We start from the raw sequence: 144,179 nt of genomic DNA, 5'->3' as shown, positions 1-144,179 counted from the left end.
CTGTCTTAAAAAAAGATTTGTCTAAGAGTACCCAGTATGAAGCTGGTGCCCCGCTTCATCGGTCCTTATCATATTCTTAAGATTGTCAATCCTGTGGTATACAAGCTTGAACTTCCTCCTTAACACAGGATTTCTAACACCTTTCATTTATCACTTCTACACCCTTTGGTACTCAACCAGTTCCAGCAGTCTCCTCCCAAGACCCCTCCGGTTCAGATTCACTGGGGAGTTGAGTTCGAGGTAGAAAAAATTTTAGATTCTCGTCATCGGAACAATACTCTTCAGTATCTTATTGACTGGAGAGGGTAACGCCCAGAAGAGTGAGCCTGGATCAACATGCATGTACATGCTCCTCAGTTGGTATGAGCCTTTCATAGAAAATTCCCTGAGAAACCCTGTGGGCATCAAGAGTCTGCCCTGAAAGGGGGGGTACTATCAGGCTGCGGCCTAGGAGCGGCCATTGCTCACCTCTGTGTCAGCTTCCCCTGGTATTCCGTGTGGCCAGATGTCAGGTGCAGCATGGGGTACGTGCCATGTGAACTGTCTGGGTTGCGTCGTGCTGGATTTCTGCGGTATCAGTCATGGATGAGGCCATGACAGGTAGCATCATCTGATGGCCTGTACCCAATGGTAGCAAGATGGTAGTCAGCTGATGCTGTCCACCAGTGATCTGCTACTGCTGGGGATAAGACTCCGGACCACAGGAACTTGCCTGTGCAACGTTGTCGCTACTGTGCGTTATTGCTGCTGCCTCGTTCCAGGTTCCCTTGTATTATTGGTGATTCAGTGCCAACTTTAGTGTAACAGAGCTCCTGCCATCTAGCCTGTGTACCAGATGAATTTCCACCTCTCAGTGCAACAGAGCAACTACCATCTAGCCTGTGTGCCAGATACTGTATACTACTCTACCTGCAACAGTGTTTTCAACATCTAACCTGTGTACCAGATAAGATACCAACTCATAGTGCAACAGAGCATCTAACCCCTAGCCTCTGTGCATCCACTGCAAGCTGCAGTGCAACTTTGAGTCCAGTCTCTACCGGTGTACATCACTCGTTTTTTGATGAAGTATAGCGTCGCGTCATGGTGTATTCTACAGTGCATAGTCCGACGCTAGGACATCTCCTTAGAGACCCCATTTCCAGTGTACCAACTTGACGCAAGTTAGCGTCCAGGACCTTCTTGGAAGTTTCCTAGCAAGGATTTCCCTCTGACTTGCCAGCCTCCTGGTGCCCTACCCTGTCTCCTGTGCTGTGCTTCTTTTTGAAGTATATCCCTCAGGCAATTGCTTATTCTACTCCATTCCCACTGCATTGGACACCAGTGCAAAGGACCGCGACCTGCCAGCTGGGTGCAGCAAAACCCAAATCCCGATAGGTAGGGGTCACTGGTGAACACCTCCCGGTTGGTTAGACTCGGCACCCTTGTACGGGTCTTGCCAACGTCTGACGTCTGTGGATAAGGAAGTCTTATATTCAGGCCCCACGCCTCCGATTCCTCCCTCAACCCGGGACCTCAACTTTCACCCCAGCAGCTGGGGAATCTTCCTCAGAGACCATGACATAGGGGTTACATATATGTTTTTTACTGAATGTTCCTTAAGTTTTAATGATTTTATCAGTTTTGCTATTCTGTACACCTAATATTTTTATTTTTAGAATGGCCCTTCCCCTGCCAATAAGGTCAGTGATTCATCCAATTAGTGGCGCATCACATTCTGCTGCATGTGTTGTGCTTGTACTTTTTGCTCCTAGCATAAGCTCCCTTCGCTCCTCATAACATGGCACCGCATTGCATTAGTGACAGCTGTGCATGGCAGACACACCTCCCAATACTCCTGGCAGTCGGGTCAAAGAGAAGACTAGGGGGCTTATGTAATAGGGTGTGAGCTTGTGCTGCTGTGGGAGCACACAAGAGTGTTCCAGCTTAGTTTTTCCTTTGAAATGATTGCTGCTTTAAAAATACAGGAACACTTCATACTTGCCTACCTCTCTGGAAATGGCTGGCTCTTGAAATTTGGCTGGCACCCCTAACCACCTGGTAAAGTAGTCAAGTCTCCAGCACCACCCTGACCCTCCTCCACCCATGTGCTCTCCCCCATGGCTGCCCACTTACAGAGCACATGTGGGCAGTCTGGGGGGGGGCAATGACATGACTTGTGGTAAACTACATCATAATAGCCCCGTCTCTGCTATACAATGCCTTTTTTAGCTGCCCTGTATATTGGATGGTGGGTTCACGGTGACAGGATCATGCCACCATGCTCTAGCACCACCTACTTTCTCGACTGGCATACCCCCAGTTTGCCGACCTGGCTGTCTCCAAAGTCGGTTAGTTTGGAACACTCTCATGTATTCTCGCAGCAACACAATCTCGCACCCTTTTACATAAGCCCCTAGAACTTGGACTGTTTCACATAAAATAGTGCAGTTGGAAGGTGTGCTAATTAATAAATTACACTGCAAAACCAAAACTAGTTTGTTCCAGCTCACTTTCAATTTGCCTTTTGCTCCATTACACCTGAATTAAGTGGCATTTGCTAAATTGAACTGATCCACATAAGCCACCATCCCAGATTGATCATATGATGAAGTCGCTATCTTGCCACTGAGACTCCAAGTTTGTATATAATAAATCCTGGTCTCTGATTGTTATTCTGCTGCTGTTAGGAGAAGATATAAGCAGTTATAGCATCACATATGTGATGTCCACATGTTAGCGCCCACTGGAGGATTTATATGATACTGACATTTAAGGTGCCTACACACTTGGCGATGTGCTCATGATCCGACATCATGTATGATTTCCCTTGAACTCTCCCCGGCAGTCGTGGGCACGATTTGGTCTAAAAAGCTGCCAATTTGATACACCATCCCACGATCTATCGTGCATCATGACGGAAGTCCAAACCATGAGATCATGCATGATAGATCGTAAGTTTACCAAACAACACATGAGGATATTCACGATTGGCTGGAAATGTAATTAATGAGCAGGGCTAGCTAGCAGGTGCCATTTTAACTCTGTGCACATTCTTCTATGCTACTAGTGAGGCTAGGTGTATAACTGCTGAACCCTGTTCATTGCTACTGTGCTCTGCTTTGTATTTGGCGAGTGTGTCTTACCTGCATTCTATCCTGTTCCTGAATTCTGTGCTGATGGATCCCTATTGGTATAGAGTGTTGGTCGTCTATGCTGGGGTATAGGTGATGAAGGAGAGGGCCCAGCAAACAAGGAGAGCATGCTGGACCAAGGAGTGGCTGCTGCAAAGGGATACTCACTCTCACATGTCCCTGCTGATGGAGATCAAGGAGAACAACACGGATGACTACCACAACTACCTGCGCATGGATGATGCCAACTTCCAGGAGTTGCTGAGCATGGTGAACCCCCACATCTGAAGGCAGGTCACAAGGCTGCGGAGGGCAATCCCTGCTGAAGAGAGACTGGTGGCTATCCTGAGGTACCTGGTTACAGGAAAGTCACTGGGTGTGGGTCCCCCTGGATGGCCTTTGTTGATCTGTTTCAGGGCACCGCATTATAACACATTTTTCTTTTATAACACATTTTAACCCTTCACTGTTTGTTTATTATATATGTACCTCACTTTTTATTTTCATTCTTTATATGCAGCAGTAGCTGCTCCTAACTATCTCTTTCACACTGCACTTTTCTTACTATGGCAGTGCCCTGGGGCGGCTTAGCTGGGCAAGTTTGGGGGTGTCCTGCGCTCTGGATTTGAATCATAGTATGTTAGGGACCTACCCTACAGAGGATACCTGGATATGGTGGGTAGGCCCATAACCTTGGCCAAGATTATGCTAAAAACCTCTATTGATTGCAAAATTTTATTGCATTTATATATTATTAACAATTTGAAGTTGTGCACCTGAGATTTGTTTGTTTTTGTGCCTGCAATTAGTCTCATCAGGTAGCACCTCCCATTATATATATATATATATATATATATATATATATATATATTATCAGGGTGTGCAGTCCAGAAATCTTTCCCATATGGCTATCCTGAGGTAACTGGTTACAGGAAAGTCACTGGAAGACCTGAAGTTTGGGGCCCTCATCTCCCCTCAGTCCTTGGGCGTCATCATCCTGGAGACCTGCAAGGCTATTGTTAAAGTGCTGCAGTACCAGTATTGCAAGGTAAGAAAAAAATGCACTACACTATTTATATTGTTTATATTTTTAACGCTTTCAATAACAGTATTGTCAGCCAATATGGCTGCATTAACAACACTGTGCCAATAACACTGCACAGTAATAACTAAAAAAAATATTTTTTATTTTCTATTTACATTTTTAAGTATGCTTATAAAATGTAGAAAACAGCATTATCAAATTTTATCAGTCCCAATAGCTAGGCTGCTGTATTGTATACGGTCAGGGCCAGATTAACAATGGGGCGGATGGAGCTACAGCTCCAGGCCTTCACATAAAAATAGGCCCATCTACATGAAAGCATGATTAGCAGCTGCCTAAGTGGTCATACATTTTAAGTATTTAAATATTTTTTTATAGTTTTCCCCCTCAAAAAAAAGAAATTTTCTATTTCTGTGTAGTTAGGGAGACATTGTGTCCCATAGTGTAGGGTGTGTAAACAACAAGGTGACTTTGACCACACCCACACAGCACCGATCACAGCTCTTCCCCTTCTCAGTATAGGCCCTTGAACATTTTCAGCTCCAGGCCCATGTGGGCCTTAATCCGGCCCTGTATACGGTGGGTCAGATGCCCGATTGAACATGCCCAAACACACATGGCACAAGTACTGATTGTGACCCCGGCTCCATCAATCTGTACTTGCACCATGTGTGTAGTTACCTTGTCCAATCAGTGTCATCACCACTGTATACCATACAGTACCTATTGGGAGTGATACAATTTGGTGATAGTACAGACAACAATAATAAAACAAAAAAACATTAAATTTTCAAAAAATGTGGCAAATCATCTTATGCCTCCAGCAGGACAGTGTAAATTGCCTGGCTTGTTGGTGGGGTACTGGGTGAGGGTGTAGCCTCCAACTGGGCTGGGGAGCCTCACAGAGGTGGTTGGGGCAGGTGAGTACATAAGAGGGTCTGCTATATATGTGGAAACATGCAGATTTGAATTAAGAGACAAAGGGCCTCATTCAGACCCACTCGCAAGCGGCTGTCCACTCGCAAGTGGGTCGATGGTGTGCACTGCGCATGCGCACGACGGAGGGAGCTCCGTCGTGCGCATGCGCCAGATGCGACGAGCGAAGGACTTTCCTTCGCTCGTTGTGTCTGATCAAAGGGGGCGTGCTGTCGATGTTAATTGACAGCACGCCCCCTTTGGTGGGCGTGCCGGAGGCGTGCCTGCCAGACGGCGGCGTTCCCAAGGGAACGCCTACCGTCAGAAGCCGGCCCCACTGACATCACTAGTGATGTCAGTGGGAGTGATTTTGGCTCTGATAGAGCCAAAATCGCTCCAGGGCTTGTGGTCGAAAACCCCGACCACAGGCTTCTGGTCGCACTGGCGATGGTTGCGATGGTCAAGACCATCGCGACCATCATCCTGCACGCTCGTATGAGCTGTGGGTGGTGACCCACAGCTATACGAGCGTCCAGCAGGACGCTCCATTTTTATGGAGGCCGGCCCTCATTCAGAGCGAGTGCTCTGCTCAGAGCGTCCGGCTCTGAATGAGGGCCCTAATCAGCAGCTCATAGACAAGCCACTGGAACTCCTGTGCTTGGCCATTAATTTCTATTTATATGTGATGTAAAGTCATCAATATGGTCTGGTTGTCTATGAAGGATTTGTTAGCCTGCTGCAGGAATATGTCCTCCAGGCTCGGTGTGTTACTGTAGCTGCTGCTTTCTCCCCTGCTGTTTTTTTCCTTTGGGGAGGTGCAGAAGATGTTGGGGGGGTTGAATGGTTGGTGGGCATGGGGAAGAGGCATCTACCTCACTGTCCCCAATCAGACTGATGTTCGGAGTTGTGGACAAATCAGGGTCTTGGGTGGGAGTCTGCATAGGAAAAAAATGGAGAAAAAAATATTATGGTCCTGTTTTAACCCATTTTTTAATATTGTTCTAGTTTCCAAACACTGTGAGTGAGTGCAAGACCATAGCTGAAGAGTTTGAACAACATTGGAATTTCCCTAACTGCGGAGGAGCCATCGATGGAAACATATACGCATCAACCCACCTGCCAACACCGGATCATATTACTACAACTATAAGGGCTTCTTCAGCATCGTTCTCATGGCAGTGGTGAATGCCAACTATGAATTCTTGTTTGTGGATGTTGGCAAGAATGGCCATGCTTCAGATGATTGGTCCTTCAAACAGACAGCATTCTACCAGAGACTAATCAACAAAACCCTCAACTTGCCATCACTGGACGAGACAAATCACAGCCTAAATTACATTTTCGTCGCACACCAGGCTTTTGCTTTACATGAACATGTGATGAAGCCATTTGCACAGAGGGGCCTGACCAGAGAAAAGAGGATCTACAGCTATCACCTATCCCGGGCATGGCGCATTGTGGAAAATGCAATTGGAATACTGAGTAACCAGTTCCGCATTTTCCACACCACCAAAAACCTACGTGTGGAAAAGATAAACTGGGTCATGATGGCGTGTTGTGTGCTGCATAACTTTTTGCGAAGAAAAACTACACAATGGGAACCAGTCACAGTTAGACCAGAAGAAGCAGGATATCCAGAGAAGATTGCTCAGTTTACATCAATGTCTGCACCTCCAATTCAAACAACATCGACAGCACGTGCCAAAGAAGTGAGGGAGCAGCATATGGCCTATTTCAATGGACCAGGGGCCTCATTCAGACCCGCTCGCAAGCGCTGAGCACTCGCAAGTGGTTCAATGTTAATGGCCCTGCGCACGCGCAAGCCCCAGAGCGAGAGAGAAATTCTCTTGCTCCGGGGCTCACTACTAAAGGGGCAGCTGTCGATGGTGATTGACAGCGCGCACCATTTTGTAGGCGGGGTGCGGGGCTGGCTGGCCAAATGGAGGTGTTTTCGAAGGAATGCCTGCCATTTTGGGATGGCCCCACTGACATCACTCGTGATGTCAGTGGTGAGCTTCTGGCTCTATTAGAGCCAAAAGCTCACTGGGGCTTGCGGCAGATGAGACCCTACCACAGGGGTCTCATCGCAAGCCCAGATGGTTGCGTTGGTCTTGACCATCGCGACCATCATCCTGGCCGCTCACTAAAGCTGTGGGTGGTCACCCACAGCTTAGTGAGTGGCCAGGAGGCCGGCGCTTTACAAAGAAGCAGCCGCCCTCATTCAGAGCGAGTGCTCGCATTTTGCGAGTGGCTCTGAATGAGGTCTCAGGTGCAGTGCCATGGCAGGAGGACTGTCTGAGATGACTGACTAAAGTGGACATTTCAGATTATTTTAAAATGTTATGTTTAAAACAAAAAAGGTTTTGGTGTACGAACTGTGTATCTACTTACCAAAAAATTCTCAGATGGTCCACTCACTTCTGCCACATGCTCTTGTCCCTCTCACTCGGCCATCAAGACTAGAACCTGCTGTTGTGGCTCCTGATTGCTGATGAAGGTTATTAGGTTGTAGTACCACAGCGTGCGCTGATAGAGGTCATCGATGCCTTCTCTGGACCATTGGATTCCTCCACTTTCTTCCATTCCTTCACATACTGTACACCGTCCTCAAATTTTGGATTTTGGAGCAGACAGTTTTGAGGGTAGCATCCGAACAAAACTTTTTGGTGTACTCCAGAAACTCCTGCAACGCTGCTAATTTTCTGGACTTATTGGCGTATTGTCTACAGCTTCCACCTTAGACATTCTTTGGACTGCTGGAGATCCAGGAATCCTGTGATAAATTTGCGCTCCTTATCAATAGACATTTCTAGGGAGAAAAAAAATATGGACATATACAGTTTTAGCAATAATTGTAAATAGTTTTGTGATTTTGAATGTTGATATATTAATTTTTAGATACATTTTTAAGTGTTTGTTCATGTTATGGTGTTTTAATATGTTTTTTTTACAGGGTTGTAATATGTTTGTTATGGTGTTTTAATGTTTTTACAGGGTTTTAATATGTTTGTTATGGCGTTTTAATATATTTGTTATGGTGTTGTAATATTTTTGTTATGATGTTGTAATATTTTTGTTATGGTGTTGTAATATATTTGTTATGGTGTTTTAATATATTTGTTATGGTCTTTTAATATTTTCTAGGTATGTAATAGGTGGCCCATGGCATTGGTGGGCAGTGTTTAGGTAGGTGGCTCCCATTGTTGGACAGGGTATATAATGCATGACCCAGCCACCGCTGCCTCATATAGGCAGGCGGTGGCTGGGTCATGCTTTATAGGGGAACAATGGGTGGCTCACATTGGTGGGCAATGGGTAGGTGCTTGGCTCACATTTGTGGACACAATGTAAAATGCATGACCCAGCCACCGCCCACCTCATATAAGCGGGCAGTGGCTGGGTCATGCATTTATAGGTGGACAGTGGGTGGCTCACATTGGTGAACATTGGGGGTGCATCAATGCAGTAGGAATACTCACCAAACCACAGAAGTCCAGACTTGGGTGTGCAGGCTGAATCACATCTTTCCTTCTCCTTGAAATCATGATGCTGCACAAGATGGTGATTGGGTGTGTACAGGGATATGTCAGTCAAGTTACATGATGTACGATGGATCGTGCGATAGATCATGAGTAAAACGTACTCCTGATCGGCACCACATCGTGTCCCAGATTGGCAAATCTGCCCTACAGCATGGGCAGATCTGAAGATGCGATGTACGACCAGCAGGTATGCGCATCGTGATCGTGACTGGACACTCATGATATGGGCTTATTCTACTTGATTTGTCATCACGATTAATTGGATTCGGGCAAATCATGTAAAAAATTCCCAAGTGTGTAGGCACCTTTAGTGTACTGGAGAGGGAAAGTGCTTCTCACTGACTCATATCAAACATCCTAGTATGTGGTTACATGAGGTTGTTATTAGGAGATAGATTAACCTCCATGCCTGACACATTTCTTACAGAAAGAGGAAGGAGGTTTTTGTACAGCTCTGTATCACTGTGTGAGAGGGTACTGAGAATACTGCTGACAGTGATACTCTGCCTCATCTTCTGCACTCACTCCACTAATTGTTAGTGTGTAGCCACTTCCAGATCCAGATCCACTGAACCTGTCTGGGACTCCTGTAGGTCGGCTGGTTGCATAATATATAAGCTTTGGAGATTGTCCTGATTTCTGTTGGTACCAAACTAAGTAGCCACCTATACCAGCACTGGCTGTACATGAGATGGTGACTGTACCGCCTGGTGACACAGAGATATAACCTGGGGTCTGAGTCATCACAATCTCCCCACAGGACCCTGAGGATTAAAGGAGACACAGTCATTACTGATACATGTCTGTATATAGTCATATAAATCCTGTTCTGATTATTTATGTTACATGTATAGATTCCCGTACACAGCCCCATGTAATGACCCCAATTTCTCACCCTGAATATAAATGACTATAACAGCCAGCAGGTAACTGTGAGACATCATCTTACTGTATCTGGGCTGTCAGATAGACACTATAAGATGTCTCCTGTACAATGAGATATATATAGAGAGTGACAGGTGAGATGTGACAGGAAATACCCCAGAGACTGTGTATGGAAATAAGATGGAAATTCTGTGGTGTCAGTGTGACAGTTACTGGTGTGTACTTGAGATAGTATCTCAGTGTAATGTCCTCTGTGGTGTCAGTGTGACAGTTACTGGTGTGTACTAGAGACAGGATTTCAGTGTAATGTCCTCTGTGGTGTCAGTGTGACAGTTACTGGTGTGGGCTAGATATAGGATCTCAGTGTAATGTCCTCTGTGGTGTCAGTGTGACAGTTACTGGTGTGGACTAGAGATAGGATCTCAGTGTAATGTCCTCTGTGGTGTCAGTGTGACAGTTACTGGTGTGTACTAGAGACAGGATCTCAGTGTAATGTCCTCTGTGGTGTCAGTGTGACAGTTACTGGTGTGGACTAGAGATAGGATCTCAGTGTAATGTCCTCAGTGGTGTCAGTGTGACTGTTACTGGTGTGTACTAGAGACAGGATCTCAGTGTAATATCCTCTGTGGTGTTAGTGTAACAGTTACTGGTGTGTACTGGAGATAGGAAGCTAGGTTTTGGTGTTGTGGTATACTGGACTTTGCATGTTAGCATATAGCTTTTTTTTTTAAAGCTAATGATTTTTGAGTAATCTGCCTCTAATGGCACCTTATGTGGCTCCCATATACATCTTGGTGCCACTCCATCAGAAGCATCAAGCTAAAACACTTGGTGGCTGCCTCCTTGGTCTCCTGGAATGATCTGGATAAGTAACTGAGAGTTATTGAGGCAGAAGTGACAAATGTGAGGCAAAGATTTAAATAGATCATTAAGATCTATTTAAATCTTAAGCATAAGATTTGGATACTGTAAACGGAAGCTGATTGTAAATAAACAGGCATTGTACTTCTGTTATACAATTGGCAGTAGTGAAAACATTAGTAAGAATTGCTGACCTTGTAGCTGTCTGTGGGAACCACTGTGGTGAGTCTCACACAATGTCTTTCCAGTCTCTACTACAGGGCCCCAGGAGCACAGGGCCTGATTCAGACCCGCTCATGAGCGATATGCGCTCGCAAGCGGGTCGATGGTGTCCCAGTGCTCAAGCGCACGATGGAGCCGGCCCCATCGTGCGCATGCGCGAGACCCGGATAGCAACAGCCAATCCATCGCTCCGGGTCTCGTACCAAAGGGGGCGTGCTGTCGATGATGAGTGACAGCACACCCCCTTTGGTGGGCGGGCTGGGGGCATGGCTGCCCAGACGGAGGCATTCCCATGGGAATGCCTACCATCTGGGGCCGGCCCCACTGACATCACAGGTAATGTCAGTGGGAGTGCTTTCAGCTCTGTTAGAGCCAAAAGCATTCTAGGGCTTGCGGCAACGAGACCCTACCACAAGGGTCTCATCGCAAGCCCGATGGTCGCGATGGTCTTGACCATCGCTACCATATTCCTGGCCACTCGCTATAGCTGTGGGTGGTCACCCACAGCTATGCGAGCGGCCAGGAGGTCGCTCTAAAAAAACAGTAGCCGGCCCTGATTCAGAGCGAGCGCTCTGTCAGAGCGTCCGGCTCTGAATCAGGCCCACAGTTTGTTTCCTAATGGAATTCACATCATTAACATTAATGGAGAGAGTGTACATAGCCATGGGTGCACTGGGGGTAGGCAATCCCAGTGACATGCAGAACATTATAGAGATGTACAGAGGCAGACAGATATAAGTGTCACATCATAATTGCGACTTACTGTAGATGCATGTTTGTCAAAAAAAGATTCCTGGTGCTAGCAGAGTTGCACAGGACCCAGGACCTCAGTCATTCCAGACATATCATGCTGCGTGGTGCATTAAGGATAGATGAGCAAGGACACATTTGTATATCTGCTGCGGTTCAGTGTCAGTACTTTATTTTGTTCTACCCTGTGACCTCTATCCATCTGTAGCTCATCAGAGGAGAGGTCCAGGAGAGAATGATGGAACAGAGTGATGAGGAATTGATATAGTGATGGGGGAAAAGTTCAGGGACATTGCAAATCCTTAGGTTGTTTCTGCATGATCTATTATTCAGCATCTTCTTATTTTTCTTTCATAGAATCCATCTTAGAATGAAATGTTCACCTCCTTCCAAAGCTTGCTTGGAAATTATAGATGTTATCGGTATTAGATTCTAGCACATAAGTTCTAGTTCCATGATCGCCAACCTCCTAGAGCTCTTATTGAAAGGCAGCTTTGATATCCTTCATTATACTGGTGATAGCCATCTCTACTCAGAGATGCTGGGCTAGAAATATTTTTTATTATTTTGAAAATTGGAGCTGTGATGGTGAAGGCTGATTTTTTAGATTCCCTTGTAAATGGGATTCTGATTGTTACAGTAGGAGGACCACAGGAAGATTGAGAAAAGTTAAAGGGTCATCTACCAGGCTATGGAAAAATTACGCCAACTCCAAGGGCTTAGGATCACAAAGCAGGCTCACATGAGTACAATTCAGGAAGCCTATACAATATAGAAATATTAAAAGTAGAGATGAGGACTTCCGGTGGGCGGGGCATCTCAAATGGCCGCATCTTAATGGGACTCTGGTGTGTGGACTCTAAAATCCAGATTAACCTGTGTCTAAATCCCTCTCTTCAAAACAAGAAGCTGAACACCAGCTATTGCAGGAGGTAGTGAGTGGAAGGAGACCTTCATCGAGTCCCCCGCATCATATTTCACTGGAGTCTGGCCATTGACACTGATGGCCTCATGGGTGCGTACAATTCCCCCTCTCTAGCTGCACTTCTAGTAGGGCTGATGCACGCTCGACCCTTCTGCGGGACATTCCCTCTCTCACACCCCATAACTCCTTACCTTTCCACTGCTGAAACACACTGTTGGAGGATCGACGCAGAGACAACTGATGGCGGCTGCCGCCCCTCTCTGCCCTTGGGTAGTGGAGCTGAGTCTGTTTGCGGCTGCACAGACTCAGAGCCAGCCCTAGGTATAGGCATATTAAGCTAATGCCTAGTGGCGACTTGAATGCTTATGGGCATTCAAGGCTCTCCCGCTGCCTCCCACACGCCGCTGCCGCGATCGGAGCTCCGCTCCGACCTGGCAGCGCACCTGTCAGCCGGTCAGGTGACTTTGACCAGTCAGAATGAGCTTCTGCACAGAAGCTCATTCCGACCCGGTCCCCATTATTTAAATGGTTGGAGTCGGAGCAGGCCCGCTTCAGCCGCTCTGGATCCACCAACATAAAAGCCAGCCACCCGCCGCGGCCCGGCCCCTTGTTATGACACAGCACGCGTGACGTCATGTGCGCCATGTCATAACACGGGGCCGGACTGCTGGAAGGAGAGGATCGAGAGGAGCCACGGAGAAGAAGCAGCCAAGGTAAGTGGCGGCTCTGGGGTGGGGAGGCTGAAACACGCACTAGGGCTGGGGGGAGGGCTGAGACACGCACTGGGGCTGGGGGTGGGGAAGGCTGAGACACGCACTGGGGCTGGGGGGGAAGGCTGAGACATGCACTGGGGCTGGGGGGAGGCTGAGACATGCACTGGGGCTGGGGGGGAAGGCTGAGACACACACTGGGGCTGGGGGGAGAAGGCTGAGACACACTGGGGCTGGGAGGGGAAGGTTGAGACATGCACTGGGGCTGGGGGGGAGGCTGAGATACACTGGGGCTGGGAGGGGAAGGTTGAGACATGCACTGGGGCTGGGGGGGGAAGGCTGAGATACACTGGGGCTGTAGGGGGAAGGCAAGGCTGAGATACACTCTGGGGCGTGGGGGGAGAAAGAGGCTGATATGCTGGGGGTGGGGGGGAAAGAAGCTGACACACTGGGGCTGGGAAACATGCTGGAGGGGAGAATGATGCTAACACACCCTGGGGCTGGGGGGAGAATGAGGCTGACACAGTGGGGGAATGGTGCTGAGAGACACACTGGGTCTAAGGGAATGGGGCTGAGACACACACTAGGTCTCGGGGAATGGGGCTGAGACACTCACTAGGTCTGGGGGAATGGGGCTGGTGGAACTGCAAGGTTGGGTGCCGGCCTTTTATTATTATATATATAAATTAATACATGCTAGGGGGCATCAGCCAAAATTTTGCTCTAGGGCACTGAATTGGCTAGGGCCGGCTCTGCACAGACTTGAAGTGCTGGCTCCGGGCAGTGAAAATCAGTGAGCTGCACATTCACTGCATCAAGCGGGCTGGCTTGGACAAGGATGCATGGATAATTTGTGCTCAGTCACAGGCTGACAATAACTGGTGCTGGGTCCCTGTGGAAAGAAGTGTGTCACAGAACTGCCGGATGCCATTTTCTTTTCAGGAGCCATCTCACACTGTCTGCAAGCTGTGAACTTGCTGCATCGGTGGCAGCATAATATCAGATATTTAGACGAATGGGGTCACCTCTTCTACATGCACAACCCTTGTAATATGCTGTAGTGGAGAACAGAAAAGTCCTGGTGTGGAAGTCATATGTTTGCTGTTGTGGGAGCCCAGGAGATCCAGTTGACCTACCCTGATTGTACTACTCCCTCTATTCCCACCATCCCTATTGTCTCCTCTACTCCCCCAATCTTTGTCATACTTTCTCCACACTAGTGCCCCTTTTATTCTTATATTCTTTTTCTTACCTTTCTGAAACAACCAGTGAATTCTATTGGACACTCTGGAACAACATGTCAAGCACAGTTTGGTCTGCAGATTCTGATTTCATATTCTTTGAGGAAGCCTATATATATATAAATCTTCTATTAGCAAATGTTCTGTATTGTCTGGACAGAATATCTATAAATATTTTTGTGCATTCAGATATTTTGTAAATGTATATTTTTGCACTTCTATGAATCTTGATATCACTCGCTGGATATATATGATGGTATTTGTTTGGATATATTTTCAGTATAAAAATAATGACCAGAGGGTAATAGTACCATCTATTGGTTACTTCTTGTAACTGAAGGACCATTTCTCTTTCTATTACTACCTATTTTACTGTAAAGCTACTATTAGATCATTTCTATTGTACTGTATAATATTACTGTTCAATGGTTCACGATCACCAATTAGTGGCCATTTTTTTTTGCAACCACAAGTTTCTTCTACTGTATTGTGTAACGTTTTTGAAACTTTAACTGATTGAAGCTATTTTGTACTACTGTTTATTTTATTTACTGGTAGGTTTGTCTGTCTAGAAAATAGTATGTAGTCCCTATTATTATTGGGAGAATGCCCATAGAGAACATTTATCGGTATATGTGAAACAAATCCACATTCCTGCTCAGGCGCTTTGTTTTGATTTCTGTAATTCTGCTAAGTGACCTCTTGTAGACCCATTAATTTTTGCTCGGTCAGTATCATACATGTATTCAGGCATTTCTGTAATTTTTTTGGGGGTATATTGACAAAACCATGCCTCCTAAACAACTTGTATCTACTAAACAAGGTAAAAATAAGGCGTCCTCTTAGAAATCTGCCCCACCTTCTCCAACTACCTCAGATCATGGTCCTTCAGATTCATCAAAAGGGGATGTACCCCTCTAACTGCTAAAGAAATATCCAACTTTATGATGCCATTGCTGGATGTAAGGTTTAATGATCTCCAAACCCGTCTAGAGGTGGGATTGACACAAATAGATTCACATGCCTCTCGCATAACAGCATTAGAATCGAGGGTTAGTGATACTGAGGATCATTTGAATTCCTGTCAGGCAGAAATGTCAGGCCATATAGTTTACTGCAACAGATGCAGGAGAAAATAGATGACCTAGAAAATAGGTCTAGGCATAACAACCTTAGATTTATAGGGGTGCCTGAACTATATCTGGATCAGGATTGACATCCTTCCTTACCACAGATGTTCCCACAGCGTTGGGGATACTGGATTCTATAGATATTGTTCATATTGAGAGAGCTCATAGATTTGGGATGGAAAGAGAAGGAGGTCGTCAGAGGTCACGCCCTGTGATAGCACGATACCTTGATTACAGAACAAAGGAGCAGATATTGATTGCATTTCGCAGATCAAGAGATTTATTCGTCAATGGTCACAAAATTTTGATATTCCAATATTTTTCTGCCTTAATAAGCCAAAAGAGAAAGGAATTTTTGGAAGTTTGCTCTTTTCTACAGAGCAAGAATATTAGATTTGCCTTATTGTACCCTGTGAAGCTTCGAGTCCTGGAGAATGGATCTAATCTGTTTTTTACGGACCCTGCTTTGGCTAAATCGCACTTTATGTCTAACATGTCTCCATGTCAATCTCCCAACAGATTATTATTCTCTGAGATTACTTTCACAATGTTATTTGTTTAGAAATGCTCTGCCTCAGCGGGAACACAGTACACTAATTATTTCTGTTCTATTATGATAATCTCAATATACAGTTTTGTTATGATGGAAAATTTAGAAAAAGGTGGTAGGAGATACAGTGAGATATGTTGTCTTTTTATTAAAAGTGGTCATGATTCTGTTTGTAATTTCAATGTTTTTTTAACATACAGAGGTCTATTTACTAAGCAGTGTTAGTAGACAGAGTGAAAAGTGATTAGGTGCCAGCCAATCAGCTCCCAACTGCCATCTCATAGGCTGTGTTTCAAAAATGACAGTTAAGGCTGGCACCTTATCACTTTTCACTCTGTCTCCTAACACTGCTTAGTAAACAGACCCCAAAGTATTCAACTCAATTCTGTGTAGGGTAATGTTCAAAATTCAACTTGGGCCTGGATGGGACACCATGAAAAATATTCCATACAAAGTATCTATGGGTGATGGGGTGAGTAGCCATGCCATCTTGTAGAACTGATTTTTTTTCCACACCCCCTCTGCCCCAAACCTTAGCTGTTATTTCCTGGAATGTTGGTGGATTACATACTCCTATAAAACGAAGAAGGGTAATGACTCATTTAAAACATCTCAAACCAGATATAATTTTTCTTCAGGAGACCCATTGGGACTCATCGGAGGATAATATATTAAAAGCTCCGTGGCTTGGTCACTGTGTCTCAGCTTCTTTCCATAGGAAGGTTCGGGGAGTGGCTAAATTGTTTCAGAAAGATTTGCCGATTTCCATACTATCACAAACCGTTGATCCGGAGGGACGTTATTTTATTATGGATGTGGAAATATTCCAAACAAAATATACATTAGTAAATTTATATGCCCCTAATGTTAATACTCACTAACAAATCCAGACTTTTGGCCAAATTTTGCAAGGACGTACCAACTATGCCCTTATACTAGGTGGTGATTTTAATATGGTGGAGGACAGTCTCCTAGAATAGTTGCCTCCTGTGCCAAGTCTTCCATTGTCACAATGCTGCATGCTTCAAGCCTTTACAGTTAACCTTGGTGGGCGGACCCTTGGAGGATTTTAAATCCTACAGACAGAACTTTCAATGGTGGATGGTTCTCTTTCCAGGATTGATACATTTCTGGTGTCAGATGAACTGATGACGCATATATCCCGAGTAGACATACATGACATAATTATATCTGACCATGCTCCGGTATCTATAGCCTTGACTAATTCCCATATGAGACAGGGAGATGGGATATGGCAGTTCCCTCATTGTTTAGCTAATTCCGATGATTTCACATCTTATTTGACTCATCATTGGACGAATTATATTGACGATAATTTGGAATGTTGGGATCGTCCAGTCCTTTTTTGGGCTGCATCTAAGGCCACTATGAGGGGGCACATTATTGGTTATGTTTCACACAAATAAAGGAAGCTAGGGAAGAATATAACTCCTTTAGGTCGATCATGTCTGACTCTTTTTAGGCTTATACAGCTAACCCCTCTGAGGAGACAATGCAAACATATAAATAAACATTTAAGTTGCTGGAGACTTATTTGGCAACACAGGCTAAGCACTCATTTGATTACACTAGGAATAAATGCTATAGATGGGGTAATAAGGCAGGAAAATTATTGCCAGTTATGTCCAAACCATTTAGAAAACGACACACTATTGTTTCTTTGAAACAGTCCTCCATAGGAGCAATTTTAACTAAGTCTTCAGATATAGCGGCCGAATTCCAGACATATTTTGAGAACATATTTTGTTTTTCTCCAATGGATCAAGAAATCAGACTGATCTCTTGACAGACTTGGTGCTACTGCGCTTGACTCCGGAGCAGAGAGAGGTTTTAGTTGGTGACTTAACTATGGACGAAGTGAATATAGCCATCTCTCGTCTTCCTAATGATAAATCACCTGGTCCAGATGGTCTATCAGGGGATTACTATCGCATTCTACAACCTCATATAGCCCCTGTGTTGTTGGAGTTATATAGGGAGATACATACCAAAGGTTCTCAATACACTACTTTCAATGAGGCATTCATGACATTAATACCTAAACCTGAAAGGGACCCAGGCCAAGTAACTTCATATAAGTAGGCCAATCAGTTTATTAAATATAGATCACAAACTTTTGGCCAAAATTATGGCCACTCGTTTTCAAAATACATTGCCTCTCATTTTATCTGAACATCAGTCAGGTTTTGTCCAGGGCCACCATGCCAATAAAACTATTCGTACTGCATTAGCTGCAATAATATCTTCTAATGCTTCTCAAGTGAAACAAAATATGCTTTTAAGCCTAGATGCAAATAAGGCATTTGTTATGGTGCTCTGGCCACATCTTTTCAAAGTCTTGGAAATATGGGGATTTGACCCGACCTTTTTTAATTTAATTAAATATTTTTATACTTAGCCTTCAACATCCCTATTGATTAATGGCACAATAGGTCCTCTGTTTACTGTGGGGAGAGGAACCCATCAGGGGTGCACATTATCCCCTCTTCTGTTTAATCTGGCTCTGGACCCTTTGCTGAGAACTCTCCAAACTTGGGATACCTTTAAAGGTATTAAAATTGGACACCAGGAAATTAAAATATCGGCTTTTGCTGACGACATCCTTTTATATATTCATGACCCTGTACACTCTCTTTCTCAAATTCTTGACAAAATTGATTTATTTGGCTCCATATCGGGCTTTAGTATAAATATGGACAAGCCGAGAGCAATGCTATTACATAACAGACTAATACGTCCACCTTGGGCGAATAGGTTTTCTTTTCACTTCTAATATTCTATGTTTGGGAATAGTTTTACCTCGACACCATGCTAACCTATATAGTTATAATGTCCACCGAGCTACACAAATATTGAATAGAAATATCAAAGACTGGGAACAGTTACCGGTTCTTTTTTGGGAGGGCTAATTTATTAAAAATGGTTGCCATACCACATTTGCTGTACCACTCCAATCTCTTCCATTGATTTTAACCAAAAAAGATGTACAACAAATCAATGCCCTATTTAGAAAGTTTATTTGGAAAGGGGGCTGATCCCAAATTGCTTTGAAAAAATTAAACCAACCCAAGAGTAATGGAGGTATTAATTTCCCAAATGTTGAAACGTATAATCATGCAGCTCTTTTGAGACACCTGAGGGATTGGCTTCATAAAGCCTCCATTTATACCAATACAATATTAGACCAAGAATTCTTAGGTAACACTGATCTCATTTGTTTTCTCCAGCAACATGACCGTGAAATTCCTGATTTACAAAGCTCAAAGCCACTTCTCTGGACGACCATTCTCTATTTTTACCCTTCTTTGAAAATCCTAATTTTTTGGATGGCATGGTGGCTCTCCCCTTTATTTTGTGGAGGGTGGGGGAATTGGGTAATGTTGAATCTTTGGTTTCCAGGGACAAAAAATGTATCCTCTCATATTTTGAAATCTCAGCATCACATTCAGTGGTCAGTCCATATCCTTTGGCTTTTCTACAAGTACGGTTCAATGTATCACATTTGTTGAGTCATTTCTCAGATAAGGATTGGGAGAATAATTTAGATCAGCTTCTGAGCTGGCCAGTACCTACTCATCAAGCGATATCAATTCATTACACTTTTTTAAGAAAGATTATGGCTCATGCCACGACTTCTGGGGGTATGGCGGGATGGTTAATACATTTCCCTACTTTGAGTATGGAACAACTTGACAAGGCTCTCTGGTTCTCTAGAACTACCTTGAAAGCAAGCATGTATACAGAGCTTTTTCTAAATATTTACCATAATACTTATTTATCTCCGATTCGGCGTTTCTGTATGGGGACTTCGGCCACTACTACCTGCCCGAAATGCCATAGTGAGGGAGCTGACAATTATCATTGTTTATGGACATGCCCAATTGCTCAATATTTCTGGCACCTTATCCGTAGATATGCTGAGGCGAAATTGATTAACTACGTACCATTTACTCCATAACGGGCAATATTACGGATTATTAATCCAGAAAGATTATGGCTCATGCCACGATTATGGCTCATGCCACGACTTCTGGGGGTATGGCTGGATGGTTAATACATTTCCCTACTTTGAGTATGGAACAACTTGACAAGGCTCTCTGGTTCTCTAGAACTACCTTGAAAGCAAGCATGTATACAGAGCTTTTTCTAAATATTTACCATAATACTTATTTATCTCCGATTCGGCGTTTCTGTATGGGGACTTCGGCCACTACTACCTGCCCGAAATGCCATAGTGAGGGAGCTGACAATTATCATTGTTTATGGACATGCCCAATTGCTCAATATTTCTGGCACCTTATCCGTAGATATGCTGAGGCGAAATTGATTAACTACGTACCATTTACTCCATAACGGGCAATATTACGGATTATTAATCCAGATCTTAGAATTACAAAAGCAGGGAAAAAACTCTTGCTACCACTTAGTGTTGCAGGGAGGAAGACTATTTTACAGGGGTGGATAGCTGCAGAACCCCCCCCCCCCCCTCCAAATACCTTTGTTTCTCAATACACTTAATTGCCTATTTAGGATGGATTGGATAGTAATGCTTTTGCTTAGGGATATGAGAGCAGAAAGATTATTTATGACCTGGGAGTCTTATGTAAACACCCTGCCATTACCAGTAAGAATACAAGTCCACCACAGTCTTGAAAATTCAATGTGGTATTTAACCAGACTGGCAGCGCAGGACGAACCAATTTTATTAGATTAATTAGTGGGGTGTTGATGGGTTTTTCATCTGGGGTTCCATGTCACTTATATTTTATTGTTATTAATATTTAGGTTGCATATATTTAGTTCATAATTCACTGATATTCTGTTTGTTTGCTGAAAACAATGTGAAGCATTGTATTCAAAATGTATTGTTATTTTTGACAGTGTTATTTTTTAATTATACTGAAGATATTTCAGTGGTTGTGAACTTTTTTTTAAAAATGTTTCACTGTATTTCAATAAAAATTGTTTAAAAAAAAAAAAGTAGAGATGAGTGGGTCCAGTTGTCCAAGAACTGGACCCACCCAAACTTCATGTTCCGAGGCAAGATCCAAGTCCAGAACGAGGTTTCCCGCCTGACTCAGATCCAAAAACATGGCAAAACTCTTCATCCTCCTGCTGTCGGATTCCTGCAGGTTTTGGATTATATAAAGGTCCCTGCGATCGGTGCCATTTTCACTCCGGCTATGGAGAGAGAAGTTACCAGACATAGTCAGTCACTGTCAATCACTCAGTGGTGTGTCTAGTTGGGGTCTTGGCCTGAAGGCTGCTGCTGTGTTGTTCATAAAGGTTCTTAGGCTGCAGTATATAAAGGGGGGTTCTTTCAGTGGGTGCTGCAGCTGCTGTGTCACTTGTCCTGTTAATTAACTTTGGCTGCTGCTGTGTTGTTGTCTTTTCCATCAGGCTAGGGCTGCAGTCCATGAAGGGGTCCTGTGTTGTCCAGGGGGGGTGCTCTGTCAATTAGGGGTGCTGTTCCCCAGTGTAAAACGTATTTGTGACTCCAAAGGTGGTCTGTCCGCACTCGGCAGGGGTGCTTTGTTGTCCATAAAAAAGGGGTGCTGTCTGTGTTGTTCATCAAGGGGCTGCTGCCTCATTCAGGGGTACACTTCCACAGTGTCCAAATAAATAAAAGTGCTTTTTTTGTGTTTGTGTGCAATAGCAACTTAGCTGCGCTATTATTCTTTGGTGACACTCCCAGACAGACTATATTGTGACACTATAAGTCATAGCGCAGTGTGTTATTCTTATTCATAAAAAATATTGTGACACTGTAAGTGGTAGAGCAGTGTTTTACTCATAAACAATCATGTGACACTGTAAGTAGTAGTGCAGTCTAATATTCAACTTTTCACTTCTTTCCTCAATCATGAATAAATGATTAGTCTACATGCCAACTACAAGACCACAACAAAGTGTTAAACAAAATGCGTTATATATAAAACATAATGACATTACTGTTACTGGCAGTGCAGGGTGTTATTCTTTTCTTATTCTTAAAAAATCTTGTGACACTAAGTGGTATTGCAGTGTGTTATTCCCATTCATAAATGATCTTGTGACAGTAAGTGACAGCACAGTGTGTTATTCTTTTCTTATTCATAAAAAACCTTGTGACAATGTAGGTCATTGATATTGCAGTGTAATATTTAAAATTGGTACAAATTGACATGTGTGTTTTAAACCACTTTATTCGTGTTTATTGATATGGAGAACGATCAGTTGAGAGCAGGGTAGGAACCACATACCAGTGCTGGAGCTGCTGGCAGTGCCACCAGTCATGACAATGCTAATCCATCTACATCATCTACTACAGCCAGGGCTTAAGTAAGAGCATCTACAGTGGTAAAGAAAATAATATCAAAGAAAAAGTTAGCTGCAGAAAGACATAAAATTGTCAATATGACTTTCACCACATGAAGTGGCAAGGAAAGGCTAAGGCATTGGCATTTATTTATGACTGGTGTTTCTGCCTCTGATGATGATGTAAGCACAAGTGAACATACTAACATAGAAATTGAGGATGCTTCTGTGGAAGTGCACCTAGATGAGCAGGATATTTGTGTAGCTGATGCTAATAAGGATGTTGTTGATGAGGATGTTGCTAGTGTAAATCAGTCACCAGTTGTAGAAACAGTTATTGGCCATGATAAGAAAAAGCCCATTGTCGTGCCTGGGCCCAAGACAAAATCCACTTCTTATGTGTGGAATTATTTCTACCTAAATTCGGACAACAATTCTCAAGTCATCTTTACCCTTTGTAAAACAAGAGCAAGTAGAGGTACTGTAGGAACCTTTTCCATCTAAGAATTTCCTCCCTGTTATGTCATCTGCAGTGCATCCATCCAAAAGTTTTTGTGTTTTGTGCTGACTCATCTGCATCAACAGTGGGGCTTTTGGGCAAAGTTTAATTTTTTCTCTGTAGATGCACTTGCTGGAGAAACTGAAGGAGAAGCCATTGCTTCATCACATGCCACTTGAGCTGACAATTTCCTTACCAACAGCTCTTTGCATCTCTTCAGATCTGTGCCTGTTGGGAAGAAGAAGATATGACTTAATCCTTATATCTTAAATCTTGCATTTGCTCTGTTGAGCTTGTCCATATATCTGTGGTTAAGTGGACAATGAGTACAATGGCATTTTGGAGGCCACTAATTACATTTTTTTAATGTCCCTGTATAGGTTGGGAATTGCTTTTCTAGTGAAGTGGAATCTTGGTGGGATTTGGTAGCGGGCACACATACCTCAATTAACTGTCTAAAACCCACTGAATTATGGGTGAATATTGGAAGCACAACTAACACCAGCATAGATGTTATGGCATCATTAATCCGCTATGCAACTGGTTGACTGCTGTCATACTTGCTCCCCCTGCAATGGATTGTTTAACAGTCAATTGTTTTTTTTAAGTACTACTAGTAGTTACATTGGTCCCCTTCTGGATGAAAATCCACTCCCAGCAGCAGCAGCAGGCATAGCATGCAAGGACTGTTCTGGGGCAAGGACTGATGTGAAAGTAAAATATTTTTTGTAAATGCCTCCCCTCCTCCCTCATAAATTTGCTTCGGAATAAAAAAATTCAATTACATTTACAGTACTACTAATCAAATCTTCCTTTCAATGTCTTCAACTACATATATACTCCAACTCACTCAGGCCTCTTGAATAATAAAAATAAAAACATTTGTTTCCTGATGTGCCATGTTGAAAGTTGAACTGCCACTGCTGCTGCAATCTTTGACATGTGGTTGCTGAATGCCAAAAATGTCCAGACATGTTTATGGCCACAAACAACCTCTCCTGCATGCCCCTTTAATTAAAAAAAAATTGTGAACCACCAAGTTGATTTTGTAGGCAAAACATGGAACATATTGTTTACCCATGCTTTACCCTCCTCCTTCGTAAGTTTGCTTTGGAAATCAAAAATTTTATTAAATTTACTACCAATCAACCCTTCCTGTCCATGCCTTCAACTACATACCTACTGCAACTCCCTCAGGCCTCTTGATTAATGAAAACATATATTTCCTTATGTGCCATGTTGGAAGTTAAACTGCCATGTGTTTTTGTTGCACACTGCTGCCGCTTAGCTTAGTCAGCCAGCAAGCTTGGTGCAAATTTTGGGCTTAAACCAGATGAAAACAATATTGTGAGCTGTGAGGTAGTCAAAATTGACCGGAAACGAGTGGAAATTAATGTTATTGAGGTTAATAATACTGTAGGGACAAAAAAAAAACAAATTACAGTATGTGATTTTAGCAGTTTTTATAAATTTTTGAAAAAAAATACAGAACCAAATCACACAAGGGGTGGTTTTGGAAAAACCAAAACCAGATCCAAAACACAAGGAGGTACAGATCCAAAACAAAAACAAAAATGCGGGGGTTGGTGCACAGCCCTAATTAAAAATGGCTATATGGGTGTAGTATTGCATATTGTCTATACGGGGGTAGCAACCTCCTTACAAAATAGAATGGGGCATGTATAACCCATTGCTTTTGAATGTGTTTATGGATGGAAATCAAAAGGGCAGTGATTTCACTAGATGTGTTTTGCTAGTAAAATCATTGCCCCTTTAATTTGTGTTATAAACATGATCAGAATCACCATGTATTACAACCTGATGCTTCGTTAATAGACCCCTATGAGAGTGAAGGGGAGAAGTAAGGTTATGATACTGCTAAAATGAATGAAACATAGATGTTGGGAGATGAGGTGAGAGCAGTGACAGGAGAGTGCAGTCAATGTACAATAATACAGTAATAATTGAATTTCCCTGCCAGATGTATGATAACAAATTACATTGTTTTATTGTATAGGCAAAGAGTATGATTCAGCCTGTTGGTGACGCAGTACAACTAATACTCAGTCACAACCATCAGCAATGACCATGCTATAACAGGGAAGGTCTGTTCTTACATATGCTATTACCTCAAGCATAAAAGTGTCTTTACCAGATACAGATCTGCCCAGCTATTTTGTTGCTCATGGCATGGCGTGAGTCGCGCCACGGACTTGTGGCGTGGCATGCAGGCCTCTGAGTCGCACCATGGACTTGTGGAATACCGTGGTATTCTTCAACGAAGGATATGGTGCGGCATGTAATACAGTGCTTAACCGCTGGGTGGCGAGTGCTCCACTTTTGTAATTGCATGTAATATAGTGCTTAACCGCTGGGTGGCGAGTGCTCCACTGTACTGAATGTCTATCATATTCACAGCATTTGCATGAACGCACAACCCATACTGTATTTTTAATGTCGCATAATATACTGTACAAATCACTGCACATACTGTATTGTACATACGGTACGGTGCAGTAACCGAATAGTAGAGAAGTTGCCGGAGTTGTTGCCACGGTATAACCGATACTGTAGAATACAGTATGACAATTTTTTTATTTATTTTTTTAAATTAAAAAACAGCAGCAGGAGGAGTGCACAAGGATGAGGCCACTCTCTGTGGTTCACTGTAGCTGTCGTGTGGGCTAGTGGTTAGGTGATCACTTTGGTAGAATTATGGTCCGGGGTTCGATCCCTGGAAAAGAATATACTGTACCGTACTGTATATTTTTTTTTGTCACTGTCTGCTCTGGACACTGTAGTGCCCAGAGAGGGCTCTGTACTGTACTGTATTTCTCTGAATAGTGATTTCATACTGTGGCTATGGTGCGCCCAGAAACTGCAAAACACAAACATGCGACAACGCATATGCGGGTACAATGGGATCTGTGGCGCCAAGCCATACGCCATGTAGCGCTATGCTATCACTGAGCATGCGCAGTTGGCTGTATTACTTCAGTCGGTACAGTATTGTATTCTGTTGCATTTCCATCTCTGGCGGGCGCATGCCCAGTAGGAGGGTTGCGATGGGATTTCTGGCGCATGCCCAGTGGGCCGAGAGTCATACACAGTGCATCAGGTCCCTTCCCCCAAAGCAAGCCAAGAGCCTCACATTACCATAAGGAAGCTTTGTTAATCCATTTACTGTAAGCAGTCAGCTCTGCCCTAGTGTCCTGAAAAATGCTACGAATTGTCACCATTGCCAAAGACACCATCCCCCGTCTGCTAGGACAACTAGTGAGTCGCTATGAATGTGCCTGTACTGAATATTCAAAAGTGACAGTGCCCTACAATTTAGCACCACAGAATAGTGATTTCATAACTGCAGGAATTGTTAGTGAAACTACTGTTTAGAATGTGAGACAGGCCTCTGCATCACAAACTGTGCACCCAGAAACCGCAAAACACAAACATGAATGTGCCTGTACTGAATATTCAAAAGTGACGGTGCCCTACAATTTAGCACCACAGAATAGTGATTTCATATCTGCAGGAACTGTTAGTGAAACTACTGTCTAGAATGTGAGACAGGCCTCTGCATCACAAACTGTGCGCCCAGAAACCGTAAAACGCAAACATGCGACAACACATATGCGGTCTCAGCCTCGCGCACTATGGCTACATCCCTTGGACTGTGTCTGCGAGTGCTTTCCGTCTGTGAGAGAGTGCTCTGTGTTCAAAGCTGACTGTGCGTTTGATGCGCAAAATAGCGTTGCATCCCAAACTGATGACATTGGTGATGCTGCTCCAACCTTGCACACTAAGTACGGTAGTAGTGGGATCTGTAGGAGAGAGAGCTCTCTGTATTACACGGTTGGTGCTACGGTGGCTGTCAGCCATCTGCGATGGATTAGAAATGGAGGGGGGAAAAATGGGATCTGTGTCGCCAAGCCATACGCCATGTAGCGCTATGCTATCACTGAGCATGCGCAGTTGGCTGTATAACTGCAGTCGGTACAGTATTGTATTCTGTTGCATTTCCATCTCTGGCAGGCTCATGCCCAGTAGGAGGGTTGCGATGGGATTTCTGGCGCATGCCCAGTGGGCCGAGAGTCATACACAGTGCATCAGGTCCCTTCCCCCAAAGCAAGCCAAGAGCCTCCCATTACCATAATAAAGGAAGCTTTGTTAATCCATTTACTGTAAGCAGTCAGCTCTGCCCTAGTGTCCTGAAAAATGCTACGAATTGTCACCATTGCCATAGACACCATCCCCCGTCTGCTAGGACAACTAGTGTGCCGCTATGAATGTGCCTGTACTGAATATTCAAAAGTGACGGTGCCCTACAATTTAGCACCACAGAATAGTGATTTCATAACTGCAGGAACTGTTAGTGAAACTACTGTCTAGAATGTGAGACAGGCTTCTGCATCACAAACTGTGCACCCAGAAACCGCAAAACGCAAACATGAATGTGCCTGTACTGAATATTCAAAAGTGACGGTGCCCTACAATTTAGCACCACAGAATAGTGATTTCATAACTGCAGGAACTGTTAGTGAAACTACTGTCTAGAATGTGAGACAGGCCTCTGCATCACAAACTGTGCACCCAGAAACCGCAAAACGTAAACATGCGACAACGCATATGCGGTCTCAGCCTCGCGCACTATGGCTACGTCCCTTGGACTGTGTCTGAGGGTGCTTTCCGTCTGTGAGAGAGCGCTCTGTGTTCAAAGCTGACTGTGCGTTTGATGCGCAAAATAGCGTTGCATCCCAAACTGATGACATTGGTGATGCTGCTCCAACCTTGCACACTAAGTACGGTAGTAGTGGGATCTGTAGGAGAGAGAGCTCTCTGTATTACACGGTTGGCGCTACGGTGGCTGTCAGCCATCTGCGATGGATTAGTAATGGAGGGGGGTACAATGGGATCTGTGGCACCAAGCCATACGCCATGTAGCGCTATGCTATCACTGAGCATGCGCAGTTGGCTGTATTACTGCAGTTGGTACAGTATTGTATTCTGTTGCATTTCCATCTCTGGCGGGCGCATGCCCAGTAGGAGGGTTGCGATGGGATTTCTGGCGCATGCCCAGTGGGCCGAGAGTCATACACAGTGCATCAGGTCCCTTCCCCCAAAGCAAGCCAAGAGCCTCACATTACCATAATAAAGGAAGCTTTGTTAATCCATTTACTGTAAGCAGTCAGCTCTGCCCTAGTGTCCTGAAAAATGCTACAAATTGTCACCATTACAAAAGACACCATCCCCCGTCTGCTAGGACAACTAGTGTGCCGCTATGAATGTGCCTGTACTGAATATTCAAAAGTGACGGTGCCCTTCAATTTAGCACCACAGAATAGTGATTTCATAACTGCAGGAACTGTTAGTGAAACTACTGTTTAGAATGTGAGACAGGCCTCTGCATCACAAACTGTGCGCCCAGAAACCGCAAAACGCAAACATGAATGTGCCTGTACTGAATATTCAAAAGTGACGGTGCCCTACAATTTAGCACCACAGAATAGTGATTTCATAACTGCAGGAACTGTTAGTGAAACTACTGTCTAGAATGTGAGACAGGCCTCTGCATCACAAACTGTGCGCCCTGAAACCGCAAAACGCAAACATGTGACAATGCATATGCGGTCTCAGCCTCACGCACTATGGCTACGTCCCTTGGACTGTGTCTGAGAGTGCTTTCCGTCTGTGAGAGAGCGCTCTGTGTTCAAAGCTGACTGTGCGTTTGATGCGCAAAATAGCGTTGCATCCCAAACTGATGACATTGGTGATGCAGTGCCACCCACATAGCCTATGTGTAACGTTGCACCACTTGGTCATACAGTACTTTACTGGACTGTATATTTTTTTATATACAGTACAGTACAGTACAGTACCATACTGTTTTATTTTGGCCCCAATGCCAGCTTCACAGACTACAGTAGTTTATGTACTACAGTATACTGTATTGGTTTGTATTTTAATCAATAGCTAATTCCCTAAGGCCATCTACCTTAATGACGACATGTATTTTTCCCCACAGGGCGAGCAGCCCCCCCTGCCCTGGCAGCGCCACCACCGCCAGCACCACCGCCAGGACCACCGCCGCCACCACCACCATCACTGCCACCACCCCCATCACTGCCAGCAGCCGGGCCCAGTTGGCTGAATTTTCAGAGTAAGTACAGTACACACTACTGAGGCCATCTACAGTACTGTACCGTAATCCCTCTCCAATTTGGAATAGAGGTCTGAACTCTTGTTTTCAAATGCTCCTTAATGACGACATGTATTTTTCCCCACAGGGCCAGCAGCCCCCCCTGCCCCGGCAGCGCCACCACCGCCGCCAAAACCGCCGCCACCACCGCCGCCACCACCATCACTTCCACCACCCCCATCACTGCCAGCATCTTCTGCAGCCTCCTCAAATGACAGTGGTAATGATTACAACAGTTACAGTATGGACACAATAGTGTCATGCTACTACCTTTTTGATTTTTTGTACTGTATAATATATTTTTTTCTTATACTGTACACACAGACAGACTCGTCATTGATGAGGAGGCTGCAGGAAGCCCCCTGCCCTGTAAGCAAAGTACACCTCCCTCTCCCTCTTTCTTTCTCTTTATCTTTCTCTCTCTTTCATTTTCCTCTCTCTCTCTCTTTTTCGCTCTCTTTCCCTGTTTTTCTCTCTTTCTTTTTCTCTATCTCTCTCTCCCTGTCTCCCTCTGTTTCTCTCTCTGTTAAAACATCTCCAACGTCTTCTCCTTACACAATAATTGTTTCTGTCCTTGTGTATTTTAGTTGAAGACATTGAAGGGCCTCAGCCCTCCCCAGGGCAAGAGGAGGACCCAGACTCCCCTCCCCAGCCAAGTAAGTACTGTATACAGTTTTATACTGTAGGACATTTTGTATTAATACTGTACTGTAATACAGTACAGTATACTGTATACTGTAGTAATGTTACAGTTGAGTGTGTTTACCCTCTACTTTCCCACTGAGTACTGTACAATACTGTATTATTATTTTCTTTATGCAGAACACCTCCATATAGTGATAGTGGAGCTGGAGAACAGCGGATCCAGTAAACCTTTCTTTGTTTTTCTCTCTCTCTCTCTCTCTCTCTCCCTCTTTCTTTCTCTCCTTCCCTCTCCCCCCTCTCTCTCTCTCTCCCTCTGTCTTTCTCTCTCGCCCTCTCCCCCTCTCCCTCTTTCTCTCTCTCCTTCCCTTTCCCCCCTCTCTCTCTCTCGCTCTCTCTCTCTCTGTCTTTCTATCTCTCTCTTTCTCTCTCCCTGTCTTTCTCTCTCGCCCTCTCCCCCATCTCTCTCTCTTTCTCTCTCTCCCTGTCTCCCTGTGTTTCTCTCTCTCTCTCTCTTGAAACATCTCCAACGTCTTCTCTCTTTTCTGTAACATACTGTACTGTCATTTTTTTCAACAGCATCACCAGAGACCATACCCCCACCCAGCCCCAGCGATAGTTTGCATTGTTCTCTCTCTCTCTTTTCATTCTGTCTCTCTGTCTCTCTCTCTCTGTCTTTCTCTCTTCCTCTCCCCCTCCCTCTCTCTTTTTCTCCCTCTGTCTGTGTTTGTTTTTTGTTGTTATAGAGGCTCTGTTCAAGATTTATGGTGCATACACACTAGGCGATAAAGTGGACGACTCAGGGAGCATATCATGTAGTGGGTGAAGGACGGGGCATACCAAGGCAGCGGGACGATAAACACAGCAATATTACGACTGAAAAAAAAAATGGCCGCCGAGCAAAACAAGATGGCGGCAGTCAGTCACGGGAAACGCAAATCAGCGTCTAACACAGCAAACTGCAAAAACATAGCAAGCTACCGTACTTACAGTACCAGTGAGTTGATACTGTAGGAAACAGCTGTAGAAGCTCACGGTACAGCAACAAAGGTGACTCGGAAGTCAGGCAGAGTTGCAGAGGTAGATCACGGTAATGAGCAGCAACAACAGCCACTTAGAAGTCAGGCAGCGTTGCAGGTAGTAGTACAGTATCTCAAGGGTTCGTACTGTTGATACGTGCCGATGAGACAATCCGAGCAGCAAGTCCGTACAGTTAAGTAGCAGATTCACAGTGTGGATAGCTAGTGCGGTCTGAGACGCTCTTTTATGCTACCAGAGACAAAGAAAACCTTGCTGCCAAAACTCTGCCATGCCATTGGACCACAAGGAAGTGCATTTTTCAAATACACCAATCAGCGGCCGATTTTCTGCGGGAAGGAATTCTTTTGTATCTGGTAGCATAAAAGAGTGTCTCAGACCGCACTAGCTATCCACACTGTGAATCTGCTACTTAACTGTACGGACTTGCTGCTCGGATTGTCTCATCGGCACATACTGTATCAACAGTACGAACTCTTGAGCTACTACTACTACTACTACTACTACTACTACTACTACTACTACTACTACCTGTAACGCTGCCTGACTTCTAAGTCACTGTTGTTGCTGTTCATTGCTGTACCCTGAGCTTCTACAGGTGTTTCCTACAGTATCAACCCGCTGGTACTGTAAGTATGGGAGCTTGCTAGGTTCACGGTCATTTTGCAGTTTGCTGTGTTAGACACTGATTTGCGCAGCGACTTTTCAATGCATATACGGTAACGTTTTGTTTTGCTCGGCGACCATTTTAGTTTCAGTCGCAATATTGCTGTGTTTATTGTCCTGTTTGTCTCCTTCATACGGTAGATGCATATTTGCGTATTTAGGGGCATACTGTATGAAAGCTTGATGTGAGATTAAATTGGGAAATATATATCACAAATTAGCTCAAAACTATCATTTATTAAACACAGCCTGCAAAATGAAATTTACTAGCTGGTTATACTGTACATGTTATGGCTGATGTACAGTAAGAATGTAATAACCCCCTGTGTTTAAGATACTGAACATTACATTACTGTATGTACTGTATACTGTACTCAGTCTGTATACTCAGCAACAGTACTGTAACGTATTTCTCTTGTTCTTTACACAGATTTTGTCGTCAAACATGGCAAAAATCAGCAAAGCCATCAGCAAGATAATTGCAAGCATGAAAAAAGAACACAAAACAACATGACAGATCCAGGCCTGGCTGAAAGAGTGTGGTGTTCTTGTTAGTTTACAGACTGTGCGCTATCATGCATTTGAGAGAACGCGGACCAGATATAGATTTCCTTCTAAATGCACATGGTAGGTACTTTACATCAACCTTTTTTTATTACAGTATACTGTATGTTGCTAGATTGGTACTGTATTGTGTTCCAATTTCAACACTAACTGTCCAATAATTGCTATATGCTCTGTATGTGTTCTACCGTAGGAGCGTCAAAAAGATTGTGCACAAATTGACTTGTGAGGATGATGAGCGTACAGCTTTACAAATCAAACGTATTCTAAAAGCAGAATGTGACCTGGACATCTCCTGTTCCAGCATCAAACGGATGCGTAAGGAACTGGGATGGACTTTTGGCCCTACAAGGTACTGTACATACTGTAAAATATATATACTGTATACTGTATATTAATAATGCACTGATTTTACATGACAGTAAACTAAAACTTGTTTTTATTTCACAGGATAAATCCCATGATAAGGGATGTTAATAAAGTAAAGAGAGTTGAACAAGCACGATGGTGGATAGATAGTGGAGAGAATTTTAATGACGTCATTTTCACAGATGAAACTTTGGTTTCTCTAGAGAGGTTCTCAAGACTGTCCTTCCGACACCGTGCACATCTCTCACTTAAACCACATCCGAAGCATCCGTTAAAGGTCCATGTATGGGGAGGTATATCTCGTTGGGGTGCAGGACTGATCTATATTTTTGAAGGTGCAGTACAGTAATGCTTGTTTTAAAAATTATTTACAGTCCTGTACAGTGTATGCTTCTTACTGACAATTTCTCATCTCTTTAGGCATCATGGATAAGACCTTCTTCCAAGAAAAAATAGTAGATTGCTGTATGGTGCCATTTATGAGAAAAAGCTTCCCATCAGGACATCGATTATTCCAGGATAATGATCCCAAACATTCGGCTTCAGCAAAATTCATGGAAGAGAGAGGGATAAATTGGGAACGCACACCACCAGAGTGAGTATTGTCCTATAGTACTGTATTAACTGTTTATTGTACCAAAAAATATGTACAGTACCAAGCAGTAATTATTCTAGTACACTTTTTACTAAAGTACAGTATTGTGACTGAATATTTTTTTTATTTTTACTTACCTGTAGGTCACCGGACATGAATCCCATTGAAATGGTCTGGGCCCAGTTGAAGAGGTTCATCAGGTCTGATGTGAAACCAACAACTAAACAGGAACTTTTGGATGGGATAATGAAGTTTTGGAGAACAGTATTGACACGTGCCCAGTGTAACAATTATATTGATCATCTCCATAGAGTATTACCAGTTGTCATCGAAATAAACGGTCAAGCAACTGCTATGTAGCTTATACTGTACTGTATATAATTTGTAATGTGGAGGAGGGGTTTAACTTCCTCTTTTCAGTTTGTGATCCGGACTGCTAAGTACTGTACACTGTGTCCATACTGTACTGTATGTACAGTATTGTGGTTGTGCTTTCTGTCCCTACATTATACAGTATTCTCCTAATTTATTTTATAAGCTCTTTGTCAACAATAACTTTCCCTTACTGTACCTTATGTACTGTACTGTACTTCATACTCTTGCTCTTTTCCTTACACCTACTGTACATTGACCCCTGTTCCAAGGCACACATTGGCATCGTCACAGATTGTGCTGCAGCTGCCACTTTCTGCTACTGCGCTTGATGTTGCCATTTGTAATGCAGATGTTTCAAGTTTTCAGGTTCCTTTAGTTCATATACACTACAATAGTAGTGGCTGCTTCAACATCCACATCCATAGTTGCAGACATACAGTAGTGGGTGCACCGTGAATTGAGAGACAGGCTTCTACTGTATGGTTAGAGCGGCGGTCCCTTCGACATCAGGATAAGGTGAGATTTTTGGTAATGTTAGTGCACTGTTATCGTATTCACACAGCTGGTGTTCACCTCCATCTGGGGCACCCAAATACTGTCTTGTTTCATGTATTTTTTTTTTAATGTTATATTATGGTGCACTCTGATGCACGGTAGAGTCTGCACCTGGTATAGGTGAAACTCTGAATCTGAGGCCAAAAGTGCCAGTGATGATTTTAAATTAAAAGCCAACTCTTTTTGTGTAGTCCTCGGTCCCCCAGTAGGGCTAAAGAAGTCCCCCCCCCTCTGTAAAGCATGTTACTGTAGGTTAAATAAAAATTGTCATTAATTTATACAATTGGTGTTTGTACTGTATGATTACGTCATTTTGCCAGGCGTGAAATTATCGCTGTATTCAATTTGAAAGCTTTTCTGCCTACTGTAGGCGGGAAGTCAATGCAATGTACAGTAAGACAGTATGTAAAAAAGTTTCGCCTACTGTATGAATAGCAGGTGGAAAAATTTCGTGAATTGGGGTGCAATGTTGCGGGAAGCCTTCAACGTCCCCTAAAGGTACTGTAAACTGAGTAAGTTTTTTTAAAAATTCACTTTCATTTTGGGGGGTGGAAGAAAAAAATTGGGGGGAAAAAGTGAAACTTGTAGGGGTAAATTTACTAAGATGGGAGTTCTATTTAAGAAGTTACTGTACTGTATGTTGCCCATAGCATCCAATCAGATTCTACTGTACTTAGCATTTATCTACAGAGCACCTTCTAGAAGATACTGTACAGTAATACCTGGAATCAGATTGGTTGCTATGGGCAAAATCACTTAATAGCAATACCATCTTAGTACATTTACCCCCTAATATATAAAATGTACTGAGTTTAGTAAAAAAAAAAAAAAAAAACGCCAAATGGGTATACAGTAGATCTGGGCATGCGCCTGAGATACGATGACGTACAGTATTGTAGGAAACACTCAAGCCAGGTGCAAACTTGGTATTGCAGGCGGCTGTAGTGTAGTGGTAAATAATCAAACCAATACATTACGCTGCCTGTACAACTCTTTTGCGGGTTCGAAGCTTGAAAGGTTACACTTTTTATTTTTTATTAACAAGGTTTTTGGTCAAAGTACTGTGGCATAGAAATACCAGAATTTCTGGATAATGTATTAGTGAAGATTTAAAACAAAATAAAATTACCGTATAAAGTATGTACTTTAAAGGTCTCGAACCAGCGGGACAAGAAAATGGTAGATGCAGTAGGGCTAGGCATTAGCCCCCGAGATTACTGCATCTACTGTACTGTAGTTCCTAGAGTCAGGGAATCACTACAGTGTCTACCGTATTGTACTTACAACTACAGTTATAAGTACCGTATAATAGAGACAACTGGGCATGCGCAGTGCTATGAGACTCAATACGCCACAGTGTAGCGCGCAACAATGCGGTATACTGTATGGCGTACCATATGGAGCAACAAACTACAGTACTGTAGCTGGGCACATATACAGTACAATAGATTGATTTTTGTAAGGGTTGGATAACAAGACTGAACTACAGTACTATAGTGAACAAGGTTATGGCTATGGCGCAGCACCACTGGCAATGCATTGCAACCCCGCCACTGGGCACAAGCCAGAGATCCTATTTGTACCGTAACCCATCAGAACTGGCTATAAGTTACCACAACGCAAACTGTGCTGACAGTTGACGCAATTTTGCGGTTTAAACGCCGAGTCAGTTTCTACTATAGAGACCCCTCTCTTATACACAGTCAAGTAGCAGTTACTAAACATATTAAATTAATAATGTTACCAAGTCTAAGACAGCATTTTCATTGACGCAAGTTTGCGCTCTGCATCTGTCCTACAAACTGCTGTTAGTCCACTACTGTAGCACCTTATGTACTGTAGTAATGAATTTACTATTGTGTATACTGTGCGGTACTGTAAGTCTCGGACAGTGCAGAATGGCACTAGTGTCAAAATTCAACAGTACTGTTGGCAATACAGACAACTGGGCATGCGCCATAAAATAGCGCTACTTAATGTATGGCTTGGCTCCACTGGACATGGGGCACACATTCCATTGTGATTAAAATCCGACCACTGGGCACGCGCAGACATTGACGCAATTTTGCGGTTTAAACGCCGAGTCAGTTTGTACTATAGAGACCCCTCTCTTATACAAAGTCAAGTATCAGTTACTAAACATATTAAATTAATAATGTTACCAAGTCTAAGACAGCATTTTCATTGACGCAAGTTTGCGCTCTGCATCTGTCCTACAAACTGCTGTTAGTCCTTATGTACTGTAGTAATGAATTTACTTTTGTGTATACTGTGCGGTACTGTAAGTCTCGGACAGTGCAGAATGGCACTAGTGTCAAAATTCAACAGTACTGTTGGCAATACAGACAACTGGGCATGCGCCATAAAATAGCGCTACTTAATGTATGGCTTGGCTCCACTGGACATGGGGCACACATTCCATTGTGATTAAAATCCGACCACTGGGCACGAGCAGACATTGACGCAATTTTGCGGTTTAAACGCCGAGTCAGTTTGATATACAGAAACCAGTCTCTTTAACAGGGCCCATTGCCACTTGATGGTCATAATAAATAACTATAATGTTCGCGTTCATGTCAGCGCCGGCATTGACGCAAGTTTGCGTTCTAAGGTACAGTACTGTATGTACAATAATAAAAATCCTAGTTTCGCTGTTTGACTCCCGAAGCACTGGGCAGACATGCGCTCCACATGTACTGTATTGAATACTGAATATTTTAAGTGAAGATTTTAAAAATAAATTAAAGAAACATACTGTATTTTCAAGGTCTCTAACCCACGGAACAAGAAGAGAGGAGAAGCAGTGAGACTAGGCATTAGACCGCTAGACCACACGCTTCACCCATTAATAGAGTTCTGTAGTTTGTAAAGTCTAATGTCTAAGCTTCTGTCAAACAATCATCGGCCGGTGATACAGAACATACCGTACGGTACATTGGAAAGTGACACCTGGTGGGCAAAATGTTGTATTACACATCATGAAATCACATGCATGCGCTATGTAGTTTAGGAAAAGTGACACCTGGTGGGCAAAAAGTTGTATTACACTTAATGAAATCTGACGCATGCGCTATGTAGTTTAGGAAAAGTGACATCTGGTGGGCAAAATGTTGTATTACACGTAATGACTTTTTTCACTAATAAACTTTCTTTGTGGCGCGACTCATGGCGTGGTGTGTGGCGCGCCATACGTGGCGTGAGAGATAGCGCTGTGATGCCACGTTATAGCTGGGCACATCAGTAAGTCTTCACAGATTACCAAATGCATCTTTATCAGGTAGAAATGTTCTTTCTTCCATTGTGTGACAAGCAGGGGAGTATAACACAAGTGCCAAATGCCATCTGATTACCTGTGTTGCTCATACAACAAAGCACCACAGTCTTGTGACAGCTTAATGAGATTTGGTTTCCTTAAATAAACACATAATTTCGATCCTCTCTAAGGGACAGATACAATTAGCCCTGGGACTTACTATGTGGCTGCAGCTCCAGTTTCCAATTACTTTTTATTTCCTCGGGTGGTAAGCCAAATCATGAATTTCGCAGCATGACCCAACAGGACAGACCACTTTACTCTGGAAGTAGACAGTGCCAGGTGGTTGCGGTGCAGTTTTAGATGACTTTATCGCTCTGCCAGCCAGCCTGGGATTACCCACTGAGATTCAGGAGCCTCCCAGCTCTTCCGGGGGAGTAGGGAAGTATGATTTGTATATAACTTAAGCCACTGAGGATGTGGGGTTTCCTGTCTCTGTGTTGAAGTAATATGTAATCCGGTGCTCTTAGCTGGTCTACCCTGTATAACTCTTTCTAGCAATGAAAGAGTGACAGAATGAGGTTACAGGGGCCTATTCATCATCACTTTATTTTCACAAAAGTAGGTGAAAATGCACATTTTCACTTGCAATTGTAAAAATTAAGTTATCAGGCCATTCATCAAGAAAGTAAAGCAGGAGATATCACATATATCTCCTACTTACCTTCCTCTTGTGGAATCGCCCACTGTCCCCATACACTAGTATCACAGATATCTCCTACTTACCTTCCTCTTGTGGAATGGCCCGCTGTCCCCATACACTAGTAACACTATATCTCCTACTTACCTTCCTCTGGCGGAATGGCCCACTGTCACCATACACTAGTATCACTATATCTCCTACTTACCTTCCTCTGGCAGAATAACCCGCTGTCCCCATACACTAGTATCACAGATATCTCCTACTTACCTTCCTTTGGCAGAATGGCCCGCTGTCCCCATACACTAGTATCACAGATATCTCCTACTTACCTTCCTCTGGCAGAATGGCCCGCTGTCCCCATACACTAGTATCACAGATATATCCTACTTACCTTCCTCTGGCAGAATGGCCTGCTGTCCCCATACACTAGTATCACAGATATATCCTACTTACCTTCCTCTGGCGGAATGGCCCTCTGTCCCCATACACTAGTATCGCAGATATCTCCTACTTACCTTCCTCTGGCGGAATGGCCCGCTGTCCCCATACACTAGTATCGCAGATATCTCCTACTTACCTTCCTCTGGCGGAATGGCCCGCTGTCCCCATGCACTAGTATCGCAGATATCTCCTACTTACCTTCCTCTGGTGGAATGGCCCGCTGTCCCCATACACTAGTATCGCAGATATCTCCTACTTACCTTCCTCTGGCAGAATGGCCCGCTGTCCCCATACACTAGTATCACAGATATCTCCTACTTACCTTCCTCTGGCAGAATGGCCTGTTGTCCCCATACACTAGTATCACAGATATCTCCTGCTTATCTTCCTCTTGTGGAATAACCTGCTTTCCCCACATCCTAGAATGAGGACAGAATTCATCAAGCTCCAAAAATAGAATATTTTTGGAGCTTGACTCCGGGAGTATTCGGTATCTTCAGATGGCGAATGCTCCTGCTCTGGGATCACAATCCTCTCTTTCCCTATGGGAACAAGATCCGGGTTGTGATGAGGGTACTTTAGGATCCCTAGGCCCCTGTCCGGCTCCTACTGCCGGATTTCAGGCGCTTCTGCATATGCATGACCTGTAGGGCGCGCATGCACAGTTCCATCACTCCTCCGAAAGGAGCAGTGAAAAATTCACTTCTCCGAAAAGGAGTAGTGAAGCGGCTCATGTGGACAGCTGATATCGCCAGAGCAAAGATGGATTGCTCCAGTAGCTGTGGCGAGTGAGAGTGTTAATTATTCGGACCCCAATAATTAACATCATGAATTGGCCCCACAGTTTGCTGGTGATATGGGGCTGATAACAGTAGGAATATAAATGGGTTTCCTCCTGTCTCAGTGCTCTCTGATGAGGAACTGCATGATATTTATATATTTAGTTAATAGCATTAATGAGCCGCCATGATTGTCATAAGGAAACTGTGTGATAAGAATCACATAAACTGGGTAAAATCCATCAGTAGCTTTATTTCTCACCACAGGTATAGAGGATATGGCAGTTTTCACAGACAAGATGTTACACAAAGTCTTACAAATAGCAGTATATTTTTACAGTAGACACGCAGGTCCAGGACCCTTAATACTAGTCATCCCCGGGCCTATAAAATTGGCACCACCAGGATCAATTTCCCAGTGTCTCTGCAGCTTTTAAACCAGCCTCACACAGGGGTCTGTAATCAGCTGCCTTTCCAGACTGTGATTGAGGCAACACCTGAAATGGACATTTCACATTCCTAATGCCTTTGCTCTGCCAAACCTGGGAGACCTGGACATTCCACATTCACTTCATGTAGAACTATGCTGACCCTGTCACAAAACCATATCCGATGTTATTAGTGAGATGGTTTGGAGATGCTGAAAAGGATCTTTCCCTGGCAGGTAGCAATTTGTATAATTTCTATTTCAACTAGGGGTGAGCGGGTTCGGATTTCTGAAATCCGAACCCGCCCGAGCCCCCCCGATCCGAGGCCGATCCGAGTCAGGCTCGACTTTTCCCGCCTGACTCGGATCTGAAATCGAGGCAAAACGTCATCATCCCGCCTTCCGAGTCTCGCAGGTTTTGGATCCTATATAAGGTACCTGCGTCAGCGCAATTTTCTCACTCGGCTGTGGACAGTGAAGAGGGAGGGTGGGAGTTAGGGCTGGCTGGGCTGTGTAGTGTAGTGTAGTGTAGTGCAGAGTAGTGTTGTGCTGTGCTGTGCTGCGCTGTGCTGCTGTTGTCCACTACTTCAAAGTCCATAGGGGCTGGCTGTGTTGTGCTGTGCTGCTGTTGTTAATAGGGGCTGTGTCCACTACTTCAAAGTCCATAGGGGCTGGCTGGACTGTGTTGTGCAGTCAGTTCTCCATAGGGGCTGTGTCCACTCCAAAGTCCTGTGCAGTGTCCCAGTCCTAAAGGGGTGCTGTAGTGTTGTCCAGGGGGTGCTCTGTCCATCAGGGGTGATCCCCCCAAGTGCTAAAAAAATAATATTTTTTGTGTGTTTGTGAATTCTGTGCGCAGTAGCCGCACGTGCATAAACAAAGTAGTGCCAAGCGTGCACCTGTGTCATAAGTAAAGGGCCAGCTGGCTTGACCGTTAAAGGGTGCTGTAACCCCCAAAGTACACTCCAGTCCAAACCAAAAAAAAAATTATTTTCTGTGTTTGTGAATTGTGTGCGCAGTAGCCGCTCGTGCATCAACAAAGTAGTGCCAAGCGTGCGCCTGTGTCATAAGTAAAGGGCCGGCTGGCTTGACCGTTAAAGGGTGCTGTAACCCCCAAAGTACACTCCAGTCCAAACCAAAAAAAAAATAATTTTCTGTGTTTGTGAATTGTGTGCACTGTGGCTGCACGTGCATCAACAAAGGAGCAGTGCCAAGCGTGCGCCTGTGTCCCATAAGTAAAGAGCCGGCTTGGCTCATTTCTTAAAGGGTGGTGTAACCCACAAAGTGCACTACTCTCCAGCAAAAATAAAAAAATATTTTCTGTGTTTGTGTGCGCTTTAGCCGCACGTATATATCAATATAACATAAATGGAGGACCAAACTTTCTCCGATAAAAATAAAATAGGGAAAGATCAAGAACCACTTCCTCCTTGTGCTGTTGCTGCTGCTGGGAGTTGTTCATCATCCCATAGAGGAAGTAGGAACATCACTACTTTTACTAAACAATTGACCCTCCAACAGTCCATAGCGATGAGGATGAAGTACGACAGCAGTCATCCTGAAGCAAAATGTATAACTGAGGCCTTGACTGCTATGTTGGTGTTAGACGTGCGTCCGGTATCCGCCATTAGTGCAGTGGGATTTAGACAATTGATGGAGGTAGTGTGTCCCTGGTTCCAAATCCCGTCTAGATTCCACCTGCATCCTCAAAGCAGCAGCGACAAGCATCCGTCTGTCTGTTAAAGGGTGGTGACACCCTCAAAGTGTGCTACACAAATAATAAAAATATTCTTCTTTTTTTTTCTGTCTTTGTGAATTGTGTGGGCTGTAGCCGTACTTGCATCCTCAAAGCAGCAGCGACAAGCGTGCATCTGTCTGTTAAAGGGTGGTGACACCCTCAAAGTGTGCTACACAAACAATAAAAATATTGTTCTTTTTTTTTCTGTCTTTGTGAAATGTGTGGGCTGTAGCCGCACCTGCATCCTTAAAGCAGCAGCGACAAGTGTGCGTCTGTCTGTTAAAGGGTGGTGACACCCTCAAAGTGTGCTACACAAACTATAAAAATAATCTTCTTTTTTTTTCTGTCTTTGTGAATTGTGTGGGCTGTAGCCACACTTGCATCCTCAAAGCAGCAGCGACAAGCGTGCGTCTGTCTGTTAAAGGGTGGTGACACCCTCAAAGTGTGCTGCACAAACAATAAAAATAATCTTCTTTTTTTTCTGTCTTTGTGAATTGTGTGGGCTGTAGCCGCACTTGCATCCTCAAAGCAGCAGCGACAAGCGTGCGTCTGTCTGTTAAAGGGTGGTGACACCCTCAAAGTGTGCTACACAAACAATAAAAATATTCTTCTTTTTTTTTCTGTCTTTGTGAATTGTGTGGGCTGTAGCTGCACTTGCATCCTCAAAGCAGCAGCGACAAGCGTGCGTCTGTCTGTTAAAGGGTGGTGACACCCTCAAAGTGTGCTACACAAACAATAAAAATATTCTTCTTCTTTTTTCTGTCTTTGTGAATTGTGTGGGCTGTAGCCGCACTTGCATCCTCAAAGCAGCAGCGACAAGCGTCCGTCTGTCTGTTAAAGGGTGGTGTAACTCTCAAAGTGCTCCAAAAAATAAAAAACTATTTTTTTAATGTGTTTGTGACTTGTGTGCGATGTAGCCGCACTTGCATCCTCAAAGCAGCAGCGACAGGCATGCGTCTGTCTGTTAAAGGGTGGTGACACCCTCAAAGTGTGCTACACAAACAATAAAAATATTCTTCTTTTTTTTTCTGTCTTTGTGAATTGTGTGGGCTGTAGCTGCACTTGCATCCTCAAAGCAGCAGCGACAAGCGTGCATCTGTCTGTTAAAGGGTGGTGACACCCTCAAAGTGTGCTACACAAACAATAAAAATATTGTTCTTCTTTTTTCTGTCTTTGTGAATTGTGTGGGCTGTAGCCGCACTTGCATCCTCAAAGCAGCAGCGACAAGCGTGCGTCTGTCTGTTAAAGGATTACATCGGTGACAGCATCCAAGTAGGCATGTCAGACAGTCCGTACCTGTACTGGCAGGAAAAAGAAGCAATTTGGAGGTCCCTGTACAAACTGGCTCTATTTTACCTGAGTTGCCCCCCCCTCCAGTGTGTACTCCGAAAGAGTGTTTAGTGCAGCCGGGAACCTTGTCAGCGAAAGGCGTAGGAGGTTGCTTCCACAAAATGTGGAGAAGATGATGTTCATAAAATGAATTATCAACTCTTCCAGGGAGACCAGCCTCCAGAACTTACAGAGGGACCTGTGGTTGTGGATTCCAGCGGGGACGAATTAATACTCTGTGAGGATGAGGATGTACACAACACTGAAGAGGGTGAGGAATCGGTGGATGAGGAGGATGAGGACGACATCTTGCCTCCGTAGAGCCAGTTTGTGCAGGGACAGATTAATTGCCAGCTTGTTTTGTGGGGGCCCAAAAGAACCAATCATTTCAGCCACAGTCGTGTGGCAGACCCTGGCACTGAAATGTTTGGTTTGTTAAAGTGTGCATGTCCTGTTTATACAACATAAGGGTGGGTGGGAGGGCCCAAGGACAATTCCATCTTGCACCTCTTTTTTTTCTTTGCATTATGTATAGTTTGGGGCCTAGTTTTTCAAACTGCCATCCTGTCTGCCACTGCAGTGTCACTCCTAGATGGGCCACGTGTTTGTGCCGCCCACTCGTATCTCTTAGCATAGTCATCCAGCTACCTCGATGCAACCTTTTGGACATAAAAACACTATTGTGAGGTGTGAGGTGTTCAGTATAGACTGGAAATGAGTGGAAATTTAGGTTATTGAGGTTAATAATAGCATAGGAGCAGAAAAAAACACAAATTCTGTGATTTTAGCTGTTTTTATGCTTTTTTTCAAAAAAATACAGATCCAAAACACAAAACCCAGAACCCAAAACACGGAAGGGTGGTTTTGGCAAAACCAATCCAGATCCAAAACACGAAGAAAGATCCAGATCCAAAACCAAAACACAAAACACGAAAAGTGGCCGGTGCACATCCCTAATTTCAACCCCATCTGTACAAACTTGTCTCAGTCACGGTGAATTTTGAAACTCAGCTGTACCTGGTATCCTTCATTATGCTCTATAGTTCTATGAAATATACTGAATCCAGAGCAGCAAGCATATAAATTGTGTATGACTGTCTATAAGTAAGTAATAGCTTTATTGTATCTCAGGTAGAGACGATGTAGCGTCCTTTCACTGGGAACAGCTCTCTCTGTAATTAACAGTCTCCATGGAGAAGCTACAGTATGAGCTATTTATGCATCACATATGAGATGTCCCCATGTTTCTATAGCGCCCTCTGGAGGATTTATATGATACCAACACAGTATACTGGGGAGGGAAAGTACTTCTCACTGACTCATATCAAACACCTGTTATGTGGTTACATGAGATTGTTATTAGGAGACAGATTATTCTCCATGTCTGACACATTTCTTACAGAAAGAGGAAGGAGGTTTTTGTACAGCTCTGTATCACTGTGTGAGAGGGTACTGAGAATACTGCTGACAGTGATACTCTGCCTCATCTTCTGCACTCACTCCACTAATTGTTAGTGTGTAGCCACTTCCAGATCCAGATCCACTGAAACGGGCTGGGACTCCTGTAGGTCCACTGGTTGCATAATATATAAGCTTTGGAGGTTGTCCTGATTTCTGTTGGTACCAGACTAAAGCGCTGCCTATACCAGTACTGGCTGTACATGAGATGGTGACTGTACCTCCTGGTGACACAGAGATATAACCTGGGGTCTGAGTCATCACAATCTGCCCACAGGACCCTGAGGATTAGAGGAGACACAGTCATTACTGATACATGTCTGTATATAGTCATATAAATCCTGCTCTGATTATTTATGTTACATGTATAGATTCCCCTACACAGCACCATGTAATATCCCCAATCTCTTACCCTGAATATAAATGACTATCACAGCCAGCAGGTAACTGTGAGACACCATCTTGCTGTATCTGGGCTGACAGATAGACACTATAAGACGTCTCCTGTACAATGAGATATATATAGAGAGTGACAGGTGAGATGTGACAGGAAATACCCCAGAGACTGTGTATGGAAATAAGATGGAAATTCTGTGGTGTCAGTGTGACAGTTACTGGTGTGTACTAGAGACAGGATCTCAGTGTAATGTCCTCTGTGGTGTCAGTGTGACAGTGACTGGTGTGTACTAGAGACAGGATCTCCGTGTAATGTCCTCTGTGGTGTCAGTGTGACAGTTACTGTTGTGTACTAGAGATAGGCTCTCAGTGTAATGTCCTCTGTGGTGTCAGAATGACAGTTTTCTGGTGTGTACTGGAGTCAGGAATGCTAAGTTTTGGTGTTGTGGTATACTGCACTTAGGGCCTGATTTAGACCCGCTCGCAAGTGCATTGTGCTCACAAGTGGGTCGATGGTGCCCCAGTGGGCACGCACGAGCCCCATAGCGAGTGAGACCTTCACTCCCTCCGGGGCGCGCAGCAAAATGGGCGGCTGTCGATGTTGATGAAAGGGGCCCGCGGATGGTCAAATCGGGAGGTTGGGGACCCCCACCGCCGCAGCTGTGCGGCAGTGCCAGACACTCGGAGTGAGAATGGATGCAGCGCGCAACCATTCACTGATGGCAGAGGGCTGGGGGAAACCCAGCCAGTGACTGAGTGCTGGGCTTTAACCCCAACCTGATGTTATTTGGAGGCATGCCATGCGGGCATGCCTCCAAATAATGTCACACAGTCGGCCATGCACGATGTTAGGGAGCCTTCTCAAGGGCCAGAACAGGGTGATGTCTGCCCAGTCTCTTCTGAAGCCCCTAGGACCACAGTCTGTTTCTTAATGGAATTCACACTATTAACATTAATGGAGAGAATGGGCCTGATTCAGAGCCGGATGCAATATGCGAATGGTCGTTCTGAAAAGGGGCTGGCTATTTAAATAGAGCGCTCGCTCTTTGCGGTCTGTTGATGCCTCTATGTCTGAATGAGCAAACGAAACATGTGCAATTTTGAAAAATAAGCCCTCTGGCCGCTCGCAATCTACGTCATCTCCGCTATTTATTAGATTAATCGAGTACATCGAAAGGCGTCTGAACTGCTCGCAGTGCTTGTGGTCTGGATTTTCCTACCATAATATTGCGTTCAGTTCAGGCTAAGAAACAACCAAGTGACGTGGTCGATGACGCTGCTGTGTTAATTATGCACACCCTTAAAACGCCCGTTTTGACCTTTAAGCACGCCTGCGTTCTGATCTCCACTCCCCGTTTTCAAGCACCTTCCCCTGTTACCACCCACAAACGCCTCATTCTGTCACTCAAATTAGCAGGCACTCGCTATTTTGGGAGCGCTTGATTTCAGACCGCAATGAATGGTTCGCGCATGCGTATTACGAACCGTACGTATGCGCAGTTGGGCAAACATCGCTTGGAACGAACGAGCGGCCGCTTACGAGCGGCTCTGAATCAGGCCCAATGTTCATAGCCATGGGTGCACTGGGGGTAGGCAACACCCAATGACATGCTGCAGAACATTATAGGCATGTACAGAGGCAGACAGATATACAAGTGTCACATCAAAATTGCGACTTAGATGCATGTTTGTCCAAAAAAGATGCCTGGTGCTAGCAGAGTGGCACAGGACCCAGCACCTCAGTCATGCCAGGCAAATCGTGTTGCGTGGTGCATTAAGGATAGATGAGCAAGGACACATCTGTATATCTGCTGCGGTTCAGTGTACTTTATTTAGTTCTACCCTGTGACATCTGTGCATCACTAGGTCATCAGAGGAGAGGTCCGGGAGAGAATGATGGAACAGAGCGATGATGAATTCATGTAGTGATGGGGGAGAAATTCAGGGACATTGCAAATCCTCAGGATGTGTTATGGACTGTGGGGGCGAATCAGACCCGGATGCTAAGCTGCGCTCTCTCACATCCAAAAGGGGCCTGGTATGCAAATTCCTCCATCGCACTGTCTGGTGTGAGGACGCCATCTATGTCTTTCAGAGGGCGATGAAGACGCCCACTTTTCTTTCTTAGCACACGTCATATCCAGGAAGTGTATTATTAATCAAAACCATCGAGAACCATCGGAGCTGCACAATGCGCTTGAGGTAGACCCTACCCCACCGCAAACACTGCGATCACTGCAGGCTGAAATACAACCAAGTGACATGTACAATGACGCCTCCATGCTAATTATGCACACCCATAACACTCCGCTTTGACGCCCAGACATGCCTGCACTAGCAGCACCACTCCCCCGTTCACTAGCATCTTCCCATGTTACCACCCACAAATGGCGCTATCTGTCACTCAAAGTAGCTGTCACTCTGTCTTTGTGTTACGAGCGCACGATTCCCAAATGCAGTGACTGGTTCGCGCATGCACACTGCGATGCATACACATGCGCATATGGGCGACAATCACCCATAGCGAGCGATCGTGGCTTAGCGTCCAGGTCTGAATCAGGCCCAGTCTCCTTAAGCTCTAATTGAAATGCAGCTTTGATATACTGTGTTATACTGGTGATAGCCATCTCCACTGCAGGAACAATTTCTATAGCACACAGAGAAGCTGGGCTAGAATTTTTTTTTATTATTTCGAAAATTGGAGCTGTGATGGTGAAGGCAGATTTTTTTGATTCATGGTGTGTACTCACTAGACGATATTTTAAACAATACTGCCGATAACGACACAATGTTACGCCAATTTTGTTTGATCATCTAGTGTGTACGCACTAGATCGTTAACAATGCACGCTCCCGCGGGTCATTATCGTGGTCTTCCATCGTATGTATTTGCAGTACAATTTCATAAATCTAATTTACGACTAGGTGCATATTGTGCAGTGTGTACGCACTACTAAATGATCAGGCGATATGGTTACATTATATAATAATCGATCTTAACCACCAAACGACGAACGATATATATCGTTTGATCATTTGTAAAATGTGTACGCACTATGGGTCTCATTCAGACCCGCTCGCGAGCGCTGTACGCTCACAAGCGGGTCGATGGTGCCCAAGTGCTCATGCGCACGACGGAGGCTGCTCCGTCGTGCGCATGCGCAAGACCTGGCGAGCGATGGGGAAGCCGTCGCTCGGGGTCTCGCACCAAAGGGGGCGCGCTGTCGATGGTGAGTAACAGCACGCCCCCTTTGGTGGGCGTGCCGTGATTGCCCAGATGGAGGCGTTCCCATGGGAACGCCTACCGTCTGGGGCCGGCCCCACTGACATCACTAGTGATGTCAGTGGGAGTGCTTTTGGCTCTGATAGAGCCAAAAGCACTCCGGGCTTGCGGCAGACACTATCACAAGGGTCTCATCGCAAGCCCAATGGCCACACATCTAAAGATTATCTGTCCAACCAGCCAACTAGTTGATTGGTTGGAATGAAAATCTGGTAAGGTATGAAAGCAAATGACAATCAGCAATTTGCTCCCAAACGTCATAAAATGGACAAAAACTGTTGTTTAAATAAATTATTTAGATCAAACATTTAACAAACTTATTTGACGACCATTTTCATCTGATCATCAGTTACTCCCATACGTGACCAGATTTTCATTCCAACCAATCAACTAGTTGGCTGGTTGAATGAAAGATGGTCTAGTGTGTGGCCAGCTTTAGGGTTAGGCTGCGGGGAAGGGGTGGTTAGGGTAAGGCACCTAGGGGGAGAGGTTAGGGTTAGGCACCCCTAAAGGAGGGTTGGGGATAGGGGGTAGAACTAGGTTAGTTATACTTACCTTAAGGACGATCAGAATTTCCTCCTCTATCAGGCTGCCGGTGCTGGCGGTAAATCATACTGATTCCCTTGCTCATTTACCTGGTAACCCTGCAATATGCTACGGTGGCTCTCTCTGATCATCCTTCATTAGGCTACTTGTTCTTCACAATTTAACTATCAAATATGTCTAGATATCTCCAAATCTTTCACAAACAACTGTATGAACATTTGTAATTACTGAACCATTTTACAAAATGCACATACAGTACAAATGATCCTGTAGCTTTCCATATACTGCTGATCTAGCCAGGGGGGGTGGAAAGGGGATGGAAGGAAAGTACTAATTACCTTGACCTAGGCCTCTTGGGGGAGGGGGGAGGCAGCAGCAGCCCAGGTAAGCTTCTGTGTGAGACAAATGTACCCCTTTGTATGCCAATTCCTGGTGCTTCACAATGCATTTTTGAAATTTTGTTTCTGGAGAGGGCATCAGTACGTCTCCCCTATTTGACCACACCTTCTCCAGTACTCAGGCTCCATGACTGTGTCAATCAGTGGTGGGCTGGGCCGGGTGGCAGGGTGCCATGTGCCCCCCGGGCCGCAGCGCCATGCGGGCCGTGGGCAGTTTGTGTCTGTGTGACACAGCTGCACTACGCATGTAGTGCTGACCGGACCGAGTTCGGTCAGCGCTACACAGTTACAAACACACAGCCGCCGGCTCCGGCAGCTGTGTATTTGTTTTGAGTAGAAGCCAATGAGAGTCTGACAGACTCTCACTGACTGCTGCTGCACCCACTGCAGGAGCCGCTCCATCTTCCGGCTCCTGCAGTGGGTAATGGGATTGATGTCATGATGTCATATGACGTCTCTCCCATAATGCAGAGCGGCCCGGCCTGGGAGGACAGACGGAGGAGCGGATGGCGGCGGCGGGAGCGGGGATTCAGGTAAGTGTTTTTTTTTATTATTTATTACGTGTGTGTGTACTGTGGGGGTGGGGGGACCACTACTGGGGGCACTACAAGGGGGAGAACACACTGGGGGCAGTACAAGGGGGGGTTGCTACTGGGGGAACTACAAGGGGGGGAGTGAGCGGGGCGCCAATGCTCTTTCTGGCACAGGGCACCAAAAAGTCTAGTTACGGCTCTGGGGGGCACTACAAGGGGGAGAGCACTACTGGGGGCACTACAAGGGGGAGAGCACTACAGCACTACTGGGGGCTCTACAAGGGGGATTTCTACGGGAGGCACAATCCTAACCCCTAATCATAACCCAAACCCACATTTCCTGCAGCCTAACCCTCCCAACTGCAGCCTAGTCCTAACCCTCCCCTCCTGCAGCCTAACCCAAACCCCCCTACTACTGCCTAAACCTAACCCTACCCCTAACCCTTATGGCTGGTACACACTAGACGAATTGTCGTCTGAACGGGCCGGATCAGACGACATGTCGGCAACATCATCTAGTGTGTACACTCAATGTGACTGACAATGCTCATGCATGCAGGTCCGACGGGCGACATCTTCAGTGAGGCCCCCGCTGTTGCAATGTCGCTCCCGACATCGGCAAGTGTATATGCACTTGCTAATGCCAGGACCACTCTGGTCTCATCGCTTTCGAGTCGGGCTTACCAACCAAGATTCAGGAGCCTCCCCGCAGTTCGAGGACAGTGGGCACATATATGATCTGTATATATGTATATATGTTACATAACTTAAGCCACTGATGAAGTGTGTTGTTTACTGCCTCTGTGATGAAGTAATATATAAAATATGCAATCCGGTACTCTTAGCTATATTAGCCTGCATAACTCCTACAATTCACTGTCTCTAGCAATTGAAGAGTGGCAAACTGATGTTATAGCATACATACCGACATTCCTGGGCACCTTTCCGGGAGCAGCTGGAGGGGACCTGCTGCTCTCTTCGGGGGGCCGGGTCAGATGATAGACGTTATTGGTCCTCGTCCCCTTTACAGAAACCCCCATGATTCGTGGGTCCGTGGGGAGGGGGTAGGGCTAAATTACACAATTTGCACAATTTAGTTCCTTCCCTTCCCTATGGAGAGTAGGCATGTATGTGTTACAGTTTGCTGGTGATATAGAGCTAATAACAGTAGGAATATAAATGGGTTTCCTCCTGTCTCAGTGCTCTCTGATGGGGAACTGTCTGAGATATATATATATATATTTATTTAGTTAATAGCATTAATGAGCAGCCGGGTTTGTCATATGGAAACCATGGGCCTGATTCAGCAAGGATCACTAATGCAAAAGCGAATGTAGATAGCCGATTGTTGATTACAGCGCATGCACTGCAGTGCGCGTGCACGAACAGACAACTGCGATCGCACTGCTATAAAGCAGAGCATGGAGAGCCATTGCAGAGTGAGTGACAGGAAGCGAGCATTTGGGGGTGGCCAGTGTGTTTGAACGCCATCACAGGGGCATGCAATAATTAGCCACAGTGTTGGAACATGCAGCTTTAGTCAGGGGCAGAACTATGGGAGACAATGGAGGCACCTGCCGCCGGGCTCCAGCACTGAGGGGGCACCTCCTCCATTGCCCACAATATATTCACCCCACTTAGGGCTGTAACTATGTACCTGGAGCGCACTGTTGCGGCCGACCTAATACATGGCACCTCTTCCTGGCACCTGAGAAGCCAGCATACTGTACACTATTGGAGAGCTCCGTTTCAGACCATCAGCTGATGCCTCCGTTTAGCTATAGCCTGTCCCTACTCATTGGTGTTACTGCTCCTTAACAGCTTCTTTTGTCAGTGTGACACGTCTGGTGCCCCCCTCACCCACAACTCTCTGTCTCATGCCTCCATGGCATGCCTATATTCTGTGTGCATATGCGGGTGTATCTGCTTATGAAATGCTACATTACAGTGTCAGCAGCTGTGATGGGTGGGGGCAAACAGCACTGGGTGATAAGGTGATGTAACCTCTGGAGTAGTGCGGCTGGAGCCTCCAAAAGTCACTGGGGTGTTACATCACCTTATCACCCAGTGCCGTTCACCATTTGTGGATTCCCGCCGGATGCACAGACAACAGGCACCAGTTTTGATTGCGGTAGCTCCTTCCCGCAGAGTGAGCGTACTCAGGGCCTGATTCAGACCTGCAAGCAAGCGCTATTCTCACGCAAGCGGGTGGATGGTGGCCCAGTGCACATGCGCACGATGGAGCCGTCTCCATCGTGCGCATGCACAAGACCCGGATAGCGATGGGGAAGCCATCGCTCCGGGTCTCGCTACAAAGGGGGCGTGCTGTCGATGTTGAGTGATAGCATGCCCCCTTTGGTGGGCGGGCCGGGGGCATGTCGTTCCCATGGGAACACCTACTGTCTGGGGCCAGCCCCACTGACATCACAAGTGATGTCAGTGGGAGTGCTTTTGGCTCTGACAGAGCCAAAAGCACTCTTGGGCTTGCGGCAACGAGACCCTACCGCAAGGGTCTCGTCGCAAGCCCGATGGTTGCGATGGTCTTAACCATTGCGACCATCATCATGGACGCTCGCATAAGCTGTGGGTGGTAACCCACAGCTATGCGAGCGGCCAAAAGGCCGCACCATTAAAAAAAAAACACCCTGATTCAGAGTGGGCGCTCGTTCAGAGTGTCCGGTTCTGAATCAGGCCCTCAGCCCGCTCATCAAGTTACACGTTCCTCTAGGTGCACTTGCCAAACGCTGATCATCAGCTGCTTGCATCCACAACGGCTGCCCACGATCCACGTGTCAGACCCAGAGGTCTGGGTGACACGCCGTCTCCTCTCAGGTACCTGATACAATTTTTTTTAAGAAGCACATACCGATTAACTCCGGGACTCCTTCAAACTATTTTGGACGGTTCCACTGTTACCGAGTGTGAGTACCATATACAATATTTTTTATCTCGCTTCTTGGGACTTCCAAATTGATCGTCAACTATGAGACTGATTCTTACTCAGGTGACCATTTGCAGTGTTACAAGGCACGTAGGGTGTTCCAAATGACAAGGATTTTTTTAGATTATTTCCAGTATCCCACTACTGGCTGCTAATTATAGGGAATTCAACTAAGGATCCTTACTCAGAGACAATTCAGAGTTACTATTACATTTTTTGCTACTATCCAATTGTCATAACATAAGTTACATTTGCCTCATAGCTTTGCTATTTCTCAACCAGGCTCTCAAAGAGAGACACTCAGAATTGTCTCAAACTGTCATTCCTTACTGTATTGTAAAGTCTTACACGTGGTCCTTTTGGCTTTAAGGTCATTTATATGCCGTGGCCATTTTACTTCATTATTTTAAGTGGGCGGCAAGTTCTATTGACACTTATGATTGTTATACTATATGCTTTTAATTTGTGTATTTATCATGTATGAAAACATTTTATTTATTGATCATTTTTCTTATCTCTGATTTCATGTCTATTCAATTGCAATAATAAATAACCATTTCTTGTTATATAATTTATCTATGTATGAATTCATTTGTTATCCAGTATATGCCCATTGATTCTGTGCTTCCATTTTGTTCTTTTGCTTAAATATTTATATGAGAATCAGCTCCTCATCGCAAGCAGCTGGAATTTAGACATATATACAGATACCTTTGTCAAATTTTTAGACTCTCATTTCACATTTATTCTGATTAGTGCCTCATTGTTTTTGATTTCTCTTTGCTTTTACATGTAGCCCACAAATGCTGGACAGCTTTATTATTACTCTACAATTTAGATGTCAGTTTGGACACCTCCCTCCCAAATCTAAATCTCTCTGCACATTGTAAATCTGCCCCCCTGCAGTGCAGCATGGTTTCACCAAGATGTTCAGTTGAGAGAGATCTCTCCCTATTCCCAACTCTGAATCAGGCCCTGAGTCCTCACAAGTAAAAGTTGTAAAAGTTGAGATGTCAGGTGCTGATTTACACACAGTCAGTACAGAAATAAGTGAGTGTGAGATACATAGAGAAGTGTGTGAAGTTACACAGATAGAATTTCAGACAGAGATTGAGCAATGTAATCACACTACAGAAAATGTGTTTGACCAGAGTGATTGTGTGATGAAAATGTCTGATGATTTGAAAAAATGTGAACAAAATGTTGAAACCCATGAATGCAAATAATTTGTCCAGAAATTACAGTCAAAATTTTATGCAAATGAGGTTTCTGATAACATGCCCTTGGTTTGTGGTACTCCTGAGGTGAATGATGGTATGCCTGAATTACCAGTCACTGTCCCATTTGCAATGCACTGTGTAATGAATGAAAAGTAGGAAGTGCCTGAGTGCCAATTAGAAGGGGTGTCAAGTGAAGGAGTGGTGATGATGCCTTTTGCTTTGCCCAATGAGACATGGGAGTTACCAAAAGCCAAGGGGTGGGAGATAGGCAGGATTTCAGTAAAAGTCCAGTCCCCTGACACTGAAGATTCCCTCATGACAATATGACTTTTACATGGCATGAAACTCAGCATATCATTGGGGATCTGGTTGTTTGATCGACTTAACTGAGATCGACAATACATACATTGACCACAGTACATCGACTCCATCTAGTTCGACAGGAACAATTGCTCAACAAACCACAGATCGACCAGTCCTCTATATCGACCACCAGAAGATCGACACGGACATGAGATCAACACAACATAAGATCAAAACAAAGCAGATCAACACAACATAAGATTGAAACAAAGCATATCGATGATATGCAGATTGACAACAAACAAGACAGACAGAATAACATATCAAAGCCAAATAGGTAGACCGTTAGTAGATCGACAGATCAAAGATCAACTAGTCCTAGATCAATGCCAACTAGGTAAACAGTTAATAGATCAACAGATAAAAGATGGACACATTACTTTTAGACAATACAAAAAGGTATACATATCCTACACGCTGCCCGCTAATAGTGCAACCCCCGACGCTACAGGTCCCAGCCAGCCCTTTCATCCCTGCAAGTGCTCCTGGCCATGCTAGCCCCCTACAGTCACACTGCAGTCCTTGTCCCTAATTGCTGGCACCCCCATGTGCTGTAGCGCACCTCTTCATCAACCCCCCCTCCTGTGCTAAGACGCTGGCCGCTAATAGCGCATCTCCTGATGCTACATTCAACTGTGGAACTACAGGTCCCAACCAGCCCTTTCATCCCTGCAAGCGCTCCTGGCCATGCAAGCCCCATACATCCACCCTGCAGCCCTTGTCCCTAATTGCTGGGAACCTCCATGCGCTGCAGTGCACGGTGTCCTCAGTACATGTAATGGTGGTGCTGCGGTGCTGACAGTATCCTCAGTGAAGGGTAAAGGCAATGTCAGCAGTGCCAGCGGTGTCTTTAGTGCAGGTTTGCTGGCTGTGTCGGCAGTGCGGGAGTTGCTGACGGTGTCCGCAGTACATGGGATGGCAGTGCTGTAGTGCTGGCAGTGTCCTCAGTGTAGGGTACTGGCGGTGTCGGCAATGTGGGGGTGCCAGCAGTGTCTTTGGTGCAGGTTTTCTGGCTGTGTCGGCAGTGTGGGGGTTTGCTGATGGTATCCTCAGTACATGGGATGGCAGTGCTGCAGTGCTGGCAGTGTTCTCAGTGAAGGGTACCTGCAGTGTCGGCAGAGCGGGGGTGCCAGCGGTGTCTTTAGTACAGGTTTGCAGTCTGTGTCGGTAGTGCAGTGGTTGCTGATGGTGTCATCAGTACATGGAATGGCAGTGCTCTAGTGCTGGCAGTGTCCTCAGTGAAGGGTACCGGTGGTGATGGCAGTGCGGGGGTGCAATTGATGTTCCAGAACCAATGTTTAGGTCTAAACAATCTTTGTAGTCAATGTTAAAAATATTGGTACTTCAGTTCCAATGTTTTCTTTTGATATCCTATGTCTAGTGCACATAATCCAAGCAGCTATCCTCCCCCCATCCCCATAATTGGCTCTGTGTGCTCCTCTCCCGCACCCACAGCAATGTGACAGCAGCAGCTCTCCTCCTCCCTCCCCCTCTCTGATCATAGCTCCGGTGGCTCTGTGTGCCTCCTCCCCTACCCAAAACACAGCAACAGTCTGGAATTGAGTGAATTAACAAAAGAAGTGGCTAAAAGTAAATCCCCATCCCAAATAATAAAAAGTTAATCTATGTAACAGCCATAGAAGACCAGATACTTTATGAATTCCGATATACCTTACGATCTTTTTTCAAAGTGGTCAAAATAAGACAATTGTATAATTATATTTATTTGAAGTTGTACTAATGAACAGAGAAAAGTTAGTTCCAAGTTCATCAGTTATTCGAAATATAAATACTGAGAATTGGTTACCTTGGAACAAAAGAACCCAACAAAAATACACTGGAAACCATATTTATGTACTATGATATGGTGATATATATATACGATTAATTATTAGGTATGAATACAAACTATTTACCCCTAAGTGTTCCTATCCAGAAAATATATATGAAAAATCCTAACTAGATCAAAATAAAATTATAAAAATAGATATATTAATTTATATGTTGGCCCAATATCTGTGATAAATTGACATATGTAGGTAACAAATGTTAATGAAGCCCATATATAACATCACCCTTTTGTTTTCAACATGAATGCAGAATATAGTAGTAAATACTACTTTATAAAATGGGATGTTTTGCTAATCGGAAATATTGAGTGCTGTTTAATAACAATATATTTGCTGTAAGTGTGCGCAGTGTATTTAATATAACATTCCGATGGGAATCTATAGTTTTGTTATTGTCATTTATTGTATTCATATTGATGAATATTACATATAGAGACTGTGATTCTTAGATAAATAACTCTTGTTTTGGCAATAGATCATATAAAAATGCAACAATTTGTTTACTTTTATTTGATTATTATGTATCACTGGACATTGTTATCAGGTTATACAGTCAGGTGCATAAATATTGGGACATTGACAGAATTTTCATATTTTGGCCTCTATTCACCACCACAATGGCTTTGAAATAAAACACACAAGATGTGCTTTAACTGCAGACTTTCAGATTTCATTTGAGGGTAATTATATCCAAATTAGGTGAACGGTGTAGGAATTACAACGGTTTCCATATATGCCTCCCACTTTTTAAGGGGCCAAAAGTAATGGGACAAACTAAACAATATTAAATCTAACTTTCACTTTTTATTACTTTGTTGCAAATCCTTTGCAGGCAATTACAGCCTGAAGTCTGGGACGCATAGACATCACCAGACGCTGGGTTTCATCCCTGGTGAAGCTCTGCCAGGCCTCTACTGCAATTGTCTTCAGTTTCTGCTTGTTCTGGGGGCATTTTCCCTTCAGTTTTGTCTTCATCAAGTGAAATGCATGCTCAATCAGATTCAGGGTCTCATTTAGACCCGCTCGCGAGCGCAGGACGCTGGCAAGCGGGTCGATGGTACCCAAATGCGCATGCGCACGACGGAGGGAGCTCCATCGTGCGCATGACCCGGCGAGTGACGGGGTAGCCATCGCTCGGGGTCTCGCACCAAAGGGGGCGTGCTGTCGATGGTGAGTGACAGCACGCCCCCTTTGCCGGGCGTGCGGGGGGCGTGGCAGCCAGAGGGAGGCGTACCCATGGGAATGCCTACCGTCTGGGTCCGGCCCCACTGACATCACTAGTGATGTCAGTGGGAGTGATTTTGGCTCTGATAGAGCCAAAGTCACTCCAGGGCTTGCTGCAGTGAGACCCTACCGCAGGGTCTCGTCGCAAGCCTGATGGTCACAATGGTCTTGACCATCGCGACCATCTTTTTGGTCGCTCGCATAAGCTCTGGGTGGTCACCCACAGCTATGCGAGCAGCCAGGAGGCAGCTCCAATTTTAGGTAGGACGGCCCTGATTCAGAGTGAGCGCTCTTGTCAGAGCGTCCGGCTCTGAATCAGGCCCTTAATTCCCTATATAATAGTTACTGACGTGAACCAAAATTAAATGTATAGTATTAAAAATATTTGGTCAATGTTTCCATATCACTAGTGATGTCAGTGGGGCCGGACCCAGACGGTAGGCGTTCCCATGGGAACGCCTCCGTCTGGGCAGCCACGCCCCCAGCCCACCCACCAAAGGGGGCGTGCTGTCACTTACCATTGACAGCACGCCCCCTTTGGTGCGAGACCCATAACGACGGCTTCCCCGTTGATGTTCGGGTCTCACGCATGCGCATGACGGAGGCGCCTCCGTCGTATGCATGCATGCGCATTTGGGCAACATCAGCTCAGCGCTCGCGAGCGGGTCTGAATCAGGCCCTAAGAACTATACAAATGTTAGTTACTAAGCAACAATCATAACATAACAAAATCATTGGTTTCTTTTTGTCACATGTATGAATGCGGGACTATGTGATTAGACCAAATCCGTATTAGGGACATGGGTATATCATATAAAAGGAACCATGGTGAATTTAAACTGCTATAGAAATATTTGTATGAAAATCATATAACACTAGATACAACTAGTATATTTTGGACTCCTCAAACATCTAAAAACAAATTATAGGTCATGTGATCGGACCTATTTATTTATTTATATACAAAGATACGAATTACTTATTAGACTAAAGGAGCGTACACACTAGATGATATGCTCCCTGAGCGATATCGTGTAGTGTGTCCCCGGCAGGGTGTGCTTAATGTCGTTCATGACATTGAGCACACCCGCTGAATGATATCATTAACGATATCGCTCAGCGCCGGGCTCTCTCCCCCATTCCCCAACGTGCAGCAACCTGACGACATCGTCAGGTTGGCCTGCATGTTTACTCGATGAACGATAATGACGAACGACCCGCGGGAACGTGCGTCTTCGTTATCGTTTATCGTTTTGGTGTAAAAAATGGACGATAAAGTGGACGACTGAACGATAATCATATCATTATCGTTCAGTCGTCCACTTTAATCGCCCAGTGTGTAGTTGTTGATGACTACAGACCAACTACCTAATTGATTTTTTTATAACATATGACTAATCAGGAGTCACATTACCTGTTATTATACACAAAATATGTACCGTATAGATGATACTGGCGGTTACTAAGCAACATCATAAACAACCTGGAAGTAACATAATTGTCCCTTTCCCATCACATTATTTATTTACTTATAACCAGTTATTTATACAGCGCACACATATTCTGCAGCCCTTTACAGAGAGTATTTGGCCATTAACATCAGTCCCTGCCCCAGTGGAGCTTACAATCTATGGCCCTGATTCAGACCCACTCGCAATTGGGCGTACGTACGTTCGGCGTACGTAAAAAAATATTTAAATTCAAGCACTCGCTCGTATTTTCATACGCAGCTAAAAATCCGCCCCAAACTCAGCCGACCCCTCCTCTAACTAACGAGCGTGCCAAATAGCGAGCGTACATCCCCGAAATGGCTTGAAGGGAACGCAAGCACAAGTACAAACCGGAAGTGGGCCTGTCAGATTCCGATTACCTGCTCGTTTTTTCTGCCTACCTCCCTCAATCGTATCATGCCAATCAATGTATCAATTAGCTTAATTGTTTTTTTTTTTTTTTTGAGCAAGAAAAAAATAACAAAAAACTGACATTGTATTCTCACATTATTGTCAAAATGGATTACATTTAATCCGGGGCCAAAAGGCACAAACTGGCAAGAACCACATTTTACATGCCCCCCCAAAAAAGGGCTCTTTAAGGAACGTTTCAAATTTAACATAACGATGCAAATTCAACAGGCCAAAAGAAAAAGGTAAAAACCAAAAAAACATGATGACATTACTGTTACAATAGGCCCTAACCAACAAATTGAGCCCAAAAGAAACTACGACAAATGTACGTAAATTGATTGTGTAATCATCACATTAGCAGCTATGATTTCCACCTGCGTACGCTTTTGTGCTAACACAAAAAACTACTTTCAAAACACATACCAAGCCGGTTTTCAATCCACCACTAATTGCTGTTCAGACCACCCGCGATTAATCGCAGCAACATCGAGGAGTGCCGGGATGGAGGAGAAGGCCATCGCCAATGTGGTCGAGTAATCCAGACCCTAAGCTGTGCGAGCATTTTGAAGGGAAAGAGGATCATCCAGTGATTTATGAGTCGGTCCGTACACATTTTACGCTCGCATCTGCTAATGTATGTACGCCCCAAAAACGCCTCGCCACGCCTGCGTTTTTCCATCTCCACCCCCGTCAACACCCAAAAACGCCCTGTTCTGTCAATCACATTTGACATGTAATTTCCTGTACGCTATTTGACGAACGAGACCAAAAAAACTCACAATCTGCCCTACGCACATGCGCAGTGTTACACCGACGCAGACGCGGTTAGTCAACATCGGAATGCAACGAGCGTACTGCTGTTTGCGAGTGGCTCTGAATGAGGGCCTATGTTCCCTATGTTCACCACTTAATTCACATAGATATTTTTTCATCACTTTTATATTTGTTTGTCTATTATTAATGTAATTTTAACTCTTTCTCATTATATTAACACTTATTGATTTATCTTTACACATCTATACTTTACACTTCACTATCACCTTTTTTCCCTTTTTCGTGTGATGCCCTGGGGTTGGTCCTTGTCTAGATTCTTTTGGGGTTCCCTGCGCCTCTGACGTGAACCCCATAATGCTAGGGACACCAGTATAGATGAGACTTGACGCTGGCCTGGTGCTTATTCATATATTTGCAAATGTATGTAACTAATACCTCTGAAATTCTATTATTATGTAGGATTCAAGTACTTTTGTTGATATTGCTGCAGTGTGCTGGAGGGCATATCCCCTTTTTTTTCTGTAATTCAGTGTAAACCCCGCCCTATACGAGCAACTGTGCAATGTCATTAAGCTGATGTGAGCGACCACCATACTTTTTGTTTGCAGTTCTGTGAGGCATGAAGGGAGCCAGCATTGGGAGGATGTGCTGGTCCGTATAGTGCCATTTGGAGGTTTCTGGGGTACCTCCTAGGTGAATCAGCTCTCGGCTTATTTATATATGTGCTGTTATCATGCAGTACATTAATTTGTAATTATATGACCCAGAGTGGGTGCTACTATTAGGTAGCAACAATTATTTTGGGGTGAGCGTTTGGGCATGGGGCCCCCGGAGTTGCTCTGGCTAGGCCTTTTTCAGGGCATCACCACTTAATTCACATAGATATTTTTTCATCACTTTTATATTTGTTGGTCTATTATTTATGTAATTTTAACTCTTTCTCATTATATTAACACTTATTGATTTATCCTTACACATCTATACTTTACACTTCACTATCACCTTTTTTCCCTTTTTCGTGTGATGCCCTGGGGATGGTCCTTGGCTAGATTCTTTTTGGGTTCCCTGCGCCTTGGACGTGAACCCCATAATGTTAGGGACGCCAGTATAGAGGAGCCTTGACGCTGGCCTGGCGTTTATTCATATATTTGCAAATGTATGTAACAAATACCTCTGAATTTCTATTATTATGTAGGATTCAAGTATTTTTGTTGAAATTGCTGCAGTGTGCTGGAGGGCAAATCCCCTTTTTTTTCTGTAGTTCAGTGTAAACCCCGCCCTATACAAGCACCTGTGCAATGTCTTTAAGCTGATGTGAGCGACCACCATACTTTTTGTTTGCAATCTATGGCCCTCATTCAGAGCCGCTCATTAACAGCAGTACGCTCGTTGCGTTCCGATGTTGACTAACCGCGCATGCCTCGGTGTAACACTGCGCATGTGCGTACTGCAGATTGCGAGTTTTTTTGGACTCATTCCTAAAATAGCGTACAGGAAGTGACATGTCAAATGTGATTGACAGAACAGGGCGTTTTAGGGTGTTGACGAGGGTGGAGATGGAAAAACGCAGGCGTGGCGAGGCGTTTTTGGGGTGTACATACATTAGCAGTTGCGAGCGTAAAATGTGTACGGACCGACTCCTACGTCACTGGATGATCCTCTTTCCCTTCCAAATGCTCGCACAGCTTAGGGTCTGGATTACTCGACCACATTGGCGATGGCCTTCTCCTCTGTCCCGGGACTCCACGATGTTGTTGCGATTAATCGCGGGAGGGCAGAAAAGCAATTAGTGTTGGATTGAGAACCGGCTTGGTATGTGTTTTGAAATCAGTTTTTTGGGATAGCACAAAACCGTACGCAGGTGGAACTCAGAGCTGCTAATGTCAGGATGACACAATCAATTTGCGTACATTTGTGGGGGTTTATTTGGGCAGCAATTTGGTGGTTAGGGCCTATTGTAACAATAATGTCATCATGTTTTCAGTTTCGTACCATTTTATTTGTGCCTCTTGAATTTGACTAATTATATGAATTTTTAAACGTTCCTTAAAAGGCCCTTTTTTTTTTTTTTTTTTTGGGCGAGTTTTTGCCTTTTGGCCCAGGATTAAATGTAACCCATTTGTACAATAATTTCACAATCCAATGTCATTTTTTAATTTCCAATTTATTGCTCAAACAAAAAAACTTAATTTTAAAATTTTGGGGACATCTTTTTTGCCCAAAGATATGTTCCAAACTCAAACAAATTGGCCCAACATAACTGTTGACATAAACATACAACAAAAAAATAAAAACATTTCACAAGAAAGGAGAGGGAAGTTTGGCCCAGAAAGGAATGGGAAAAGTCACCATTGCTGTCACCGTTTTTTCACCCGTTTGGATGGGGGAGGGAGGGCGCCAGACCGGGTCCGGGATGTCATCGGGCTGGCCTGTCCAGAGGCAGATGTTGTGGCCTCTGGACTAGGCACAGGGCTAGGCACATTTGGAGGATTGGCTGATGTTGTGCCAGAGGTGGAGGATCCTGATGTTCCGGCAGGAAGGGAGGTTGGCTCCACCATGTGCTGGCGAACGAGCTGCTCCAGGGCATTGGCGATGCGGATGTTGGCCCTGGTATTTTCCGCCAGGGCCTGACCAATGGTCACGTTGGCCGCAGCATTTTGCTCCAGGGCCTCAGCCACCCGTAGCAGACTGGCGTCCATCCTCTGCAGAATCTCCGTATGGGAATCCGATTTGAAATTGAGTTCTGTGAGGAGGGCCACTGCCTGCGAGGGGGATTGCCCTGGACTGGCTTCTGCAGGGTCCTCAGCCGGATGTACTGGTTCCTCCCCTGCAGAGCCAGCAGAAATTCGGCGGCCAAGGCTCCCCTCTGGAGCAGACTCATCCGCCTGTGTCTCTGGTAGGAAAAAAGAGATAAGCCTCACATTACAATCTACATATTGGCACAATAACATTTCAGAGTTGATGACATCCAAAGATTTACCTGGGACAACATGAGGAGCCGCAAAGTCTGGCATGTCCGTATCCATGTTGGACACGCCAAACACCTCCACAGGCTGCACACACCCCTGTGCGAGCTCTTCTAAATCCGTCAACTCCAATGACACAGGGGTGGGACCCCCACCTGTCCCCCTTGCATGCCTAGCCCTGTCCGCGAGTTTTTGCTTTAGGCGATATTTGAAGTCGGCCCATCTGTGAGGAAAAATGGAAGCCATTATCCTTTGGTTTAAAATGGGGTTTGTTTTTAGGGGGGGCAAGGGTTTACTTACCGCCGTTTGACATCCCGGGCTAGACGGACATAATCACCCACCCTATTGACAGCAACGGCTACCTCTTCCCACATTCTCCACTTCTGGCTTAGACTCATATTCCTGTCTGCCTGTGGCAGGATGTCCAGACACTTCTGGATCAAAACCTCCATCTCCTTTCTTGTGAAATGTGGCTGCCTTTTTTTTTGGCAGCTTTGGCCGGAATACTGGGCCCAGCAGCCTCTTCCATGTCATCCTCCTCACCTATTTGTGTAAATTTACAGAATTCACAAAATCACAACTTGCCTAATCTTATGTTTCAAATTAATCATTGATACAAAATGCATGAAAGACTTACCGCCTGACTCTTGGGCATTTTTTCCCTGGTCTGTCGCCATGTCTGAGGTCCAAACAAGAAATACACCAGAATTTGAATGTGTTTTCGTGACGTATTTATACATGCGTCCTTATTTTGCGGCCGCATCATTGATTGTGCGGCCCTATGATCCCTCCTTAATTTGTGCGGGAAACGAAACACTATTTATGGCTTGGTGTGTCTCAAGTCGAGGTGGCGTTTTTTGATTGTTGGAGGTTATCTTGGCTGGAGTTTATTGATTGCGTAGAAAGGAGTTGGCGGTTGGAGATTCGTTTGTTGGTTAGATTTGCATTTTTATTTTCCGTTATCTTTGTTGGTTTTTATTTTAGGGACCTCGTTTCTTGATTTGGTAAGTTTTGTGAAGTCTAACTTTTGTTCAATTGTTGTTTCATTGTGTTTTTTTTTTTTTGTAATTTTGGGATCCATAATTTCTACTTTTTTAGATTTTGATTTTTTTCAACCCAAAAGACCTTTTGATTTTGACTCTTATATATTTGCTCTTGGTAAGTCCATTTTTTATCTTGTATTTGCTAACTAATTAGTGCATTTTTAGTAGTTACTCTTGTGACTTGTAATAGCGAACTAATTAACGCATTTTTAGTAGTTACTCTTGTGACTTGTATTAGCGAACTAATTTGCGCATTTTTAACTGCTTAATAATCATTCTAAGTTTTTGGTGGTTTCTCTTTCGCTTTTTGTGCCAACATTTCGACCCATTTTGATGTACTGTGTTAAATGTCGCTTTGCTGTTTTGCTAAATGGGTGTTTGGCATATTTTAACTTTGGTCTAGCACAAAATTTCTAAACAAAAATGCACAGAGTGAAATGTGTCAAATAATTTTGGTGTTTATTTTCAGTTTGGACGTATCATGACAATACCCCGGCATGTAAGCAGCAATGGATGGTATCATCAAGCTAAGTTGTTTTAATATAGTTTTGGGGTGGGTCAAAAGCCTTACTTTGAAATCTTTGAATTTCAGGTTGATCTGGGGCGGATTGTTCTGGCCATGCTCCCGGAAGCCGACCAACCTCAATCTCGTCCCAGGCGTAGGCATCGTAGGCATGCAAGGCCCCAGATATTTCGAACACGTGTCACCCTTTTTGGAATGCCCGATGATGAGGTTTTAAGACGCTACCGTCTACCTCCCAAAATCATCATAGACACTCTCTCATTAATAGAAAGTGATCTTGAGCGGCAAATTGACAGTCCAACAGCAATACCACCACTTACGCAATTTATGGCGGTGTTACATTTCTGTGCCTCAGGATTGTTTCAAACAACGGTGGGAATAGTGGCGGGCATCTCCCAATCCTCCTTTTCCCGGATCCTGAGGGCAGTGATGGAGGCACTTTTCAAGCACCTCCATCATTTTATTCAAATGTCTTTGGATATGGGTGCCCTTAGTGTGGCCAAGGCCAATTTTTACCAAATAGCTGGCTTCCCACACATCATAGGGGTTGTGGATGGTACTCACATACCACTTCAGCCTCCAGCACGGCTGGAGGCCATATTTCGAAACAGGAAACACTATCTCTCCCTGAATGTAATGGTGGTATGTGATGCCTCCCTCCAGATCCTGTCCCTGAATGCTAAATTACCCGGAAGTGCACATGACTCCTTCGTCATCCGGCAATCAGGGATATGGCACAAATGAACCAACCTACAAGCTGGTGATGCGTGGCTTCTGGGTAAGTGGAGACCTTTAGTACATAACAATGTTAAGCTTGATACACAGTGTTCCTGATGTTGTCAATTCTTTTCCATAGGAGACAGTGGATATCCTTGCATGTCCTGGCTGCTCACTCCTTATTTGGCTCCCACACCAGGCCCACAAAGTGCGTTTAATTCCGCACTTACAGCCACCAGGCAAGTGGTGGAGCACTGTATCGGCCTTTTAAAAGGCCGATTCCGATGCCTCCACCGCTCTGGTGGCGAGCTCATGTATTTGCCGGATATGGTGTCGAAAATTGTGGTCCTGTGTGGGATATTTCACAACATCGCCATAAGGAGTGGTGTCCCAATGCAGCCAGAGGATGCCTTACCTGAGGATGGCCCCCCCGAGGTTGGTCGGAGGTCAGTATTTGGGGGGGCCATACGCGATGATGTGGTGGCCAGATTTTTTAGGTAAGTTTTAACAAAACAGTGTTTATACCTAATGTGTTTGTGTTTGTTTGCGAACATCTAATTTTGTTTTCTTTTTTTCAACATCTTCGGTTTGTTCACATAATCTTTGGCACTACAACGCTCACTACTTCATGCTACCCTTACCAAACATGGATCTGGTCATTTTGGGAATATATTCTGGAACCCATATCGCAACGCCATGTTTGTGGAATCATTTTGGCATGGTCCTTCCTCAACCAGTTCTTGATTTGTTTATTTTATTTTTTTTTTATTGGTATGTGTTGTATTTGAGATTATCACTGTGTGTTTTTTTTGTGAGTGACCACTTTGATTTCTCAGTTATGTTGTGAATAAATGTTTGGAGATTTAAATGTTCTTCCTTTTTTTGGACGTTACCAGCAAGTTTAACCAGGTTAACACACCTTACATTTGACTAAGGGGTAATCCAGTACTGACGCCAGTTGAGCTAAAATGAAATATGTTTTCAGGTTCCCAACCCACACCAAAAGGAAGCCTGTCCAATCATTTGGCTTTGTAAGATTCGCCTAAGCAGCTTGCCCACCAACTAGGAACCTGTAAAATGTAGAAATATCTAATTGACACTACACACAAAAAGGGAAATGACATTGTTACTGTTATGTGTTTCTTGAGGGTGTTTTACATACAAATACAAAACCCAATCTAATTTTAAAAAAATGCAAAACCTTGCAGGAACAGTCTACTTATGTCAGGGTTAACTATCTTTGGTTTTGAAAAAACGAATGAGGCAGAACGTATATTAGAAATAAACAATTTATTTTGAAAAAGATAAAAAAAAAAAAAAACTACTGCCGAAGGATGCCAGACAGCCGGTCAAGGGCCACAAGCACCCCAATTACATTTTGGCGCATGTGTGCCACACATTCTTCGACCTCTTGCCGACGCCTCTGTTCCTCTGTGGGTGAGAAAAGTGTGTGGATTAATAAAACAATAGGGAATCCACATTAAAAAAACAAAAACACAACGAAATCACTCCAAAACCAAAAATTAAAAAAAAAGGGGTGCTGCAAAAATTACAAGGCCTATGTAGAAATACCCACAGGTGTGATATGTGTATGTTGAAATCAGCAGGAAGAGGTAAAGGCAAACTGCTAAATAACCAAAAAACAACCCAAAAATCACGAATAAAGGAACGACACATGATTACATACAAACAGTTTGTGGTTTAAAAAAACGCGAAAGAAAAACATACCGGTAGCCAAAACGGCAGATCCGGAAGTCCCTCCATCTTCATCCTCAGAGGAGCCTTCATTCCCCACAGAACGGGGCGGGGTTATCACGGACTCCGGGGAGGGGGTAATTGGAAGAGGGGTGGTTGGAGGAGAGAGGGAAGGGGGACGGAGGGGAAGGAGGCCCGACAGTTCCGGGAGAGGGTTTTGGAAGGCTTGGGAGGAGGGGGGAATAGGGGAATTATTGGGGGTGGAGTGTTGGCTGGGGGTTGGTGAGAATGGGCGGGAACGCCGTCTGGCCGGACGGTGACGGCGTAGTCTTGGCTGTCCCCCTAAAACATGTCAAACAAATTGGGGTTAGTTTCTGGCCAAATCCTGGCCAAATAACATTTTAAAATCACCCACCACCAACAAAAAACATGCAAATATGAGTAGAATGAATATATCAGAAATCGAGGGAAAACATGGCCATGCAGATATGAGGAGAATGAATAAATAGGACAGACATGAAAACATGCACACGCAGATATGAGGAGAATGAAAAAATAGGACAGACATGAAAACATGCACACGCAGTTTGCCCCACAAAGACAAACATGAAAACCACAATACATAACGCTTACTTTCCACTATCTGCATGCGAAAGCATGCCAGCAAGCGGGGCGTTCGCCGTTGCAGGTCAGACCACCTGCGCTCCAGCTGGCCGATGTTGCGGCGTGAGCCGAAGGAGCGCAGGCGGGCCCGTGCCTCCGCATACGCGGAACGCTTCTGCCGGTTGGTGATGGGTGGAGTCTGGCTGGTGATACGCCGATCCATCACCTCCGTTAGCACCAGCAGCTCACGCCTGGTGAATGCGGAGGCTCTCATGATGGCAATGGTGTTTTTCTTAAAAAACATTTTTGATAAAGTGTGCAAAAAATTTCTGATTGGCTAATGTAGCTTGGAAATTAACAGGAGCAATTTTATTGGTTAGTGTATGAGTCATGTGTTCGACAGGGCCAGAAATCTCTGGAGAGTTATGATAGGCTTGATGCAGTGACATGCGTAAGCAAATTTAAATAAAGAAATGAACCCCGGGAAATATGCGGGGATCCACAGCTATAGAACAATTGTTTCATTGTGGGTAACATGTTTTTTGAGCAATAAAAGCGAATGTTTCATCCGTACGTATTCTGCGGGTAAACACAAACACGGACAAGAGTAAAGTTTCTTGCATTGTGTTGAAAAAAAAACAACAATTAAGCTAATTGATACATTGATTGGCATGATACGATTGATGGAGGTAGGCAGAATAAAGGAGCAGGTAATCGACATCTGACATGGCCACTTCCGTTCCCTTCAAGCCATTTCGGGGATGTGCGCTCGCTATTTCGCACGCTCGTTAGTTAGAGGAGGGGTCGTCTGAGTTTGGGGTGGATTTTTAGATACGAGCGAGCCCTTGAATTTAAATATTTTTGTACGTACGCCTAACATACGTGCGCCCGCTTGCGAGTGGGTCTGAATCAGGCCCTATGTTCCCTATCACATGCGCACCCGCATACACACTAGGGTTAATTTGTGTTGGGAGCCAATTAACCTACCAGTATATTTTTGGAGTGTGGGAGGAAACCAGAGTACCCGGAGGAAACCCACGCAAGCACAGGGAGAATATACAAACTCCACACAGGTAAGGCTATGGTGGGAATTGAACCCATGACCTCAGTGATGTGAGGCAGTAATGCTAACCATTACACCGTCTGTGCTGCCCTCATGCACATGCACTGGTCACATAATCAGACCAAATCCACGATACTGTACCGTACAGATGGTACTGGAGGTTACTAAGCAACATCATAAACAACCTGGCAGTAACATAATTGGCCCTTTCCCATCACATGCACTGGTCACATGATCGGACCAAATCCACGATGGGTATTCAGACATAACACAAATGAAATTAAGGTGATTCTTTATGATTTTTAGAATATTTATATCGGTGTCTATGCTTATATATACAAATGGTTTAGAAATAGGATTGCCTTAAACCCAATAATATGTTTTTTTCATTTTGTGAGAAGCGGATGTGAAATGAATTAACAAATGATTAACACACAGGTGTTTTTTATCAGTCTGAGTAAGGAGGTATATAAGGAGCTTTTTGGAGACAGCAGAGTTGGAGCTCTATTATCCAGCAAAACGCGTTAAGCTATTCCTACCAACGCTGGATTTTGGGGCATCTCCTGTATTTGGTGGATACGGAGGACCTTCTTTGGTTATTACACCTACATCATTGGAATAAATCCTGGCACTATTGGACTAAGGATACAGCTACAAGTGGACCTACATCTTCTTTTTGCCATTGTAGTGATCTGTTAATTGGACTGCTTCTATCCAACCAATCCACTTGGTAACTATTTGCTGTGCTTGAATCTACAATAACTTTGTATTGAAGTCCTACCAGGATATTATCTATTTACCAACTACATCCCATCAGGGGCCCCCCTAGCAGCTGAACAAACTGTTTTTAATTTTAATCAAATGCTCCTATGAGAGAATACTCAATTTATATGAGTATGCAATAAAAATGTTTTGTTAAATTTACATCCGCTTCCATACAATTTTATATATATCATATATATATATATATATTATTTATTTGTTTTATCCAATATACTTAAGCGCTGGTCACTTTTACATATATTCATTTAGAGGTTGACAACTTCTAACCAGCTGCTTATTGATTGCGCACTTAGTATTCTTTCTTTATATCCCTGTTTTCAGTCTGGATCTGGCAGCGCTGGGCGACCGCGTGACCCCTTAGTGACATGTGACATCACACACCGTACGTGCTTTGATAGAGAGGACACATGCCTAATGGCAGCATCTAGATACCCTTCACAGCAGGAGTCAGGGAGCGGTCAGGGCACATGCTGCACTGCTGACTCTGTCAGCCAGGACCTGCAGGGCTGAGGACTGAGCAGGCTGAAGGAGTGTACAGCAGCTTGAGGACTTGAGCCAGGGAATTTGGGATCTGTCTGTGATGTAGTGAGGAAGGTGATGGGGCTGGGGTCTGGCTGAGGAAGGTGATGGGGCTGGGGGCTGGCTAAGGAAGGTGATGTGGCTGTGGGCTGAGGAAGGTGATGGGGCTGAGGAAGATGATGGGGGCTGAGGAAGGTGATGGGGGCTGAGGAAGGTGATGGGGGCTGAGGAAGGTGATGGGGCTGAGGAAGGTGATGGGGGCTGAGGAAGGTGATGGTGGCTGAGAAAGGGAGTGGGACCAAGTTTCAACCCACTGGCCTAGTCTGGATTCTCTGGAGGGTGACACTCACTGGTCTGGACTTTCTGAAGCGACTGGAGGCTGGTCTCCTGCAATTAGCTCTGCAGCTATCTGTTACAGCCCAGCAGGTGAAGTTACTCAGTCTTCTGTAGGGGGCTGGAGGGAATTAATGTTTGTTTTTATTTATCTTCTGGCTGTGGGGGCAATGAATCAGTGTGTGTTATTTTATTTCCATTGGGAGCAATCATTGGAGGGGTGCACCATTTCCTTAGTTTGCCAGGGGTGCTTGGACCCCTAGATACACCCCTGCACAGATGCATAATCCAGAGACCCCTCTTTCAAACAGAGCCCACTACTAGTTTCTAAAGTCATGAAATCACTATACTGTAGTACAGTATCTAAGTCTGGGATGCACTGTGTGTGACTCTAGACTGGCTCTACTGAGCATGCGCAGAACTATGAGACTCTAATAAGGGAATTCAATATGGAGCGAAAACTCAGTTTTTGCGTTAATATCGCACCTGACGTAATTATCGCAGGTTTTAGTTTTACACCGTATTCAATTTCAAAGACTTTTCGCAGGTTCGAAAAGTCTTTCATAAAAAACGGGGATAACTTTTCACCATTGAATAGGTGTCGAAAAAAAGTGCAGAATTGGGGTTTAGTGGTGCAGGCTTAAAAAAATTCACCTGCACCCCTGGGAATGTCATTTTAAAAATAACTGTGTCAAAAAAAGTTTAAAAAAAAAATAGGGACACCCCAAAAAATTAATTTAAAAATGGGTAAAAATTGTTCAACAATAGGGAAATAGGTTCAGGGCTATTCTGCAAGTATGCGGCAGGTGTTTTCTAGAATAGATTTATAGCGGCAGGTGCACAAATGCAGAATTTTTAAAAACTTACTTTAGGGACATCAAAATATGCTAGTACCCATTTTCATGTACCCCAAATTTGATGGGACCACTTAAAAAAACGAAAAAAATAACCTAAGTGCTCTTCTGCATCACTTCTTCAATGTCGGGAAAAAAACACCTGCCGCAGCTATTTAAATCCCCGACTTTCATTTGCAGGCTAAAACGGGGGTACCCATAGTGATCCCCATGTTTTTACACTTTAGGGGGGTCCTACAATTTTTTTCAGGTAAATTCCGTTTTTTTACGCAAATCCCACTTCGCAGGTTCCCGTTTTCGGAGGTTTTATATTGAATACGGGGATAAAGCGGGCGCGTGCCCGATACTTTGTCCCAGAAAAATCTCCGATGTGGAGCGAAAAGTCCAGCACTGACTTTTCGCTCCCATATTGAATACCCCTCTAAATGCCATAGCACTACTCCCAGGGCGCTATGTGGGTACTGTATGGAGCGCTGTAAACCACTTTCTTGAGCACACAGTGCATCAGCAGAACAGTGGCATAAAGACAATGTATTGAGCTCAGTTGGCTTTGATAAAAAAATACTGAACTTCAATTGCTAGGTCTGCAGTATATATGCAATGCTGGGAGTGCATCTTTTTGTTCAACTCAGATACTGTACCTGTATAAATGACACAACTCACACACCACCAAGTCCTGTAGTGAAGATTTCTAAAAAAAAAAAAAAGGTCTCAAACCTGTGACAGCCACTCTTGTAAGCCGATCACCAAACCTATAACCCACAGTTGCACCAGTTGTATACAGCACGCATTGCATCAGTGTAGTGCTGATTGCACTGTGTCACTCCAGATCAGCTCCAGTGGGCATGCGCAGAACTATGAGACTCAATATGCCACAGCGTAGCACGACTAGCAGGGCATTACATGGCGTATGGAGTGGCTCCACTGGGCATGTGCCGGAGATCCCAAGGCCCAGAGCTGTCAGCCACCACAGCGCAGACCTGATGACAGTGCCATAAGTGTGCGCTTTAAAACGCAGTCGGTTTGTAATACTGAGACCGCACTTTTAAACAGAGCCCACTATTAGTTTCTAAAGTCATGAAATCACTATAGTGTCTAAGTCTGGTATGCAGTGTGTATGACTCCCTACCCACTGGGCATGTGCAGTACTATGAGCCTCCCATACGCCACAGCATAGCGCGACTAGCAAGGCGAAACATGGCTATGGATCGGTTCCACTGGGCATGCGCCTGAGATCCCATTGCAACCCCCGGTGCTGTCAGCCACCACAGCGCCGACAGTGCTGCAAGTGTGCAGATTAAAACCTCTCTTTCAAACAGAGCTCACTACTAGTTTCTAAAGTCATGAAATCAAGTCTGGGACAGCGCCGACATTGACGCAAGTGGGCATTTTAAAATGCTTAGTCAGTTTGTAATACAGAGACCCCACTTTTAAACAGAGCCCACTACTAGTTTCTAAAGTCATGAAATCACTATAGTCTGGGATGCAGTGTGTGACTCCCGACCCACTGGGTATGTGCAGTAATATGAGACTCTAAACGCCATAGCGCGACTAGCAGGGCACTATGTGGGTACTGTATTGGAGCACCGTACACCACTTTCTTGAGCACACAGTGAGTCAAGCAGTACAGTGGCATATTGTAGCATAGAAATGCCAGGTGGTGGGAAGTTTTGGATAATGTATTGAGATCAGTAAGGGCTGGATAACAATACTAAACTTCAATAGCTTGGTCTTTCTTTATGCAATGCTGGGAGGGCGTCTTTTTAGTCAACACAGATATCTGTATAAATGACAGAAATAACACACCACCAAGTGATTTCTTTTTAATCCTGTAGTGAGGATTTAAAAAACATCTCTATATATTTTCCAGGTCTCAAACCCGTGGGACAAGCACTGTAGCACGGGGATCACCTAACCACTAGCCCACATAGCAGCCAAATCAAGAGCTGCACCTGTCATGTATGTGATGTTACGTCTGCGAATTACAGCAGACAATGTGTACTATGAGCCTCCATACGTCACAGCATAGTGCGACTGGCGTATGGAGCGGTCCATTGGGCTTGCGCCAGAGATCCCATTGCAACCCCCAGAGGTGGTAGCCACCACAGCGCCGACATGCCGACAGTGCCACAGGTGTGTGGATTAAAACCCCACTTTAGAAACTAGCAGAGAGCTGTTTAAAAGTCATGAAATCACTATAGTGTTATCTGGGGATAGCGCCAACATTGATGCAAGTCTGTGGATTAAAACACACAGTCAGATTGTAATACAGAGACCCCCTTTTCAAACAGAGGCCCTGATTCAGACCCGCTCACTGCCGAAGGCAGCTCGCAGGTCTGAAGGGCATTTTTTTTTTCAGCCCAGCCTCCTGGCCACTTGCTAAGCTGTGGGTGATCACCCACAGCTTTAGCGATTGGCAAGGTGATGGTCGCGATAGTCGCGACTATCGGGGCTTGCGACGAGACCCTTGTGGTAGGGTCTCATCTGCCGCAAGCCCCAGTGAGCTTCCGGCTCTAATAGTGATGTCAGTGGGGCCTCCCCCAATCGGCAGGCGTTCCAGCCACCCCCTGAACCCGCCTACCAAACGGGGCAAGCTGTCAATTAACATCAGCAGCCGCCCCTTTTGGATGCGAGCGCTGGAGCGAGTGATTTCTCGCTCACTCTGGGGCTCATGCACGCCACGCGTACGCACTTCCCAGCCATCGACCAGCTTGCGAGTGCATAGCACTTGCGAGCGGGTCTGAATCAGGCCCAGAGCCCGCTACTAGTTCCTAAAGTCATGAAATCACTATAATCTGGGACAGCGCTGACAGTGCTGACATTGACACAAGTGTGCAGCTTCAAATGCACAGTCAGTGTGGAATACAGAGCTCTGTGTGCGTGGGAAATATTTTTATAAAAAAATACAGGACTCAGGAATGTTTTAAAACTTTATTAGACATTCTTCTTCAGCTCTGATTCCATGAGGGAAACGCTGTACTATAGTGTACCGAATCACTGCTTCTGTCAGTCAATCATCTGGCGGTGATACAGAATATGCATTGGAAATCTGACACATGCGTGTGTAGTTTAGGAAAAGTGACACCTGTTGGACAAAAATTTGTATTACACTTTATGACTTTTTTCCAGTTCTACGCTACGTTCCCTTATGGAACGTTCTGAGTGGCACGACTCATGGCGTAGTGTGTGGCGTGAGATGCATGGCGCGTTACATGGCGTATGGAGCAACAAACTAGCTGGGCACATCTGTATGTGCAGGCTGCTTGTGTGCTTTAAAACGAATGAAATTGTTAATGTTAGAAAAAAATTGACGTAGAGTCCTCTTCAAAAAAGCTAAACCAGCCCCAGGCTCCTGAGAGAGTCCTGGTTAAAAAAATAAGGGGAAAAAACACTTGTGCTGAAACACCTGTTTCATCAATTACCTAGTTCAACACAAGTGACTGCAATCAGAAAGTAGGTGGAAAGTCCAGGAGCAGAGCAATTTGTACTGGGTAGAAAGTGTCATGTTGGAGGGTAGGCAAAATACAATGCAAAACCATAAAAAGGGTAGTCAGGATGTAGTCATAATAGCGACAGGAGGTATGCCGGAGCTTAGAATGCCATCACCAGAATCCCGACACTTATCAGAATCCCGGTGCCGGCACCCTAATTGCTGGCATCCCGATGGTAAGTATTGGGTTTAGGGGGAGGGTTAGGATTAAGGGATAGGCAATAAGGGGAGCATTAGGGTTTGGCACTAAGGGGGTAGGGTTAGTTTTAGGGTGCAAGGGGGGAGAGTTAGGTGTAGGCAGCTGGGAGGGAGGCTTAGGGGTAGGGTTATTATACTGACCGACAGGTGTTGGTATCCCAACCCTACTGGGAAGCCAGCATTGGGCTTTTGACTGCCGGGATCCTGAGCGCTGGCATCCTGTATCCAACCCGGTTAGTCCAGCTCACTTTCAGTTTGCCTAATTCTACCCTCCAACATGACCCATTCCACATGGTACAAATTGCTCTGCTCCTGGACTTCCCGCCTAATTTATGACTGCAGACACCTGTGTTGAACTACTTAATTGATGAGACAGGTGTTTCAACACAGGTGGCTGCAATCATAATTTAGATGGGAAGTCCAGGAGCCAGGGCCAAACTGGGACTAAAAATAGGCCCTGGCATTTAAAGCACACAAGCCCACCTGGCGTCAGCATCTGGCTCCTGGCATAGACTCCTCCCCTCATTATTTCTGACTCCTCCCACTTAGTTTATGCTCTTACACATACAGTATAACTAATATTAGAACAACATTCAAGTTATACATTATTCTCTATTAAAATACACACAAAATCCCTACAGATGGGATGCCGGCACTTAGAATGCTGGCGCCAGAATCCCGACACCTGTCAGAATCCCAGCACCGGCATCCCGAAGGTAAAAGGGAGGGTTAGGGTAAGGCACTTAGGGGGGAGGGTTATTAACGGAATTCTGATTGCCGGGATCCTGAGTGCTGTTCCCCCGTACCCATCCCATTTAAACATGTGACATAGTCAGACATTTGGTACTTTGTTGGTTTTGTTAATTAAAGCTGGCACTTCATTGTTGTAGGTCACACACAAGTAAAAGGGAAGCATTTTCCCAATGACCAAGCCCTGGCTTAGCAGTTATATAGAATAAAGCTGGCCACACATCTAAAGATTATCTGTCCAACCAGCCAACTAGTTGATTGGTTGGAATGAAAATCTGGTAAGGTATACAATCAGCAATTTGCTCCCAAACGCTGGAAAATGGACCAAAACTGTTGTTTGAACAAATAGTTTAGATCAAACATTTAACAAACTTGTCTGAACAATCATTTTCATCTGCTTTCTGGCATTTAGGAGCAAATTGCTGATCATTTAATCCCATACGTTACCAGATTTTCATTCCAACCAATCAACAAGTTGGCTGGTTGGATGTAAGTTGGTCTAGTGCGTGGCCAGCTTAAGATAGTGATCATTGTAGGAATTTTTCATGGCCGGGGTGCTGAACACTGAGGACAACACATCTGTGCACATCATAGCAGATCCATTACTTGTCTGCCGCAAGACCCAGTGAGCTTCCGGCTCTAATAGTGATGTCAGTGGGGTCACCCCAAACGGCAGGCGTTTTGGTGTATTGTGTAGTGTTGGATGTAGGATTTTGTTAGGGCATTAGTGATCACCGAGGATGGCACACCTGTGCAAGATGCACGCACTAGAAAAGGGATGTGACTCTCTTTGAGGGGCATGGTCACATGGCTCGCCCCCCTCTCCATGATTCATACAACAGAAAAGGAGACAGATGATGGTTAAATGAATATAAACATGAGCCATAAACACCCAAACCACAGAATAATGTGGGCCCAATGTGATCTCACATGCTAACATACACAAGGAGAACACAGGAAACAAACATTTGGATGCAAATTAATATTATACACAATTAATCTCATATTTAGTAATACACTGGTGCTCAGCAAACATTTGGGAAGGAGCCGCACTCACAGTCCTCCTCACCCGGGCAGCAGACATGAAACAGTCACTCCTGCACTCATGTGAGGGGGCCTGAAGAGTGTGACACTGAGCCCAGATTCACACTGTGACAGCAGCCCTGTTGCTGGAGCCTGCAGTGATATCACTGCCTACATCCCCCCCAAACAGACCTATACTACATATCAGGGCCCCCCATTCAAAGCATGGCCCCCAATTCATAGTAAGACAAACAGTAGGGCCCCCAATTCATAGTATGCCACACATAAGGGCCCCCATTCATACTATGCTAGACAGTAGTAGTGCCCTTTATAACACTTTATTTCATGCAATAGTAATGCTCCTTATAACACAGTAATGCCCCGTATAAAAAATTATGCCACACACAGTAATACCCATTAAAACACATTATACAACACACAGTAATGCCCATTATAACACATTATGCCACACAAAGTAATGCCCATTATAACACATTATGCCACGCACAGTAATGCCCCTTACACATTATGCCGTACACAGTAATGCCCCTTATAAAATCACAAAACTTAGTGCCTGATTCAGAACCATTCGCTCAGCTGCGTTCGCACGCTGCTGGACGATTTTTGCAATATGCGTATGCGGAAGCATCGCATTGCACGTGCATGTACCAGTCGCTGCGATCGGGAAGAGAACGCAGAAAGTACACAGACGGCACCCGAGATTGAGGGACAGAATATGCCATTTGTGGGTGGTAACAGGGTAAGGTCGATAGAAACGGGAGTGTGGTGTTGTGAACGCAGGCATGCCAGAGCATCGAAACGCCTTTTCTAAGGCATGCATAATTGTACACATCACTTGGTTGTTTAAAACACTGCAGCACTCGCGGTGCTTGTGGTAGGGTATGGTCAGCCACAAGAGCTCAATATGCTTCTGATGATACTCAATGTTACCGAATGTTGCATACACTTCCTGGAGATGACGTGTGCTACGAAGGGAAAGTGGGCATCTAAAGAAATACTGCGATCGCACGCCAAGACATAGTGGGCGCATTAATGTCTTGCCGTGCGATCACGGGATTTGCATACTTGGGCAGCTGACGGCAGCGTGCGAATGCAGCTTAGCGAAAGGGTCTGAATCAGGCCCTTAGTTTCGTCCCACCAGTGAATGTGCTGTGCAACGTGGAATACAAATGGAGATGGATATATAAAATATAATTGTCTTTTCTCCTATCAAGCATTCAGGGGCGTATCTATAATGGGTGCAGGGTGTGTGGTGCACATGGGCCCCTGAGACCAGGGGCCCCCACACTGCACACCCTGCACTCATATTATCTAATATTTATTTCTCTGAGGTTCTGGGTCTGGTTTCTTAGCCCTGCACAAAATGCCGGAAAATGGCCGCCGCGGCCATTTATTCACCGTTTTGTGCATAGACAGCGAGGAGATCACCGTGAAAATGGTGGCTGCCCCAATTCCCCAGCAATCTGCGCATACGCAGTGGACTCTGGGCACAGACTAGTGCCCAGAGTCTACTGATGCTGCGGTCGGTGGTCAGACATGTCAGTCTGCTGCCAGCCACCGGGGAGAGAATTGGGGGTCCCAGATGGAGAATGTACACGGCCCCCTCCTCTCTTAATATGCCCCTGCAAGCAGTGATACTTGTAAGTTACTTTATAAGCTCAAAACTTTTTTAATCTTAAAGGACCAGCAAATTGGACTTATGTACAGTTAGAATAATAAAGGTGATAAAGGGTACAGTGTCAGCCTTATGATAAAGGCAGTTAGCTAGCGTACACAGTTGAAAGGCACTGCAGGGGTTACTACCAGTCACTCTTCTAGTGTGTGTACAGTGGCGTATCTATAATGGGTGCAGTGTGTGCGGGGCACACGGGCCCCCAGGTCCAGGGGGGCCCCGCACCGCACACATTGCACCCATATTATTTTAGACTTACCTGTCCGTGGTCCCACGTCGGGTGTCTGCGCTGCTCAGAACACCGGAAAATGGTTGCCACGGCCATTTTACGGCATTCTGCACATGCGCAGTAGACTCTGGGCACCCTCCTAGTGCCCGGAGTCTACTAACGCTCCTGTGGCTGGTTAGCCATATCAGTCAGCTGCAGGCCACCGGGGATAGAGGAGGGGGCCCCACACAGGGAGTGCACACGGGCCCCCTCCTCTCTTAAGATGCCCCTGTGTGTTTATAATTACCTTCAGTCTTGCCATTCTCTCTCTATGCTCGACAGAGGTGAAAGTCACTGCAGTGACCTCAGTGCTGTGCTCCAATCAGCAGCTGATGGTGTCTGCCTGTTTGCTTTGTGTGCAGGGCTGCATGGGGATGGAGGAATCGCAGGCAGAAGGATCCATTCTACAACTGAGCCTGTCAAGTAAGATAGACTACTAGCTAGATACAGACCTGTTGACTGACAGTACCGGTGTCACCACCAAAGGGGATGTGGCTTAACAAGTTGGTACCTAAACCATTTCTCCTGAAGAAAACTGCTGCTGCTGGTCAACTGGACCGGCCCATCTAGCTATTGGCCCTTCTGGCATTTGCCAGTACTGCCAGATGACCAGGCTGGCCCTACCAGGAGCAAAGCATTTTGTATGGGATGGAGCGGGTCACATTGGAGGGTCTGCCTAATTTGCCTAAATTAAGTGGCATTTGGTAAATCCCAGATTGATCACATGATGAAGCCGCTATCTTGTCACTGAGATTCCAAGTTTGTATATAAATCCCGGTGGCTGATTGTATACTAAGAAGCTTTGAGATGTTTATGCCGCACAAATGAGATGTTTCAATGTTTCTGTAGCGCCCTCTGGACAATTTATATGATACTTTATACTGGGGAGGGAATATTATCATAGCAAACACCCTGTTATGTGGTTACATGAGATTGTTATTAGGAGACAGATTATTCTCCATGTCTGACACATTTATTACTGAAGAGGAAGGAGGTTTTTGTACAGCTCTGTATCACTGTGTGAGAGGGGAACCATAACCATGCTGACAGGAAAACTCTGCCTCATCTTCTGCACTCACTCCACTAATTGTTAGTTTATATTCAGTTCCAGATCCTGATCCAGTGAACCGGGCTGGGACTCCTGTATGTCTGCTGCTTGTTGAAAAAATAATAAGCTTTGGAGGTTGTCTTGATTTCTGTTGGTACCAGGCTATGTAGCTGCCGCTATAACCACTGGTTGTACATGAGATGGTGACTTCTCCTCCTGGTGACACAGAGATATAACCTGGGGTCTGAGTCATCACAATCTGCCCACAGGACCCTGGGGATTAGAGGAGACACAGTCATTACTGATACATGTCTGTATATAGTCATATAAATCCTGCTCTGATTATTTATGTTACATGTATAGATTCCCCTACACAGCACCATGTAATGTCCCCAATCTCTCACCCTGAATATAAATGACTATCACAGCCAGTAGGTAACTGTGAGACACCATCTTGCTGTATCTGGGCTGTCAGATAGTCACTATAAGACATCTCCTGTACAATGAGATATATATAGAGAGTGACAGGTGAGATGTGACAGGAAATACCCAGAGACTGTGTATGGAAATGAGATGGAAATTCTCTGGTGTCAGTGTGACAGTGACTGGTGTGTACTAGAGACAGGATCTCAGTGTAATGTCCTCTGTAGTGTCAGTGTGACAGTTACTGGTGTGTACTAGAGACATGATCTCTGTGTAATGTCCTCTGTGGTGTCAGTGTGACAGTTACTGGTGTGTACTAGAGACAGGATCTCAGTGTAATGTCCTCTGTGGTGTCAGTGTGACAGTGACTGGTGTGTACTAGAGACAGGATCTCAGTGTAATGTCCTCTGTGGTGTCAGTGTGACAGTTACTGGTGTGTACTAGAGACAGGTTCTCAGGGTAATGTCCTCTGTGGTGTCAGTGTGACAGTTATAGGTGTGTATTAGAGACTGGATCTATGTGTAATGTCCTCTGTGGTGTCAGTGTGACAGTTACTGGTGTGTACTAGAGACAGGATCTCAGTGTAATGTCCTCTGTGGTGTCAGTGTGACAGTTACTGGTGTGTACTAGAGACAGGATCTCAGTGTAATGTCCTCTGTGGTGTCAGTGTGACAGTTACTGGTGTGTACTAGAGACAGGTTCTCAGGGTAATGTCCTCTGTGGTGTCAGTGTGACAGTTATAGGTGTGTATTAGAGACTGGATCTCAGTGTAATGTCCTCTGTGGTGTCAGTGTGACAGTTACTGGTGTGTACTAGAGACAGGATCACAGGGTAATGTCCTCTGTGGTGTCAGTGTGACAGTTATAGGTGTGTATTAGAGACTGGATCTATGTGTAATGGCCTCTGTGGTGTCAGTGTGACAGTTACTGGTGTGTACTAGAGACAGGATCACAGTGTTGTGTCCTCAGTGGTGTCAGTGTGATAGTTTACATGATCTCAATGTAATGTCCTCTGTGGTGTCATTGTGATAGTTTACAGGATCTCAATGTAATGTCATCTGTGGTGTCAGTGTGATAGTTTACAGGATCTCAATGTAATGTCCTCTGTGGTGTTAGTGTGATAATTTACAGGATCTCAATGTAATGTCCTCTGTGGTGTTAGTGTGATAGTTTACAGGATCTCAATGTAATGTCCTCTGTGGTGTCAGTGTTATAGTTACTGGTGTGTACTAGAGACAGGATCTCAATGTAATGTCCTCTATGATGTCAGTGTGACAGTTACAGGCAGAAGCTGGCTGGCAACTTTTAGCCTGGTTGGCAAATGCATGCAAGTGACCCTAACTTTTCTACCTGTGCATAGCAATAGAAAAAATGGTGGTCAATAAGATGTTCTCTGTGTATTTGGCGATCACTGCAATGATCACTGTATTAAATGGTGGGGACATTAATGCTCTCTGCATTATATGGTAATCACTACAACATTCTCTGCATTATATGACACTACTGATACCCTGTGTGCTGTGAGTTCCTTCCACATAAAATCATGCTTCTTTTAGTGGGTGTACACCACTGCCTAGGACCTTGCAGGAGAAAGGAAAATTCTAGAGCATGTGTAATTGTCCACTACCCCTAATATGCCATCACACTCCTCCGAATGCTCCATTTACACCACCAGACTCCTCCACATGTCAATTTCATTCTACCTGACCCCTCCATGGGCCCCTTTTATGCCAGTAGACACCTTCCACATTCCCTTTTAATGCCACATGAATCCTCCAAATGCCCCTTTATGCCATCTGTCCTCCATTTTCTAGTATTATCCCCCACCCATTTTGTATTATGTACTATCCCATCCTCATTTTGTATTATGTGGTATTCTCTCCCCCACCCCTTGTTTTGTATTATGTTGTATCTCCTCTCCCTCTCACTTTGTATTGCACTGTAAACTGTTCCCCTCCACACTTTGTATCCCCCCAAGCAGCCCCAACCAGGGGCATCTTAAGAGAGGAGGGGGCCCATGTGCACTCCCCGTGTGGGGCCCCCTCCTCTCTTCCCAGTGGCCGGCAGCCGACTGATGCAGCTGGCCAGCCACCGGAGCATTAGTAGACTCCAGGCACTAGAGTGTGCCCGGAGTCTACTGCGTATGCGTAGAACACCGGGAAAATTGCCATGGCAGCCATTTTCCAGTGTTCTTAGCAGCGCTGACACCCGCCGCAGGACCACGGACAGGTAAGTTTAAACTAATATGGGTGCAGGGTGTGTGGTGGGGGCCCCCCTGCACCCCTTATAGATATGCCACTGGCCCCAACCCAGATTCAGTTCACTTAAATCTTTTATGAAATTACATGTACCTTGCTCTGTTTACAAGCACATTCAGGGGCTGGCTGGCAACTTTTAGCCTGGGGGGCAAGTACAAGACAGTGGCCCTGATTTTCGATAATCACTCTACTCCGTAAACATTCGGTATTGTGTACAACTATGAATCAGGCCGTCTGCTAATACTCTTATGCAGATCTCCAGTAGTGCCCCCAGTAGTGATCCCCCCTATGCAGTGCTTCCAGTAGTGGTCCCCCTTGTGCAGTGCTCCTTCTGCCCCCAGTAGTAAGTCCCTTATATAGTGCCCCCAGTAGTAGTCCCCCCTTTGCAGTGCCCCCAGTAGTGGTACCCCTATGCAGTGCCCCTTATATAGTGCCCCCAGTAGTAGTACCCCCCATGCAATGCCAATAGTGGCATTTAAAGGGTGCACTTATGCAGTGCCCTTTAAATAGTGGCTACAGTTGTAGTCCCCCCAGGAGTTGTCCCCCCCTTGTAGTGTCCCTAGTAGTCGTCCTCCCCTTGTAGTTCCCCTAGTAGTAGTCCCCCCCCTTGTAGTGCCCCCAGGAGTAGTCCCCCCCTTGTAGTGACCCTAGGAGTAGTCCCCCCTTGTAGTGACCCCAGTAGTGGTCCCCCCCTTGTAGTGACCCCAGTAGTGGTCCCCCCTTGTAGTGCCTCCAGTAGTGGTGACCCCCTTGTAGTGCCTCCCCCACCACCCAGAGCTGACACACACACGTAATAAAATAAATAAATAAGTAAACACTTACCTGAATCCCAGCTCCTGCCGCCGCCATCCGCTCCTCCGTCCGTCCTCCCGGGCCACGCCCGCTCAGCATTATGGGAGAGACCTCATGACATCATGACGTCTCTCCCATTATCCACTGCAGGAGCCAGAAGATGGAGCGGCTTCGGCAGTGGGCGCAGTAGCAGTCAGTGAGAGTCTGACAGACTCTCATTGGCTGCTGATTAAAACAAACACACAGCTGCCGGCTGTATGTTTGTCAGTCACTGTGTAGCGCTGACTGAACTCCATCCGGTTAGTGCTACACACGCGGTGCAGTCTGTGTCACAGAGACACAGACTGCCCTCGGCCTGGGATAGTATATGGCGCTGCAGCCCAGGGGGCACATGGCACCCTGCCCCCCGGCCCAGCCCGCCTCTGAGCACATTGTACCTGGACTGGCACACACTGCTCCAATCACTTAAAATCCAGGTAATTGCTAATTCTTTCACAGATCTGCCTGTCTTGTTTCACTGAGACAGCAGGCTACCGCTGCAGGTGTCAGGTTATGGTTGCTGCTAGATCCTAGTTGGAGAAAGGACCTCTCTGATGTTTCACGTCATATCCATGTGGGTGTCTTCTAATGATGATGCCCTATACTACCTACACATGCCATACTCACAGAGCCTCTCGCTATGCCTGCTGCTGTGACGGGGACCGGCACACACATCCAGTAACAATATCAGCGGCAAACTCATACTGAAGCCGCACAGTTAGTTATGTTCAGTCTCTGGAGTCTGGCAGCGGCTGCGATGTGGTACTTCCCTGTGCGTGCATGCCTTAATGCAGTCTTCCCTGATTGGTGGACAGCTGATGTTATCCACCAATCAGTGTTTTGGAACTCCTCGGCAGTCGGCAGGTACAGTGGAGAAAGTTCCAGACATCGCTAGCGGCAGCCGGGACGCAGGCAGGGAATGCTTTGGTCTGTAAAATGTTGTCGAATATTTGGAAATACTTTTGCCTTGAGTTCTGCAAAAGACACAACTGTGCTACAAAATATTTCTCAGAGTTTGAAAAAACCAGTTACTGGATGAAGCGGTATTAAACCATTCCCAATATTTAACAAATGGTCAGCAAACTGATCGTCCATTGCGTTGCCATGCAGACGAACTCTCATATTTGTAGCTAGTCGCAAAGTGCGAACATGCTTCCAAAGATGTGATGATTTAAGGCATGCGTTAATTTCATCCGCCATTGTTTCTTTCGGAATGACCGGCAATTATTGTCGGAAATCTCCAGCAAATACAACAGTGACTCCACCCATTAGTAAATCATTGCCTCTTAAAAATGTAAGTTTTTATTGAGGGCCTGGTAAGCATTCTTGTGTGACATGGTGCATTCATCACATATAATGACCTGACATTCCTGCAGAATCTGAGCTTTTTCTGTTCGTTTAGTGATATTGCAGATGGGAGTTTCACTTCAGGCCACATTAAGCGGTAACTTGAAAGCTGAATGTGCTGTTCTTCCACCAGGGAGCAAAGTTGCAGCAATTCCAGTAGAGGCCACAGCAATAGCTATCTTGGAATGTTCTCGAATTTCAGCAAGTTACAACTTGATGAGAAACATCTTACCTGTTCCTCCCAGTGCATCCTGAAAAAAAAATCTTTCTCCTTTTTTTGGTACTTCTTCCAAGATGGTAATGTAAGCAGCTCTTTGATCATCCGTCAGAAGTGGTTCATTCTGTGATATGTAACTCAATTCTCAATTCTTCAATGCTGTGTGATGTCTCTAATCATCTCTGTAGTGATTGTATTAGAATTCCTGTCGGGAGTAGGAAGGCCGATGTCCTGGATTCTTTTGCTTATCATTTCTAAAACCTTGTCTTCAATAAAGATGAGAGTTTGATTGAATATTGCAGGGGTAAATTCAACATTGGCACCAGAATTCATCATTTGAGCTTGGAGACGTATGTCTTCAGAAAGACTCTCTTTGTGTATATTCCATAGTTTCATGGGATCTGCAACTCCACAATTAATGATGATGATTGCAAATAAAATCCTTAGGTTTTTTTGGCGATTTAGTCACAGCAGCCTCCACCATAGTTGCATCCCAATGTGCATCATCCTCCAACAAACCTCTCCATAGGCAGGCCTCACGAAAAGTGTGACAAACTTCCCCATCATAAGGTCTTCAAAGGAAGTAGGACCTGTAATGGTGTAAAGCAAACTTTGGAGATAGAAGCATTCAAAATTTGTCGGATGTACAGTGTAAACACGGCCAAGAGCTTCTGTTGCTCTGATACCAGGATGACCATCTACAGCGACTCCCTATTTTCTTTGCATAAAAACGTTTTGAGAAGCATTCCATGTGTAGTATTTTGGCAGCTCACAGTAGAGCAGGGTCCTTGCAAAGTCATAATTTTGACACCGTTCGAAGAAAGAAGTCCATGTTGTTTTTGGTGGATGCATAATCCTCTATTGTACATATAGAGGATTGTGGGCCTGATTCAGAGCCGAACACTCTGACCAGAGCGCTCGCTCTGAATCAGGGCCCTCCTACCTGTTCTTGGAGCGGCCTCATGGACGCTCGCATAGCTGTGTGTTACCACCCACAGCTATAGCGAGCGTCCATGATGATGGTTCATCGCGACCATCGGGCTTGCGACGAGACCCTGCGGCAGGGTCTCGCTGCCGCAAGCCCTGGAGTGATTTTGGCTCTATCAGAGCCAAAATCACTCCCACTGACATCACTACTGATGTCAGTGGGGCCGGCCCCAGACGGTAGGCATTCCCATGGGAACGCCTCCGTCTGGCAGCCACGCCCCCAGCATGCCCACCAAAGGGGGCATGCTGTCAGTCACCATCGACAGCACACCCCCTTTGGTGCGAGACCCCGAGCGACAAATTCCTCGTCGCTCGCCGGGTCTCGTGCTTACGCACGACGGAGCTCCCTCCGTCATGCGCATGCGCATTCGGGCACCATCGACCCACTTGTGAGCATCCTGCGCTTGCAAGCAGGTCCCAATCAGGCCCTATGTATCCACCAATAGCCATTTTCCAGGTGTACACTGAGGTGAAGAACTAAAGGGAATCTATCATGAATTGGGAAACTAAACATTCTCCAAACTGCTTCATTGCTACTAATGTACCTGCCCATTTGGTAGTTTTCAATCCCATTGATAACAGATCCATCTTGTTGAAAAGAAAAAACTGCTTGATCACTACCCTTATTGACATATTTGCATTTGATGGACTTGATGGAGCTGCAGTATTCAACATTAATGTGCACCTGAAATAACCTTGACCGTAAAGGACAGTAAGGGACAACCCACTTGTTGTCAATTTCAAACTCTGTCGGAATTTCCAACTTTTACCTTGATCTTCGTAACTCTTCCACCATCTTCAGAACTTCTCCTTCTGTATAGGGGATAGCCATCCATTCCAGTCTGAGTTTCCTTAATGAGATTCCTTGGATAATTCTTTGTACACTTGTCTTCTTTCATGCATGGAGAAGTAGGATTGATAGTTCCGCAAGGTCCATGAATCATGTTTTTGACGATGAAATCATAGAGGACGGGATCTTCTTGAGGATCTGGAATGTTACCTGATATAATCTTATCAACATCACTCGATACGATGTTGTTTTTGAGCCACACCAAAACATGAGCATGAGGCAAACCTCTCTTCTGCCACTCAAAAGTGTACATCCAACATCGGACTTGACCAAAGATGTGAAATTTTGCAATGGAGTTCAGGAACTGTATGAGCTTCTGGCGAAACACTCTTGCCATCAAATCATGCTGATCAAATTGTTTCTGCCCTTCCATCAATTCTGCCTGAATTTCAGGCCAACTGGGATTGCAAGTAAAAGAGGTCAGGTCTCCCATAATTCCTAACATACGTCATAGCATCCTGTGTATATTCGTGTATGTGACGTGGACTTCCAGTGAAAGTTGAGGGCAAAATAACCAATTGACCTACTTGTGTAGAATTAGCATCGTTGTTCATAGCATCTCGGAGATGTATGTACTCATCTGCACGGAGCTTCTTCTGGTTGAGTTTGAAATACAAAAGTCGTTCACTTTCAATTTTGGCGAACATGTCTACAACAAATTGAATGAAAAGTCGGCAGCATCGTACAATAAGGTTGAAATCATTTTCTCGCACCATCAACCTATAAGAATAAAAATTCATAACAGATACTTTTTTAGCTGTAGGCATCTCTGTTGTTGGGATCAACTTGCTTGATTTCAAAATGGAATCCATCTTCTCCCTGCCAAATGATAAGCGGATATTGCACATACACGTTGAAGGCGATTGTCTTTTTTCTGCAAAACTATGGGCCTGATTCAGAGCCGCTCGTAAGCGTCCACTCGTTCGCTCCGAGCGATGTTCGCACATCTGCGCATGCGTACGGGTTGTAATACGCATGCGCGAACCAGTCAGTGCGGCCGAAAATCGTGTGCTCGCTAAATAGCGAATGCCTGCTAATTTGAGTGACAGGAGGAGGCATATGTGGGTGGTAACAGGGGAAGGTGCTTGAAAACGGGGAGTGGAATTCCGAACGCAGGCGTGCCAAAAGGTCAAAACGGGCGTTTTAAGGGTCTGCATAATTAATACAGCAGCGTCATCGGCCACGTCAGTTGGGTGTCTTTTAGCCAGAACTGCTCGCATGATTGCGGTAGGAAAATGCAACCACAAGAATAGCGAGCAGTTCATTCGCCTTTCGATGTACTCGATTAATCTAATAAATAGCGGAGATGACGTATGGTGCGAGCGGCCAGGGGGCGTTTTTATCAAAATAACGAGCGCATGTTTTGTACGCTCGTTCAGACATGGAGGCGTCAACAGACCGCAAAGAGCGAACGGTCAATTTAAATAGCCAGCCCCTTTTTATGAACGAGCAAGCGCAAATAGCGTCCGGCTCTGAATCAGACCCTATGTCCCTCTTATTAAATTAATTCCCTGCAATAACAACTGCCACCTCATTTATAACTGGGGCATTGAAACGTTGCTCGGTCTCTCCAGCTGGTGTCCTGTCAGCTTGAATGACTAACCTGTAATCATCTGTCGGCATACGATTCAGTGCAGTTTTGAAGCTTTGTACGTAATTGTTATATCTATCCAAAAATTACTGTAACTGTAAGATAATATCCGCAGGTGTCCCTGGAATGGTGGTGCAATGATGCTCTGCCTGTTCCCATTCATCTTCCATAAAATATATTTGAAGGAACTGGTGCTCTTCATTTTCAAGGGGTAACATGGCTCCAATTCTATGAAAAACTTGCCCTTGAACTTTGAATGTCAGCATAAATCCCCGTTCAGCAACAATGCTCGTTGAGCCAAACGAAGTCATTTGAAAAGCAGAGTTGCACTGTCTGATGTTCTGAAGAAAATGTTTTGACGCATCCGTTTCATGGGCTATAAGTGACTTTAGTGGTTCTGGAGGTGTTTGAAGTATAGACAGACTTACTTTTCCATTACAGCAACGAATGCCTTTAGTTTTACCACTCCACTTCAGAGCACAACAATGAGGGCAGGCATGTTCCATCCTCCCAATGACAAACCTTTCTGAAATAGCCACTGCACTTACTGGATTGTAAAATAAAGTTGCACCTTGTAATTCCAAACTGGTAGATCTCATAGCAACTTGTCTTGTTCTTTCAGCTTCCAGCCTTGCATTTCTTTCTTGCTCAGATTCTTCAGCTCTGGCAACAGTATGAGCTGTGCGATAGCGTTCCAATCTTCTAAATCTCTGTTCTTGAGATTCTACTGTCCGAGAAGATTGTTTATTTGCCATTAACATTTTATTCCTTGTGAAATTGTTTTTATTTCTACCATATCTAGCTCTTTTCTTTGGTGGTATTGTATTATTTTAACTTCCTGCGTACCAGAAAAGAACAATAATATATTAAGGAAGATTATATGTGGACTGAAATCTAAAATTGCACAACTGCTAACACGTTTGTAAATCAAAACCAAAACAAATGCACGCTTGTATGTCCAATTTCACGATCTTCGCTTGTAAAGTGTGGATTTGTATAGAAAGACAGTAGGACAGAAGGACAAGTAGTCGCTTTTGATATAGTATAGTAGAGATAGAAAATAAAAAATATTAGATAAGCTAAATCCTTTTCTAATTCTGTACTTGACCTGTAGAGGGCAAATGCTATGCAAAAATGAGTTTTTTAATTAATTAAAAATTACCAGTAATTAATTTTGATTTCGATTTTTTTTAGTTCCCTCTGCCGTGTTTTCATATGTGTATTCGTATGTAAAATTTCACGATCTTGGCTTGTAAACTGTGGATTTGTATAGAAACACAGAAGGACAGAATGACAGAGGGACACATTTTCGCTTTTATATAGTAGATAGATATATATATATATATATATATATATATATATTTATATAAATACAATTTTTTAACACAAAACTTATCCACCATTTCACCTGTGCAAAGTCATCTCCACCTAAATGAGTACGGGGGGGGTCAGGGGGTCCGAGGGCGCATGCAGAAGTTTTGCCTAGGGTGCCTAGAAGTCTAGCACCAGCCCTGGCAGTGCCTGTTTTAGGTAGGAACTGCAGCACAGCTTAATTTCCAATCCTGCTTCTTGCCTCTATCAAGCTCCACACTCATGTTGTGTGCTCTGCCTCTGTGCCTTCAGCACTGCTGTTGTAGCCAGCCTCCTCCACCCACAGCAATGTGACCTGCTGCACTGTTGCAGACCCCCCCCCCGCAGTGTGATCAGCCCCGTCGCGCTGGTGAGGGGGGCACAGTGAGCCCCCTCAGCCCGGCACAGAACCAGTGGGGTACACAATCAGCTTGATCGCTCCCCCCACAGGCATAGGAGACTGCTGTGGCTGCTTCTTAGCAGCCATGAGCAGTCTCCAGGGCAGCCCAGCACACAGCGGCATGTGCTGGGCTGCTGTGTGATGTAAGAGGGGAGGGGGAGAGGTGCCAGACCTGGGCCCCTGCCGGGCCCCTCCAGCAAGCCAGGGCCTGGGTAATTTGTACCCACTCCCCTCCCCTTCTCGGCACCCCTGAGTGTGATCTGCTGCTGTAGCCTAGCCAGCCCCCATCTCTCCACAGCAGTGTAGCCCCCCCCTCTCGGTATGAGCTGCTGCTCTAGCTGGCCCTGTCCACCCTGCAGCAGTGTGAGCTGCTGCAGTGTAGCTAACCAGCCCCCTCGAACCCCACCCCATGTACATTGATCTTCTGCCCATGACAGGTGCAGCAACATGACCCAGCATAAGCAGACAGATGGCACCTCTGGGTAAGTTTTACTGTAGATTGCTAAGCAAAAAACCCCACAGTTCTCTCTACCTGTTTAAATATATATATAATATATATATAAATAAATAAAAGAGGTGGGGATGCGCCAGTCCCTTATTTTGCCAGGGCGCTCAGACCCCTAGATATACCCCTGTGTCAGTGTGACAGTTACAGGCTCCTATGCAATCGAAAACTTGTTTGCTGTGTATACTCTTTGGTTTTATGATGACATTTGATATTATTATACCATTAGGGGTATTCAATATGGAGCGAAAACTCAGTTTTTGCGATGTTTTTGCACCTATGACGTCATTATCGCAGGTTTTGGTTTTACACCGTATTCAATTTCAAAGACTATTCACAGGTTCGAAAAGTCTTTGAAAAAAAATGGGGATAACTTTTCACCACTGAATAGGTGTCGAAAAAAAGTGCAGAATTGGGGTTTAGGGGTGCAGGCTTAAAAAAAATAGCCTGCACCCCTGGGAATTACATTTTAAAAATAACTGTGTCAAAAAAAAATATATAATAGGGACACCCCAAAAAATTAATTTAAAAATTGGGGTGAAAAAAAATGGGAAAAAATTGTTTAAAATTAGGGAAATAGGTTCAGGGCTATTCTGCAAGTATGTGGCAGGTGTATTCTAGAATATATTAATAGCGGCAGGTGCACAGTTGCAGAATTTAAAAAAAATTACTTTAGGGACATCAAAATATGCTAGTACCCATTTTCATGTACCCCAAATTTGATGGGACCACTTAAAAAAACAAAAAAAATTACCTAAGTGCTCTTCTGCATCACTTCTTCAATGTCGGAGAAAAAAACCCTGCCGCAGCTATTTAAATCCCCGACTTTCATTTGCAGGCTAAACTGGGGTTCCCATAGTGATCCCCCATGTTTTTACAGTTTTAGGGGGGTCCTACAATTTTTTCCAGATAAATTTCATTTTTTTTCCCAATTCGCTCTTCGCAGGTTCCTGTTTTCGTAGGTTTTATATTGAATACGGGGATAAAGCGGGCGCGCGCCCGATACTTTATCCCAGGAAAATCTCCGATATGCATCGTAAACTTCGAACGCGAAGTTTATGTTTCATATTGAATACCCCTCCATATTTGTTCAATGATTAGATTTAAAATTTTTGCAATTTATTTTAAGTTTCTCAAATAGACACTGTTGTAGAGTTTACATATGAGGAAAACTATATACAGGTAGTTGTACATTTGTGTATCCACCTATGTAATTAGAACTGCACACATCCTGTAACATTGTATTATTCAATATATATGTTTTATACACCCATAGGATGGGACAATCATCATCAGTTCCAAATCTTGAAATCAGTTTATATGGGGGTATAAATTATGACTCCTTACTAATGTATTTCAAAAATGTGTGTAAATAACTGTAAGGCACAACTGAAACAGGAGAACATAACTGGCTTTTGTACACCCTACTGTACTGTACTTACATGTTACTGCCTCTGATCTAGTTCTTCAAGTACAATGGCTGCAGGATACATACAGGGCCGGCAACAGAAATCTCGGGACCTGGTATACTGATGTCTATGGGGGCCCCACCTCACCAAGTTCCCCTCCCCTGCATGTGTGATATGTGAAGCATGAGAATGTTAACTGAATGAGAAGCCTTCCTTTAAATAAAGTAAAAATACACTATGACTTACCACACTGTCTCTCTGTCACTGATGATGCAGGCTGTAGTTCTTGTCTGCCGTATTTTGCAAGGTCTTCTTGATGACAGTGCTGTGGATGCCTCAGGGGTAGGAGGGATGGTGTCTGCAGTCAGCTATCCACAGTACTCATCATCTTCCTCATATTCAGCCTCTCATCACCATCCTCAGCCCAGAAGCCTTTCTCTGCCCCCAGCCCCATCGCCTTTCTCTGCCCCCAGCCCCAGCCTCTGTCCCCAGCCCCCATCACCTTCCTCTGTTCCCAGCCCATGTCACCTTCCTCTGTCCCCAGCCCCCATCACCTTCCTCTTCCCCTTCATCTTCCTCTATCCCCAGCCCCATCACCTTCCTCTGCCCCAGCCTATGTCACCTTCTACCCCAAGCCCCTTCCTCTGTCCCCAGCCCCAATCACCTTCCTCTGCCCCAGCCCATATCACCTTCTGCCCCCCAGTCCTTCACCTTCCTCTGCCACCAGCTCATGTCACCTTCCTCTGCCCCAGCCTGTCACCTTTTTCCTCCAGCCCCCGTCACCTTCCTCTGCCCCAACCCATGTCACCTTCTTCCTCCAGCCCCCATCACCTTTCTCTGCCCAAGCCCATGTCACCTTCCTCCTCCAGCCCCTGTCACCTTTCTCTGCTACAGCTTGTGTTACCTTCTTCCTCCAGACCCCATCACCTTCCTCTGCCCCATCACCTTCCTCTGCCCCAGCCTGTGTAACCTTCTTCCTTCAGCCCATATCCGTTTCCTATGCCCTCCTCATCTTCTGCCGTATACAGGTTCCATCCCATCATCTTCCCCTTCTGCAGCCCTCTGCACATCAGCTTGCCTGATGTGCGGCGATGTGATGCTTAAAGGTCAGGCCCGGGCCACAGCAGAGCCACCTGGAAGAGCTCAGCGCTGCCCGGGCCAGACTACAGGGGACCTGGAGCTGGGTGGACGCTATGGGGCTCGCCGGCTGGAACAGCATCCGCTGCCTGCAGCCCCAGTTTGTGCCCATCCTGTCTTCAGGGCCCCTCTGGACCCGGTACGGGTGTCCCCTTAGTCCCCCCTGTTGCCGTGCCTGGATATATACAAGTCTAATGTACATATCTATAGATGCCTTCAGTACAGAAACACCACCACTTGTGCCAGGTATACATGACAATTAATGACAGCATAGGAAGGTGGCTTGGGTGTGCTAGTATTAAATGCAAAAATCTCATTAACCTATTTAAATACAATCACATCTTATCAGAAACATTGAAGATTTTCCAGGAAAATTGCATTTTGCTTTATGTTTAGATGCAAATTTGGCAGGAAAAACCAGAGTAAATCTGAGCCATTTATCTCTAACATAATAAATACAATAAAATCAGTATTTACTTTCAAAATTACTACAGGTTCTGAGGCAGAAGGGGAAGTGAATCAGGGATACTTTGCCCAAAAGAAGCGTGTACTAAAATGATGTGTATGTTCCCCCATATGCAGAGTTGTACTGTATGTATCAAAGATGCAGCGGCAGCTGTATGTGCCCTCGGCTTACTACTAATCATCATCAGTGAGTACTTGCACCTATCCTACACCAAGTGCAAAATATACATCTCCAAATAGGTGTTTTGCTTATGTCCAGGACATCATCATCATCAGAATTTGCTTGGGGACATCCTCACTGAGCTGTGCCTCATAGTATCACACTTCTGCCTCTTCAATCATAAGTATAGGTGCAATCAAGAGGTGAATGTCTGTGCCTCATCCGTTATTGCCTGGGCTCATTTTGGGATGTGCACTGAAAATTATTAAAAGTTAAATCTATTATAGTAACTGTATTTTAATCAATATAATAGTAATATCTTGGTGAAGATTCTCTACCAGTGGTTTTAAATGGAAACATCCACCTGGGTGAAATGAAAGGCTGCTTCTTATTGGCTGCCTGTTTATGAAGTAGGCAGGTTATTGGCCAATTTATGTCACATCAAGCGAATATTTCAGATAAGTATTTACGACACCCACTCAAAACTGAAAACCGCAGCTACTGTAAAATGTAGAGAAATAAACTACAGAATACAAATAGCTATCCCAAATTTTACCCATTTTTCCAAAATAACTTTTTTGAAACATTGAGTCAATATTTCTCCCGACTTTACTATTTAATAAAAAAGGTATGGTGGGCATAAATTAGTTATGGAAATATAATCATTTTGAGATCATTTGCTCTGACCCCATGGGAAAGACACAAAAAAGGTTCCAACTATCCCTACAAGCTCCATACTGGTGATTGTCTTAGTGATATTATTGTACTGTACAGTATAGACTTGGTTAATATTTTTTTTGGAAGGAGTCAAACCTAACTGAAAAGCCTAACGCTAATGCTAAATTCCTTAGTATTGTTCATCAAGGTTCTAATCAATTCCCCAGGGCTAGAAGAATATCTGGTAATTGGCAGACAGATGTTTGTATATCTTTACTGCCCCCTGGAGGATGTATGAGTATTTTGCAGTTTAGTACTACTCATAGCACAAGATCCAGAACCAGGATGAAGGTTAGGGGACACATGGGGCAATTTTGATGAGTACATCTACACATTTCAAGCAAATCATAACAGATTGAGAAATAAATGAATAAAAATCACTCCTAATATTCTATGGTAGAATATTTCTTGGAGATAGGGCACCAAAGTCACATGTTATCTGAGCAGTGAGACATTTTACAATGACGCTGCCATTGCTACAGCTACAGCCATCTGACCTGCAACTAAACAAAGCTGATTGATCACTAATAGGAAGCAGTGAATAGATTACAATCTTCTAGTCAGAATATTTTTCCTTGAGTTTAAAGTCTAAACTGAGAAGGGTAATTGGGAGGTATGAGGCTGCTGATTAGTAATTTATCCCCAGTCTAGTATAAGGATGGTGTGTAATAACTTAGAAGAGGCATTCGATGGTTGTGATCTTTGAGCCTGATTCAGTAAGGAACGCAATTGCTAAGCTGCATTACTTATCCAAATTGTATTGTCCAACGCAGCATCGGATACTCTGTGGAACATCGGCCGGCTGAGGTGACCCATGGGATCAAGCAAGCTAGCTGCCACAGATGAGAGGAAGAGGCCATGAAATCTCCATCAGCCGACAGGGATACCGGTCTCTTCCCTCCCTCCCAAGGTGGTGACGCGCATCCGTTTTGGGAAACGGAGGACATCGCCGCCCCCTCCCTACCCACAAATGGTAGCAGACTGTAAATTAATGACTACAATAGGCTAATGCATCTGCAGATGATTTTAGCAACCAGGTCTAAGCTCCAGAATGTGAATCTAGTTAAATATGACTGCATAGCAGCCCCCACAGAAACCTATAGGGGTTTATTTTAAGGTTGGAAATGAATGACCCATGGCAGAGAAACCCTGGGATCCTTAATTAGTCTGGCTACCCACAAATATTAATTGAAAATAGTCCCCTGTGTCTTATCAAACACTCCATATATCTCCATATAAAAACAGAAAATATGACAAACAATCCTTGCGCCAGTCTTTTTCCAATGCAAGTTCACTGTATGAATTTTAGATGAGAAATTAGTCTTCTTATATTGTTGAATATAATGGCTTCGTAGATATGAAAACAAAAGGATATATAGGAAACTGTGTTAGAGATTAATCTAAAACAGATAACTTGTCAGTAGGAAATCAGAAGGAAACCATAGGAGAGACCCTTCAACAAAAAATCCTCAGGTGTCAGACAGAAATTATATGTATTGTACAAGTTAGGGTGACTTGTTATATGACATTTCCATGCTGCCTATCTAGTTGCGCTTTGGTATAGTTTTTCAAAATTTTGGAGAAATCTCCATGTCTGGCACATTTCTTACAGAAGAAGAAGGAGGTTTTTGCACAGCTCTGTATCACTGTGTGACCCGGATGGGGTTGGGTATGAAATCCCGGTGGCTGAATAGCCGTCGGGTGAAATGCAGATGCCGGAATCCTGAAACAGCAGAATCCCGATGGGGCAGGTAAGTATGCTAACACTAACCCTTCTCCCCCCCTAACCTCCTTTAAGGGTGCCTAACCCTAAAACTCTGTGTGTTGTCTAACTGTAAGTCCCCCAGGGGGTGCCTAGACCTATCCCCCCCCCTTCCCGCACCCTAAACCTAACCCTCACCTTTCCCTGGTGGTGCTTAACCCTAAACCCCTTCTCCTAACCTAGCCATAAGTCAACCTGGGGGTGCCTAAACCTGTACTCTTAATCTAAATATACCCAGGAGCTCCTAGGGTTTGTTGGAGATGTAACTTAGCCCGTGGTAGCCTCCTCCATATTTGGTGGGACTGTCCCTCTCTCGCCCCCTTTTTGGTTAGATGTTTTCAAATGTTCTGAGTTGAACCTTGGAAGTACAGCTCCTAGAGATCCAGAGTTTTGGCCACTAAATATTACATCAGCCTCCACAACTTCATTTAAAAAAAATCCCTTCTACAGCATCTAAATAATGCAGCTAAGGCTGTCATACCGGTCTTATGAAGTCTACCTCCCCTCCTTCCATTAAGGATTGATTATTACATGGATATAGAAGATATCATATCCTTCACTAGAAACAATCCTACTAATTTTACTGCCACCTGGTTCACGTGTTTGGGGTTCAAAGAATCGTCACTGTAATTAAGTCTCAAGGGATTATCTTCTTTTCCTGATACTCCCTTGCCTTGACTCCTTTGTTTTTAAAACAAAATACATTAAATAGTTGATGTAACAACACTTTCTTATGGAACATAGCAATGTTTTACCACTTTTACATGTACTCCCTAATCCATCCCCTTCAAATCTTCCCTTCTGACTCCCCCCGCCCCCATGCCCTGGTCCATATTACCCCTTTTTATTCTTTTTGTTTTATTTCCAATACTTATCATTTTGATATCTGTTTCAGGCATCAATATACAAAATTATTATTGTTTAACTTTTTTTTTTCTATGTGTTGGTATCATTCCTCTTTGGAACACTGTATATACGGTAGATGTCATATATGTTCCTTATGCATGTGTTCCCTTCTGAATATGTTTGTATTCTTCTAAAATTAATAAATAGAGTTTGAATAAAAAAAGTCACCCCCGGGGGTGTCTAAACCTAAAACACCTAACAGCTAACCCTTCCCACTTACCTTCATTCAGGAAGACATCTGTTGGGATTCCATCGTCAGGCTAAAGATAGACATCAGTATTTAGATGCCTATCTTTAGTACTAAGTCAGGATTCTGTCAGATGGTTTCCTGTGCTTCGGGATTCTAACTACATCCCCCCCTGCTGACAGTAATAATCTGCCTCATCTTCTGCACTTACTCCACTAATTGTTAGTTTGTATTCACTTCCAGATCCTGATCCACTGTATTGAGTTGGAACTATAGATAATAAGCTTTGGAATTTGTCACGATTTCTGTTGGTACCAGTGTAACCAGCCCCCTATGCCAGTACTGGCTGTACATGAGATGGTGACTTCTCCTGGTGACACAGAGATATAACCTGGGGTCTGAGTCATCACATACTGCCCACAGGACCCTGAGGATTAGAGGAGACATAGGGGCCTATTCATCATCACTTATTTTTCGCAAAAGCATTTTTTTCAGAACTTGATGATGTTACCGAATACAACTCTGAGATAGCGTTCAGCCCCCGATAACCTTCACAGGCAGCTGTTTATATGGCAGCCTGTGAAGAAATAACCTGCCAGCCACAGCAGAGGGATCTATTAAGATCCCTCTCTGCTGTGTCTGCACTGCTGAGCCCCAGAGCTCAGAGCTTCAGGGCACCGCAGACATGTGGCCATGCTCACTGGCCGAAGACACTGACACGAAGGGAAAGGTGAGTGGCTGGAAAGAGGAGGCACTGGACACCCATGGGCGGGACACCAGACATGCGTGGGGGGGCATTGGACACTCACGGGAAGGGAATTGAGTACACACGGAAGAGGGCATCGGACACCCACAGGGGGACATCTGGCACCCGCAGGGTTGCCGTGTCAGATACCGGAGGTAGCGCAGGGGGAGGAGGTCACCCATTGGGGGATTAGTGGGGGGGGGACAGCCATGCTGCAGTGAGGAAATCCTTGTGGATACCTCAGCTGCATGGGGAAAATTATCACTTTTCCAAAAGCTGACTCCAGAAAAAGAGCAGCTTTTTGGAAGTGATACTTTTGTTAGGAAAACATGATGAATGCCTCTAAAACGTATTTTAAACTGGCAGCAAGTAACCTATTACATTTCCCCAATATGTCCAATGTTTCTACAGTGCCCTTCTTACACGTAAAGTATTGCTTTGGGAAAATTACCTCTTCTGACCATCTCATATCAAACACCCTGTTATGTGGTTATAGGAGATTGTTAGTAGGAGACTAAGGGGTCTAGTTACTAAGCAGTGTTAGGTGACAGAGTGAAAATTGATAAGGTGCCAGCCAATCAGCTCCTAACTGCCATCGCACAGGCTGTGTTTAAAAAATAACAGTAGGGAGCTGATAGGCTGGCACCTTATCACTTTTCACTCTGTCTCCTAACACTGCTTAGTAAATAGACCCCAGAGTAATCTCTATATCTGACACATTTCTTACAGAAAGAGGAAGGAGGTTTTTGTACAGCTCTGTATCACTGTGTGAAAGGGTGCTGATAACCATGCTGACAGTAATACTCTGCCTCATCTTCTGTACTCACTCCACTAATTGTTAGTGTGTATGCAGTTCCAGATCCTGATCCACTAAACCTGTCTGGGACTCCTGTATGTCGGCTGCTTGTACCATAGATAAGAAGCTGTGGAGTTTGTCCTGATTTCTGTTGGTACCAGTGTAATCTGTTGGTATATACAGAAATACTGGCTGTACATGAGATGGTGGATACTCCTCCTGGTGACACAGAGATATAACCTGGGGTCTGAGCCATCACAATCTGCCCACAGGACTCTGAGGATTAGAGGAGACACAGTCATTACTGATACATGTCTGTATATAGTCATAAAAATCCTGCTCTGATTATTTATGTTACATGTATAGATTCCCCTACACAGCACCATGTAATGTCCCCAATCTCTCACCCTGAATATAAATGACTATCACAGCCAGCAGGTAACTGTGAGACACCATCTTGCTGTATCTGGGCTGTCAGATAGACACTATAAGACGTCTCCTGTACAATGAGATATATATAGAGAGTGACAGGTGAGATGTGACAGGAAAAACCCCAGAGACTGTGTATGGAAATAAGATGGAAATTCTGTGGCATCAGTGTGACAGTTACTGGTGTGTACTAGAGACAGGATCTCAGTGTAATGTCCTCTGTGGTGTCAGTATGACAGTAACTGGTGTGTACTAGAGACAGGATCTCAGTGTAATGTCCTCTGTGGTGTCAGTGTGACAGTTACTGGTGTGTACTAGAGACAGGATCTCAGTGTAATGTCCTCTGTGGTGTCAGTGTGACAGTTACTGGTGTGTACTAGAGACAGGATCTCAGTGTAACGTCCTCTGTGGGGCATACTTGCCGACTATCTGGCTGCCCCTTCCAGGAGGGAGCACCCAGATCGGCATTACTGGGGGGGGCGTGGCCAACAAACGGGGACGGGGCGGCCAGATGACACATTTTGTGTGCGGAGCCACGCGAGCGCGTCATTTTGGCCCCGCCCCCGCTTCACACTGCCGATATTACAGGCAGTGTGATGTAGGGGGCGGTGCCAAAATGACGCTATTCGCGTCACCGCCCCCCTTCGCTGCCGGGGGTTTTACAAACAATCGGAGTGGGCCAGGAGGGGTCTGCTGCAGCTGGGATACTTGCCTGCCTTCCCGGGAGGTCGGGAGCGGCACGTGATTTTCGGGAGGCTCCCGACCAAATCGGGAGGGTAGGTAAGTATGCTGTGGGGTCAGTGTGACAGTTACTGGTGTGTACTAGAGACAGGATCTCAGTGTAATGTCCTCTGTGGTGTCAGTGTGACAGTTACTGGTGTGTACTAAAGATAGGATCTTAGGAGTCAATTCAGACCCAGATGCTAAGCTGCGCTCTCTTGCTGTCAAAAGGGACCAGGTATGCAAAATCAGCAATTGCACAGTCTGGTGTAAGGGCGCCCTCTATGTATTAGAGAGCGATGGCAGAGTGAGCACACACCAGTGTATAGATGCCCACTTTTCTTTCTTAGCACACGTCATCTCCAGGAAGTGTGTGATTAATCAGAACTATCGAGTGCCATTGAAGCTACACGCAGCACATGAGTAGACCCTACACCACCAAAAGCAATGCGATCACTGCAGGCTGAAATACAATCAAGTGACGTGTACAATGATGCATGCTTGTTAATATGCACACCCATAAAACTCCATTTTGATGCCCAGACACACCTGCGTTCGCAGCACCAATCCACCGTTCACAAGCACCTTCCCCTGTTACCACCCACAAATGGCACTGTCACTCAAAATAGTGCTCAGTCTGTGTACAACGAGCGCATGATTCCCGATCGCATAGACTGGTTTGCACATGTGTATTTTGTTGCATACACATGCACAGATGGGCGACAATCGCCCATAGCGTGCGTCCATGGCTTAGCAACTGGGTCTGAATCGAACACTCAGTGTAATGTCCTCTGTGGTGTCAGTGTGACAGTAACTGGTGTGTACTAGAGACAGGATCTCAGTGTAATGTCCTCTGTGGTGTCAGTGTGACAGTTACTGGTGTGTACTAGAGACAGGATCTCAGTGTAATGTCCTCTGTGGTGTCAGTGTGACAGTTACTGGTGTGTACTAGAGACAGGATCTCAGTGTAATGTCCTCTGTGGTGTCAGTGTGACAGTAACTGGTGTGTACTAGAGACAGGATCTCAGTGTAATGTCCTCTGTGGTGTCAGTGTGACAGTGACTGATGTGTACTAGAGACAGGATCTCAGTGTAATGTCCTCTGTGGGGTCAGTATGACAGTGAGTGATGTGTACTAGAGACAGGATCTCAGTGTAATGTCCTCTGTGGTGTCAGTGTGACAGTGACTGATGTGTACTAGAGACAGGATCTCAGTGTAATGTCCTCTGTGGGGTCAGTATGACAGTGAGTGATGTGTACTAGAGACAGGATCTCAGTGTAATTTCCTCTGTGGTGTCAGTGTGACAGGTACTGGTGTATACTAGAGACAGGACCTCAGTGTAATGTCCTCTGTGGTGTCAGTGTGACAGTTACTGGTGTGTACTAGAAACAGGATCTCAGTGTAATGTCCTCTGTAGTGTCATTTAGATCATTGTTCTGCCTGATACACCCAGGGGCTCCTGTCCGGCCCGTTAATAGGGGGGTACAAAGGAGACACTTGTACCGGGCCCTGGGATTCTCAGGGGCCCCAACCCCTTAGGAGTTTTGGTAGCCTTGTTCATGAGTCCCCCTTGCCTCTGCCACCTGCTGTGTAAGCTGCTTACACAGCAGGTGGCAGAGGCAACAGTAGTAAGTAGGGCACCCGGCTAGATGCAGCGGGGCCAGCGCAGGCAGTCTAGTCAGGGGAACATCTATACAGTCTCCACTACTGCAGTGCAGAGTCAAGAGTATAGCAGCTGCTGCAGCATACATGATGTCATGACGTTGTGCCACTGAATCAGGGAGGAGCCGCCGGCCAGGTCTCTGAGCTGCCAGGGAAGAGCAGACTGAGCAGTACAGGCAGCGCAGCAGGTAAGTTATCTGTGGCAGGGCCTGGCTAGGCTAGAGAATCATGGACAGGTAGTGAGGGGCTGCAGATTAAGGAAGGGTGGGTGACAGGCACAGGGGGTGTTTGTGCCAGATTCTGGGGAGAATGGGAGGGTGTGACAGACACATGGGAAGGGGAAGAGGGGGGATGTGACAGAATGGAGCAGGGGAAGATAGGGGGATGTAACAGACACAGGGGCTGGGTAACAGGGAGAGGATGTGACAGACACAGGGACAGGGAAAGAGGGGCATGAGTGACAGACACGGGCTGAGGAAGAGGGGGGGACACAGGACTGGGGGAAATGTATCTGAGCAGGGTTGTTTCTAGAAAGGAGGGTGCCCGTGTGCAGTCTCCGAACACATGCCCCCTCCTCTCCGCCCGGCGGCCGGCAGTGCACTGAGCTGTACGTGGCCAGTGCCGGAGTTATAGACTTTGGGTACTAGAGTGTGTCTAGAGTCTATAATGTATGCACAGGTCACAGGGAAAATGGCCACGGCAGCCATTTTCACTGTTCTGCGCAAACGACAGGAAAATGGCCACCATGGCCATTTTCCAGTCATTTTACTGCGCCGGACCCCTGCGCCGATGTGGGACTCCAGAGAGGTAAGTAATATTATGGGTGCAGGGTGTGCGGTGCGGGGCCCCCCTGAACCCGGGGACCCGTGTTCCCCACACACCCTGCACCCATTATAGATACGCCCCTTTAGCTGACAGACACGGGCTATGGAAAAGATGAGAGACACAGCTGCAAAAAATTACGCTAAGAGATATGGACTGGGAAGCTGAGAGACACAGGGCTGAAGAAAATGAATAGACACAAGATTCCGGGAATAAAGATGAGAGACACAGGGGCTTGGCAATGAATCTGAGAGATGCAGATGAAGCTGAGAGTCATGGTTGGGGGGATAATGATGCTAATAGATACAGGAGATATGAGTGGATGGCTGCAGATGGACAGGCACAGGGGATGAGGCTGGAGACAGGGATGGTACTGGAGTGAAGTGAGGAAGAGGCTGGAGAGATGAGGGTTGAGTCTGGTGCAACACAGGTGAGGATAAGGCTAAGATACAGTTGGGGATGAGGCTGGAGAGACACAGGGGATGAGACAAGCAAACCTGCACAGGGGATAGGGGGCCCCAAAAACAAGAGTGTACCTGGGCCCCTAAATTTCTGTTGCCAGCCCTGGTTCCTGTGTAATAGTCATGACATTATGTTAAATCATGTGTACTGTGTATACATTGCGACATCTGTCTGCAATTCAATGGCAGAACCTGCAAGTGGTGGGCCCAGGTTCAAAAATATGCTTTGGCCCCCTCCTATGAGAGGGAGTGGGGTGCTGTGAGAGGGGGATACATTCAGTATCCCAGCAAAGGGGATGTCAGTGATAAGAATACCGGCACCGGAATCCTAACACCTGTCTAAGTCCCGGCACCGGCATGCTGACTGCCGGCATCCCGAAGGTAAGTAGCAGGGGTAGGGATAGAGTTGGGGACAGGGTTTAGGGTTAGGTTTATGCACCAGGGAGGGGGAGGTTAGGTTTAGGCACCAGGGAGGGTTAAGGTAAGTGGGAAGGGTTAGGTTACCAACCGACATGTATTGGTATCCTAACCCTGGCATCGGAATTTTGACCGCAGGGATCCCGAGCACTGACATTCCATGCACATCCCTGAGAGAGGCAGTGGGTGACAGCATAAGGCAGATAGTAACAGGGATAGTGGGTGACAGGGAGGCAGAGCATGACAGATTGTGACAGGGGGTCTATTTATCATCACTTCATTTCTACAAAAGCAGGTGAAGTGAACATTTTCACCTGCAATTGTAGAAATTAAGGTATTGGGTCATTCATCATAAAGGTAAAGCAGGAGATATCACAGATATCACATATATCTCCTGCTTATCTTTCTTTCATGGAATAGCTCGCTGTCCCCCCCATACACTAGTATGGGGACAGAATTCATCAAGCTCCAAAAATACAATATTTTTGGATCTTGACTGCCGGCGCATTCACCATCTTCAGGTCATGCATGCACACTTGAAAAGATTCATTGCTCTGATAGCTATCGGATCAGTTATCTCCACACCAGAGCAATAATGAATTGCTCTGACGCTTGCGGCGAGTTAGTGTGTTAATTATTGTGGTCTGTTCAGACCCCGATAGTTAAAATAATGAATAGACCCCAGAGAGAGAGATAGTCGGAGATGGGCTAGGCAGAGAGTGGCAGGATGAGGAAGAGGGTGAAAGATAGAGTCAGTTTGTAACATGGAGAGTCAATGGGTGACAGATAGAGGCCATAGGTGACAGAGAAAGGCAGTGGATCAGATAGAGGCCATAGGTGACAGAGAAAGGCAGTGGATCTGATGGAGGCCATAGGTGACAGAGAAAGGCAGTGGATCTGATAGAGGCCATAGGTGACAGGGAGAGGCAGTGGATCTGATAGAGGCCATAGGTGACAGGGAGAAGCAGTGGATCAGATAGAGGCCATAGGTGACAGGGAGAGGCAGTGGATCAGATAGAGGCCATAGGTGACAGGGAGAGGCAGTGGATCTGATAGAGGCCATAGGTGACAGAGAAAGGCAGTGGATCAGATAGAGGCCATAGGTGACAGGGAGAGGCAGTGGATCTGATAGAGGCCATAGGTGACAGGGAGAGGCAGTGGATCAGATAGAGGCCATAGGTGACAGGGAGAGGCAGTGGATCTGATAGAGGCCATAGGTGACAGAGAAAGGCAGTGGATCAGATAGAGGCCATAGGTGACAGGGAGAGGCAGTGGATCTGATAGAGGCCATAGGTGACAGGGAGAGGCAGTGGATCTGATAGAGGCCATATGTGACAGGGAGAGGCAGTGGATCTGATAGAGGCCATAGGTGACAGGGAGAGGCAGTGGGTCAAATAGAGGCCATAGGTGACAGGGAGAGGCAGTGGGTCAAATAGAGGCCATAGGTGACAGGGAGAGGCAGTAGGTAACAGCTTGTGGAATGTTCCGCTACACAACTCAATTCTATTTCAGTGGAAATGGACCTACACCCCTCCATAAAGCCTGAGGCTTACAAGGGCACTTACCCCTTCCCCTGCCCCTGTATCAGACACAAGAATACATACCATACTTGCCTACTTGATACTAATAATTCCATATGAAAGTAATAGTATATATCACTGTTTTTTCATATATATTTATATATATATATATACACAAAAAAACCAGGATGGGTAGCACTCCCACTGTATCCAGAAATAATACACACTGGTGCCTTCCTAGGTGTCCCACGGCGGGGATCCAACATTAAGGGCAGAGAAGGCGGCACTCAGAACTGTACAATTCTGAGTGCCGCCTTCTCTGCCCTCTATATATATATATGAATTGGGGAGAATGCCATCGCGGTGGCTTATTTATGCATGCCCCTGTAATGGTGTTCAAACACACTGACTCACCTGCATTTTGCCAACCACTCTCCCGTCACCACCCACATACGCATGTGCAGTACGCTGTTGTTGTTATGAATCTGTATATATTTCCTTTTCCTTGTTACTCAAGACCACATATTCACACCTAATTAGGTGGATATAACCCATATGAATATACATTTATTATAATGGTTCTATGATCGTATAATATTTGTTATCAGTGTAGCCAGTATTAGCTTCATATGTTGGCTGTCTGTACACTGTTTAGTCTAATGTAGAGCCCTAAAATATGCCATGGCCAAAAGTTTTGAGAATGACACAAGTATTGGTTTTCACAAAGTTTGCTGCATCAGTGTTATTAGACCTTTTTGTCAGATGTTACTATGGTAACATAAGTAAGTGATCATAAGTGATAAAGGCTTTATTAACAATTACATTAAGTTTATGCAAAAAGTCAATATTTGCAGTTATGACCCTTCTTTTTTAAGACCTCTGCAATTCGCCCTGGCATGCTGTCAATCAATTTCTGGGCCACATACTGAATTATGGCCACCCAGATGGCCACCCTTGCCTGTTCAATGCTTGGAGTTTGTCAGAAATTGTGGGTTTTTGTTTGTCCACCGCCTCTTGAGGATTGACCACAAATTCTCAATGGGATTAATTTTGATATTTTGTTCCCCAAGTAGATATCACATTTCCTTATGGCAAGGTGCTCCATCATGCTGGAAAAGGCATTGCTCACCACCAAACTGTTCTTGGATGGCTGGGAGAAGTTACTCTTGGAGGATGTTTTGGTACCATTCTTTATTCATGGCTGTGTTCTTAGACAAAATTGTGAGTGAGCCCACTCCCTTGGCTGATAAGCAACCCCACACATGAATGGTCTCAGGATGCTTACTGTTGGCATGACACAGGACTGATGGTAGCACTCACCTTTCCTTCTCTGGGCAAGCATTTTTTAAGATGACCCCAACAATCTGAAAGGGGAATCATCAGAGAAAATAACTTTACCCAAGTCCTTAGCAGTCCAATCCCTGCACCTTTTGCAGACTATCAGTCTATCCCTGATGTTTTTCCTGGAGAGAAGTGGTTTCTTTGCTGCCCTTCTTGACACCAGGCCATCCTCCAAAAGCCTTCACCTCACTGTGCGCGAAGATGCACTCACACCTGCCTGCTGCCATTCCTGAGCAAGCTCTGCACTGGTGGTGCCCTGATCCTGCAGCTGAATCAACTTTAGGAGACAGTCATGGCACTTGCTGGACGTTCTTGGGCGCCCTGTAGCCTTCTTCACAATTATTGAAGTTCTTGATGATCAGATAAATATTTGATTTAGGTGCAATCTTACTAGCAGCAATATCCTTGTCTGTGAAGCCCTTTTTGTGCAAAGCAATGATGACTGCACATGTTTCCTTGCAGGTAACCATGATTAACAGAGGAAGAACAATGATTTCAAGCACCAACCTCTTTTAAAGCTTCCAGTCTGTTATTCTAACTCAATCAGCATGACAGAGTGATCTCCAGCCTTGTCTTCATCAACACTCTCATCTGTGTTAAAGAGAGAATCACTGACATGATGTCAGCTGGTCATTTTGTGGCAGGGCTGAAATGCAGTGGAAATTTTGTTTTTAGGATAAAATTCATTGTCATGGCAAAGAGGGACTTTGCAATTAATTGCAATTCATCTGATCACTCTTCATGACATTCTGGAGTATATGCAAATTGCCATTATAAAAACTGAAACAGCAGACTTTGTGAAAACCAATACTTGTGTCATTCACAAAACTTTTAGCCATGGCTGTATGTCACCAGCATGAACCCGGAGTTACCAATAAAGGCAATAGAGTACACATAAATAACTTTTTGTCATCTGCTAACTGCTTTGTGCTAAGCTATCCATACAGCGCAGCTGCAGTAATTTTAGCAGGCAGCGGCACTTCTGAGGGGATGCAGTTAGATTACTGGCCCCCGGCCATCGGAATCCCAAAAGTGGAAGCCCGACCCGGGCCTAAAGATAGGCATCGAATCCCAACTCCTATTTTTATCCTCATGCCAAAATTCCGACAGCCGGTATTCTGAAAGAAGTTAAGTGGGGCTTCTTAGGTCTTAGCCGCAGGAGGAGGAGAGTTAAGTTTAGGCATCCTCAGGGGGAATTAGGGTTAGGATCCACCGGGGAGGGTTAGGGTTAGGCTATGGGGAGGGGGGGTTAGAATTAGGCACCAATAGGAGGGGTTAGGGCTAGGCACCCCCCGGAGGGTTAGGTTTAGGGTGCAGGAAGGTGGGGTTAGGGTTAGGCACCACCGGGGGGAGGTAATGGTTAGGCACTAGGGGGGAGGTTAGGCACCACTAAGTGAGGGTTAGGGTACTTACCGCCCCTGTCAGGATCCTGAACGATTGAGCTTCCGGCATCTGTATTTGAACCGGCGGCTATTCAGCCACCAGGGTATCATACCTATCCTCTTATGAGTATGTCTTGGTGCACTTGATTCATGCTAAGCTATCCATACAGCTCGGATGCAGTAAATCCAGCAGGCACCGTCGCTTCTGAGCATGTCTCGGTGTGCTGTCTGTCTTGATTCTAATGCAGATCTATAAGTTACCAGCATAAACCTGGGGCTGGCATTCAAGGAGTATATAAAACAATCACTTTATTACATCTCTCCCCGCCACACTGGATCTACTGACCACTCCGTGCTCTGCTGTCAGCACCCCATGGCTGCAGTAAGCAAGCACAGGTGATTTCTCTGTGCTTACATGCGGTGTATTCTATTTATTCCGCTCAGTATCACCTAAATGAAAGGCACCATAACTCCTGTACCAGTGTGAATACATAACATAAATTTTCATTTTAGCTTATTATAAGGATTGCACTGAGATCATATTATATGTTTAGAAGATTGGCCACACCGACCGCTGTTTCACCCAAGGCTTTTTCAAGGCATCAACCCGATGCCTCGTTTCCACATTGTTATATCTATTAGTGTCCCTCCTGATTGGTCCTTAGTATTACAATCAAAAGTTTTCTATGACATCATCAGTGTTTGGGCCGTTATATTGAATGTAATGTAATTTAATCAATTATAATATATCCAGTCCAATCTACCATATTAAATCATAAAAATCCACTTTGTTTAGAGCTAGTAAATAGATATAATATCTTACATATTTTATTTGAGAAAATGTACAAGCTCAGACCTTCTAAGAATATTTATTTACATTTTATAAATCTCCCTATATATTCAGTGGCTCCCAGAATAGGTTGATAGGTGTTTAAATATAACTGTCCAATCTTATATATTACTGTCCAATCCTATAATCCACTTTATATTGATCCTTATAAATTTGAAAATATATATATTAACAATATCCATCCCTTTATTATGTCATATATATCATTTTTTGATACCTAAATGTGTCAATATATGTTCTAAAAATATTTAAATCCTATTCTAGTGAATATACAGTGGTGTGAATGACATTATTTATCCTAAAATTCATATATTGTTATATATAAAATGAATTACCATATTTCAAAGTACCCAGTATTCCACATAAGAAATCTTTCCTATTCTATTAGTTTTCCCTCGGATATGTTTCATGCTGTATATCCAAAAATAATTAATATTCCACTAAAATTGCCACCATATATGTCCCAACTTGATTCCCTCTTCCATATGTCCCAAATTCTATTAGTTCTATGTAATACCAGAACAATTATCTTTATTTATATATTTGGATTATTTGGACATCTTTCTAACTTACTTTTACTTTCAATATTAAATACTGTAGGGGTTTGAAATTTGCACCAAAGGCCAAACCCAATTTGTTTACAATTTTTATGGACCTAAATAGATTTGTTCATACCCTCAGCAGAAAGAGATACTTCACTATGAGATCATAACAACAGCAGAAGATAAATGGCCTCCCTGTTTGTCTAGATAAAATTGATGTTGAGTCACTTAGAATGTTAGAATCACTCTTGGCAGAAAATGGTGAGGATTACGGGACCGCATGCCCAGTCGCATCCACTCCTCCCATGGGCTATTGTGGAGCAGAGCCGTGACTGACACGGCTCTGTCTCCGCCTCCATTTTAGCCACCCAGCTGCTTCCATCAAACCAGGGTGGATGCTAGATCCAAGTGGGCTGAAGGACCTTCGATAATGTCAGCAGCATGTGACCTGCTGGGGTGGAGTCAGTATGTCCAAATCAGTGCCGCTGCAGCAGTGATGAGCATTGTGACATAGGCTGCACACATACAGTAGCTTCGTGTTATCATGTACAGATCCCTGATGACTGAGAGGTGGCTGAGGTTAGCAATTGCTGTAAGTGACCAGAGAGAGTGAGGCGCGGGGGTGTCATTGTCTCTCTATGCAGAGGTCAGTCTCAGCCTGCAGCTCCCGGCTCCTTCATGCCTTATACCCCTCATAACTTACACCAGTGTTGGCTAACCTTGACACTCCAGCTGTTGTGGAACTATATATCCCAGCATGCCCTGCCACAGTTTTAGCATGCCCTAATAGCAAAACTGTAGCAGTGCATGCTGGCTTATGTAGTTCCATAACAGCTGGAGTGTCAAGGTTAGCCAACACTGCCTTACACGCTGTGTTCCAGCCCTAGTTTCATTTTTACTGTTTCATGACTAACAAGAAATATACCATATGTGTATATGTATTTATGTACAGTATGTGACTATATGCATACACTTATATATATATATATATACACACACACACATTATATGTGTGTATATAATGAGTGTGTGTGTGTATGTTTGTTTGCGTGTGTGCAAATATAATGAGTGTGGGTATTTATGTGTGTGCATATACTGTGTATATATATATATATATATATATATATATACACACACACACACACACACACACACACACATGTGTGTGTATTGTGACACAGTCAGGTTGGGGGGTCCCTCTCCTGGGTAGAAGGACTCCTTTCTTACACACACCCACAGCAGCAGGGAAGCAGCACACCAGTCTGGATGCAAGTACAAGCTGGTCGGCGCCAGTCTTTATTGTACAATGTCAGAAATAACATAAAGAAAACATAAACATAAATCCTAGCCCTGTCGGGGCACTAGCTTCACAGGTAGTTCCCTCACTACCAGAACCTGGCAGGGCCTAATGCCCTCACCAGCAACCAAGGCACAGCACAACACTCACAGTTAGGTTTTCCAGTGTCTCTGAGCAAACTCCCTGTCTGCTCTCCCAGGTGAGACAATCAGCCCTCAACACACTAGGCTTATATTGGCCACTCTCAGGTGGAAATCCCAACAAGCCTGTTACCAGGCTGCGAGAACCAAAACCTGAAGTGGTCGTGGGTGGAGCCCTCACTCTCCTCTCACCCACAACCCCCCGGTCCCAAACCGGCTTTTCAAAAAGCCGAGACTCGAGCCTGCTACACTGCAGACTTTCTCCTGGGGATTTAAAACACATAAGACAGGAATCTGGGATAAATGTCCCTGTGAAATGGGGGGGAAGGGGAAATTTGGGAAAAAGGATTCTGCACAAGAGAAAAAGTATAATAGAAATATAAATAACCAACTATAGACACAAATTACTGGAGAAGAACCTCCTGTTAAATAAAGATTGTTGGTGGTGCTCCCAAAAGTCAATTATTATAAACAGAAAAAATGTCCCTAAACAGGCAGGTTAAGTGGACTCTTTTACTGGGGCACTCTTCAATAGTAGTTTGAAATGATATGATGAATAATTGATAAAATAACAATTTTAATTCACTCGTTAAAATACTAGTGCTAACAGCACTGAAAACACTGAATACCAAGACAAGACAAAAAGACGAACATAAACATATGACATATAATATAATAGATCCTGCCTGAAGTATCCAATCAATATTCTTATTGCAGGAGAAAAAGGTTAGGGCGAAAATATAGCCTATCTCTTTAAAGAGATGGTGAAGGCTGGCAGCCGCAGACAAGGTAAGTGTGGAAAAACACTAAACACAAAGCAGGTATCCCTTACCAATGGTGACCACACATATCCCTGTTGTTTAACAATAGGCTTAGGTAAGAATATAATCAGATAATAAATCCGCTTGTATCTAAATGATAGATAATAGTGCCTGTGTCTAAATATCATAAACCACAGTCAGATGCTTATCAAGCTACTAATTGAAGCCTAGCATGCAATCTGCAATCAATATAAAATGTTTCTAGGCTTGACACAAATGGATAACAGCTTTAAAGATCATCACTTGCTTGGTTTGTAAAGTACACATATTCTACAAGTCTCAACCATTAACATTGAGATCACATTTATGCATATCATCAGTGTAAATAATAAACACAAAGCAGGTATCTCTTACCCCTCTGTGTCTAATTATCATAAAACACAGTTTAGGTGTTAGACAGGCTCCCTGTTACAGCCTAGCATGCAATATACAGTCAGTGTAAAAATGGTTCTAGGCTTAATACAAATAGACAACAGTGTTGAAGATCATCAATTGCTTATTTTGTGAGGCACATATAATACACAAGTCTCAACCTTTTATATTGAAATCACATTTGTGTATAACATAAAAAATATATATATATATATATAAGTAGCTGAAAGAAGGAAAGTAGGCACATAGAATAACTTCCCACTTCTGCTTTCACTCAGAATAAGTGCAGGCCGAGTGATGAGAGAGTGGAGAGTTTAGTGTCCATGGAAACAACATGTGTTAAAGACCTGTAGGGTGTTAGGTGGGCTCTGTTACACAAGCATTGGAGAACCTCAAATGCGCCCCAGATCAGTCACACTGCCACCAGAGGGGATAGAAAGGTACCTATACATTATAGTGTAGTCTGCACCAGCAAAAGTAATGAGCGCTGCCCTGCCTTCAGCCGTCTGATCAACTGCCTTGTTCCAGGCTGCAACGAGCCAGTGTATACTGTGCAGCGTCTGAAGCATGTTGCACAGTGGCAGTCAGCTGATCAGGCCTGTGCTGACGCGCGTTTCACCCGCAGGCTTGTTCACAAACAGAATGCCCAGCAGCATTCTGGCTCCATGTGCCTGTATTTACATGCGGACTGGCCAATCCGGACCTCGTATTCCAGATTGATGTCTATCTTAGCCAATAAACTACCAGCCCCGGGTTAGCCTATCAGTCTGCTATACAGCATGAGTGATGGCTATTTCAGCCAATCCCGGTTAGGCTGTATTCTGGCTTAGTAAAAACGCTGTGAAGTTCAATCATTTGTAATTGAGATGAAACTTATAATCAAATCAGTAAAAGACAAGAATATTATTAGAGTATTGTCAGAATAAAATCCAAGTGGCAATAATCGGGCTAATGATGACAAAATTTGAGTCAGTAGTTGCATCAATATTATTATATATCCAACATGTTGTCTGTTATATGAATTTGCTATCTTATTCATATCAACTAATATAATCATGCAAATATTCTGACTATTGTGTCAGAGTTTGCAAAGAAATTAATCAATACCGGGTTACAAATAAGATCTGACAGCCCCAGATAGAGCTACATGCGTGCTAGCAGCATAAAAAGATTAAAGATTACATCCACCTAAAGATCTTATAATTAGGTTAATGGAGCACCAGATAGTAAAGTTTGAATCCTGCAAAAGCAAAGATCCGATGGCAGCAATATCGATGGTATACCTAGCAATGACACAATCGATGGTTGCATTAATGTCATGGTGTGCCCGATTGTACTGTCTTTTTCTTTAATCATATTAAAAACAGTACATGTGAGAAAGGAATATACCTAAGAGGTTAATACTACAGTAGTGAAACATCAGATAGTTAATTTAGAGCATTGTAACGGCAAGATCTGATAACAGCGATTTCAATGACAAAATCGATGGTTATGTTACTGTCATTGTATATCCTAAATTCCTATTAAACATACATATGAAGGGATGATATGTATAAAATTGAAAATAGAAATTAAAATAATAATCAATGGATGGTTCTAGATTATAAATACATCATTGTGTTCAGTATAAAAAACAGAAATGGGTGAAAGAAACAAAAAAAAAGATGGTGAACAGGTGTTCCCTAAAAATGTGCAGCACCAGATAGTACAGTTTAAATCCTGCAAAAGCAGAGATCCGATGGCAGCAATATCGATGGTATACCTAGCAATGACACAATCGATGGTTACATTAATGTCATGGTGTGCCCGATTGTATCATATTAAAAGCAGTACATGTGAGAAGGAAATATACCTAAGAGGTTAATACTACAGTAGTGAAACATCAGATAGTTAATTTAGAGCATTGCCAAGGCAAGAACTAATAACAGCGATTTCAATGACAAAATCGATGGTTATGCTACTGTCATTGTATATCCTAAATTCCTATTAAACGTACATATAAAGGGATAATGTGTATAAAATTGAAAATAGAAACAGGTGTTCCCTAAAAATGTGCAGCAACAGATAGTACAGTTTAAATCCTGCAAAAGCAGAGATCCGATGGCAGCAATATCGATGGTATACCTAGCAATGACACAATCGATGGTTACATTAATGTCATGGTGTGCCCGATTGTATCATATTAAAAACAGTACATGTGAGAAGGAAATATACCTAAGAGGTTAATACTACAGTAGTGAAACATCAGATAATTAATTTAAAGCATTGCCAAGGCAAAATCTGATAACAGCGATATCAATGGTTAACCTAACAAAGACAAAATCGATGGTTATGTTACTGTCATTGTATATCCTTAATTCCTATTAAATGTACATATGAAGGGATGATGTGTATAAAAATTAAAATAATAATCAATGGATGGTTCTAGATTATAAATACATAACCTAATAATCATTGTGTTCAGTAGAAAAACAGAAATGGGTGAAAAAACAAAAGAAAAAATGGTGAACAGGTGCTCCCTGAAAATGTGCAGCCTAATTTATTGCACAAAGTTATTATTAAGTGATGTGTATAATAATTAACGATGTTCGTGTGAAAAATATCAATCCCTAATCTGTCTGAAGGCAACACGATTAATGGTGTAAAAGGTCTCCCTCTGAAAGTGTATAACTGTGAAAATGAAGGTCTAGTGATGTGAGATTGTGTTTATGAGCGATAATCATATAAATGATAAATTGGATAAAAAATTGGATGTGATCGATCGTGGTAAATAATAAGTGAAAAAACTGTATATTAAATATATGAATAAATGGATGCGACTACCTCAACATAGTCAATATCCTTGTGTAAAATTAGAATGGTTAACCCAGAATTATTGAACCAAACTTTATAGAAAAACACTATAATTGATGTGTTCATTCATTCCATAAGGTGCGGTGCTGTTCAACTTGAAGGTCCAAGAACTCTCTTTCTTCAGGAGTGCCTTGGTAATATCTCCTCCTCTGATACCTAAATTAACGGTTTCTAACCCAAAAATCTTCATATCCTTATATGAGTTGTGATGTTTTTGGTGAAAATGTCGGGCTACAGTAGTCAATTGTTTCATCTTCAGCATGTCTTGTTGTGCATTCCTGATTGTGCCCATGTGCTCCAATATCCTCTCCTTCAGCATACGTGTGGTCATCCCCACGTATCTCATCCCACAAGGACATTCAATACAGTAGATCACATTCTTGGTGCGACAGTTGACATACTGTTTCAATGGTATCATGTTACCGTATCTATCCTCAATTGTATTTAAGTTGTAGGTGTGGTTGCAAATCTTGCAAGAACCACAAGGATACATTCCGGTAGTTGTTGATTTTTTAGGGGGATATTTAGTGTAGTGGCTTCTCACCAGTTTGTCCCTCAAATTTGGAGATCTTTTCCAACTCATGGAAACATTGCGGTCTAATTTTGAAGCAAGATCAGGATCTGCTAGTAGAATAGGGCATGAACAAGGTATAGAGGCTGTGAAATACTTCCTTTATATGGAAGGATCGAATGATTTTCACAACTTTCTTTTGAAACTCCTGCACTTTGTACTATATAAACATTTTTTTCACTTTTGACGATCGCTTTTTTCTACAGATAAGAGGCATGGCGATGGGGGCGGCATGCGCCCCCACATACGCCAACCTCTTTTTGGGGTGGTGGGAACGCGAAATTGTCTTTGGTGACAATAATGAACATCATACGAGACACATCATGTCTTGGCTACGCTATATAGATGACATCCTATTGATATGGGATGGCACCAGAGATCAATTTGAGAACTTCATGAGTGATCTTAATGTGAATAACATTAATTTGAAATTCACTTACGAAGCAAGCAACACGGCCATCTCTTTTTTGGATTTAAAAATATATAGAGATGAGAATGATACCCTGGTGACGGAACTTTACAGAAAGGATACGGCTACCAATAGCCTGTTACATTATTCAAGCTTTCATATCCCTTCCACTTTGGATAACATCCCCAAAGGTGAATTCCTAAGACTTAGAAGGAATTGTTCCAACGATAGCACCTTCAAGACACAAAGTCTGGAATTAACAGACCATCTAAGAGAACGGGGGTACAGTAGAAGAACCATAAAAAGAGCATTCAACAATGTTTCTCAAATTAAAAGGGATTCACTTATTTTTGGGAGAAAGATTCCCAAAAAAACTAATAACATCAGATTTGTGGGCAATTTTTGCAACAATTGGAGAGATATAAAACAAATAATCCAGAAACATTGGCATATTCTACTAGCAGATCCTGATCTTGCTTCAAAATTAGACCAACAAAAATGGCAGCTGCTCAATCAATCTAGCAGTACTAATCAGGTGCATGAAAGGGAGGGGTCATACTAAGTAGCAAAAGGAGGGGGATTTAACCCCCTATTTACCTCAGCACACTGAATAATACCTGCAACAATATATGAAGACTATATGGTCATAGAAATTCAGAGATATTAGTTGTATGCATTTGCAAATACATGGGAGGCTGCTGGGCCACGTCACGGCTTCTCTGTTACCAGCAGTCCCTAACACTAAGGGGTTCACGTCCGGGGCGCAGTGCACCCCAAAAAATGTCCAGCCCAGGACCCCCCCAGGGCATCACACGAAAATGGAAAAAGAGTGACAGTGCAGTGTAAAGTATAGCTGTGTGTAAGTAATCATTAAGTGTGGAATGAGAGGTTAAAATATATGTGAAAAAATACATGAATAATAAACAAACATAAAAGGTGATGTGAAAAGCAACTATGTGTATTAAGTGGTGATGCCGTGAGGAGGCCCAGCCAGACCAGTCCCGGGGGACAGCTATACTTTACACTGCACTGTCACTCTTTTTCCATTTTCGTGTGATGCCATGGGGGGGTCCTGGGCTGGATGTTTTTTGGGGTGCACTGTGCCCCGGACGTGAACCCCTTAGTGTTAGGGACTGCTGGTAACAGAGAAGCCGTGACGTGGCCCAGCAGCCTCCCATGTACTTGCAAATGCATGCAACTAATATCTCTGAATTTCTATGACCATATAGTCTTCATATATTGTTGCAGGTATTATTCAGTGTGCTGAGGTACAATAGGGGGTTAAATCCCCCTCCTTTTGCTACTTAGTATGACCCCTCCCTTTCATGCACCTGATTAGTACTGCTAGATTGATTGAGCAGCTGCCATTTTTGTTTGTTTGTTTTGAGTTGCATGAAGGAGCCAGCATTAGTAGGGCATGCTGGTTCTAGTAGTGCTAGTTGGAGTTCCCAGGGGTGACTCCCTGGTAACCTGGTTCTCAATTTGGATGCATTTATGTATGTGCCTTTATCATGAGGCCTTACATTTGACAAAATTATATATGTGCCTTTATCATGAGGCCTTATAATTGGTATATTTTACATTTGGGGTGAGCGTTTGGGAGTAGGGCCCCCGGGACTGGTCTGGCTGGGCCTCCTCACGGCATCACCACTTAATACACATAGTTGCTTTTCACATAACCTTTTATGTTTGTTTATTATTCATGTATTTTTTCACATATATTTTAACCTCTCATTCCACACTTAATGATTACTTACACATAGCTATACTTTACACTGCACTGTCACTCTTTTTCCATTTTCGTGTGATGCCCTGGGGGGGTCCTGGGCTTGACGTTTTTTGGGGTGCACTGCGCCCCGGACGTGAACCCCTTAGTGTTAGGGACTGCTGGTAACAGAGAAGCCGTGACGTGGCCCAGCAGCCTTCCATGTATTTGCAAATGCATGCAACTAATATCTCTGAATTTCTATGACCATATAGTCTTCATATATTGTTGCAGGTATTATTCAGTGTGCTGAGGTACAATAGGGGGTTAAATCCCCCTCCTTTTGCTACTTAGTATGACCCCTCCCTTTCATGGACCTGATTAGTACTGCTAGATTGATTGAGCAGCTGCCATTTTTGTTTGTTTGTTTTGAGTTGCATGAAGGAGCCAGCATTAGTAGGGCATGCTGGTTCTAGTAGTGCTAGTTGGAGTTCCCTGGGGTGACTCCCAGGTAAGCTGGCTCTCAATTTGGATGCATTTATGTATGTGCCATTATCATGAGGCCTTACATTTGACAAAATTATATATGTGCCTTTATCATGAGGCCTTATAATTGGTATATTTTACATTTGGGGTGAGCGTTTGGGCGTAGGGCCCCCGGGACTGGTCTGGCTGGGCCTCCTCACGGCATCACCACTTAATACACATAGTTGCTTTTCACATCACCTTTTATGTTTGTTTATTATTCATGTAATTTTTCACATATATTTTAACCTCTCATTCCACACTTAATGATTACTTACACACAGCTATACTTTACACTGCACTGTCACTCTTTTTCCATTTTCGTGTGATGCCCTGGGGGTGTCCTGGGCTTGACATTTTTTGGGGTGCACTGTGCCCCGGACGTGAACCCCTTAGTATTAGGGACTGCTGGTAACAGAGAAGCCGTGACGTGGCCCAGCAGCCTCCCATGTATTTGCAAATGCATGCAACTAATATCTCTGAATTTCTATGACCATATAGTCTTCATATATTGTTGCAGGTATTATTCAGTGTGCTGAGGTACAATAGGGGGTTAAAACCCCCTCCTTTTGCTACTTAGTATGACCCCTCCCTTTCATGCACCTGATTAGTACTGCTAGATTGATTGAGCAGCTGCCATTTTTGTGGGTCTAATTTTGAAGCAAGATCAGGATCTGCTAGTAGAATATGCCAATGTTTCTGGATTCTTTGTTTTATATCTCTCCAATTGTTGCAAAAATTGCCCACAAATCTGATGTTATTAGTTTTTTTGGGAATCTTTCTCCCAAAAATAAGTGAATCCCTTTTAATTTGAGAAACATTGTTGAATGCTCTTTTTATGGTTCTTCTACTGTACCCCCGTTCTCTTAGACGGTCTGTTAATTCCAGACTTTGTGTCTTGAAGGTGCTATCGTCGGAACAATTCCTTCTAAGTCTTAGGAATTCACCTTTGGGGATGTTATCCAAAGTGGAAGGGATATGAAAGCTTGAATAATGTAACAGGCTATTGGTAGCCGTATCCTTTCTGTAAAGTTCCGTCACCAGGGTATCATTCTCATCTCTATATATTTTTAAATCCAAAAAAGAGATGGCCGTGTTGCTTGCTTCGTAAGTGAATTTCAAATTAATGGTATTCACATTAAGATCACTCATGAAGTTCTCAAATTGATCTCTGGTGCCATCCCATATCAATAGGATGTCATCTATATAGCGTAGCCAAGACATGATGTGTCTCGTATGATGTTCATTATTGTCACCAAAGACAATTTCGCGTTCCCACCACCCCAAAAAGAGGTTGGCGTATGTGGGGGCGCATGCCGCCCCCATCGCCATGCCTCTTATCTGTAGAAAAAAGCGATCGTCAAAAGTGAAAAAAATGTTTATATAGTACAAAGTGCAGGAGTTTCAAAAGAAAGTTGTGAAAATCATTCGATCCTTCCATATAAAGGAAGTATTTCACAGCCTCTATACCTTGTTCATGCCCTATTCTACTAGCAGATCCTGATCTTGCTTCAAAATTAGACCGCAATGTTTCCATGAGTTGGAAAAGATCTCCAAATTTGAGGGACAAACTGGTGAGAAGCCACTACACTAAATATCCCCCTAAAAAATCAACAACTACCGGAACGTATCCTTGTGGTTCTTGCAAGATTTGCAACCACACCTACAACTTAAATACAATTGAGGATAGATACGGTAACATGATACCATTGAAACAGTATGTCAACTGTCGCACCAAGAATGTGATCTACTGTATTGAATGTCCTTGTGGGATGAGATACGTGGGGATGACCACACGTATGCTGAAGGAGAGGATATTGGAGCACATGGGCACAATCAGGAATGCACAACAAGACATGCTGAAGATGAAACAATTGACTACTGTAGCCCGACATTTTCACCAAAAACATCACAACTCATATAAGGATATGAAGATTTTTGGGTTAGAAACCGTTAATTTAGGTAGCAGAGGAGGAGATATTACCAAGGCACTCCTGAAGAAAGAGAGTTCTTGGACCTTCAAGTTGAACAGCACCGCACCTTATGGAATGAATGAACACATCAATTATAGTGTTTTTCTATAAAGTTTGGTTCAATAATTCTGGGTTAACCATTTTAATTTTACACAAGGATATTGACTATGTTGAGGTAGTCGCATCCATTTATTCATATATTTAATATACAGTTTTTTCACTTATTATTTACCACGATCGATCACATCCAATTTTTTATCCAATTTATCATTTATATGATTATCGCTCATAAACACAATCTCACATCACTAGACCTTCATTTTCACAGTTATACACTTTCAGAGGGAGACCTTTTGCACCATTAATCGTGTTGCCTTCAGACAGATTAGGGATTGATATTTTTCACACGAACATCGTTAATTATTATACACATCACTTAATAATAACTTTGTGCAATAAATTAGGCTGCACATTTTCAGGGAGCACCTGTTCACCATTTTTTCTTTTGTTTTTTCACCCATTTCTGTTTTTCTACTGAACACAATGATTATTAGGTTATGTATTTATAATCTAGAACCATCCATTGATTATTATTTTAATTTTTATACACATCATCCCTTCATATGTACGTTTAATAGGAATTTAGGATATACAATGACAGTAACATAACCATCGATTTTGTCTTTGTTAGGTTAACCATTGATATCGCTGTTATCAGATTTTGCCTTGGCAATGCTCTAAATTAATTATCTGGTGTTTCACTACTGTAGTATTAACCTCTTAGGTATATGTCCTTCTCACATGTACTGTTTTTAATATGATTAAAGAAAAAGACAGTACAATCGGGCACACCATGACATTAATGTAACCATCGATTGTGTCGTTGCTAGGTATACCATCGATATTGCAGCCATCGGATCTCTGCTTTTGCAGGATTTAAACTTTACTATCTGGTGCTGCACATTTTTAGGGAACACCTGTTCACCATCTTTTCTTTTGTTTCTTTCACCCACTTCTGTTTTTTCTACTGAACACAATGATGTATTTATAATCTAGAACCATCCATTGATTATTATTTTAATTTCTATTTTCAATTTTATACACATCAGCCCTTTATATGTACGTTTAATAGGAATTTAGGATATACAATGACAGTAGCATAACCATCGATTTTGTCATTGAAATCGCTGTTATCCGATCTTGCCGTGGCAATGCTCTAAATTAACTATCTGATGTTTCACTACTGTAGTATTAACCTCTTAGGTATATTTCCTTCTCACATGTACTGTTTTTAATATGATACAATCGGGCACACCATGACATTAATGTAACCATCGATTGTGTCATTGCTAGGTATACCATCGATAGTGCTGCCATCGGATCTCTGCTTTTGCAGGATTTAAACTGTACTATCTGGTTCTGCACATTTTTAGGGAACACCTGTTCACCATCTTTTTTTTTGTTTCTTTCACCCACTTCTGTTTTTTCTACTGAACACAATGATGTATTTATAATCTAGAACCATCCATTGATTATTATTTTAATTTCTATTTTCAATTTTATACACATCATCCCTTCATATGTACGTTTAATAGGAATTTAGGATATACAATGGCCCTCATTCAGAGCCGTACGCTCTGAGCAGAGCGCACGCTCTGAATGAGGGCCGCCCTCCATGAAAATGGAGCGTCCTCCTGGACGCTCGTATAGCTGTGGGTCACCACCCACAGGCTATACGAGCATGCAGTTTGATGGCCGTGATGGTCTTGACCATCGCGACCACCGAAACTGCGAGCCGGAGCCTGCGGTTGAGGTTTTCAACCGCAAGCTCCGGAGTGATTTTGGCTCTATCAGAGCCAATATCACTCCCACTGACATCACTAGTGATGTCAGTGGGCCGGCTTCTGACGGGAGGCGTTCCCATGGGAACGCCCCCGTCAGGGAGGCACGCCCCCGGCACGCCTACCAAAGGGGGCGCGCTGTCAATCAACATCGACAGCACGCCCCCTTTGATCAGACACAACGAGCGAAGGACTTTACTTCGCTCGTCGCATCTGGCGCATGCGCACGACGGAGCTCCCTCCGTCGTGCGCATGCTCAGTGCAGAACATCGACCCACTTGCGAGCGGACAGCCGCTCGCGAGTGGGTCTGAATAAGGCCCAATGACAGTAACATAACCATCGATTTTGTCATTGAAATCGCTGTTATCAGATCTTGCCGTGGCAATGCTCTAAATTAACTATCTGATGTTTCACTACTGTAGTATTAACCTCTTAGGTATATTCCTTTCTCACATGTACTGTTTTTAATATGATTAAAGAAAAAGACAGTACAATCGGGCACACCATGACATTAATGCAACCATCGATTGTGTCATTGCTAGGTATACCATCGATATTGCTGCCATCGGATCTTTGCTTTTGCAGGATTCAAACTTTACTATCTGGTGCTCCATTAACCTAATTATAAGATCTTTAGGTGGATGTAATCTTTAATCTTTTTATGCTGCTAGCACGCATGTAGCTCTATCCGGGGCTGTCAGATCTTATTTATAACCCGGCATTGATTAATTTCTTTGCAAACTCTGACACAATAGTCAGAATATTTGCATGATTATATTAGTTGATATGAATAAGATAGCAAATTCATATAACAGACAACATGTTGGATATATAATAATATTGATGCAACTACTGACTCAAATTTTGTCATCATTAGCCCGATTATTGCCACTTGGATTTTATTCTGACAATACTCTAATAATATTCTTGTCTTTTACTGATTTGATTATAAGTTTCATCTCAATTACAAATGATTGAACTTCACAGCGTTTTTACTAAGCCAGAATACAGCCTAACCGGGATTGGCTGAAATAGCCATCACTCATGCTGTATAGCAGACTGATAGGCTAACCCGGGGCTGGTAGTTTATTGGCTAAGATAGACATCAATCTGGAATACGAGGTCAGGATTGGCCAGTCCGCATGTAAATACAGGCACATGGAGCCAGAATGCTGCTGGGCATCCCGTTTGTGAACAAGCCTGCGGGCGAAACGCGCGTCAGCACAGTCCTGATCAGCTGACCGGAGTCACGTGACTGCCACTGTGCAACATGCTTCAGACGCTGCACAGTATACACTAGCTCGTTGCAGCCTGGAACAAGGCAGTTGATCAGACGGCTGAAAGCAGGGCAGCGCTCATTACTTTTGCTGGTGCAGACTACACTATAATGTATAGGTACCTTTCTATCCCCTCTGGTGGCAGTGTGACTGATCTGGGGCGCATTTGAGGTTCTCCAATGCTTGTGTAACAGAGCCCACCTAACACCCTACACGTCTTTAACACACACCACTACCCTGTTGTTTCCATGGACACTAAACTCTCCACTCTCTCATCACTCGGCCTGCACTTATTCTGAGTGAAAGCAGAAGTGGGAAGTTATTCTATGTGCCTACTTTCCTTCTTTCAGCTACTTATATACATATTTTTTTGATGTTCTGCACAAATGCGATTTCAATATCAAAGGTTGAGACTTGTGTATTATATGTGCCTCACAAAATAAGCAAGTGATGATCTTCAACACTGTTGTCTATTTGTATTAAGCCTAGAACCATTTTTACACTGACTGTATATTGCATGCTAGGCTGTAACAGGGAGCTTGTCAAGCACCTAAACTGTGTTTTATGATAATTAGACACAGAGGGGTAAGAGATACCTGCTTTGTGTTTATTATTTACACTGATGATATGCATAAATGTGATCTCAATGTTAATGGTTGAGACTTGTAGAATATGTGTACTTTACAAACCAAGCAAGTGATGATCTTTAAAGCTGTTATCCATTTGTGTCAAGCCTAGAAACATTTTATATTGATTGCAGATTGCATGCTAGGCTTCAATTAGTAGCTTGATAAGCATCTGACTGTGGTTTATGATATTTAGACACAGGCACTATTATCTATCATTTAGATCAAGCGGATTTATTATCTGATTATATTCTTACCTAAGCCTATTGTTAAACAACAGGGATATGTGTGGTCACCATTGTGCCCCCTGATTAATGCCCCCTTTAGTAATGCCCCCTCCCCAGTAATAATGCCCCCAGTTGTGATGCCTCCCCCCCACGAGTAATGCCCCAATAGTAATGCTCCCCCCGAGTAATGCCCCCAGTAAGCCGCTTGCACTAAAAAAAATATAAAGCTCAGCTGCTCCTCTGCACCATGGGAGAGACGTCATGACGTCTCTTCCTTATTGTATTGCGTGAGCCGGAAGCCGATGCTCACATGACTCCGGCTGCCGCTGCGGGGGGGGGGGCACCCGCTGGTTACAATCTCAGTGGGCGCCTGGCAAATGGAGCCTCCCTGCAGTCCCGGGGTTAGGTTGGCTGGAGGAGGCGGACCTGGTTCCGTCTCCTCCGGTCCTCATTAACCCCGATGGGTGTGGGGGCCCTTCACGTGTGGGGGCCCCTATCGCCCCCCATTATTCCAGCCCTGTATATATGTATATGTGTATGTATATGTATGTTAGGGTTAGGCACCCCCCGGGGGGGGACTTAGGGTTAGGTTAGGCACCCACGGGGGGGAATTAGGGTTAGGCACCCCCCCGGGTACTTAGGTTTAGGCAGCAGGGAAGAGGGGGTTAGGGTTAGGTACTTAGAGGGGGGATTAGGGTTAGACACTTGGGTGGGAGGTTAGGGTTAGGAACCCCTAAGGAGGGTTAGGGGGTTAAGTTAGTATATATTTACCTTAGCGACGATCGGGATTTCCAGCACTGTTGGGCTTCTGCTGCCGGGCTCTGCTCATCTGTTGGCCAGGCACTGCCGGGAATCATTATGAAATACCGAATCCATATATATATATATATATAATATATACATGCTGAGATTTATTCATGATTTTGTTTTATACTCGTTTTATTGACGATATTTTCTTAATTTGGAATGGGTCTAAAGAATCTTTTCAATCATTAATTGATCAGCAAAATGTGTCACCTAACCCTGTGAAAATGACATATAATATGGATCAAAAAAGCATTCATTTTCTTGATGTGTTAATTACTCGTATTGAGTGTGGTATTAATACTTCAGTATTCTCAAAAGAGACTGATCGGAATACAGTATTACATATGAATAGTTGTCACCCACATAGCTAAAAGCTTGGTTTGTCGTACTCAGAGATGATCCGTATTAGATGCATTAATGATAATATCGAAATGGCATGTCTTCAGATTGATGAGTTAATTGAAAAATTTGTCATTCGAGGTTACTCCTTACAAATGTTGTTGCAAACAAAGGAAAGAGTTTTAGCATTGGATTGGAAACAATTATTGACCACTAGAGAAAATTCTCAATCTAGTGAGAGATTTCCATGGGTGAGCAAATTTAATCCCTTATCTGCTCAAATTAACAAGATTACTAAAAAACTTTGGCCAGTTGTTAAAACAGATGTGACATTGGGTCTCACTGAGACATCTATCATGCCATGTTACACCATGGGAATGGGGAATGTTATGCCCAAACACTGTTTGTCTAATAAAGGATGGGGCTGCTTTAGGTGTTCATGTGTCACATGCCGCTATTTGATTATTGGCAACATTTTTTCCCACCCCCATTCTGGTAAAGAATTTCGTATCAGACATCATCTGACATGCGATAGTTCATTTGTGGTCTACCACATTATATGTCCTTGCGGACTTACATATATTGGTAAGACACAAAGAAAGTTCAAAGAGCGTATGGGTGTACATCGCTCGACAATTCGTGCTGCTATCACAAGTGGTAAGAGTGAGCAGCCGGTTGCACTGCACTTTGCCACTGTAGGACATAGTCTGGCCAATCTCAAGTACCGTATGATTGACCACATTCCCCCATCTAGTAGAGGTGGGGACCGCAACTTGGCACTACTGAAATGTGAGTCAAGATGGATTCACAGATTGGATGTGATTAGTCCAAGAGGTTTAAATGAACACTTGCCCTTATCATGCTTCTTGTAATTTTTCATTACCTATTAGGTCTATTTTTGATAGGTTTTTACTGTAGTTAAACAGCGTGTTGGAGCAGTGTGGTAGGATTAATACTTAATATGCTGCTTGTTTAGTGTCATGTTATTTGGACTGTTTATTATACTTATTTAAGGTACATACTGCAGTTATAATAGTTATGTAGTTCTATAGTAGGACTAATATGCAATATGCTGCTGTTTCATTATGTAATATGTGCCATGTTCTGTGTCATAATGTTGCTTATTTATATCTTGTTGTTATAGCTGCTTGTTGCCATGGTGATGGGTGTCACGTACGTCAAGTGCTTGGTGCGCGATGATGTGATTTCCCTGCGTCTGCCGACCAGGTGCTGTGTCCCGTATTCGGCATGAGGGTTTCACTTGGGTGTAGTGTTTATAAAGGTAAGATGCTTCTTGTATTTTTTATGATCTGAAGATGGTGATAAACCGAAACGTTATATATTCTGCCTGCATTTGTCACGTTTATTATGCACAAGAGTGCCGCACCTCCTGTTTTCTATATTTGACTATCTGTGAGGGCACCTTGGTCCTGATTCAGAGCCGGACGCTCTGACCAGAGCGCTCGCTCTGAATCAGGGCCCACCTCCATAAATATGGAGCGTCCTCTTGGACGCTCGTATAGCAGTGGGTCACCACCCACAGCCTATACGAGCATGCAGGATGATGGTCGCGATGGTCCTGACCATCGCCAGTGCGAGCAGAAGCCTGCGGTTGAGTTTCTCAACTGCAAGGCCAGGAGTGATTTTGGCTCTATCAGAGCCAAAATCACTCCCACTGACATCACTAGTGATGTCAGTGGGGCCGGCTTCTGACGGTAGGCGTTCCCTTTTGAACGCCTCGGTCTGGCAGGCACGCCCCCGGCACGCCCACCAAAGGGGGCGTGCTGTCAATCAACATTGACAGCACGCCCCCTTTGATCAGACACAACGAGCGAAGGAAAGTCCTTCGCTCGTCACGTCTTGCGCATGCGCACGACGGAGCTCCCTCCGTCGTGCGCATGCGCAGTGCACACCATCGACCCACTTGCGGGCGGACAGCCGCTCGCGAGTGGGTCTGAATCAGGCCCCTTGTCTCTTGTATTATTTATGCATGGAGTGCCGGACCTTTTATACATATATATATATATATATATATATATATATATATATATGTGTGTATAAAAGGTCCGGCACTCCATGTATATATATATATTGGTAAAGTGTAAATTGAGAGTTGAGCGACAAGTTTGCTAAATATATTAAACGTATTCTGCAATGTGAATGATACAAGGGATCTCCTGTAAATTAGGTATATACCAAGTGAGCATAAATAAATTAATTAATTAATTAATAAAGATATATAAGGTTCATAACATTAGGAGAAAGAATCAAAAAAGTGCTAGTGCAATAAGTTAAGTATAAAAAATAACAATTTAATAGAGCACAATAATAGAATAGGTATTTAAAAATAAATAGAGTACCATAAGGGTTCAGACATATAAGTTAAATATAAAACAAATAAAAGGCAGTAAAAGAACAATTTGATATTTTAGCAGCTTATCTGAATGTAAGATAGAGGTAGTATCCACAGTGCAAGAGGCAGAAAGAAGTTCCAACGCGTTTTGTCTTATGACTTCATCCCCTTTGTTCACTCAATAAATACACAAGCAGTGGCGCCGCACCCACCTACTTCTTGATATATACATTAGGTGGGCAGTCCAAGAGTAGAGTGTTTTGTACCTAATGGAATGGGTCATGTTGGAGGGGGTATAAATATATATATATTGTGGCAGTATGGCAGTTTCACCAGAGATGGCACTGGTGAGCAGCAGATTCTGTGTGGGGCAGGGGAGATCCGCCCAAACAGAGAAGAAAAGGATTCTGGATGCCTAAGGGCTGCCTTGTGGAGGTAGCTCAGGTGTGGGCTGATGAGGAGGCAGTCTAATTGGGACTGTGGCAGCCAGAGAGCCCAGTAAAGCTAAGCAAGCCATTGGGGGCCAGGAGGCCTGGGTCTGTACCTGTTACTGAGTGACATAGATAGAATACACCGCATGTTAAGCACAGAGAAATCACCGATGCATGCTAAACTAACTACGGCCGCATGGTCAGAGCTGGCCCTAGCCCATTTGACAGGGCCGTAGCTAGGGTAGTGCGGCCGGTGCCATCGCACAGGGCACCACAGGTCAGGGGGCGCTGTTTGGGCCTGTCAAATTTGTGTTTGTTATCATTCTTGCTTGTAGCTTCCCCTTATTTCATCCCCAACATCTCCTGGCCTCTCCTACCTCTTCCCTGGCCCTTCCCCATGAAGCCATGGCCCTTTTTTGGGTGCATTATGTCACTTTGAAAAAAGAGGGGGGCGCCAATGCTCTTTCTGGCACAGGGCACCAAAATGTCTAGTTACGGCTCTGCCATTTGGTGCCCTAAGCAAAATTTTGACTGGTGCCCCCTAACAACTTCCCACCGAGCTAAACAACCCCTCAGGAAAAAAACAGGTGGCCCTCCTCAGTAGGTGCTGTCGACATTTTAAAGCAGTGTATTCTATCTATGTCGCTCAGTATCACCTAAATGAAAGGCACCATGACTCCTGTATCAGTGTGAATACATAACATATTCAGTGCAATCCTTATAATAATTTTAGCTTATTATAAGGATTGCACTGAGGGCTTGATTCAGACTTGCTCGCAAGATGCGTTCGCACGCACCCAGCGTATGCAAATCTGGCAAAGGCATGGCGATCGCATGGCAAGACATTAGCATGCCCACTATGTCTTAGCGTGCGATCCCTTTGTGTATGTAGATGCCCACCAGCCTGTCTTAAGATGCCCACTGTCCCACGTAATCTCCAGGAAGTATATGCAACCCAGGGGCAGAACTATGGGAGACAATGGAGGCGCCTGCCGTCGGGTGCCAGCACTGAAGGGGCACCTCCTCCATTGCCCATAATATATTCACCCCAATATATTCACCCCGCTTAAGGCTATTTTATATTAGTGTTTTTGTGCATATGTAATACGTAGATAGATAGATATGCACAATATATATTTTCCCTTTTTTTAGGGGGCACCAAATTAAAACTTGCCTCCGGGCGTCTGGGATGAACTTACGCCACTGATGCAACTATCAGTAACATCGAGTACCATCGGATGCGATTGCAGCACTTGTAGTTGACCATACCCTACCACAAGCACTGCGAGTGCTTCAGTGCAAAATACGACCAAGTGACATGTACTATGACGCTGCGTCTTAATTATGCACGCCTCTTAGATGGTGTTAAAACACTCAGGCACGCCTGCGTTTGCACCACCACTCCCCCGTTTTCATGGACCATCCCGTGTCACCACCCAGAAACGGCTTGACCTGTCACTCTAGCTAGCGAGCTGTCTATGCGCAGCGAGCAAATGCATCCCATTCACATGGACAAGTTCGCGCATATGCACTGTGATGCGTACGCATACGCAGATTGCAAAATATCGTCTGGCTGCATGTAAATGCAGCCTAGCGAGCGGGTCTGAATTGAGCCCTGAGATCATATTATATGTTTAGAACAAAGACATCAGCCACAGTCCTGCCAACGGCCATCTCACCCAAGGCTTTTTCAAGGCATCAATCAATGTTTCCACATTGTTATATCTATTAGCATCCCTTCTGATTGGCCCTTACATTGAAAAGTTTTCTATGACATCATCGTGTTTGGGCCATTATATTGAATGTAATGCTATTTAATCAATTATAATAAATCTAGTCCAATCTACCATATTAAATCATAAAAATCCATTTTATTTAGAGCTAGTAAATAGATACATATTTTAGTTGAGAAAATTTACAAGCTCAGACCTTCTAAGAATATTTATTAAAATTTTATAAATCTCGGTCACGTCCGCCATGGAGAATTCCCCTTTGGAGGGAGTGAAAGCTGAGGTCCCGGGTTGAGGGAGGAACCAGAGGCGTGGGGCATGTATATATGATCTCCTCATCCACAGATGGCAGACATTGATGAGACCAATCCAAAGGTGCGGAGTCTAACCAGCTGGGAGGTGTTCGCCAGTGACCCCACCAATCGGAATATGAGTTTAAGCTGCACCCAACTGGCAGGTCGCGGTCCTTTGGACTGGTGTCCGATACCGTGGGAATAGAGGAAGATATAAATGGCCCAGGAGATATACTTCTAACAAGAAGCACCTGAACAGGAGATTGATACAAGTACTAGAATGCTGGTAGTGCTAGGTGTCCCATGATGACAAGGAGTGCACTTGAGAGTTGTACACTGGAGAGAAGCAATGATGCAAAACTGCGTCACAACATACGCTATAACTTGTACACTAGAAGGGGGTCCTTGACGCAACGCTGTGTCGAGTTTGGCACATATAACTGATACACCAGAAGGGGTCCTTGATGCAATCCTACATTGGATTCCGGTATTTGCAACGCACACAGGCAAGATGATAACTCACTGTTGCACAAGGAGTTGGTATAGTTGGCACACAGACTAGATGTTCTGGACGCACTGTTGCACGGGGAGCTGGTATAGTTGGCACATAAGCCAGATGTTCTGGATGCACTGTTGCACAGGGAGTTGATATAGTGGCACACAGGCTAGATGTTCTGGACGCACTGTTGCACAAAGATCTGACACTGGTATCACAAGGAATCACAGAGGAACCTTAAACGAGGTAACAGCAAGAATACACTCAGAAGCAACAACGTTGCACAGGCAACTTCCTGCTGTCCGGAGGTCGACTTTAAACCCTGCGGTAGCAGATCATTGGCGGACAGCTTCAACTGACCACTGCCATGCTACCATTGGGTACAGGGTAGTCAGGTGATGCAAACTGTCATGGCTGCGTCTATGATGGCGACCGCAGTAACCAAGGCATAGCACAGCTCAAGGCAGTCTACATGCTCTAAGAATAATACTCAGCATGTCACTATCCACTGCCCCTGGTGTCTGACCACACGAGTGACCAGGGGAAGCCGGCACTGGGGTGAGTAACGGGCAAACCTAGGCCGCAACCTGACAATCTCCCTATATGTTCAATGACTTCCACAATAGGTTGATCGGTGTTTAAATATTACTGTCCAATCTTATATATTACTGTCCAATCCTATCATCCACTATCTATTGATCCTTTTAAATTGAATATATATTAACAATATCCATCCCTTTATTATGTCATATATATATAATTTTTTTGTCCCATTATTTGGACATCTTTCAAACTTCATTTTACTTTCAATAAAAGTAAGTTTGAAAGATAACTAATCAAAATATATAAATAAAGACAATTGTTCTGGTATAACATTGCACTTATTTTGCATTATTTAATTATCAATTAAGAAGGTAAAAGGTCTGGAGTTGATTCATCAGTGAAGCAAGCCATCATTAGGCTGAAAAATCAAAACAAACCCATCACAGAGATAGCAAAAACATTAGGTGTGTTTGGAACATTCTTAAAAAGAAAGAACGCACCGGAGAGCTCAGCAACACCAAAAGACCCGGAAGACCACGGAAAACAACTGTGGTGGATGACAGAAGAATTATTTCCCTGGTGAAGAAAAAACCCTTCACTACAGTTGGCCAAATCAAGAACACTCTCCAGGAGGTAGGTATATATGTGTCAAAGTCAACAGTCAAGAGAAGACTTCACAAGAGTGAATATAGAGGGTTCAAACCACAAGATGTAAACCATTGGTGAGCCTCAAAAACCAGATTAGAGTTTGCCAAACAACATCTAAAAAAGCCATTGCAGTTCTGGAACAACATCCTATGGACAGATGAGACAAAGATCAACTTGTACCAGAGTGATGGGAAGAGAAGAGTATGGAGAAGGAAAGGAACTGCTCATGATCCAAAACATACCACCTCATCAGTGAAGCATGGTGGTGGTAGTGTCATGGCATGGGCATGTATGGCTGCCAATGGAAGTGGTTCCCTTGAATTTATTGATGATGTGACTGCTGACACAAGCAGCAGAATGAATTCTGAAGTGTTTCGGGCAATATTATATGCTCATATTCAGTCAAATGCTTCAGAACTCATTGGACGGGGCTTCACAGTGCAGATGGACAATGACCCGAAGCATACTGTAAAAGCAACCAAATAGTTTTTTAAGGCTAAAAAGTGGAATGTTATGCAATGGCCAAGTCAATCCCCTGACCTGAATCTGATTGAGCATGCATTTCACTTGATGAAGACAAAACTGAAGGGGAAATGCCCCAAGAAAAAGCAGGAATTGAAGACATTTGCAGTAGAGACCTGGCAGAGCATCACCAGGGATGAAACCCAGCGTCTGGTAATATCTATGCGTTCCAGACTTCAGGCTGTAATTGCCTGCAAAGGATTTGCAACAAAGTATTAAAAAGTGAAAGTTAGATTTAGGATTGTTTAGTTTGTCCCATTACTTTTGGCCCATTAAAAAGTGGGAGGCACATATAGAAACCGTTGTAATTCCTACACCATTCACCTGATTTGGATGTAATTACCCTCAAATTAAATCTGAAAGTTTGCAGTTAAAGCACATCTTGTTTGTTTCATTTCAAAGCCATTGTTGTGGTGAATAGAGGCCAAAATATGAAAATTCTGTCAATGTCCCAATATTTATGCACCTGAATATATATATATATATATATATATATATATCTCCAATAACCTATGAAGGCCAGATATGATATATGATCAGTAACCTTCACACCAAATGAATATGGAAGAGTTAAAAATGTTTTCATAAACCATTGCAGTCAGAATTTAGTAACAGCAACAGCACAATGATCCTTGGATCATATTACTAGATGTGGCTAAACTATCCCGACAACTAAGGGATGGTTTAGTCCAAAGGTTCTCAAACTCGGTCCTCAGGACCCCAAACAGTGCTTGTTTTCCAGGTCTCAGATGCTGGGTGACCTGGAAAGCATGTCCTGTTTGAGGTCCTGAGGACCATGTTTGAGAACCACTGGCTTAGCCACATCTAGTAGTAGTCTTTTGCTTTAAACCATATTTTACTGATAAACATTATCTAAAAATAGAATTTGTATCCAACCTAATTATAAGTCCACATCATTCTACTTGCAGAAATACCCGCTACGCCATTCATGGGAGCAAAGGTGCAAAAGTTATAGTTGTCAATGAGCTGATAGAGCATATCTCTGTATTCTGAAAGCTCAGTGACACCAGGCTAGATGGAGGAAGGAAAATTTGTACAGCTCTGTACCACTGTGCGAGCCGGGTACTTGTGACACTGCATACAGAAATATTCTGCAGGATCTTCTGGTTGAATTTCATTTATTGTAAGATTGAAATCTGTTCCAGACACTGATCCACTGAACCGGGCTGGGATCCCAGTAACTCTCTCTGTTGCATAAGAAAAGACAAGATGCGGATGTTGTCCTGGCTTCTGTTGGTACCAGTCAGGGCCGGATTAAGGTCTGTGGGGGCCCCTGGGCAACAAACATGCGGGGGCCCCTATTACGTGCCCTTTATTCAGTGCACCCAGGAGTGTTGCCCCTTATGCAGTGCCCCCTGTAGTTATACCCCCAGTAGTAGTGTTCCCAATAGTAATGCCCCCTGTATAAATACCCCCCGTAGTAATACCCCTGTAGTTGTGCCCCCAGTAGTCATGCCCCCTGTGTGTGCCCAATAGTAATGCCCTCAGTAGTAATACCCCTGTAGTTGTGCCCCCTGTGGTAGTGGCACCAGTAGTAATGCCCCCCCTGGTAGTGGCACCAGTAGTAATGCCCCCCCGAGTAATGTCCCCTGTAGTAATGCCCCCCCCGAGTAATGCTCCCAGTAGTAATGCCCCCCCCCGAGTAATGCTCCCAGTAGTAATGCCCCCCCCGAGTAATGCCCCCAGTAGTAATGTCCCCCCCAAGTAATGTCCCCAGTAGTCCCCCCCCCGAGTAATGTCCCCCCCAGCAGTGGAAAAGCCGCTTGCGCTACAGAGAGGAAAAAAATCATACTTACCTTAAGCCCCGCTCCCGCTGCCTTCTGATCCGCTCGGCTGGTGCTGCTCCTCTGCACTATGGGAGAGACGCATGACGTCTCTCCCATAGTTCACTGCCTGAGCCGGAAGCCGGAGCTCACGAGTGAGCTCTAGTCTCCGGCTCTGGCTGCCGCTGCGGGGAGGGAGCCGGGCACCTGCTGGTTACAATCTCAGCAGGCGCCTGGTGTCTCCGTGCAGCAGCGGGGTTAGGTGTCCGTAGGAGGCGGAACTGGTTCCGTCTCCTCCGGTTCACTTTAACCCCGATGGCTGGGTGTGGGGGCCCTTCAGGTGTGGGGGCCCAGGGACGATCGCCCCTGTCACCCCCCCCTTTAATCCGGTGTTTGGAAATTCCACTGTAATAGAAGCTGGAGCTGGATGTACAGGAGATGGTGACTTTATCTCCACAAACTTGGAGTCTGTGTCAAAGAAATCTGTCCATGGCAGACTTGGGACACAAGCCAACAAATAGATAATAACAAGACACATTTAAAATAAAATAGCATAGTAATAAATATAATCATCCCATAAAGCATTTAGCAAACCGATCACCAGGGTCATCCACGAAGTATACAATATTCACATACCTTGTATATACAGATAAAAGACACAGAGAAGATATCTCATAGAAAACATCTTTATTTCTCTGAACTGTCACAGACAGAGATCATGGGGTTTCAAAATGACTGTTTATAGCTCCTGAAATCTATAGGGAAATAACACCAGATGCTGTGTATGTAAAGGAGAACATATGCAAATGATTCACAGTATGATCTTCTGTCTTATGTAAATGCCCTATCATGTGGAAGTCAGGTAACAAGATATTTGGCCTCATTTAGTAACGAGTTTTATCACATCACCAAAACGAGTGATAAATTTCACTGTGCATGATAAATGGTGCTCCAGCCAATCAGCTCCCAGCTGTCAACAATTAGGAAACTGACAGTTGGGAGCTGATTGGCTGGAGCACCATTTATCCTACACAGTGAAATGTATCACTTGTTTTGGTGATAAAACTAGTTAGTAAATGGAGGCCATTGAGAGACTACAATATAAAGTGAAGTTACTGCATTTCAAACTTCAAAACTTGAAAACTGTTGAATAATGTTAGGCTCAATTGAATGAACAATAACATTATCAGCATAATTAAATGGTGAGTACCAGCACAGATCCAATCCAGTAGTTTTGTGTATTATAATTATTATTATAGGGGGTTATTTATTACCAGCAATGGCTGCAAATGTCCTTTTGTCCAATAGTATTGCAGATTTTTCTCTGAAGAGGTACACAGGAGAATCTGCGATGTTAGAGTAACATAACTATCGGTGATGTGTACAGCCATACTTCTCAACCACACTTCACCAATAATAGGGGGCTATTACACTCTGTATAGGAAGCAAGCGTGCCCGCTGTACAACAGGAAAACATCACAGACTCTTACATAGGGATGGACATCGGAAGCTGATGGTTAGCAACCATCAATGTTTCCAATCCGATGGAAGTACTTTTTCCATCAAATAACGGGAATTCGATGGTTGCCAGCCATTGGATGCAGCTGTTCGATGCTCATTCGATGCATAGCAGAGTAGTGGGTAAGCAGCGAGTGAACAGATGCCGTGCGTATGCGCATGTCATCTATTCACAGTGTTAGGGGGAGCCTAGGAGCAGCCCAGCAACTTGGATAGTGCTGGGCACTCCCCCACAATGACGTGAATGGTGTGCCATAAGGCTCCACACCCTTTTCAGGCAGAAGTATAAAGTATAGCAGGAGATTATAACCATCGCGATGGTTATATTATTGAATGATTATGATGGCATCGCTGGATTTGATGTTGAAAGCCCGACAACCATTTGATGCCAGGCTTCCGATGAAATGTGCAATGTCTCAGATCACTACCCTTACATGTAGCAAACACATTATTTCTTCACCATTATTTTAAATTCTAAAACCACACCTATACACCAGAAACATCACCTATCTTGCATATGCTACAAAAGCAAAAAATAAAACATTCACAGAAGAATATTCTCTGCCTGAGAGGCGAAGGGAGCAGTACTGTCACTAAGGGGGTGTGGACCAGGGCCGTAGCTAGGGTAGTGCGGCCGGTGCCATCGCACAGGGCACCACAGGTCAGAGGGCACTGTTTGGGCCCGTCAAATGTCTGTTTATTATCATTCTTGCTTGTAGCTTCCTCTTATTTCATCCCCGGCATCTCCTGGCTTCTATTATCTCATCCCTGGCCCTCTCCCATGAAGCCATGGCCCTTTTTTGGGTGCATTATGTCCCTTTGAAAAACTAGGGGGGCGCCAATGCTCTTTCTGGCACAGGGCACCAAAAAGTCTAGTTACGGCTCTGGTGTGGACCACACCAGGTGACACCATCCAAGGGGTGACACCAAAATAGCAGAGTTGCTCTGATAATTTGGTGTCACCTCCTATGATAATGTCACCAAGCAGTTGTGACACTGTGCCAGGATTTGGGAGAGGAAAGGCGCTGCCCGGGAGCTCCTGTAGTGCTGGGCAATCCCCCAGCATGACGAGAACGGGGTATGACACTCGCGCAAGAAGACCACAGTGGCACATTGGGTGACACCAACCCCAGTGACGCCACTGGAAGGGAGTAGTGCCAGTGGGACATTGTGACACCAACCCCAGTGACGCCATTGGAAGGGAGCAGTGCCAGTGGGACATTTACTACCCATCAATCACAAGCGAACTAACTAATAGGAGACTATAAAAACACAACTATAAATCAGGATTCCAGTTCTTATAGCAGCAATACTGTAAGTTCTCTTTTTAAACAACTTTAAGCAAATAATTATTCAGTGATTTATACATATTGAGCCTTAGCCACTGGGGGCAGCAAAACACCAATATACTAACTTGTTTTCCAACTTTATATTGTATTATTTGGACAAAATCCTGTTAATAGCTGTGACATATTATCTTACTCATGGGTAGTAATGTAGTAATTGTCTCTGTAATGTCAGTGATGCAGCAAAACTTCTACAGTGTTACTGAGTATGTTCTGCTGCTTTCTGTACTTTGCTGTCACTAGATTCTGCTTCATCCCCATCACTCCTATTGCACTGCGCAGTTTCCCCAAGGTAGGTTTTGCGAGGTGCCAGGTGGTGATACTGTACAGTACGCCAGCATCTACTGTACAGTGTCACAGCAGTACTATAGACAGTACATCTTTTTATGCTACATTATGTGTAAATGTGAATAAAGGCCCTGATTCAGAGCCGGACGCTCTGAGCAGAGCACTCGCTCTGAATCAGGGCCCACCTCCATTAATATGGAGCGTCCTCCTGGATGCTCATATAGCTGTGGGTCACCACCCACAGCATATACGAGCGTGCAGGATGATGGTTGCAATGGTCTTGACCATCGCGACCATCGAAGCTGCGAGCAAAAGCCTGCGGTTGGGTTTTTGATCCACAAGGCCAGGAGTGATTTTGGCTCTATCAGAGCCAAAATCACTCCCACTGACATCACTAGTGATGTCAGTGGGGCTGGCTTCAGACGGTAGGCGTTCCCTTGGGAACGCCTCCGTCTGGCAGGCATGCCCACCAAAGGGGGCGTGCTGTCACTCACCATCGACAGCACGCCCCCTTTGATGAGACACTCCGAGCGAAGGAAAGTCCTTCGCTCGTCGGGTCTCGCGCATGCGCACGACGGAGCTCCCTCCGTCATGCGCATGCGCAGTGGGGACCATCGACCCACTTGCGAGCGGACAGCCGCTTGCGAGTGGGTCTGAATGAGGGCCAAAGTACATTGTGCACTTTGGTGCCAGGGCAAAGTTATTAAAAGGTAGGAATCCAATGAAGCTTGCTTTATATAGCTTCCAGTGGGCAGTTCAATGGGATGTAGTCGGCATCCTTGTGGTCATGAAGGGTTAGGTTTAGGGTTAGAATTAGGCACAAGGGGGAGGGTTAGGCTGTGGGGTTGGGAGGGTTAGGCTGCAGGGTGGGCAGGGTTAAGGTTATACTGCTGGAGGGAGGGTTAGGGCTAGGCTGTGGAGTAGGGAGGGTTAGGCTGCAGGGTGGGCAGGGTTAGGGTTATAATGCAGGAGGAAATGTTAGGGTTAGGCTGTAGGAAAGGTGGGTTTGAGTTGAGGGGAGGGTAAGGGGTTATCATTAGGATACTTACCAAATTCTGTCTGGACTCTGACTATCAGATGCCACTGTCGGCATCCTGACCACTGGGGTCCCATACCCAACCTACTTACATTATTGCAAACTACTAGAATAAATGAAGCTGTTGGTTAGCAGTATATAAATGGTCTGCAAATGATATTCAATGAGTTTGCACAATCAAAATCCTTCAGTGTGAATAGATCCCAGAAGAACTGCTAATATCCAGTGCAGGGCTAGTATCAGATGGTAATTACCATTGCTGTAGCCGTGATCAAGAGTACCGTCTATACCTGAGCAGGGTGGCAGCTTGTTAGTGTGTCTCTCTTGAGTAGGCGCACTGCTCTGTGAAACATGCAGCAGGAGGTACAGTACAGCGGCAGATTATGGGGAGTGTGAACTACAAGAAAATTATTTTATAGAAAAGTTTAGGAAAAATTGATTATACTGATTTTTGGTTTTTAAATCCATTAAGCAAGAAGAGGTCATTACTCAGTGGTGCCATTTACTGCTGACTCCAAATCGTCTTATTAATAAAGATACTGGTAGACTAGAATAGGAGCTCCATTTATATTTCATAATAGTCAAATATATTATTTAAAAAATTGGAATTCAAATCTTATATCCAATATTATTGTATAGTCTTCCCCCCCCCAAAAAATTATGATTTATATCTTCAGAAACTGCAGATTTGAAATGTTTAATATCTCTGTCTATATGAATAATTAATATGAGTATAAAGATTTATTGGCAAATTCGCAAATAATGTGAACGCAGTTTTTTCATTAACATCACTACTATTTGGATATGCTCTGCTGCTGGAAACAATTCAGCATTAAATATTAATTGTAATACAAAATGTGTGTGTTACTCGCAAAGATGTCCATGTAGTATCTAATATACAAGAAGAACCATAAATCCACTTAAGGGCAAGATATACTATATGTACACCAGAGGAAAATTAAATTGTATAGACTGTAGGCTGGATTGCATTGCCGCAATGAAGAGGATGTGCAATATCGTTTTAATAAATGTACTGTAAATGCAACAGGAGATGTTAAATGTGATATTATATCCTGTAGACTAATATACAGTCATGGCCAAAAGTTTTGAGAATGACACAAGTATTTGTTTTTACAAAGTTTGCTGCTTCAGTGTTTTTAGGCCTTTTTGTCAGATATTACTATGGTATACTGAAGTAAAATTACAGCATTTCATAAGTGTCAAAAGCTTTTATTGACAATTACATTAAGTTTATACAAAGAGTCAATATTTGCAGTGTTGACCCTTCTTTTTCTAGACCTCTGCAGTTCGCCCTGGCATGCTGTCAATCAACTTCTAGGCCACATACTGACTGATGGCCGCCCATTCTTGCCTAATCAATGCTTGGAGTTTGTCAGAATTTGTGGGTTTTTATTTGTCCACCCATCTCTTGAGGATTGACCACAAGTTCTCAATGGGAATAAGGTCTGGGGAGTTCCCTGGCCATGGACCCAAAATTTCAATGTTTGTTCCCTGAGCCACTTAGCTATCACTTTTGCATTATGGCAAGGTGCTCCATCATGCTGGAAAAGGCATTGTTCATCACCAAACTGTTCTTGGATGGTTGGTCTTGGAGGATGTTTTGGTACCATTCTTTATTCATAGCTGTGTTCTTAGGCAAAATTGTGAGTGAGCCCACTCCCTTGGCTGAGAAGCAACCCAACACATTAATAGCCTCAGGATGCTTTACTGTTGGCATGACACAGGACTGATGGTAGTGCTCACCTTTCCTTCTCTGGACAATTATTTTTCCAGATGCCCCAAACAATCTGAAAGGGGATTCATCAGAGAAAATAACTTTACCCCAGTCCTTAGCAGTCCAATCCCTGTACCTTTTGCAGAATATCATTCTGTCCCTGATGTTTTTCCAGGAGAGAAATAGCTTCTTTGCTGCCCTTCTTCACACATGGTCATCCTCCAAAAGTCTGAGCCTCACTGTGTGTGAAGATGCACTCACACCTGCCTGATGCCATTCCTGAGCAAGCTCTGCACTGGTGCTGCCCTGATTCCCACAGCTGAATTAACTTTAGGAGACAATCCTGGTGTTTGCTGGACGTTCTTGGGTGCCCTGAAGCCTTCTTCACAACTATTGAACCGCTCTCCTTGAAGTTCTTGTGTGATCCAATAAATGGTTGATTTAGGTGCAATCTTACTAGCAGCAATATCCTTGCCTGTGCAAAGCAATGATAACTGCACTTTTCTTTGCAGGTAACCATGGTTAATAGAGGAAGAACAATGATTTCAAGCACCACCTTCCTTTTAAAGCTTCCAGTCTGTTATTCTAACTCAATCAGCATGACAGAGTGATCTCCAGCCTTGTCCTTGTCAACACTCTCACCTGTGTTAACGAGAGAATCACTGACATGTCAGTTGGTCCTTTTCTGGCAGGGCTGAAATGCAGTGGAAATGTTGTTTTTGGGATTAAGGACCTGATTCAGACCCTCTCACTAGGATGCGTTCACTCGCTGCTACAGATGATTCGCATTGTGCGCATGCATATGCATCGCAGTGCGCATGCTCGAACCAGTGCGAGAGATCGGGAAGCGTACATTCGCCAAGAAGAGACTGCCCTGTATAATGAGTGACAGGAGAGGCCTTTTCTGGGTGGTTACAGGGGCAGGCCACTAGAAACGGGGAAGTGGAGGTGCGAACGCAGGTGTGCCTGAGCATCTTAATGTAGTTTCAGAGGCATGCTTAATAAATAGGCAACGTCATAGTACATGTCAACTGGTTGCATTTCACACTGATGTGCTCATAGTGCTTACGGTAGGGTATAGTCAACCACAAGCTCTGTGTTCGCTTCCAATGGTACCGGATGTACCGATGGTTACATACACTTCCTGCTGAAGACATGCGCAAGTGGATGTCTTAAGACAGACTTTTGGGCATCTACATACACAAAGCGATCGCATGCCAAGACATAGTGGGCATGCTTATGCCTCGCTGTGTGATCGCCTGCCTTGCCATCACTTGGCCGAATTTGCATACGCATGGGGCGAGAGAACGCATCTAGCAAGCGGGTCTGAATGAGCTCCTAAGTTCATTGTCATGGCAAAGAGGGACATGGCAATTAATTTCAATTCATCTGATCACTCTTTAATACTTTTATACTCTTATTATTATATTTAGACCAAAATATATCGGTCTTTTTAAGGTATACCCAATAAAATCTGTTTTTATATATAAGTGTTATGTGAGGATGTGAGTGCACCTGATATAACTGATTATCTTGGTCTGTATATTCTAATCAGTAGGTAGCACCAATAATACACAAACAAAATCAATACCTATATTATTGTTAACATGATATGTGGCATCCTCATTGTAATATTATTTTCTATCTAATAACTTGGTGCAGGAGTACCTTTTCTTCCATATAATAGTAGTCAATGATAAAATATTCTATTTAACCACTTAATTAGTGCGGTTACAAGTGATTGACATTCTCTTTCTCCACCTTTCATCACCCTTTTAGATTTATCAACACTCACCATGGGTGATTGAATTCATCCAAACTTAATACCACATGAGTTGTAGTTTTTTGTTCTACTTCAATATATGAGTGAATTACTCTTTGAACAGGAAGAAAAACAATACTACAAACACTGTTGATCACATAATTCATTTATTGGCTGTCATTACAACATATATATTGTATATTATGTATCTGTGTGGAACTTAACTGAGCGCCAATACCAGTCAGTTTTTATTGTATTACAGTGGTTCTTATACTCGATCCTCAGGAACCCACACAGTTCACGTTTTCCAGGTCACCCAGCAGGTGCACAGATGTAATCATTAATCACTGACACATTTTATAAGATCCACAGGTGGAGCTAATTATTACATTTGTGATTCTGTGAGGATACATGGAAAACATGCACTGTTTAGGGTCCTCAGGACCGAGTTCGAGAACCTGGGTTGTATTACCAACCATGAGCTACCTAACATGCTGATCTGCTTGTGAATCAACTACACCCAGGACAACAGAGCATAGGAGAAGCGAGTAGTAATATTACAAATGTTTATATTCAACTGGACTACTGCTAAGAAAAGTGCAGGTAGAGCAAGGGGTTTTGGGACTGTAACCTTAGCACTGTGCAGGAGTGTGGAGGAAAACTGTATATATTTGTAATATAACTTCTGTATAGTCATACACTGCTTGCAAAGCTGGGGGTGGAGCCACACCACAAGCAGTAAGCTGCATAGAAAGAGAGCTAAAAGAGGCATGCCGCTGTGTATAAGGGAGGAATGCCTTGAGCACTGATGGACACCTTGGATGTGTTTTGTGACCTGGAAGTGCACTGCAGTGTTTAGAGATTGGAGCTCACTCAGCTTAGCAGCAACAAGAGAAGACACAGTGAGGCAGGTAAGAGAATAAATGGACACTGAAGCTTAGTGTAGTGAGGGGAGAGTTACAGTGAGTAGGGGGTGAGACTGGCTCCCAGCACTCAGACCCATCTCCATGTGTGCCTCCCCAGCCATTGACCTTACTGCACATCACTGCACCAAATTGGAATTAAACCAATGCAAGGTGTTCCAGTTGGAACCTGGTCAAGTTTTAGGGTGGTAAGGGTCCCGGTCAGACTTCCCTTTGGAGTATGCTGGGCAGAACTTTGACCCAGGGCTTGCCTGTTCTAAGCCTTCCACTAGATGGATGTGGATAGAATATTCATAGAGTGGTAACATTGTATCCCATAAGACATAGTAGGGGGTTGAGGTCCCAGTTGGACCTCCCGTTAGTGTACACTGGGCAGAACTTTGACCTGGGGATGCTGGGCAGGACTTTGAACCGGTGCACCTGTTCTGGGCCTTCCACTTGATGGATTTGGATGAAAAATTTACAGAGGGATGGTATTTGGTCTGGGATTCTGTTAAGCCATGGGTGTGCCTCAGTAGGGTATTGTCCCACAACAGCCTTGAGGACTGGTATGATCTTGGCTAGATGCAGCTGTGGAGCAGCTTAGAGAGCTGAGATGGCTTAAGTGGCCGAAGCCTGTGGGCCAGTAAGATGAGATGCGGCGTTTGGGCCAGTAGTAGCCTTGAGGGCTGAAAATAATTTGGATTGCTGTGGCCTGTGGGCCAGTAAGATGAGATGCGGCCTTTGGGCCGGTAGCAGCCTTGAGGGCTGGAATTGACTTGGCTGGATGCTATAACTGAAGACTGCAGAAAGTACACTGGCCAGTGTACTAAAAATGCTGGACTGCGACCTGTGCCACCAAGTAGACACAAGCAGCTGACACTGAATTGTGGCCTGTGCCACTGGGTTGACACAAGCACGAGTACGCTGACTTGCACACTGAGGACACTGTAGTGCTGCCTGTGTCGCCAGGTTGAAATAAGCATGATTACACTGGTTTGTGTACTGAGGATGCTGTAGTGCAACCTGTGCCGCCGAGTTGACACAAGCGCGAGTACGCTGACTTGCATAATGAGGATGCTGTAGTGCGACCTGTGCCACCTGGATGACACAAATGGAAAGTAGGTGATATGTGAACTGTGCAGCCCAGATGACCCAAATGGCAGGAATACAAGACAAGCTAGTGGACTGGATACTCGACTGGATTACAGGAGACAATGCCAGAACACGTGAAACACTATCACCGGCATCGTAGCAACGTTCACAGCTAAAGGACATGGACTTAGGAGCTAAACCGGATTGATCCCAGAATGATAGACAGGAGGTAGGCGGAATTTCAGCGAATGCTCGCCTGGCGTTCACTTTGTACAGCATTCACAGTGTGGCGGCTTGTGACAGATGCCTAATGAAGTGTTTGAGTCCTGTTTGACCTTACGGTGGAGTGCAAAGGGCTAAACTTTGACCAATGGAGCCTGTTCGGAACCAAGTAACCTGTTCTGGGCCTTCCCCACTTCGAAGAGTGGTAACATTGGATCCCAGAAGACATACTAGGGTATTGAGGTCCCGGTCAAACCTCCTGTTGCTGAACGCTGGGCATTACTTTGACTCTGGGAGCCTGGTCTGGGCCTTCCACTGGATGGATTTGGATGAAAACTTCACAGATGGGTGGCAATTGGTCTGGAATGCCTAATGGAGTGGTTGGGGTCCCAGCTGGACCTCAAAACGGAGTGCGCTGGACAGAACTTTGACCCAAGGAGCCTGTTCTTGGCTTTCCCCTGGATTTATCCGGATTCACAAAATTTGGGTGGATTTGGATTTCTGGAGAATCAAACAGCACATCTCTACTCATAATGCACAGAGAATAGACAAAGAAGGACATATCTGTATATGCATATTCTATATCCATCTAGAATATTTTTTTATTTAAACTTTTTATAACATAATCCCAGATCATGTCTATGAGATCAGGGAATTACTTTACATCTGTGAGAATTTCCTGAAGGGCATTGGGGCATATTTATCAAGCCCTGATAATATTGCACATAATATATTATGATCGCATTTTGCAGCAAGAAGTAATATATATATTTTTTTTTTTTACAGGAGGGAGATCCTAAGGAACAGATGTGATATTGTAGCCTGTAGATGCTAATATATACAATGGCTAATAACATCAAGAGATGACATTAATTATTGGAAGACAAGCTACAAAAAGCTGCAGAGCTTGATATATTTGGCCATATTGTCAGAGGCGTCACTTACCTCGGTGACACCCATTGCGGCTGGACTGAGTTGTTTTGGCCTCTCTCAAAAGGGAGCGTGACTTTGTGAAAAGGGGGCGTGGTTATGACCCACGATGTCACGCCCCCTTATGTATGGCGATCTTCGGGGTGTTACCTCCTTCTGTTCTCGGCACACTGTGGGCTTCCCCAGCGCTCCTGCAGCTGCTAGGGCAGCCCACAATCTCTCCCTGCCTCTTTCCATGCCCTGGTTTCATGGTGACACCATCCGACTGGGTGACTTCAAAATAGCAGAGCAGCTCTGCTATATTGGTGACACCCCCACAGATGGGTTCACCCAGTGTGGCCCACATTCCCCTAGTGACTCCAGTACATATTGAAGTCCCTATAGTAATCTCCTATATGTGCTGCAGTATCCTTTAATTACTGTACTGTACATACCCCCAATAAGGAATGCAGGAATTGTATGATAACCTTTCAAAGGATTTTCATAAAAAAAATATTTAATAATTATTCTCCATTGTTTCATATCAAACACCCTGTTATGTGGTTACATGAGATTGTTATTAGGAGACAGATTATTCTCCATGTCTGACACATTTCTTATAGAAAGAGGAAGGAGGTTTTTGTACAGCTCTGTATCACTGTGTGAGAGGGAGCTGAGCACCCTGCTGACAGGAATACTCTGCCTCGTCTTCTGCTCTCACTCCACTAATTGTTAGTTTGTATGCAGTTCCAGAACTAGATCC

The 144,179-nt window shown here is 44.3% G+C and overlaps 1 protein-coding gene and 1 long non-coding RNA gene across 2 annotated transcripts; one reads left to right on the top strand and one right to left on the bottom strand.

Annotated features, from left to right (window-relative positions):
• Positions 1-73,320: 73,320 nt before the first annotated feature.
• On the bottom strand, positions 73,321-111,168 carry LOC148480508 (uncharacterized). Its single transcript, XR_015871975.1, has 3 exons — positions 111,094-111,168; positions 78,863-79,104; positions 73,321-73,446 (listed from the first exon to the last, which is right to left on the bottom strand). It is a non-coding gene; the product is annotated as an uncharacterized LOC148480508 (long non-coding RNA).
• Positions 111,169-114,288: 3,120 nt separating this feature from the next.
• LOC148480507 (uncharacterized) lies at positions 114,289-118,796 on the top strand. The gene is made up of 2 exons (XM_088454300.1): positions 114,289-114,769; positions 118,207-118,796. The coding sequence occupies exons 1-2, from the start codon at positions 114,289-114,291 to the stop codon at positions 118,794-118,796; spliced, it is 1,071 nt and encodes a 356-aa protein (XP_088310426.1).
• The last annotated feature ends 25,383 nt before the right edge of the window (positions 118,797-144,179 follow it).

Source organism: Taudactylus pleione, unplaced genomic scaffold (assembly GCF_031769625.1).
Source record: "Taudactylus pleione unplaced genomic scaffold, aTauple2 ptg000611l, whole genome shotgun sequence".
Taxonomy (NCBI): domain Eukaryota; kingdom Metazoa; phylum Chordata; class Amphibia; order Anura; family Myobatrachidae; genus Taudactylus; species Taudactylus pleione.
The sequence above is the reverse complement of the archived record's forward strand: the minus strand, read 5'-3'. Positions and strand labels throughout refer to the sequence as shown.

Excerpts from the sequence above, each read along its gene's own strand:
- LOC148480507 (XM_088454300.1), top strand. The coding sequence starts at position 114,289 with ATGGCGATGGGGGCGGCATGCGCCCCCACATACGCCAACCTCTTTTTG. Across the intron at positions 114,770-118,206 it reads TCTAAGAGAACGGGGGTACA|CAGATCCTGATCTTGCTTCA; the intron begins GTAGAAGAACCA and ends CTATTCTACTAG.